General features: G+C 39.7%; 3 protein-coding genes and 1 pseudogene across 22 annotated transcripts; all 4 read left to right on the plus strand.

Moving 5' to 3' along the window:
- Positions 1–328: 328 nt before the first annotated feature.
- Positions 329–2799, plus strand: LOC144312900 (glyceraldehyde-3-phosphate dehydrogenase pseudogene; annotated as a pseudogene).
- A 15327-nt stretch (positions 2800–18126) lies between these two features.
- PAIP1 (poly(A) binding protein interacting protein 1) lies at positions 18127–47872 on the plus strand. 7 transcript variants are annotated; one of them, XM_077896043.1, is made up of 12 exons: positions 18127–18262; positions 19880–20049; positions 28850–29035; positions 32368–32480; positions 34890–35001; positions 35630–35746; positions 36750–36875; positions 38310–38416; positions 38941–39058; positions 40029–40083; positions 44380–44473; positions 46692–47872. In XM_077896043.1, the coding sequence occupies exons 2-12, from the start codon at positions 19951–19953 to the stop codon at positions 46783–46785; spliced, it is 1221 nt and encodes a 406-aa protein (XP_077752169.1). In that variant the 5' UTR covers positions 18127–18262; positions 19880–19950; the 3' UTR covers positions 46786–47872. The 7 variants fall into 7 exon arrangements, 6 of the variants coding, with proteins under 6 accessions (XP_077752169.1, XP_077752168.1, XP_077752166.1 ...); XM_077896042.1 differs by lacking the exon at positions 18127–18262 and adding an exon at positions 18455–18622; XM_077896040.1 differs by lacking the exon at positions 18127–18262 and adding an exon at positions 18861–19059.
- Positions 47873–53175: 5303 nt separating this feature from the next.
- On the plus strand, positions 53176–87335 carry C4H5orf34 (chromosome 4 C5orf34 homolog). 11 transcript variants are annotated; one of them, XR_013378551.1, is made up of 14 exons: positions 53177–53552; positions 57916–58134; positions 58297–58386; positions 60969–61615; positions 64792–64890; positions 66196–66319; positions 71890–71981; positions 72894–72963; positions 73762–73932; positions 74332–74426; positions 76171–76269; positions 81032–81072; positions 85109–85356; positions 86825–87335. XR_013378551.1 is itself a non-coding variant. In XM_077896030.1 (14 exons), the coding sequence occupies exons 3-14, from the start codon at positions 57940–57942 to the stop codon at positions 85300–85302; spliced, it is 1917 nt and encodes a 638-aa protein (XP_077752156.1). In that variant the 5' UTR covers positions 53177–53552; positions 55026–55143; positions 57916–57939; the 3' UTR covers positions 85303–85502. The 11 variants fall into 11 exon arrangements, 10 of the variants coding, with proteins under 10 accessions (XP_077752163.1, XP_077752156.1, XP_077752158.1 ...); XM_077896030.1 differs by lacking the exon at positions 86825–87335 and adding an exon at positions 55026–55143 and having other exon boundaries at positions 85109–85502; XM_077896032.1 differs by lacking the exon at positions 86825–87335 and adding an exon at positions 55026–55143 and having other exon boundaries at positions 57932–58134; positions 85109–85502.
- Positions 87336–87696: 361 nt separating this feature from the next.
- On the plus strand, positions 87697–107885 carry TMEM267 (transmembrane protein 267). Of its 4 annotated transcripts, XM_077896046.1 has the most exons (6): positions 88065–88191; positions 90206–90324; positions 95534–95586; positions 96318–96517; positions 101976–102363; positions 105429–107885. In XM_077896046.1, exons 5-6 carry the CDS (start codon positions 102052–102054, stop codon positions 105762–105764), a joined length of 648 nt encoding a protein of 215 aa, XP_077752172.1. In that variant the 5' UTR covers positions 88065–88191; positions 90206–90324; positions 95534–95586; positions 96318–96517; positions 101976–102051; the 3' UTR covers positions 105765–107885. The 4 variants fall into 4 exon arrangements, with proteins under 4 accessions (XP_077752173.1, XP_077752172.1, XP_077752171.1 ...); XM_077896047.1 differs by lacking the exons at positions 88065–88191; positions 95534–95586; positions 96318–96517 and adding an exon at positions 87697–87880; XM_077896045.1 differs by lacking the exons at positions 95534–95586; positions 96318–96517.
- The last annotated feature ends 4137 nt before the right edge of the window (positions 107886–112022 follow it).

Raw genomic sequence — 112022 nt, forward strand, 5'->3', positions numbered from 1 at the left:
TTTCAGCAAAACTACTGAATAGACCCCAGACCTAAGTCCCTGCTTGTCCTCTGCACGCAGTTCTGTTAGTCTGCGAGTGTCTCCTGATTAAAAGTGGGAAGAATCAAAAAAAAAAAAAAAAAAAAAGTGGGAAGAATCGAACGTAGACTAGAAAACGGTTCACCTACCCAAAGCTGAATCATCATCAAGTGTCAGCATGGTCTCTGCTTTGCACTTTGAGTGAAATATTTAAGATAGGCAATTCAGATATTTCTTGGAAAGAAGAAAAGAAAGAAAGAAAAGAAAGAAGAAAGAAAGAAAGAAAGAAAGAAAGAAAGAAAGAAAGAAAGAAAGAAAAGAAAAGAAAAGAAAGAAGTCAGAGAAACCCTTCCTTTAAGAACATCTCTTGTGTTTCACCAGCATAAAAGGTCATTCAACTAATGAATTCCCACTGACATCCAAAGGATGTGAAGGGAAAACTGCCCTTCTCCTAAAAAAGTTCACAGACAAGGAAGGGCACAAGCCCCATATTTTTAAAAATATAGTGGGGCTCTCTGCTCCTTCCCGTTCGACAGACAGCCGCATCTTCTGGTGCAGGGCCAGCTGCGTCCCCGAGACACGATGGTGAAGGTCAGAGTGAACGGATTTGGCCGTATTGGGCGCCTGGTCACCAGGGCTGCTTTTAACTCTGGCAAAGTGGATACTGTCGCCATCAATGACCCCTTCATTGATCTCAACTACATGGTGTACATGCTCCAGTATGATTCTACCCACAGCAAATTCCATGGCACAGTCAAGGCTGAGAACGGGAGACTTGGCATCAACAGGAAGTCCATCTTCATCTTCCAGGAGCGAGATCCCACCAACATCAAATGGGGTGATGCTGGTGCTGAGTATGTTGTGGAGTCCATTGGGGTCTTCGCCACCATGGAGAAGGCTGGGGCTCACTTGAAAGGCAGGGCCAAGAGGGTCATCATCTCTGCTCCTTCTGCTGATGCCCCCATGTTTGTGATGGGCGGGAGCCACGAGAAGTAGGACAACCCCCTCAAGATTGTCAGCAATGCCTCCTACACCACCAACTGCTTGGCTCCTCTAGCCAAAGTAATCCATGACCCCTTCGGCATCGTGGAGGGCCTCATGACCACCATCCAGGCCATCACTGCCACCCAGAAGATCGTGCATGGCCCCTCTGGGAAGCTGTGGCATGACTGCTGAGGGGCTGCCCAGAACATCATCCCTGCTTCCACTGGCGCCACCAAGACTGTGGACAAGGTCATCCCTGAGCTGAATGGGAAGCTCACTGGCATGGCCTTCCGTGTCCCCACCCCTAATGTGTCAGTTGTGGATCTGACCTGCTGCCTGGAGAAAGCTGCCGAATAGACGACATCAAGAAGGTAGTGAAGCAGGCATCGGAGGGCCCCCTCAAGGGCATCCTGGGCTACAGTGAGGACCAGGTTGTCTCCTGCAACTTCAACACTGACACCCACTTTTCCACCTTCGACGCCAGGGCTGGCTTTGCCCTTAATGACCACTTCGTCAAGCTCATTTCCTGGTATGACAATGAATTCGGCTACAGCAACCGGGTGGTGGACCACATGGTCCACATGGCCTCCAAGAAGGAAGAGCCTCCTGGACCACCAGCCCCAGCAAGAACAAGAGGAAGAGAGAGGCCCTCAGCTGCTGGGGAGTCCCTGCCCCAACTTAATCCCCCAACACACTGAGAATCTCCTGACCTCCAATTTACATCCCAGACCCCAAGGAAGGGGAGGCCCTTGGGGAGCCCTACCTTGTCATGTACCATCAATAAAGTATACTGTACCCAGCCAAAAAAAAAAAAGGAAAAAAATATATATATAATGGGAGGAAGGGGGCACCTCCAGGGTTCAGTCAGTTAAGCACAGGACTCTTGATTTGGGCTCAGGTCATGACCTCATGGTTTGTGAAACTGAATCCAGCATCTGCTCCCAGCTAAGGGAGGAGTCTGCTTGAGATTCTCTCTCTCCCTCTGCCCCTGACCCCACTCATGTGCTCTCTCTTTCTCTCTCTCTCTCTCAATAAATTTTTTTAAAAATAAAATCTTTGGGGCACCTGAGTGCCTCAGTGGGTTAAGCCTCTGACTCTTGGTTTCGGCTCAGGTCATGATCTCAAGGTCATGATATCATGGAGTCACACTCCACGCTGACTATGGGGTCTGCTTGGGTTTCTCTATCCTTCTCTTCTCCTCCATGCACAGGATCTCTTTTTCTCTCAAACAAATAAATAATTTTTTAAAAATAATAAAAACTATAATGAACTATGATAAATGTAACCATAGATTACATTTCAAGATATGGCGGTTTCAATGAAGCAGAAGTAATTAATAAGGATTAAAACTAAGCCCCTGGGATCCCTGGGTGGCACAGCGGTTTGGCGCCTGCCTTTGGCCCAGGGATCGAATCCCACGTCGGGCTCCCGGTGCATGGAGCCTGCTTCTCCCTCCTCCTATGTCTCTGCCTCTCTCTCTCTCTCTCTCTCTCTCTCTGTGACTATCATAAATAAAAAAAACATTAAAAAAAAATAAAATTAAAATAAAGCTAAGCCCCTTTCATGATATATGTAAGTCAAATCATTATGCTGTACACCTTATACACATACAGTGCTACATGTTAATTATATCTCAATAAAACTAGGGAAAACAGGGCAGCCCTGGTGGCTCAGTGGTTTAGTGCCACCTTCAGCCCAGGGCATGATCCTGGAGACCCCAGATCAAGTCCCACGTCAGGCTCCCTGCATGGAGCCTGCTTCTCCCTCTGCCTATGTCTCTCTCTGCCTCTCTCTCTCTCTCTCTCTATTTCTCATGAGTAAATAAACAAAATCTTAAAAAAAAAAAGACTAGGGAAAACAAATACTTGTTTTAAAACACTGGGGGTAAGGGTTTGCTGCTTTTCTCTTTCAAGGCTTAAAAATCAGTGGTTTCCAACTGAGGACAATTTTGTCCAACAGTGTCTGGAGATATTTTGGTCATCACACTGCAAAGAGGAGGCATCTAAGGGGTAGAGACTACGGATGGTGCTAACTACTCTACATTATACAGCTCCTTACAACAAAGACTTATCTGGGCCCAAACATCAACAGTGCTAAAGCTGAGAAACCTAGGTGTAAATGAATGCTCAGTGGGTTATTTAATTTCACCTTATGAATATTACATCGGAACAAATCCAAAGATGACATACCATTTTTCACTTTTTCTGTTAAACAGTAAGTATATGGTAATTTTTTAAATTCATTCTTCTCGTTTGTCCAACATAACTTGGTGCCTTTGCTCCAATTGAAAACATTTGTCATTTGGAAGGTTCTGTTTTAGGCCCTAATTTCCTCCGTAGTAATTACAAAATATTCACAGGAGTCCCCCAAGAAAATTGTATTAAGTTCCAAAAGTTAGTAAGTTAGTTGCTTTTGAATCTTAGAAAATACCTTGTATGGGCAGCCCGGTGGCTCAGTAGTTTGAGCGCCTGCCTTCGGCCCAGGGTGTGATCCTGGAGTCCTAGGATCGGGCCCCACGTTGGGCTCCCTGCGTGGAGCCTGCTTCTTCCTCTGCCTGTGTCTCTGCCTCTCTCTCTCTCTGTGTCTATCATGAATAAATAAATAAAATCTTAAAAAAAAAAAAGACCTTGTATAAAATTTTTGCAAAAATCTTACACCCCCTCTTAGGTTTTGTCCACATTGATATCCACTTCTTCTTCCTTAGCTTTCTCCAACCCCAGTCCCCATTTAGAAAAATACCTCTCCTCTCGGGATGCCTGGTGGTTCAGTCCATTAAGTTGCCAACTCTTGATTTCGGCTCAGGTCATGATCTCCGAGTCTTGGGATGGAGCCCCATGTTAGGCTTCCTGCTCAGAGGGAGTCTGCTTCTCTCCCTCTATATTTGCCTCTCTGCCCGCTTGTGTGATATTCAGCATTAATTGGAAGAGGATCAAGGAAAACAGACATTAAATAGCCAGCACAAAGCTAAGTAATTGGCAGTTTGTTTAAATAAAACCAGTTTGAGGGGTGCCTGCATGGCTCAGTCGCTTAAGCATCTGCCTTCAGCTCAGGTCATGATCCCAGAGTCCCAGGATCAAGCTGAGCATAAGGCTCCCTGCTCAGCAGGAAGTCTGCTTTTCCCTCTCCCACTGTCCCTCCCCCCACTCATTTCCTCCCTCTCAAATAAATAAAATCTTAAAAAATAATAAAAAAATTTAAAAACCCAGTTTGCATTTAGAATTGTTTAGAACTCAGCATACCTTTGTGGATATTGTTCTTTGCACATAGTAAGTGACAATAATAAAAAGAAAAATCTAGAGTTTTTGTTTTGTTTTAGAACATAAAAAATAATTTATCTAATGATACCTTTGGGGACCTGGGAAGATGGGGAGATGGGGGGGTCTATTAGTATCTTAGGAATGCTAAAACAAATTGCTACAAACTAGGTGGCTTAAAACAACAGAAATGCATTCCTTCAGAGTTCTGGAGGCCAGAAGTCTGATATCTAGGTGTCAGCAGACTTGATTCCTCTGGGAGTTCTGAGTGAGAAACCAACCTACACCCTTCTATCTTGTGAAGAAGCTACTAGTTGTCAGCAATCTCTTGGTGTTCCTTGACTTATAGACACAAGACTCCCAATCTCTGCCTCCTTACCACGTTGCCACTCTGTGCCCAAATCTCCACGTCCTTTCTCTTTTAAAGACACCAGCCAGGGCAGCCCTGGTGGCACAGTGGTTTAGTGCCACCTGCAGCCTGGGGTGTGATCCTGGAGACCCAGGATGGAGTCCCATGTCAGGCTCCTTGCATGGAGCCTGCTTCTCCCTCAGCCTGTGTCTCTGTGCCCCTCTCTCTCTGAATAAATAAATAAATAAATATTAAAAAAATAATAAAAATAAAGACACCAGCCAGTGGCATTAAGGTCCACCCTAAATCCAAGGTGATTTTATCTCAAGATCCTCAACTAATTACAACTACAAAGGCTGTATTTCTAAATAACAATGATGATGAGTTTGGAGGGGATGATATTTAACCCACTGCAGGGGCTTTCTGTGTTTGTGAGGGTACTAACTACAATGTAAAGAGGAGTAGTTGTTTGCTTTTTAAAAATATACATAGATTTACCAGTTCTTGAGTTTAAAGTGAAAATCCAAATTATTTGGGGGAAATTCAGGTGAAAGACATTTTGTATTAATAATTAGAAGAATGGGGATGCCTGGGTGGTTCAGCAGTTAAGCATCTGCTTTCAGCTCAGGGCGTGATCCTGGAGTCCTAGGATGGAGTCCCACATCCATCCCACATCGGGCTCCCTGCATGGAGCTTGCTTCTCCCTCTACCTATGTCTCTCTCTCTCTCTCTCTCTCTCATGAATAAATAAATAAATAAAATCTTTAAAAAATAATTAGAATGTCCTAATATATTTGTTTTGCTTTTTTTTAAGTTTAAAAAAGATTTTTTAGTACTCTCTACACCCAACATGGGGCTCAAACTTATAACAAGATTAAGAGTCATATGCTCCTCTGATTGAGCCAACCAGGCGCCCCTTGTTTTGTTTTCTTAATAAAGACTTGACCTGGGGCACCTGGGTAGTCCAGTTAAGCATCTGCCTTCAGCTTGGGTCATGATCTTTGGGTCCAGGATTGAGCTCCGCATGGGGCTCTCGGCTTGGTGAGGAGTCTACATCTCTCTCTCACTCTCCCTCTGTGCTCTAGCCACTTCTCTCTCTCAAATAAATAAATAAATAAAACCTTAAAAAATAAAAAGAAAAGAAAAACTCTCCATTTCCCCAGCCCTTCGGGGAGAGACAGTCTTGGCTGGGTCGCCTCTCATTAAACCCTTAAAATAAAGTCTCTATCATATGGCATTTTTCCTTCAATTTTTAAACATATATAACTATATATTACATAGTTACCACTCTCAAACTACTTAATTATAAAACTAATAGCAGTTAACATGTTCATATTTAATTTTAAATATTGCATTTTGATAAAAACTCTAGTTCAGATAGTTTTTTTAATAGCCTTGTGAAACATAATCTCTTTGTAGGGTTTTTTTTTTTATGCTAGATGTACTCAACACAAAAGCAAACACCAAAATTTCTAACCTTTGCTGATTGTGGACATTCCTCTCTAGTTTAACCTCCTACTTCTTTAACCATTCATTCTCAGTTCTTTTGCCAAGTAAACATGCAAATGTTTCAAATGTTCCCCTGGCTTTCTTTCCCTTTAACTCGAGTATTTTTTTTTCCTGGCAGCCCAATGTCAACTGTGCCATGACAACTTCCAGAGCTTAGTGTCCAGCCCAAACCTCTCTCTTGAGACCCATGTAGCCAATTGCCTGCTGGTCATTTCCACTGAGATACCCAGAGATATTTTAAACAGGAGAAAATTCTCTCTTATTCCTCTCCTTTTAGCTATAATAAAATACTTACTGCTTTCTAAATGTACATAGCTGTTCTACACTCCCTAGCCATTTTATATGTTTTTTTCTTCAGTCTGGAGTGCTCTCCTCGTTCTCCCTATTCTTTCCAGACTTGTGTCTCAGGCTTGTCTCTTATTTCTCTGAACTAGCACAGTGCTTGGCACAGAATAGATGCTAAATAACTGTTTTGCAGGTTGTCATAAAGAGGGAAAAAAAACTAGTGTAAGAAGATGTGTCCCAGGGTCTGGCATATAATAGATCCTTAGAAGTGTGTCCAATTTAATTTTGGAAAAGATGCAAGAGCAATTCAGTGGAGGAAAAGGAGCCTTTTCGAGAAATGGTGTTGAAGTGACTGGACATCCTTAGGCAACAAACACTCCACCCAATCCTAAGTCTCACAGTTTATACAGTAATTATAAATCAGAATGGAATACAGTCTTTTTTTTAAGATTTTATTTATTTATTCATAGAGACACAGACAGAGAGAGAGAGGCAGAGACACAGGCAGAGGGAGAAGCAGGCTCCATGCAAGGAGCCCGACGTGGGACTCGATCCAGGGTGTCCAGGATCACGCCCTGGGCTGCAGGCGGCGCTAAACCGCTGTGCCACCGGGGCTGCCCTGGAATACAGTCTTAAAGTTAAAATTGTTACCAGCTAGACCCCAAGACTTGGCCTTTACTGCCCACTCACTCTTACCCACTAACATCTGTCTTACATTTTCCCCTCAGCTCTTCTTTCAGGCTTTCCTCTAGATTCAGGCAAATGAAACCAGAAACCACCCCCCAGGTGATGGTAACTGCCCTAACACAATCTCCCTGCCGGCCAGCCCACCAAGATCATCTAAGCTAAACCTGACTCGCACGCACCTGTGTAGATGGACCAGGGTCCTGACCTAGGGAATGACCTATAATTACCTTCACTTCATTATAATACTAAAATCTCTGCCCAAGGAAGAGCCTCAGCCTCATTCACATAACATACAATGTATGTATAGTCATGTTTCCTTAAGGAGCATGTATTACCTAATGCCCTCCTGTACACAGGATAACAAGGCTTCTCTATGTAAATATTCATCTTAACCCTAAACAAAAGGAACTCATTCACCCTCTCACCTTTGGAATCCATTCCCTATGATCTCATTCGCTACAAATTGAAAGGTTTCTCTGCACAACACTCAACCTGGTGCAATTTCTGACTCACCAAAGAGCAAACTCACTTTGGTTTTGTTACAAAACCATAAAACCTTTTTAAAAAATAAGAGAAAAATCTTCAGGATCTAGGGAACAGCTTGACACCAATTGCATGATTTATAAAAGGAAAAATTGACAAATTGCATTTCATCAAAATGAGAAAACCTGCTAAAGACCAGGTTAGGAGAATAAAAAGACAAGTTACTAAATGGGAGAAAATACTTGCAAAACACTATCTACAAAGGGTGTATATGTAGAATATATAAAGAACTCTTAAAACTCAACAATTTTTTAAAATTCCAAATAGAAAGTGGGCAGGGGTTCCTGGCTCGCTCAGTTGGAGGAGGATGGAACTTTTTTTTTTTTTCGGACAGAAAGCAAGAGAGAGAGTATTAAGGGGGGTGCAGAGAGAGACGAAAACTCCCCACTGAGCAGGGAACCCAGTATGGGACTCGATCCCAGATCCCAGATCCCAAGACCCTGGGGATCATGACCTGAGCCAAAGACAGACACTTAACTGACTCACCCAGGTGTCCAGGAGGATGCATCTCTTGATCTCAGGGTTATGAATCTGTCTGGCTTCATTAGACAGTCAACACATATTTGTCAAGAGGAAGAAAAGTGTAGTGAGGGCCCTATAAGAGTTGAAACATAAAGAAGATTCAGTTGACCCTTGAAAAATGTAGAGGTTAGGAGCACTGATCCTCTCTCATCCCCTATAATTGAAAATCTATAATTGAAAATCCCCTATAATTGAAAATATAACTTTTGACTCCCCCAAAGCTTAACTAAGAGCCAACAGTTGATCAGAAACCTTACCAATAACATAAACAGTCAATTAACATGTTTTGTATACGTATTGTATACTTTATTCTTACAATAAACTAGAGAAAAGGAAATGTTAAGAAAATCATAACAAAGAGAAAATACATTTATAGTACCATATGATATTTATTGAAAAAAATCTGCATATAAGTGGGCCTGTATAGTTCAAAGCCATGTTATTCAAAGATCAACTGTACTGGCTTTGACCTTGTGCCAATAAAAAGAGCAGTATGTAGACTGTGCCAGAGAGATAGGGAAATAGAACACATCAGGAGAGCAAAGGACCTCTTACTTGATATTTATACATTAAACATTGATGTTCCTAATTGTCTTTTGAATGCCCAATTTGGACTCTGAAAATAGCATTTCTAGTTATTACATTACCTTGTTGTTAGCCAGCAAGCACTTCAGTTCAATTAGATGAACTGTGCAATTAGTAGAATGTTGCCTATTGTAATGATTCACCTAGAACTTCCCCTAAAATTTTCAACTCAGATCTCACGTTCTGACCACCACTTTCTTTCCAACTCCCTCTTTCATACTCTTGATTCCTTTTTCCTTACAATCTATCATTTATCTTTCATTTTCAATCCTTTCTCTATCTAGTTTAAGCCATGAGCAGCCCCTCAGCCCCTTCTGACTTTACTCTTCTGCCTTAACTGCATAATGATATTTCACTCCCACTAACAGGCTTCTCAAATCCTACATCAGGTTGTCAAGAGTTACTAGAGGAAAAAACATCACAAAATTGTTTGGAGCGTTACCCCTGAAAATCCCCAGTCTTCAATCTCAGCTGGACTTTTTGCAGCACCCAGCAGTTCTGTGGACTGGCCCCATTCCTAAGCAGTTTCCTCTCCCAGAGCAGCATTTGCAACCATTGCCACTTTCCTCAAACTCCCTCTCTATATGTCTCCCACCCTCACAGTAAAGACATTTCCTCCCTTTTCACTGAGAACATGGAGATCATCTTAAGTTTCCAGCACCCTCCCTCTCCTGCAATTTCTCTGCACCTGCTTCCATTTCTTAGAGAAATATTTTCCCCCCATTCAAAGTTTTTTCTGCTACTTATACTCTGAATTTGTGGCCTGCCTCCTCCTCTGGTCCTTTATTCCCTCAGTTTCCCTTTTTCCCCCTGATATTTTCCTTTTCCTCCTCATTGTCTTTAGCTAACAAATGCATCTTTCTCCCATCTTAAAAAAAAAAAAAAAAACTATAATGGCGACAAAGCATCTTTAACACACTTGTTTTACAAACTTCCCATATCTCTCCCATGTATTTTACTATCAGGTTTAGAACTGTCAATATTTCCTAATACTGACAATTGCTTGTACCCAAATCACTCGCAAATCTATATTATTCCATTTGCAAATATCATGAGAATAACCATTTATTAATTTACAGTGAGAAATATAACTCAGATAGGTTGCCTGCATCTCTGTGGCCCATTTATTCTGGAGATAAAGTGTAATATTGTTTCAGTCTGTGAACTCTGGACTTAACAGAACTGGGTTGCCCACTATTTATGTGATCTTAGGCAAGTTAATTAAGTTCTCCAAATCTCAGTGTTTTCATCTATCACATGAGATAAGTAATAGTACCTACCTCATGGGATTGTTTAGAAGATTAAATGAGGTAATTAAATGGGATAACCCATATAGTGTTTACTTAGAACACAGTATGTGCTAAATATTAGCTATTATTGTTGTTCTTTTCAAAAAGCAAATTTAGATAGATAATTGGAGGTCACTTGGTATAGCTGGTTCCCAGAGGCAGTTGTTCAGCTGTTTAGTGGCCTCAGGAAGTAAGTACTTGCCAAGGTAAGTAGAGTGCTCAAGCTCAGAGAAGGTGCACTTTAACAGATTCTTCATAATCCTAAATTTTATTGGGCCTCTTTATAATATACAACACTCATGGTCTCCCCCTTTCTTATATTCTGTTCTCCACTGCCTTCTCTCAGTTTTAGTCCTATGTAAACAGAATAAACAGATTCCTCTTATCCAACCCAGCCATTAAATTTATGCTTCTCTTTCCTCTTCTGCCTCTATCTGCTTTCCCGAAATCAACTCATTTCTCCTGTGGCTTTCAGCTATCAAATATCTAACTCTAGGCAATATCTCTCCGAACTCTAAGTCCATAATTTACGTGTCCCTTGAACAGCTCCACTTGGATGCTCCAGATGCCAAATGAAATGTCTGAAATGGAGCTAGTGAGAGTCCCCTCTTTCACTGAACCTGCTCCCCTCGGGTATACCCACTTTTGGAGACTGAAGTATCAAGGTCAGAATCCTAGGAGTCATCCTTATTTCTGGCTTCTCAGTAAGCCTCACATACACTTGTCAATTTCTTCAGCAACGTTTCTTGAATTTAGCCCTTTTCTCCAACCTCACTATCACTATCTTAGTCACCATCATCATTTGCCTCTGGAATTTCTGCTATAACCATCACAGGTCTTCCTGCTTCTAAGTCTCAGACAACTTACAGCTACTAATCTCACACCCTTCCTTAGCCTCAGCACTAGAACAGTGTCTGGCACAAAGTAGACATGCAATAAACATTTACTGAATGAGGGGTTCTTGGGTGGCTCAGCCAGTTAAGCAACTGACTCTTGATCTCAGCTCAAGTCTCGATCTCAGGGTCACGAGTTCAAGCCCTGTGTTGGGCTCCACACTGAGTAAGGAGTCTACTTAAAAAATTTTTTTCTTTTTACTGAATGAGTAAGTGAATAAATGAACCTCTGTCCTCATGGAATTATAGTTTAGCTAAGAGATCAACATTAAACAAGTAAGCATAGCAGATGTTGGAGAGATCCCAAACAGCATTCCTGGCTACCTCAGACTCAAAGAGGATTGGAGCCTTGATCCAGATGGGAGTCAAGTGCTGACTGGCTTGGACTACATTTCATAGCAGGCCCAAGAGACTAGGAGTAGAAGATAATTTACAGAAATGAGGCCCAAGAGAACAAACATGTCAGCTAATTCTTCTCTCTCTCTTAATGATGCCCCCACTAATTTATGATATATATGTTGCCATGATAATTTGGGCAGGGAGGAGTGAACTGAACTAGCTAGGAGTGTGTACAGAGTAATGGAATAAGATGGAACATCTTATTTATATGAGTTCAGCTTTAAAAGCCTTTAAAAAACCTTTAGAGATAATTTAGATTTACAAGCAGTTATAAAAAATAATATGGAGAGAGCCACACGGGTGAAACATTGGTTAAGCATCTGACTCTTGGTTTCAGCTCAGGTCATGATCTCAGGGTCTGAGATCAAGCCTCACATTGGGCTCCATATGGAGTCTGCCTAAGATTCACTCACTCTCTCCCTCTGTCTCTGCCGCTTTCACTCACTCTCTCTCTCTTAAATAAATGAATAAATCTTTTTTTTTTTAAAGAAAAATATGAAGAGCTCTTATTTATTCTTCACTCAGTTTCCCCCAATGGTAATATCTTACATAACTATGTATACCTCTAATACAATATCACATCCAGGAAATTGGCAGTGTGTTTAGCTTAGTTATATATGCACTCATTTGTGTATGTGTATACACACATACATGTATTAAGTTCTTTTTTTTTTTAAGAGACACAGAGAGAGAGAGACAGAGACATAGGCAGAAGGAGAAGCAGGCTTCCAGTGGGGAGCCTGATGCGGAACCCCATCCCAGGACCTTGGGATCAAAACCTGAGCCAAAGGCAGATGCTCAACCACTGAGCCACCCAGGTGCCCCTACCTGTATTTAGTTCTATACAATTTTATCATATGTGTAGATTCATGTGAGCACCACCACAGTTGAAAACAAAAGAATTCCATTACAAAGATTCCTCATAGCACCCACCCTTTTAACAGCCACACTACTTCCCTCTGAACCCCAGCCGCTCCGTAATCCCTGGCAACCACTAAGATATTTTCCATCTTTATAATTTTGTCATGTCAAGGTTGGATAAACCGAATCACACAATAGCCTTTTGAGATTGGCTTTTTTTCCCATTCAGTAGAATTCTTATGAGAGCCATCAAAGTTGCTGTGTATCTCAGTAGTTGTCCTTTTTCTTGCTGAGTAGTATTCTATGCACCACAGTTTAACCATTCATCATTAAAAAACATGTAGGTTGTTTCCAGTTTGGGAACAGTAGAAATGAAGCTGTAATTAAAATTTGGGTACAGGGTTTTGCATGAACATAAGTCTTCCATTTCTTTGGGATAAATGCTTAGTTTGAGCTGCTTTGACAAAATACCACAGACTGGGTGGATTAGAGAACAAATTTATTTCTCACATTTTGGGAGGCTGGGAAGTCTAAGATCAGGTGCCAGCATGATCAGCTGTTGGTAAGAGCCCTCTTCCTCAAAGAGTTAAAAATAGTTCTGCCCTACACCCAGCAATTGCACTGCTGGGATTTACCCCAAAGATACAGATGCATGAAACGCCAGGACACCTGCACCCCGATGTTTCTTTTCTTTTTTTAATTTTTATTTATTATTTATGATAGTCACACAGAGAGAGAGAGAGAGAGAGAGAGAGACAGAAACACAGGCAGAGGGAGAAGCAGGCTCCATGCACCGGGAGCCCGACGTGGGATTCGATCCCGGGTCTCCAGGATCGCGCCCTGGGCCAAAGGCAGGCGCCAAACCGCTGCGCCACCCAGGGATCCCCACCCCGATGTTTCTAGCAGCATTGTCCACAATAGCCAAACTGTGGAAAGAGCCTCGGTGTCCATCGAAAGATGAATGAATAAAGAAGCTGTGGTCTATGTATACAATGGAATATTACTCAGCCATTAGAAATGACAAATACCCACCATTTGCTTCGACGTGGATGGAACTGGAGGGTATTATGCTGAGTGGAGTAAGTCAGTCGGAGAAGGACAAATATTACATGGTCTCATTCATTTGGGGAATATAAATAATAGTGAAAGGGAATAGAGGGGAAGGGAGAAGAAATGGGTAGGAAATATCAGAAAGGGAGACAGAATATGGAAGACCCCTAACTCTGGGAAACCAACTAGGGGTGGTGGAAGGGGAGGAGGGCGGGGAGTGGGGGTGACTGGTTGGCGGGCACTGAGGGGGGCACTTGATGGGATGAGCACTGGGTGTTATTCTGTATGTTGGCAAATTGAACACCAATAAAAAATAAATTTATTATTTAAAAAAAAAAGAGCCCTCTTCCTGGTTTGCAGATGACCATCTTTTTGCTGTCCTCACATGGTGCAAAAGGAGAGGTCTCTGGTATCTTTCTTTTCTTATAAGAGGCCCATTATGGAGGCTCTATCCTCAAGACCTCATCTGAACCTAATTACCTCCAAGTATCATAATGGGGATTACAGTTTCCACACATGAATTTGGAGGAGACACAAACATTCATAGCATTCTGCCCTTCTTTAAAAACTCAGGCCCTTCTGACATGCAAGTTATATTCATTCCATCCATGGAGCCCAAAAAGTCTTTAGCTCATTCCAGCACCACACCAAAAATCTAAAGTCCAAAATCTCATGTAAATATTATCTAGGGGCCCCCAGGTAACCCAGTTGGTTGAGTGTCCAACTCTTGATCTCCGCTCAGGTCTCTATCTCACGGTCACAAGTTTGAGCCTTACACTGGGCTCCACACCTGGGGGTGGAGCCTACTAAATAAATAAATAAATATCATTAAGTTAGATATGGATGAGATTCAAGGTACTATTCATTCCGAGGTCAGATTCCCATCCAGCTGTGAAGCTATGAAACCAGTTGTGTGCTTCCAAAATACAATGATGGGACAGGCATAGGACAGACATTCCCATTCCAAAAGGGAAATAGAAAAGGAGGGGTGACAGATCCTAAGCAAATCTGAAACCTACTAGCAAATTCCATGGTATCTTAATATTCAAAACCAATCCTCAGATTTGTCTCCCATGATTATGAAGGCTGAAAAGACCCATGATTTGCTGTTTGCAAACTGGGGACCCAGGAAAGCTAGTGGTATAGTTCCAGTCCACATCTGAAGGCCTGAAAACCAGAGCACAAATGGTTTAAGTTTCAGTCCGAGGCCAGAAGACCAATGTCCTAGCCCAAGCAATCAGATAGGGTGATGTCATTCTCCCTTCCTTTTCCTTGTTGCTCTCTTTAGGCCCTCACTGGATAAGAGGACACTTTGGTCCATGGGATGCCCAGATATCTGGCCAAATATATCTGGGCATGTCTGGGAGAGATTAGCATTCAGATCAGTAGACTGAGTAAATCAGATGGCTCTCCCCAAAATGCAATTTCTGGGTTGTATAGTCATATAGTTTTAAAGGAAACTACCAGAAACTAGTTTCTAGAATAATGATACCATTTTATATTCCCACCAGCAATGTACGAGTGACTCTCTTTCTAGTTTCTCTAGCATTTGGTGTTGTCACTATTTTCTACTTTAGCCATTGTGATAAATAGATAGTGAAATCTCATTTGGGTTTTAATTTTCATTTACCTGATAGCTAATGATGTTGAACATTTTTCCCCCATGGGCTTAAATGCCATCTGTACTTTCTCTTCAGTGAAATGTCTGTTCATGTATTTTGCCCATTTCCTAACTGGATTATTCTTTCACAGTTGGGGTTTGAGAGTTCTTCATATATTCTAGATACAAGTCTTTTTTAAAAAAAATATTTTATTTATTTATTTATTTATTTATTTATTTATTTATTTATTTAAGAGAGAGAGTGCATAGGCAAGGTGGAGGGAAGGACTAGCAGGGGGAAAAGCAGGCTCCCCACTGAGCAGAGAGTCTGGCAAGAAGCTCAATTGCAGAACCCTGAGACCATGACCTGAGCTGAAGGCGGACACCCAACCAACTGAGCCACCAGGTACCCCTTGTGTCTGGTGTTGGGAGAGGTCAGTGTGAATGAAGTCTTTTGTCAGTATGTGGCTTACACATATTTTCCCCCCATATTTATGAAAACTTTCTTCTATTAGCTGGACTTGAAAGGCTGCACTTTCTACTTTCATATGGCCCAATGATGATCTTGAAGCCATTAAGTTATGGTAGGTTTATGAAAACCAATCTTCTTTTTTTTTTTTAAATTTCATCTTTAATTTAAATCTTTCAAAAAGGAAAAAATAAAATCAGTCTTCTTCTTTTTTTTTTTAATATTCATCTCTTAATTTAAATCTTTCAAAAAGTGTAAGAGAAAACCAGTCTTTTTTTTTTTTATCATCACTATTCTGGTGACCCAATAAAAAGCTGTATTGCAGGTGATTCCTATCACTGTTAAAAGCCTATTAGGTACCAAGTACTCGGCTAAGATCTAAGGCTGTAGAAATGAAAAAGGGCCCTGCGGGTGGAGTACCTGACTGGATCAGTTGGTAGAGCATTCAACTCTTGATCATGGGGATGTAAGTTTAAGACCCACAATGGATGTACAGCTTACTTTAAAAAAAGGTGTCCTCTGGGATCCCTGGGTGGCACAGCGGTTTGGCGCCTGCCTTTGGCCCAGGGTGCAATCCTGGAGACCCGGGATCGAATCCCACGTCGGGCTCCCGGTGCATGGAGCCTGCTTCTCCCTCTGCCTGTGTCTCTGCCTCTCTCTCTCTCTCTCTCTGTGACTATCATAAATAAATAAAAATTTTAAAAAAAGGGTGTCCTCTGACTTCAGAAATAGCTTAACGAAGAGGATAGAGGATAGAACAAATATTAACAATCCAGCATACTAAATGCCAAGACACAGTTTTTCCAAGATATAACTATCATAAGGGAGGCATCGAAGATTAGACAGCTTGGAGAAGTCTTCCTGGAAAACACCTTTCAAACCCAGTTTAAGGAAACAAATCCTTTCCATGGTTTACAGCAAGTCCTTTTTGCATATTATAAGACATTTTCCAATGACCCAAGTTTATCCCTACCCTCATAAATCAATAAGAAACGTGTAAATGTAGAGAAACAGCTTTTTGGATAGTTCTTTCCAGAGTCCTATATGGTACTCATGTTGGTGTGTGACTGACCTTCTGGCATTTTTAAAGTAATCTCTGTCCCCAATGTGGGGCTTGAATTTACAAGCCCAAGATCAAGAGTTGCACGCTCTACTGAGGCGCCTAGGTGGCTCAAGCCTGCTTAAGATTTTTTCTCTCCCTCTCCTCCTCCTCTCTGCCTTTCTCTCTCTCTCTCCCTCTCCATATATACATATATATATATACACAGATTTTATATATGTATAAAAGGAGTTGCATGTTCTACTGAGCCAGACAGGTGCCCCTGCCATCTTGGCATTTTGCAATACCTACGCACCTGCCACTTAGCCCTATAACAGTCCCCAGGTGGATATAGGCCTTGCAATATCTTGGCCCTTTTCTGTAAAAATGGGGCTAACTGAATGCCTATCTCCTAGGATGTGAGGACTAAATAAAAAGACAGAAGTAAAGCTCTTGAAACAGTGGCTGGCACATACTACATATTATAGTGTTGTTATAACAAAGCTAAATCCATTCATATTATCTCTCAAGGCCACCTTCCACATCTGATAAGAATAGGGCCTAAAGTTACGTAACAGTAAATTGGGAGAAGGCAAAGGATAATATCTCAATTAACCACCTTATCTAATAAAAGGAAGCTATAAAGATACCCCGATGTCACCATAGATGCAGAGTAGATTTATTCTCAAATAAGAATGTCTCAGGCATAAAAACAAAGTGCTAGCCATCATCAAAGTTCTAAGGAGAACAAAAAGAAGATGAATGCAAACAAAAGCCTGGGACAGTGTCAGGGTGTCTACTTCAGTGGAACATCAGGATAACTCACTCTCACTGTTTCTGAGTATACAATTTATGTTTCCGATTGAACAGTCCTGGGGAAGAAGTGACTGACCACTACATAAAAGAATGGGATTTTATCCTCATCCAGTTTTTACAATGTAATCTTGTCTTTGTAACATATGGCTCAGTGCTACAACATAGAATTTGAAAGATGAGGAAAATGAGGCTCAGAGAAGCTAAATCCCTAGCTTACCCAGGATCACAAAGGCATTATGGGTCAAGGCCAGGATCTAAACCAAACTCTGGCTCACTTTGAACCCGACATTCTTTCTCTACACCAAGGAACCATACTTTTTGTTGGCTTCCTGCCCTGATTTCATTCTTTTGGCCAGTAATCAACAGCACTAACCATTTATTCATGATTGCCGTCAGTAAAGCCACCTTTCTCACTCATTGAGGTAGAAATGTTAATGTTTATTGGGACAAAGAAAATGGCTAACGAGAGTTTTGATCCTAATTGGAATGATTCTCAAGATGAGGAGACTAGAAAACATGAAGTCAGGTTCAAAGGGTCACAGTCGAAGTTTATGAGGATGTTTCAATATAATCGTAAATATAGGGATTCTTTTCTTTTCATTACTTATATTCATCCTTCATTTGGCTTTATCACCTTCAGTCCTGACCAAAAAACAAAAACACAGTAATTTACACGTAACATCTAGAACTTTGTTGCCCAATGCGGTAGCCACTAGCCAAGCACGTGTACCTACTGAGCACTCGAAATGTGCCTAACTCCGAGACATGCTCAAAGCGTGAAACACACAGTGGATTTTGATTAGTACCCAAAAAGGGGAGGACGTCGCATTAATATTTCCGTATTAGTTGTATGTTGAAATGATACCGTTGGGGGTAAGTAAAATAGATCATGAAAAACAATCTCACCTGTTTCTTTTTTAACTCGTTAATGTGGCTTCTAGAAGATTTGTAATTACGTAAGTAGCTTGCATTTGGGCTCGCACTATTATTTTTTATTGGACAGGACTAGTAGACGACGAAAAAGGGGGGTAATTTCATTGAGAGGCAGTGCATTTTCCGGGCACTCCTGGACGGGAAGAGAAAAGGGAGAAGACTGGAGCCCGGGCGCCGGTAGGTAGGACCTCTCCGGGCGAATAATACCTGCTGCGAGCTGCGGGCCCGGGGCCCGGGGCGGGGGCGCATCAGTGCCCGCGTCCCTCCTTCCCCGGCCGCGGCCAACGAGGCCGCTGGCGGAGCCTGCGCGGAGCCTGCGCGGAGCCTGCCCGGAGCCTGCCCCGAGCCCGCCCCGAGCCCGCCCAGGCCTCGGCCGGCGCCGGGTCACCGAGCACACCTGCGCGCCCACGGAGGTGCGCGTCCGCGACCCCCGGCGCTGCCTCCACGCCCCCTCCCCCCGTATTTTTATTTTCCGGGCTCAACCGCCGGCCGCGTACTCGTCTCCGGAGAGCCAGCGCGCTGGGCGGGCCCGGCCGGGTAAGGGCCCCTCTCCGCCCCCGCGCGGCCCCCGCGGCGGCCAGCGCCGTCGGCCGCCCGCGCCACGTTCTCCGGGCGGGCCTGCTGGGCCGCGGCGGGCGCGCCCGGGGCCTCCGGGCCGCGGGGGGCCGCTGTGACCCGCCGCCGCCCCCGCCGCCGCGCCGGAGGCGGGGGAGCCGGGTTTTGGGGAGAATCGGCGAGCGGCGGGCAGCCGCGGGGGGCGGGCGCTCTGGAGCGGCGGGTTCGGCGGGGGCTGCGGCTGCCGTGCGCTCCGCCCGCAGCGCCGAGGAGCCAGCCGAGCGCGGCCCGCCGCCCTCCTCCTCCATGAGGCCCGAGTGAGCGCGGCGCCTCCCCCCGCGTCCCTCCCGAGCGCAGCGGCAGCGGCCCCCGGCGGCGGCGGCGGAGGAGCATGTCGGACGGTTTCGATCGGGCCCCAGGTGCTGGTCGGGGCCGGAGCCGGGGCCTGGGCCGCGGAGGGGGCGGGCCCGAGGGCGGCGGTTTCCCGAACGGAGCGGGGCCTGCGGAGCGGCCGCCGCCGCAGCCCAAAGCCCCGGGCTTCCTGCAGCCGCCGCCGCTGCGCCAGCCCAGGACGGCCCCGCCGCCCGGGGCCCAGTGCGAGGTCCCCGCCGGCCCCCAGAGGCCTCCCCGGCCCGGGGCGCTCCCAGGTACGGAGCCGCTCTCGGGGACCCCGGCCTCCCGGGCCGACGCTCCCCCACGGCCCCGCGCGCGCCGAGGCCGCCGCGCCGCCCCCGCCCCCGCGTCCCCCGCAAGCATCCCCCGAGGGGCCCGGGCGTTGCGGGGGGCGGGCCCGCAGCGGGCTCCAGACGGCGGCTGCAGGAATCCTTTGTGCGCCCCGGCTGGGGAGGGGGAGGGGCCCCTGCGCCGCCGCGGAGTTGGGCCGTCCGGGGAGGAAGTGAAAATCCGCCCCCCCCCCCCGGCCCTGGGAAGGGAGACCTTAGGCGAGCAACCGCCTCTTTTTTAACCGACTCCTTCACAAAAGAGGAAAAAAGGACAGGAGGAACCCTCGAGCATTAATTCATTTAGGAGGCAGGTATGACCGTAAAGGAGCTAGAGCCAGTCCTATTGTTCCTCCCGGCAGGCTCTCCTGGCTCTTTCTCCTGGCTTTCACCTTAAGATTCGTGACGGTGCTCGTTGGACTCTTAAAAAAACCAGCCCTTCTCCTTTGGTTCTTCCGCAGATAGTAAGTTGGTGTACAAAGGACGGAATGCATCTAACCCCTCGTTTCTCCTTTCTCAGAACCAACGAGGCCCCAGAGAGCTCCGCCTAGTTCACAGGATAATATCCCGCCGCAGAACTCGGAGTCGGCAATGGCCAAACCCCAGGTGGTTGTAGCTCCTGTATTGATGTCTAAGCTGTCTGCGAACGCTCCTGAATTTTATCCATCAGGTTACTCTTCTAATTATACAGTAAGTAGACCTTCTTTCTGCAATCGTGAATCAATACCACCGGAATAATGTGGTTATGACTCTATTTCATTAATCAGCTCGCGGGTGCTTTCTGCTACACATAAAAACATTTTCTTCGTTGCACTGATGAGGAAACAAAACTGACCCAGGAATAGATTTTGTGGTTATGATGTTCTAAACATCAGAATCCAAATGGACAGTAGATCTTGACTCCTTTCACTGCTGTATTTCCAGTACCTGTTGAGTATTTCTGCGCTAATACAGGATATAGTGAAGGGCGCTATCGATATACAAAACTAAAACTTGTGTTCAGACTTCATGGACAGTCTATAGAAGAGTGGCCTGGCAAAGCGGATTTTAAATTTGATTTCACCGGGATAGCTGAACATGCATCAGTAGTTTTAGGGTCTATTAAACCATCGTTTTGCTGCAGCTAATTTGAGGAAGGCTTTTGAATGTTACACACCTGGGCTCTGTTAAAACAGAAGTGTTCCTGGTTCTATTATGAAGAAACGCAAGGGTTTGTTTTTTGTTTTTTGTTTTTTTTTTCTTTTTTTTACGCAAGGGGTTTTGATAAAATGTTTACACAGGTCAGAAGAACTTTTAAACCTTCAGATTCACCTTTGTCAATAATGTAAGAACTTAAAAAACTGATGACACTTAAGTGGGAGAAAACACAAAGCACAGCTGGGATATATAGAAAGGAATACGTGCTGGGTAAACGCATAGCAATTAATTGCAGATACGTGGCGCACGAACCATTAGAGGGTTAAAGAAATACTTTAGCAGAAGTCTTTTCTAAAATCCTAGTTTTGTTGACATTTAACACAGAATAGTGTACATAAAGGTTAGCTAAGTTTTACAAAGTGAACGCTAAAGCAACCAGCATCCATATCAAGAAAAGGAACATTATCAACCTTTCTAGAATTTCTTCTGTCATTACTATTCTCCTATGTTAATTACTATTTTGGCTTAAGACGTTTTGCATATTTTCAAAGTTTGTATAAATGGAGTCATAGAGTAATATTTTTGTGTCTCACTGTTTTTCAGCATCTAAATCGATGTAGCTCATAGTTAAGGTGACTTATTCTAGCATTCCATTGTGTGGATATATCACAGTCCTATTTGTCTTTTTTTTTTTTCCTTTTTTGTCTCTTAATAAACATTTGAGTAGTGTCCATTTTGGGGCTATTTTGAATTGGGCTGCAAGTCTTTCCATGTCTTGGTGGATATATGCCCTTTTTTCTGTTGGGTACATACCTAGGAGTAGAATTATGCGGACAAGGGGTAGCCAACTCCTCCCCTATACCTAATATGAGCCTAAAGTCAACCCCAAGATTGTTATGCTCTACCAGCTGAACCAGCCAGCTTTAATAAAGTTGGCTACCAGAGACTGCCAGATAGTTTTCCAAAGAGACTATTCCAGTGTACACTCTGTATTTTCTAATTGCTCTGCTTCCCTGTCAGCATTTGGAATTTTCTGTTAAGTTTAGCTATTCTGGGTGTGTGGTATTTACTTCTAGTTTTAGTTTGTATTTACCTATACAGTGGTACACCTGTTTTGTTTCTTCTTGGGGCTGGGGGGCAATGCTTTATTTATTTATTTCAGCGATAGAAAAGGTACAGGAAGTCTGTATTCCATGTTTCAGAAACTCCGTGCATCTTAGACTGCTGTAGGAAAAAGCTTTGGGGCTGGGAAGGGGGAAAGTATGGGCATTCAGGAAGAGCAGTTGACTTGGGGTGAAAGGGGTTGTCAGTCATGTAAAGTAGAAGTGAGAACAGCTTGGGTTTTTGCCAGAAAGTTGTATTTGGCTCAGGAAAGGAATGCTTAGAGAGCTGCGAGTAGTTGAATGAACTATTAAAGAGTACTTACTTTCAAACAGCCATAAAACTTTTCTGTTTGTCTCCCTATTCATTTGGGCCATTTTATGATAGGGATACAGTTTTTTTCAGAGTTCTGTACCAACTAATTTACATAGTTCTGCATAGTTCAAGTGACTCCTGGGCTGCAGAGCAGTGAATTGAGCCATGTTCCCTAACTTAGAGTCACTGTCCCCTGTTAGGCATTCCTGGATATCCTCTATTAGATCAGCCGCTTCTGCATTCATTCTGCCAGAACAGATTGCAAACTGGAAGCCCATGGCTCGTGTGTGGCCTGCAGGTGTGTCTTCTTTGGCCCTGGTGGTTTGATTTTTGGGGGGCAAAGGAGTGTTTTTTAATAAGCTACCAACACTTAAACTAGATGTTACAAATCTGAATTTTCTGGTTTCTCTTGAAATCCTAATATGTGGTTGTACCAGACTGTTACTTAGAACGGGAGCCCCAGCTGGGGTTGGGGGCCCAGGAAGAAGGAGAGCGCATCTCAAGCTGACCCTGAGCTGAGCATGGAGCCCAAGGCAATGCTCCTGGATCTCGCGACCCTGAGATCATGACCTGAGTTGAGATCGAGTCAGATGCTTAATCTACTGAGCCACCTAGGCACCCCAGACTGTTACTTTGATGGAGCAAAAATGGTTGAAGCTGAGTAGAGGCAACCCCTTTAGATGGAACGCGTGAACTCTAATTGCTCACTGGCTTGCCTCATCTGTTTGTAATCCACCTTGATTCTGTAATCCTTCAAGCTTGCTACCCCTGCTCTAGTGCATTCTCTAGTCTACTCGTTTACCCTTTACCTTGTCAGTGGTAAGCATTTTTCTGTCTGGTCCCAGAATAGCAGCATCCTTGCTTGTTCCTTGACTCTTAGGAGTAGGTCTTGTTGCGAGGGAAACTTTTCTTCTGTATAGTAGCCAGAATCCAAAGTTTGCTGTATCCACTCACTCGTTCAACAGATAGTTGGATATTTATCGTGAGTCAGCACGGGATACAGCAGTGAACAAAATGGACAAAAATGCCATAGGTCTGCTTTTATACGTGAGAAAAATCTGGGTGTTTTTGAGCTGGGTCTGTTCTCAAGAGTTCATGCTTTGCTTCCCTACAGCCCCCGCCAAGGATTTATTTAAGAGTGTGAGAGTGAGTGCAGGGTAGAGAGGCAGAAGGAGAAAATCCCAAGCTGACTCTTCACTGAGCACAGAGCCCAACACAGGGCTCAGTCCCCCCACCTAGAGCTCAGGACCCGAGCTGAAACCAAGAGCTGGCTGCTTAATCGACTGCACCACCCAGGCGCCCCCAGAGTTCATGCTTTTTTTCTAAAAAGCCTTTATGATAGTCTTTTGTTGTGCTTTCTTAACCCTTTCAGAATTCTGAACCCTCTTATCTTGGAGTCCTTCCTTTAATCCCACTGCTAGAATTTGCTTCCAGTGCCTTCATAGCAAGTTGTTGCTGTATCTACTACTCCTGGCTGTTGCTTCTCTGATAAACCATTACATCGTGAATATTTAATCACAGCTCACTTACAAGAACCAAAAATTCTACAGAGGATTTCATAAAGCATTTATTAAGAGGCAGAAATCCCCCCGACACACAGAGTCCCAGCTTTTTCCCAAGAACATTCCCCTGAAGTTACTGCCTGTTTGTCTTCACCTTTCAATAGTGATGTTCTCCAGCATGTATTCTGTTAGTAGTATTTTACTTCTCACTGTTCAGACCTCTGCTGGCTGATTCCACCCCCCCCTAATTGAAATACTATTTTTGTGGCCTTTACTGGTGCTCTTTGGGTCTGAAAATCTATTGTCCTTTTAACTGTCATCCTAGTAGATTTTAACGACAGTATGATCTCTACAATTTAACAAGTCCCAGTGTGTCAGGTCCTGTGCTAGGGACCAGGGGAACTTTTTCAGCCTTTTAGCAGTTTCTCTTATTTTTATAAGAACTGAATATTTAAGATACTCCTCTTAATTTTCCTCTCTGTGCATAGTTTTTCACTCCCAGGACTGCAACCATTGTTCTTTCTGATTTCACCATGTAAAATTATTCTGTAGCGTTTGCTTCTATGAGCACCTCTTTACTTGTTCCTTTGGGGATTGTGGCATTACCTCATCCTTCCAACTTGTAGATCATTCCTTCTTCCCTGAGACTGTCGTCCTAAGGTTTCTCTTTTTTCCATTTTATTACCTTAGTGATCCTACCAATTGCCTAGAATTTGACCGTTGCCTACCTATCTGCTGATATCTGAAATTTAATTCTTCCTCTGAACTCCTGGCTTGTGTTTCCATTTGTTTCGACTTATTCATGAGGATCTCACGTTGAAACTGAAGTATAAAAAAGAATTTATTTTCTGCAAACCTCTTATTTTATTCTAAGGAGCTGTTTGGGCTAAAAATGGTATATCAACTCCCATTTCTTTCACACCCTTGCACCTTCAATCCAGTTAACTAAAGTAGTCTTGACTATTCCACCATTTAATTGTCTGATCAGTTTCCTTTTTTCCTGCTGCTTTGGATTAGGGTTTTATCTCTAGCAATACATTGAGAATCTTCTTTGAAAAAGTGCATTTTCTAATTGATGCCCCTCTTAATGTCCTGTCAGAATTTTGAAGAAAAATACCTAAAATTTTAAATATTCCTCAGCTTGCGAGCCATCAAACTCAACTTTGAAGACTGATGAAATTTGTACTTTAAAAAAATCTGTACTAGAGAAATAATGCAAACATGTTCATCTGTCCACAATATGCTGTGCTTCCTTTTTTGCTGGAAACAACAGGCTCTGATCAGTCCCCTGTAGTAGTTTATTTTTGGCAATCTCTACACCCAACATGGGGCTTGAACTCAGAACCCTGAGATCCAGTTACCTGCTGTACCTACTGAGCCAGCTACGCACCTCCTTGATTAATCCCCTGTAATGCTTATAATCAGAGCAGTTCTACTTTCCTTTTTTACTTTCAGACTTTAATTTTTTTTTCTTACATTTATTTTAGTGAGTGCATGTGTGCATGTGCACGTGGGGGGGGGGGCGGGGCGCAGGGGGTGGTCCAGAGGAGGGAGAGAAGGAGAAAGAGAATCTTGGGTAGATTCCAACATGGAGCTCTGTCTCATAACCCTGAGATCATGACCGGAGCCAAAATCAAAGAGTAATGCTTAACCAGCTGAGCCACCCAGGTGCCCCCAAGACTTCAAATTTTCTTAAGAGTGTTAATTTTTTTTTTTAAAGAGTTATTTATTTATTTATTCATGATAGAGGGGCAGGGGGCAGAGACACAGGAGGAGGGAGAAGCAGGCTCTATGCCTGGAGCCCGACGTGGGACTCAATCCTGGGACTCCAGGATCGTGCCCTGGGCCAAAGGCAGGCGCCAAACCTCTGAGCCACCCAGGGATCCCCTTAAGAGTGTTAATTTTATTGAGAAGATTGGAAATCAGTATTCCAACCTATTTTTGCCATGGTGAATGACATTCGATAGAAATCAAAATTAATACCTTCAGCTGCAACCTGTAGTGTTCCTTCCTCTTTACCATTAATAGGATACTATAAGCCTGTAATACTCTAGATATCAAAAACTGGTTTTTAAAACTTACATTACGTGGCTAATATTGAAGTGTATGTAATGTATGCATTTATAATGCTAAACTGGCTTTACAATTTTATTAAAAAACGGTCAATATTCATAATGAGCATTTATTTACTCCACAGCTAACTACTGTTCCTTGTCTGTCTTTCCAGAGATTTTTGTTGTCTCTAAATCTCTTAAAATTAAACTGTACTAAAATATGATTCTATGTTCTTTTAACATATTGGTGATTTCTGTATTGATGTAAATATATCTTCTTAGGTGGCTATATGATGCATTACATGGGTATGAGGTAGTATATTTAACCCATTCTTTGTTGATAGATGGATTTTTGGCACTGAATATTCTTGTACCTATGTCAAGGTTGGGTTATGATCCTTTGTCACTTAGGAGTATAGCATAGAGGTTAGAAGTGCAGGGTTCTGTGCTCACTTCTTCTGTGTGAGTGCACAAATTAAGTTGGTACACGGTCCTTCCTTGTTCAGACCCTACCTGCTGTGCCTTTGCCTGATGGTTTTTCCACTGGCTTTCAAGCCAATCTCCCTATAGTCCCCAAGACCCTACCTTACCATTTCCCCGTCTGGCTCCTTGATCTTGTTAGCTATTGCCCCATCCTCAGTTTCTCCTTCTGGTTTTTCCTTCTCAAAGGTGTCAGGTAAGCTCTTCTTTTTGGGGCCTACATACTGACTGAACCTACTACATAGACTATCTCTCCTCAGATATTTGTATGGCTGGGTTTTTTTTTTTTGTTTTCTTTCTGTCTCAGACATTAACGGTACTGGAATAAAAAAAAAAAAAAAAAAGACAACCAGAAAACAATAAGAATTCTGAAGTTAACATATCGTGTTGCATTAGTTTAGCGCCCCCCCCCCTTTTTTTTTTTTTCGTAGTATATCCTAACTTCTAAATGATGTCTTCTGTGATGGATGATAAGCTACACTGGAGGAAGACTTTGTCTCCTTTATTCATGCCAAGACTGTACCCCCAGTACCTAGAACAGTATTTGGTACTTAATAGGCACTCAACAGATGGTTTTGAATGAGTAACCAAAGTGACTTCTCTGTGCTCATTTCTTAGTTTGTGCAAGGGGAATAGCAATGCTTACCTCAAAGTTTTTTGGAGTTGAGACAGCCTTGCAGAGCTCTTAAGTGTCTTTCACCTATTTTATGTGCAACTGATGGCTATTAGCCATGTAGGGTTATCCTCCTACATACCAAGAAGTACGGTTTTTTAATCATTCTGTTCTTTAGATACTTTTAGATATAATCCTTTAGGTATAAGAACATGGCCGTGGGCAGCCTGGGTGGCTCAGAGGTTTAGCATCTCCTTCAGCCCAGGGCATGATCCTGGAGACCCAGGATCGAGTCCCGCGTCAGGCTTCCACATGGAGCCTGCTTCTCCCTCTGCCTGTGTCTCTGCCTCTCTTTCTCTCTGTATCTCTCATGAATAAATAAATAAAATCTTAAAAAAAAAAAAAAAAAAAAAGAGAGAGAGAGAGAACATGGCCATGGCACTTGGAATACATTTTAGTATTTTCCCAGAAATGTAAAAATTTGCTTACTTAATGCCTTACTATGTGCTGGTCGCAGGGCCAGAGGCATTTACTTATTAACTTATTTAATCCTCATCATACAGCTGTAATGTTCATAATAAGTTTGAATTTCATCAATGTTAATTTATTTTAGAGTCATTTTTGAATTATTTTCAAGTAATTTCTGTAGTTTGGGGCTTAAACCCATGACCCTGAGATTGAGTCACTTGCTCTACCAACTGAGCCAGCCAGGCACCCCTAGAGTGAAGTCATTTAATTTGGATTTAGTTTTGAGCTCCAGCATTTCATCTATCTGTATACCTGTTCTGCTCCACAAATACTGTGAGCATAATATGGGCCTCTGAATCTGCTATTCCTAAAGTTAGTCTTATTTCCTTAGCACCTCTGATAGCACATGCTGCCAGTCATGTTAAGTAGTATCACTTTAATATCTGGAGATAAATTTAAAGATATGTAACATGGTCTCTAAGTTGTGGTCAGCTGAAAAAATGGTGGTCAATACCAACGGTAGAGGACCAACTGGCTTTATTAGTTGTTTTACTAAGACTATATGTTCACCTTCAACATGGAGCTTTCCAAAGGAGAGTTTGGACTGGGTGTGATTATTTTTTCTTTATGCAGTCACTGGCTTTAGAACTTATTAGCCCCTTCATAAAATGGTCATATGTTGTAACTATATATATTGTCATAATTCTTTCATGTAGTTTCTTATTTGACTCCTTTTGGAAAAGGGTAAATTTAATCAGCAATATAATTATAATTATTATATTGGGGGGGGGGAATCCTATAGATCATAGCTGTTAAGTAAATTTCAGAATGCTTTGGTTAGTATTCCAGACATTGCAAGTCTAGGAGTTGATAATCTGATATATCTTTTGCAGTACTCCCTCTGTTCAGCCTCTAGCCAATAATTAAAAGATTGGGAACTACCAAAGGTAATAGTGGTAGAACATGAGTTGGAAACTTACTACAATCAAGGCTGGCTAGATTGCCATGGATATGGCAGCCAAAGTGTGCCACAGCATATTATTGTGAAGTTTTCTAGTCATTTAACTATATATATTTTCCTGTCCTTGGGGATTAACAGATGATAAACCTTACTAGCTTCACCCCTCCAATAAATTTTTAAATTATCAAAAAACTGTAAGAGTATGAAGAAGGGTATAATGAATCCTCATGGCCTCAACAGTTGCTACCTATGGCCATTCTTTTTTCTGTTATCCCTAGCTCCTTCTTCCTTACCACTTTGAAGCAAATCTCTGATCCTGTATCCATAAGTCAAAATCTTAATTTTGATGTTGGTATTACAGTGAAATATCAGTGTAAATTTTCTCAGTTGTCTGGTTTATCTGCCAGGATGAGAAGATAATATCCTACCCAGTTAGATGGAGTCCTGCTATAATGTAACACTATGGCTGTTGGCTAACAAAGAATGATTCATTGGGCTTAATTTTTTTTGAGGAAAACAAATTTTCTCATGTAAAGGATCATTTGTGCTAGAGACTTCTCAACTTAAAGCTGCCTTAGGGCACCTGGGTGGCTCAGTCAGTAAAGGTCTGCCTTCAGCTTAGTGATCCCAGAGTCCTGGATTGAGCCCTGCATTGGGCTCCCTGCTCTTTGGGGGAGGCTGCTTCTCCCTCTTGTTCTGCTGCTTGCCCTGCTTGTGCTCTCTTGCTCTGGCAAATAAAATCTTTAAAAATATAAAAATAAAAATAAAACTGCCTTAATAAGGTTTATTTAGCCAGTTGCATGGATTAAAACACTTTTTAAACTTTTTTTTTTTCTTTTTAAACTTTTGATCTATATAGGATTCCTATGAAGATGGTTGTGAGGATTATCCCACTCTACCAGAGTATGTTCAGGATTTTTTGAATCATCTTACAGAGCAGCCTGGCAGTTTTGAAACCGAAATTGAACAGTTTGCAGAGACCCTGAATGGCTGGGTTACAACAGATGATGCTTTGCAAGAACTTGTAGAACTCATCTATCAACAGGTAGGTTGGCTGATGGGACAAGTGATCATCCAGTAGCTCCCTTGACGCCCAAGGGTGGTGGTGGCTCCTTCAGGGAGGCCAGATTCACATTCACTGGCCTCCATGCTCCTTAACTCTTTATGGTTCATGGGAGCTTTCACATCTGTTGTATGGAGAGCCAGGACTCGAGCCAGATTGGAGATTCAAAGCTCTTCACGGGTAGTTGGAAGGGGTGTTGGGCATTTATGAGGAAGGCTAGGTAAGTATCATACCTTTTTTCCATCTCCCTCTGTTTTTACAGGATCTAAAGTTAACAAAATATAGAAAAAGAGTGCAATTCTTTTCTCCTAGGTATCAAGTTATATAGCACTTTTGGAATATGAGAGAAAAAAATCCTGGGAGAATTCTCTTCCCTCATAAAGGAGTCAGGGGGGAAAAAAAAAAAAAACAAAAAACCAGACCACAAAACACTGTCTGGAGTCTTATTTATGCTTATGTTTATTTTAAATTTCCAAGGTTTTACATCTTAATTCTGTTAAGTCTAATGTCTGTCTAGATTGTTCACAAAAAGTTTAGGTTTGATCCTAGCTTATTGGTCTATGACACTTTAATGCTATTTTCGGGCGGGGGGGAGGGCGGAATAAACAACACTGGATTTTGAAGACAAGTTTAAGGGCACTGTTTGACCAAAAACAGTAGGAAATAACTAGAAATATAAAGTGTTCTTGAAGGTATTGCTGAAAGAGCAGCTCAAACTTAGATTATGTGGAAGGGTATTTATGATGGCAGTAATTTTCATCCTACCACGTGTTTCATTTGACTACTATGACAGCTTGTTCTGGGTAGTTATTGGACCCCTCAATGTTACCTGGCCAACTCTTGGGTTTCTGGACATGCTTGAGATTTTAGGAGGCGAGAATTGTTCCATTTGTCCTGATACCTACTTTTGGCCTCTAAATTGATTGCAAAGGAATAGGAGAAGAAAGTGGAGAAATTCTGCTTCTTCATGCTTTTCTGATTTCTGTTCAGTTTCAGCTCGTACAGGCTGTGCCTGGTTCTAGTTCCTCAGGGCTGTAATATGACAAACTACAATTTCTGTGATTATCTCAAAGCCAGTTCTTCATAGATGTATCCCTATTTGGCTTTCAGTATTCTGTGTCCATAATACAGATCTGTGATTATCTCAAAGCCAGTTCTTCATATATGTATTCCTATTTGGCTTTCAGTATTCTGTGTCCATAATACAGATTCACCAATAGTTTTTAAATTTCATTGAGGGAATTTATTCATGGGAACAAACAAAAGATCTAATATTAAATTAAATATACACGTTCAACTTTGATTCCTTCCCAAATACTGCTACAATCATGGGATTTTAAGAAGCCAGAAGCCTATAGGGTCCAAGATGAGAAAAGAAGATAAAAGTACCATTTTTTGGAGATTAGAAAGCAGGTGGGCAGATCTTAAAATTGAATTCCAAGCCAGTGGGGAAAGCTGAAAATCACCCTGATTTACTTTGTCCTAGAGCCTTTCAGAGATTCTACAAGGATGGAATGAGACTAAAAAGATCACCTGAAAATCTCAAAAACAAACTAGACTCTGTACATCTTTTTGCACTGAGTAGCCAGTTTGTAACCCTTCTTGAGAGGTTACTGAAGGGAGGTACTTCACTAAAAAGAGAAATTGAGCTACAGATGAAGATTAGAAACTAGAAAACAGACTTTTATAGGAATGGCTAAATGATTAGATGTTGGTGGGAAGGAGATCCCAAGACAATAGCCAGGCTTCACTGGAATAGGGCCAGGTGAGCATAGTTGCTGGGTTGACGGTATTAAGAAAATTGGAGAACTTATAAGTTTAAGGGTCAATGAGATGTAAGTAAAGAAAGAGAAAATTAAGTCTGGGGAAAACAAAGTTTCCAGTGCAAACAAGGCGCAACCTATATATTACATGGCCCAGTTGTAAGTGGAAACACAAAACTAATCAAATCAGGTTATGGCCATATTGGTAGGCAGAAAGATTAGGAAATAGTGGAGAGGAATGGGGGTGTAACCAAGGTGAAAGCTGGATATTCCTTGTCTATGGTGGGAAACTAGTAAGAAATAATGTCTAAACTGAAATCACAGAGCATGGGAATACAGAGAATGGAAACTTTTCAGCTGAAAGAATTAAAAATGGTTGTCTATGGAAGTGAAGTTGAAGTGTAGTGGGGAAGTATGAAATTTTAATAACAAGCCTTATAGAACTTCCTGTCTTTAATCTTGTGTGATTTATTTTAAGAGTAAACTAAAGGAAAACGAGCAATGCCTATAACAGGGAAAAAGATGATTTTTGAATTTCAAGTCTTCTGTGGTAACAGATACACATCCATGAATGATCTCAGGAGAAACCAATCTGTTTTTCCAAGCAAGGAAATAATTAGAAATAAAAAGACTAATAATTACAAAGTACTTACTACATAATAGGTAATGCTAAACACTTGACATGTAATTAACTAGTTTAATCCTCCATGGTTGAAGGTATTACTCTTACCCTTTATTTTATACATAATCTTAACAGGGGTTAAGTGACATGTCTAAGGTTACCACAGCTAGTAAGTAGACGCAACATAGGGTCAGAGAGGCAACAGACCATTTGTAATATCTAGACTTTATGGTTAGCTACTACCTTTGTAACCTTGGTCGGGTCTCTTAACCTTTTAACGTGCTACCCAATATTAGGTAGTGAACTGTGTTCTCTGTTCTTTAAAAACTGCAATTAAAGTTCATGTAGTGTATATTCACAGTCTTAGATTTTGAAATAGCTTATCTTTATTTCTTCTTCACCCCAGGTGTGTTTGGAGTATTCTTTTAAGTATTAATCTCTTGTACCAGGTACTATTTATCACCTCTTTTAGGAATCCAACAGAGGGGAGGTTGAATGATGTCCAAGGTCTCAGTGCAGGCCTGAGAATCTTGTTCTGGACTCTTTGATGCCAAAGTCTGTGCCAACCTATCCCTGAAAAACACCACAGAACAATTATTTGGCAAATACTCCTATTTATAATTAGCACTAGCCAATTGGGTACATGCACGTCTTGTACAAAAATTGGTTAATATAAAGCGGTCCTGTCTGTTTGCTTTCTAGTGATCTCAGGTAAATGATGGGGAGAATTTGCCTTAAACATTTTCCTTTGTTCTTGGTATAAAGTTGGGAGGAGACTTAATTTCCTTATGCCTAACAACTAAGACTTACTCATTTGTGTAGCATGTTCAGTTCTAGAGGTGGAAAGGTTTTCTTTGGAATGTTGTTGTTAAGTATTTGTATTGATAACAATGTATTTGTGTCCTAAATTTTTTTTTTCTTTTTGAAAGGCCACATCTATCCCAAATTTCTCTTACATGGGAGCTCGCCTCTGTAATTACCTGTCCCATCATCTGACAATTAGCCCACAGAGTGGCAACTTTCGCCAGTTGCTGCTTCAGAGGTCAGTGTGAATATAAGAAATTAAAGGAAAACTACTTTTTGACATACTAGAATTTGATCCTTCCTCTTTTCTAAAGACTGTACGTTATAGAAGGTTGCAGGGGAAGGTGGGGTGGACCATTCTTATTTCTATTCTGGTATTGTACATTGTACATACTATTAAAAAGTTACAGTCCTACATAGCAGTCTTTTTCTTTTTCTTTTTTTTTTTTTTTTTTTTTTAAGATTTATTTATTTATTCATTCAGAGAGAGCGAAGAGAGAGGCAGAGACACAGGCAGAGGGAGAAGCAGGCTCCATGCAGGGAGCCCCATGCGGGACTCGATCCTGGGTCTCCAGGATCACACCCCGGGCTGCAGGCGGCGCTAAACTGCTGCACCAACAGGGCTGCCCTCTTTTTTTCTATAATGATCTCTGCCTTTGGTTTTGTGCTTAGAAGTCCTTTCATTTCCCAAGAGTTTTTTTTTTTTTTTTTTTTTAATTTATGATAGTCACAGAGAGAGAGAGGCAGAGACAGGCAGAGGGAGAAGCAGGCTCCGTGCACCGGGAGCCCGATGTGGGATTCGATCCCGGGTCTCCAGGATCGCGCCCTGGGCCAAAGGCAGGCGCCAAACCGCTGTGCCACCCAGGGATCCCCATTTCCCAAGATCTTAAAAATGATCACTTATATAGTTCATAGATCATTTGTTCATTTGTACTTTTGGTTTGAGTAGGTTCTAATTTATTGCCACATGTTGAACTAGTTTTTCCCATACCACTTTTTAGAATGATCTAATTCCATTCTATTTATCACTTAAAAAAGGTTTAGAGGTGTAAGTTCTTTTCATCTAGATAATCAGTGATATAGAGGGGTAGGGATTTACATTTGCACTTGTGTTAATATATCTTAATGTATAATAGTCATTGCACTTATAAAACAGGCGTTTCATCAAAACTACCTACCTACAAAGTTATAAAAGGAGAGTAGCCAATAAGGTGCTTGGATAACTAAACTGGCATTAATTAACTCAACCTTTTCATTATTAGCCAGAGTGTTTCATTTACAGATATCTCAACATTTTTGGTGAAAAATTAATGTTTAGACAGTAACAAATATCTTACTATATCTGACTCAAATGAAATGTTGATTTAGTATAGCTTGTTATAAACTATAGGCCACATAGTATAAATTATCTTGGATTTATGGTTGAGTCACAGATTGACCCAAGTTAAATTCTTGGTAAGCAGTGACTACTTTTTTCCATTAATTAATTAATTATATTTATTTATTTATTTTGCAAAGCCAAGCTAAACTGGTCCCTCCTACATGGAAGCCAGATAATCTCCATGACCCTCCACCCCCTTTTATCTTTCACAGAATTGTCAAAAATCAGCTTTACAAAACACATGACGTGATAGCTTAAGGTTTTTTTACCACCTTAATAAAGATAAAAAAATATATATTGACAAATTGATAAACATTTAAAGTACATCTAAAAAATCATTTTTATTTTAACTATTTATTTATTTGTTTGTTTATTTATTTATTTATGAGAAACACAGAGGAGAGAGAAGCAGAGACACAGGCAGAGGGAGAAGCAGGCTCCAAATAGGGAGCCCGACGTGGGACTCTATCCCGGGTCTCCAGGATCACGCCCTGGGCTGAAGGCAGACTAAACCCCTGAGCCACCCGGGTTGCCCTAAAAAAATCATTTTTAATAACAGCTGATAATAAAATTCACTGACATGGGCAATGACAGGTTTATGGTGATTTTTTAGATACTTTGTGAAATGGCAGATGGGCCAAGCAAGTCAAGAAAATAAATCAGGGGAAACTAAGTTATTTGACCCCTTTGGTCTCTGGGATATTGAGACCAAACTAATTGCTTTGTTTCTATGTGAGTTTGAGTTGGAGACTTTTCCTTTCTCTGATTTGTAAAATGGAAATTACAAGGATAATGTACTTTAATAAGAATACATTTTATTTTCAGCTTAGTTGGAGACCATTTATATATTTTCTAAAAATGTGTTTGAAAGTTCATATATTCAGAGTGGAACATTTATAGTGATAATTTGAGTAAAACAGTGCTTCCTTGAAAAACCTGTAGGACAAAAGCAAGGCATTTCCTTTTTGGTGCCAGTATGCAATGAACCTCATGAAACTTCTGTTGCTTCAACAGGTTACAAACTTGATCTGATAAGAATAGTTGAAAATAAACTCATTAGTTTCTTAAAACTAGGAATCTTAGTATGAAAAGATGATGCATGTTCTGGTCTCTACAAAAGACAGGAACATCCTTTACTCTGGAGAGTCAGGGCACTAGTGCATCATACTTGTCTCTGTATTGCTTGCGGACAGCGAACCCGACAGCTGGTCTTGTTTGTTCAAAAAACAAATCACTGTCGGATTATAAAAGGTATATCTTCATTAGATGTCGAACTGAATATGAAGTTAAAGATCAAGCTGCAAAAGGGGACGAAGTGACTCGGAAACGATTCCACGCGTTTGTCCTCTTCCTGGGAGAACTTTACCTTAACCTGGAGGTGAGGAGAAATTCTCTTAAGCACTAACAGCCTGGGAACATAAACTGATTTTTTAATACGGAATTTGTATTTACATTATCCTTGGACAACAGTAAAGTGAAACAAAAGGTGGATGAAAGAGAAATAACACCTCAGTGGCTGCTCACTCTAATGCCTGCCTGCATTCTAATGGAACCATCTGTAATGTTTGTTTCTCCTGTTTGTACGGAGGCTGTTGGGAAGTAGTTACTGAGAATTTTTAAATCTGTATTTTTGGAAAGCTATGGTTTCCGTGCAAGTTTAAGCTCTTGAAATACAGTTAATCATACCTTTTAAATTCACACATTTTGTATGTTGACTTTCAGATGGTGGCTCAAAAGCAACTTACTCTGCAGAACACAAAGCTTTGAGCTAAAAGGTTGGGGGGAGGGACACTAGAATACTAGAGTTCTTTCCACCCCAATTCACCCAGGACTGTTCTTCTTGGTCCCATTTTATGTAGTAATCATCCACATAAAATACATTTGTTTGAAGTCTATAGCTAAACAGGTATGTAAATTGGTAATATACTTGGATATATGTTAGTAGGCAACTAAGTGCTAAATATTACTTTGTAATGGATTTGCCTGATTTTTTTTTCTTTGACTAGTTAATCCCAGAGACAGATTATACCTCCTTTAACTTTGAAGATTTAATTGTAAGCACCACTGAAAATACCCACGAATCCACCATCAAATGTACATCTTGCTGTCAGTGCATCTGCAAGGTCTCTGTCCAGTCTAGTGCCTAATTTACTATCCCTCTTTACCCACAGATGGACTTAATTTTTTTTTTTTTTGGCATTGAATTTTTCTTTGAAGTAGGCACCATGCCCAGCATGAAGCTTGAACTCACAATCCTGAGATGGAGTTACATGCTTTGCCAGCTGAGCCAGCCAGGTGCCTCTGGATGGACTTCATTTTTAAAAAAACATTTCTCCATTAATCTTTTCCAGTTTAACTTTTATATAAGCCAAAATAAAAGCATTCATCTAAAATATGCTGAAAATTAAGAATCACGTTAAAAATGCAGTTGAGTGTTTATTTGGACCTAATGATGCCATGTCTGTGGGGATTATAAAGATGAGGTTATGGGTCCTAAGCCTACAGCTCTTCTGGTTCTCCAGCCAGTCTAAGCTATAGTATTAGACCATTCTGATGCAAAACAGTATTTTTAAATGTATAAAAGGAGTAATAGTGCTGCACGTTCCCAAAAAGGTGATAACTTAATAGACCAGAGAATGCTTTATGAAGCAGTAATTTATAAAAGATGCTTAGATTATCCTGACTAGATGTTATTTGTAATAAATGGAAAATTTTACCTGTGGCTTAGTAATTGTAGTAGAGGTCTTATAAATGTGTAAAATAAGTCTAACTTATTTTATTTTACACTTGAAGATAACAAAGCATTTCTTTTTTTTTTTTTAATTACGATAGTCACACACACACACACACACACAGAGAGAGAGAGAGAGGGGCAGAGACATAGGCAGAGGGAGAAGCAGGCTCCTTGCACTGGGAGCCCGACGTGGAATTCGATCCCGGGTCTCCAGGATCGCGCCCTGGGCCAAAGGCAGGCGCCAAACTGCTGCGCCACCCAGGGATCCCAAAACAAAGCATTTCTGATTTTTGTTTTAACTTAGAACACTTATTTTTGCCAACATGTTAGACCACTTATTTATCTGTTGCAATATTTTGCCATAGTTATTTTTCATTTTTTTTCCCCAAAAGATCAAGGGAACAAATGGACAGGTTACAAGAGCAGATATTCTTCAGGTTGGTCTTCGGGAGTTGCTGAATGCCCTCTTTTCTAATCCTATGGATGACAACTTAATTTGTGCGGTAAAATTACTGAAGGTAGGTTTTACTTAGGTTTTCCTTAAAATTAACTTTTCTACCCATTCATATATGATTTAGAGGAAGGAAAGTATATATAGTATGCAGTGAATTCAAGATTGTTTAAGTTAAATATTGACATTTTGCTTTGCTCTTGAATTTAAATGTTGGAAAAACAGTATGTATCTTATTTTTTTGAGAATGCAGGAGCAGGATGGAGGGTTGGGTGGGGGCAGAGGGAGAGGGAAAAATAGACTCCAAGATGAGCACAGAGCCCAATGTGGGCTCAGTCTCACAACCCTGAGATCATGACCTGAGCCAAAAATCCAAGATTCAGATGCTTAACCAACTGAGCTACGCATGCCTGTACTGGTTGGTTAGTTTTTTTCATGTGAGAATCCAAATTTAGAAGCAAAAAATGGAAATCTTTCACCTCCATCTCCTAAATTTCCTTTCTTTCCCATGTCAGTATGTGTGCCCTCATAAAATCTCATTCTTTGTGACTTTTTTTTATCTAATGAAGATCCTCGATTTTTGCATGACACAAAAGATTTACCTGTTTCTTCAGTAACTTTGTTTCTATATGTGCAGTTGTTTATGTAAGTTTAATTCCTACACATAGATTTGGTAGGTCAATGAGCATAGTATACTTTAATTTGAGAAGCAATGTCAAATTTTCCCTTCTAGATGCCAAACCAAAGTGTATTCCTACCAACAGTGAATGAGTACACCACTTTCCCCATATATTCTTATCAGTGATGGATATAATCAGTCCTGGTTTGTTTTGTCATGGATGATGAGTAAAAACGATAATCTCATTTTGCATTTTCCTGATCATTCGCCAATTTAAGCATTTCTGCATGTTTCTTAGTCTTTGTTTCTATGAATTACTGGTTTATGTCCTTAACGCTTTTTCCTGAGGTTTGTATCTCTTTCTAATTCAGAGCTTCTGTACTTAATGCATATTTCAAGAAGTGAATTTTTTTTAAGATTTTATTTATTCATGAGATACACAGAGAGGGAGAGAGAGGCAGAGACACAGGCAGAGGGAAAAGCAGGCTCCATGCAGGGAGCCCGATGTGGGACTCGATCCCAGGTCTCTAGGATCACACCCTGGGCCGAAGGCAGGCACTATACCGCTGAGCCACCTAGGGATCCCCAAGAAGTGAAATGTTGATTAAAATTTTATAGCCAAACTTAGTCACAAAGGGAATATACCTTATAGTCATTGACACACAAAACCTATGATTCAGGTTCTGCTTTAGTTCTCTCAGTCAAAAAGAACAGAGGGTGTAGAAATTTCCTGAGAAAATCTCATGAGAGGGTGGAGAATAATTGGGAATATTTAACTTACCGAATTCATTTTGTTCAAAGAATGTTGGAACTGCTACCAATACTTTTTAGAATTTTTGTACTTTATTGAATTCCTTATTTTACTGATACCTGCTTTTTTAGTTGACAGGGTCAGTTTTGGAAGATGCCTGGAAGGAGAAAGGAAAGAATGATATGGAAGAAATTATTCAGAGAATTGAAAATGTTGTCCTAGATGCAAATTGCAGCAGGTGGGTAGCTAAGCAGTGGATCTCACTTTCTTTTTCTCTGGGGGTTGTTTTTTAATGTGTTATATATGCTACCATCAGAAGAATTGAAATCTTCCAAATTGACAGAAATATTTTCTTTAAAGGTATATTACATATGGCTTCTGCACACCTGGCCTTTTTTGTTCAGTTGTGTTTATAAATTGAAAAAGTTAAGATTTTCCTGTGTTAAGATAGGGAGTCTATTGGAAAGTAAAATGATTCCAGCTTTAAATAGTTCCATAAATTCTTGGGTAAAATACTGTAATTCCAGTAGGAGGTCTAAAAATGCTGGATAGGTACTGCCTTTATGAACCATATAGTCACAGTTAGATGGAACAAATTTCAAGACTGCTTTAAAAAAAAATCAGTATAGGAAATGTCTAAAAAATCAAAGCACTTAGATGTATATGTTAAATTTATGAAACAAAGTTTTAGGAGTCTGGTATTCTAGAATCTGACAACACTTTGGTAGATAAACTTAACTCCTTTTCAATTTCTGTCTGCAGAGATGTGAAACAGATGCTCTTGAAGCTTGTAGAACTCCGGTCAAGTAACTGGGGTAGAGTCCATGCAACTTCAACATACAGAGAAGCAACACCAGAAAATGATCCTAACTATTTTATGGTATGCCAGCGTTTACATTTTAAGTTTTGTTTATTGCTTGGATCCAGTTTTGGAAATTTCTAGATGAGGTACATAAAGATATTCTCAAAAAAAGCATTCTCAGAGTTTAATGCTAATAACTGTTTCAACTGGCTTAGGGTTACATGGTAGCCAGCAGGCCAGGTAAATAGAAGAAATATGGAATCCTCTAAGGAAAGGGTGGACTAGAGAAAGATCCATCTGGTGGCGGGGGAAATTGATAAGGCTTGGACTCAGTTGAGTGTAGGGATTATGGGAAGAAGTTCTTGCAGAGAATTTATTTTTTTATTTTTTTAAATATTTTATTTACTCATGAGAGACACAGACACACAGAGAGATTGGCAAAGACACAGGCAGAGGGAGAAGCAGGCTCCATGCAGGGAGCCCGACATGGGACTCGATCCCGGGTCTCCAGGATCAGGCCCTGGGCTGAAGGCGACGCTAAACCTCTGCGCCACCCAGGCTGCCCTTGCAGAGAATTTATAACCAGAGGCCTATATCTCAAACTTTTACTTTGCATGTTGTAGTAAATTAAGAAAAGTGATCACCAGGCCAATGATGCCTGATGCTCCTGACATGACCAAACACAGCACAATAGTGGAGAAATGCTCCTATAACCCCAGCCATGGAAATTCTTTTAAAAAATGATGGGGAGAGGAGAACACAAGTGAAAATCAGCTGACACAATGCTAAATCACAGTGCACAACAAAACAATTCATCACGAGTGTGACCGAGAATAGACAGCAGGGTTATAGCCATGGGAACTTGAGAGAATAGAATAGAAATCTGAAAACCATAGACTTTCCCAGTGAAATGAAAATAGCTATTAGAAGGCTAGTTTTTTGCTTGTTCTTGCATAATCAGATGCAGATGAGTGACCTTCATTAATTAATGTGCTTTTAAAACAATTCTGAAATGATTACATATTTGTATCACTTTGATTCATCCTAGAATGAACCAACATTTTATACCTCTGATGGTGTTCCTTTCACCGCGGCTGATCCAGGTAGGTTGGTTTCACGGTGCTTTACCCTGTTTCTTGGTCAGCTAGTAAATTCTAGAGAACCATATGCTCGCCAGTATGAGGTTGTAGCTTTTTGAGGTGGGCACGTTGTTCTAAGGTACAGGCTAAATGTTTATTTCATATAGAATATTCTTCACAGGGACCACCACTTTGAACCACTTCAAATGGAAAGTCCGACTCCATGTATATTATCTTGTCACCCTGACAGTGCGTTGGAAGAATCCCGCAATTAAATGCAATCATTTTTATGTTTACTCTAGTATTCCACTTTTATACTGTAAGCTTAAAATAGAAGGGAAAGATGGTTCTAGCTCACTGCATAGTGTACAACATTTGTTCCTGTAGATCCTTGCAGATACTGAGAATTAATGGGTTTCATTAAATGTCAGTAGGTCAGAGTTAATTAAAATCTAAATCTCCACACACTTCCCCTTCCAGAAAAGGGCCATTTGTAGAAAGATTGCTTTAATTGTGATAAATGAGACTGCGGGATGAACAAGAGGAAATTTTCCCATTTGATAACGATTAAAACCAGCTTATTGTTGGGATCTTCCCACTTTTTTCCTCTGGATCGCAGGTACTGACTATCCTGTGAGGTGGAAAGGACTGCTTATCTTACAACCTAAAATTATGAAACACTCAAAAAATATAAAAACCACATGGGGTACTTGGGTGGCTTAGTCTTCCTTTTGGCTCAGCTCATGATCTCTTGTGGGATTGAGCCCTGGCTCCCTTGGAGGGAGATCTTCAAAAATCTTAAAAATATATATATATACCACAGAAAATGGATCTTTTGATTCACTGTCAAGGTTAAACCAATGTCATTTTGCTATATTAATATACACTTCAGGTGTTCTTAAATAGGACTCTACAGATAACTAGTAAACTACTCTGTCCTGGGACTCATTGCTCAGCCCCAATGCCAGTCCTTCCATTACTTCCCTTCCAGAGGTAATGGTAATTCATCCGGAAGTTGGGGTCAGTGTGATGTCTTTTTACTTTCTATATGTCTGTATACAGTGTATCATACATAGTATTAACCTAAATGGTACCTTACTGTGCACATCTTTTGCAACTTATTTTTTATTCAGTGTTTTTGCTATTTATCTACATTGATGTGAGTATATATAGCTTTGGTTCATTTTATTTTATTAAGATTTATTTATTCATGAGAGACATAGAAAGAGAGGCAGAGACATACAGGCAGAGGGAGGAGAAGCAGGCTCCATGCAAGGAGCCTGATGCGGGACTCGATCCCAGATTTCTGGGATCAGGCCTGAGCCACCCAGGCATCCCGCTTTGGTTCATTTTAAATTCCAAGTAACCCTGTACTCAGAGTAAACCGCAGGTTCTAGGTCCCAGGTCCCGATTTCAGGGTAGTTGGGTGGTTCACACTCGGTACTGTAGACAGTGCTATACAGTCCCTAAGTCGTCCTTGTGCACATGCAGGAGTTTCTTCAGGGTGAAGAAATACAGTTGCTACATGATGTGTTATGTGCATCTTCTATTTCACGAGGTGTTGCCTACCTGCTTTCCTGCTTTTTATATATAGATATAATCTGCCCCCAGCAGAATGTGAGGGTTCCTGTTATTCATCCTTGGCAACACTTACTACCAGACTTAATTGTTGTCAGTTAGCTTGTACAAAATTGCAAACTTTCATTTCCTTGCTAGTCACAATGAATTTCTTCTCCTGTTTCCATTGACATTTGTTTTTTTCCTTTGTAGAATTGCCTGTTTGTGTTCTCTGCCCATACTTCTCTTGGATCATTTGTCTCTTAATGGATTTGTAATTCCTTACATAACCTGAAAAGTGACTCTGTGCTTCTCCCAGTATATGCTCTCTTTCCATTCTGTTTGTCTTGTCCTATAGAAGCTTTGAGTTTTCATGTAAATCTGTTTTGTTCCTGGAGCTCTCTGTGGCTAAGAAAGTTTTCTTATTACTGTCAAATTCCATTTACTTCTAAAGGTCTTCTTTGCTTTTTATATTTAGGTCTTTATCCATCTGGCTAATTTTTATGAAGGATGTAGTAGGAATTAAGTGTTTCTTCCATGTCCTCTTTTCTCAGCAACAGGTGTTGTTATCCATCCTCTCTCCTAAGTAAAATGTCCCTCTGATGTGTATGGTGTCCCTCCTCTATAAACTTGTATCTTATCCTTGTGTCTGTGCATGTGGATCTTTTGTCTGTCTGAATACCAACTCTGAGGTCTTAATTACTGCTTTACTTTAAATCTTGCCATGTCTGGTAAGACAGATTTTCTTATTTTTCAAAGTTACCCTATATCATTTTGGTTCTTTGTTCTTCATCTGTGTCTTATTTGTTTGACCTATTGGTCTTTCTAGTGATACTTTTGTTTATAGAAATTTAATTTTTAAATTTCGTTCCTGCGTTTTGTTCAAAGTATCTTGATCTTTAAAATTTTAAGTCCTTTTTTTTCCCCTCATTCTAAACATGCTTATTTTTGTTTCACATTTTTGTCCTATCCTTTAATTCTAACCCTGCTTTTACTTTTGATTATCACATAAAATTTACTTTTACTGCAATCTGATATTTAATGGTCTTAAAATGTTTTTTGGGGGGAAAGATTTCAAACTTACAGAAAAGTTACAAAAGTAAAAATTGTACAAAGAACACTCATTATTCAGATGTACCTGTTAACGTTTATTCTATTTGATCACTTGTTCTGTCCATACTTTTTTCTAAACCATTTGAAATTATATTATGGCCCTTTATGACTGTTCTCCTGTTTTAACTGTTTTTGTTTTTTTCATGAAGAGTCCTTATGGCTTGGTTTGTAGTAACAACATCTATACCTCCAAGGAGTCACAGGGGTAAAGCTGATTTTGGAACAAGTTTTTATATGTGGGGAGTAGAAATCTGAGGAGCAGGCCCATTGTTACAAATTCTCTGAGGATCCAGTTTCTTCAGAGTACTTCTGTTTCCACTCCAAATCCAGAAGAGACCAACAAGCTTCTTTGCTGTCTCTCTTTGCCACCAGAGTATTTTCCTTTTTTTTTTTTTTTTTCCTGGTCCATCTTTTGCTTGAGATATCCACCCTTTGAAGGTCCTGGGTTTGTAGGGAGAAATGGGCTTGGGCCTGAATTCCATCTCCATTTCACATGGGGTCAAGACCTTGCTTTCTGATCTGTGGGTTTTTAAATCCAAGTCCCTTGGTTACTAAGTCATGTGGTCTGCCAGCCTCCTGGCTATAGTAGGTACATATGGTTTTTAGTGCCCTTATTAGTCATGAGGTAACTTGGCTTTCTTCTTTGTGAACTCATCTATGCATTTAAAAGAATGTTTCTTTTGTCTGTTACCTCATGTATTTGTTGCAGGAAGGTTCTATGGTTAATACTGTCTCCAAATTGCCAAAATTGGATGTCAGAATATCACCAACCCCTTAACCTGGAATTAGTTTAATAGAGACTGGCAATCCTGGGGAAAATATGGTTTAATGTAATTACATTATCTTACTGAAATCTGAGGTAGCTGTTGTTCACAAGAATCCTATTTTAAGGTAACTACTTTTAATGCACATGATCTATTTTATTATTCAGAGATAAGTACTCTGTACAGACATGCTAATCTTAAAAGATACTCAGTAACTCTGCCTAAGACAGCTGGCAGATGGATAGCTATAATATTACCTGTATCGCCTTGGAAGAACCCAACCAAGGGAAAGTTCGTATAGCTGAAACATTTATCAGGTAGCTACTTTCCAGCTGTCTCTGAGGAAAGAGAAAATCCCCTGTGTTCAGAACCTTTGCTGGGTTAGCTAATATAATTGAGAAGCATGGGCCAGTGGCTCTTAGCTGCTAGCTCACTTTACTTCCTCAGGAAAGAGTAAGGGGAGCTAGAGGCCAGACTATTTGATTAAAATCCTTCCTTGTGGAAGGAAGAACAGGAATATGGAAGAACATGTTCTTTGCCAACAAGTTATATAACCAATATTTTGTCTTACGGAAAGAAGCAGCAGAGAGAATAAGCAGCATATACATTGGCTGTGACATGTACTCTGGCATATTAACAGTGGCTTTATTTACAACATATAATCAGAAGAATATTACAGTGAAGATTTATGAGCATGCAGGTGGCAAAAGCAAGCCCGTTGGAATATAAGTTTTGTAAATGTTATTAAATATGCAACTGGAAGCTTAGTGCTATTTAAACAATGCTTCTACTTAAATGAAAACTAATATCACAGAATTTTTTATGACTTTTTTAATGTCCATTTTATGACTTTTGTCGGCATTTAATTATTAAAACTTTTTTATAGATTACCAAGAGAAATATCAAGAGTTACTTGAAAGAGAAGACTTTTTTCCAGATTATGAAGAAAATGGGACAGATTTATCAGGGGCTGGTGATCCGTAAGTTCTTTTTAGCTATTAACTTTGTGATATTTCTGTGGCCATAGTTTGTAGATGGAGTTTATATTAGAAAAGGGTAGATGAAGAATGCATATTTTTGAGGGTGTTACAACGTTATATATGTAATACTTCCCAAATATTTTCAGGAAATTATATTAGAAAACACAAACTATGATTCTGAAAATGTACATGTTTGAAGGGGAAAAACTAAAGTAGTAGTATACTCAAGCATAGTTTTGTAAAATAGATTCAATTCAACTCTAATATTGGAAGATCTAAAGCAAATTCTATGCCTGTTTTTTCATCTGGAAAATTAGAAATAGTAGACCCTTCCTTGAGTTCTTTTTAAGAACTAAAGGAGAAAAAAAAGAACTAAATGAGAATACATCTATACTTAGAACCATCTCCTGGCACAGAGTAAAAGACTCAGATCTTAGCTATTGAAAGGATGAATTAAGATTAAAGAAAACGTAACTTAATAATAACTCGGTAACTCGGTAAGTGTTTGGAATGATGGGAATGTGTAAGCTATAGTCCTCTTCACATAGCTCAATCCCTACCTGCCATTCTTTGTAATAAAATCTTTGTTACTCCCTTATCATATTACTTTGGCTTACAGAAGAACCAAGAACCCATGAGGTTTAGTTCCAGCTCTTAGTAGTTTATATGAATTTGGGCCAGTTATTCAGGTTCTCCTCTTCTTTAGTGGAGGAGGGAATAAATTAAATCTGACTTAATTTTTATGTCTCATCTCCTGTATGTTGTAAGTTAAAAAAGTGAACCACTTTTATTATATCCTCCATCTAGTGATATTTATAAGTCTGTTTGAGATCCTCTGATGTTACGATATTTTTACATACTAGTTTAATTTAAAAAAAAAATACAGGGATGTAAGAACTCAAACACAATTAAGAAAAAGGTTCAACCCTGGTGGGTATACCACTGGAAGTTCAGACTGTTTTTGACCTTGAATTTCAGGTTGTCCTCTAAAGTTTTGCTTGGTAAGTATTACATGCTCTTGCCCTGATAGACTTGTGGCCATTTCAACATATGGCCTTGTACGCGAAATGGAGAGAGAACAACAAAAAGACCATCAGCAGTTGATAGGATTGGCAAGATTTGTTTAGTCACACATGTAGGTGGAAAGGATTGTTGTGGGGTAAAGAGACATACACAGCATGTTGTTGTAGAGGAAAAGTGTAGAAAAGGGAAAAGATTTGGAATCAGATTCTGGCTATGCCACATACTTAACCCAAATCTTACAGTATTTAGCATCCTCCCAGAATCTTTTATCTCTAAAATGGAGATGATAGGAGTACCTGGCTGGCACAGTAAGTAAAGCATGTGACTTTTGATCTCAGAGTTGTGAGTTGAGCCCCATTTTGGGCATAGAGATTACTTGAAAAGAATGGACATGATAGTAGTACCCCTACTTTTTAAGTACCCCTTAAAAAGTACCCCTTTTTAAGATGGCTATGAGTAGTCAGAAGATGTTAAATCCTTAATGAATGCTTTAAATTTTTACACCCATATTTAACTGTGGAAGGCTTTGTTTTTCATCATTTTACACTACCCAATAGTTGAAAAATTCTGAGATAGATGATTTTCAAGGTAGCTGCCTGTTACGAAAGTTATTCCAAATAAATGGGAATGTGACTAAATGGTCATTTCAGGAATGCCATTTCTGATCTTAAGTAAACATAAAATATTGCATCAGTAGAGGTAAATGCCATATCTGAAATTATGTTCTAGTTATAGAGTGATTAAGGTAAATTGATGAAAATAATACCTTGAGCTCCCAAATTTATGTCAGGAATTTGAATTAACTTTTAGGGTAGGTTAAGAATTTTAACATATGTCGGGGCACCTGACTGCTCAGTCCAGAAGAGCTTGTGACTCTTGATCTTGGGGTTGTGGGTGAGCCTCACGTAACTTAAATGAACTTAAGAGATAACTTAAATAAAACTTAAAATTTAACATGCCTAAAAGTATAACAGAAGCTTAACTTCGAACTTCAGACTTGGAATCCAGTGTAAAATGTGACTCCTCAGATTGGTTGGTTGTCTGAGTACTGACATGTATGTAATTCCGAAAAGTGCTTGTATTCTGTAACACCCTAAGAAAGTTATATCACCATATTTTTGTGTGTGTGGCTTAGCATCTTAGATATTTCTGAATTGAAAAACATTAAAATTGTGACTATTCATTTCTTTCATAGATACTTGGATGATATTGATGATGAGATGGACCCAGAGATAGAAGAAGCTTATGAAAAGTTTTGTTTGGAATCAGAGCGTAAGCGAAAACAGTAAAGCTAAATTTCAACGTATCAGTTTTATAAAGCAGTTTAGGTTATGGTGATTTAGCAGAACACAGGAAAACAGGAAAATGTCACACTTATACCAAATTAAGGATGTTGAGTTATGTTACTAATGTATGCAACTTTAATTTTGTTTAACACTATCTGCCAAAATAAACTTTATTCCCTATAACTTAAAATGTGTATATATATATAATAGTTTATTATGTACAGTTAATTCCACTGTTTTGGCTGCAATAAAATCGATTTTGAAATAAATGAAATGTTGAAAGTAAATTTTGCTAGTTGGTTAGAAGCTTAACCTTTAAATTCTACTTTTCTTGAAGGAAAAAGTCTTAGCCTGGAAATACATCTTATTGCAAAATGTAGCATCCTTTTTTAGATGAGTATATAGCTTTCATTTAGTTTTACATTGTCTTAATAAATTGGGTTTCACATATGGATCACAATCATGAAAATCTTTAGCACTAAAGTCTTAGAATATATTAACTGATTTACATATCCAGATGCTATTTGATAACCAAGGGCTTTTAAAATGTCATTAAAAAAAAAAAAAAAACCTAAAACTCCCAACTAAACCAGATTTTTCACTTAGGATTTATTGCAATTCTAGTATTGTTCTTCCCTCCTCCCCTCAACTTCATTACCCTAAAGCCTAGAACATTATTTTGCTTTATTTATATGGCTTTCATTTTTATTTTGTAGCATGAGTTACATTGACTTTTTTACTAGAGAATTTTACTAGATCTTTGTCACTCAAGTTTTCACCTGCTTTATAATTGATACATCCCGAGGATCACTTTTCTAATATTTTACTATAATGTAGTACCACCTCAGCCCTATTTAAAAATATTTGTACCTAATGTCAAAAGCCTTTTTCCAACTAACTAAAAGTAAAACTTATGTACAAAAGGATTGCTTGTAAATATGCATGTAAATAGTTCTGTTAATAACCCACTGTTTTACATTTGGTACATCTGTGTCTGCTAATACAGTTAGCTTTCTCACTTTTCTGCTTGTTCAGTCTGGATTAAAATTAGACTTTGAAAATAAAATTTAAATAGTTTTGATTCCTTTAAGTTTTTGGAGTGGTATCCTGATATTTTCAAGAATTTCTGTGTAACTTATATGCGATGTCATAAAGTGTTTGAAATCAAACTGCTAGGATAGAGATCCTATTCAATATGTTGAGGAAGAATTCAGTAACAAGTCTACTTGGAAAAATTAACATATAAAACATTAACCTTTAGATTCCTTATTGTAAAAGGGGAACAACATATATAATTGGGGTTTTGAAAACTTGTAGTAGGATTCTTTTTTTTTTTTTCCCCCTCCCATAACAGCTCCTGTAATGTGGATAATTATCTTAATCTGCAGTTCTCCAAAGACTGCTCATTGTAATCTTGGGAATGAGGCGGGGAAGGGGTGTAGGGAAGAGGCAGTACATTAGGCCAGGGGCCAAGTACATAATAACTGAATATGCTTTAAGCTTCTAGTGGTTGCTTTGTGAATAACCTTCCAGCTTTGTCCACTAGCTCATTGTCACCAACCACTGCTATACTTGCCAGCTACCAACAGGATCATTATATGTTCCACTTACTAGTACTGCTTAAATAACCACCCAGATTTAGTGTCTTCAAACAATAAGCATTTTATTCTCCTGGGTTCTGTGGTTTAGGGATTTGAGCCAGGCACAGGTTTTTTCCATTCTGCAGTATTGGCCTCAGCTGGGAAAACTAAGAACTGGAGGTAGTTCAAATGGCTGCTAGCTGTAATCATCTGGAGTCTTCACTCAATGGCTTCTGACTGGGCCCAGATGACTTGAAGCTATCACTTGGCCAGACCCACATACACATGGCCTGTCTGTGTGGCCTGGACTTTGAGAAGGGAGCATTGTAGAAGACTCAGGAAGAAGCTGCATACAGCATTAACTTCTGTTACAGTCTTGGCTCTAAGTGAGTCATTAAAGCCATATCAAATAGGAAGCCATCAAGAAATGTGTGGTTAGGTTTTAAAACTGAAAGGAAGAGCTGACCCTGTGCTACAACAATTGGCCGTATAGTCAACAGAAACATGGGTCCTAAGTCTCCTGTAAGGATTAATAGTACAAGTCTCCAGTGAGCAAGAACTAAAGGTGCTAGTGCAGGTCATGGGCTTGTGTTCTGGTAACAAAGTACAAATACTGGTTTGTATAAAATCTGGCACATGTCATCAACTCTGACCTGTCTTTACGTTATCAGTGTCCTTCTAGCCAAAGACTACCATGTGTACCTAAACAGGCTGGACTTAGTACTTTTGCACTAAAGTAGAATACACATATGGGGAACTGTGGACTGTGTCAGTAAGATGGTATTAGAACCTATTATAGGATTTGGGTTTTGGATAATTAGAGGGTCTAAGAAAATGGAGGCTCACTCTAAATTGGAATGACAATCCTATGATTAGGTATTTTATTAAATCTTATCTATAGAACAGATGGATCTGGAGGAAATTCTCATTTAAGAAATTTGTCAATGTTTAGCAAGAGAAGACTTACTATGAAAGTAAAAACTGTTCAGGACTGAAAATCAGCTCTCAATGGAAAAAAAAAAAAAAGTACCCTTGCTGTTAATCTGTTTGGGAGGACACACACAGGTAAAGCTAATTGCAAAGTTAACAGGTCCCATTTTTCCCAAAGTCATGCAATTTATAAACTGCCATCATGACCCCTTTGTATGTCCACAGCTTCGTTGTCTTCAGACCTGCTTTACTAACACATCCATCTATTGCTGGAGGTACCCAATTCCTAAACTGCCCTCACCTCCTAACAGCACCTAGTCCCCAGTTCCTAGTTCATTCCTGCTTCAGAAGCAGCATCCAACTCAGAACAGGTATCTGTATCCCTTTCCTTAGAATCTCTTCAGAATCCTTCAGAAATCCAAATTTTACCAAGGTTGATGCCCGCCTCCCCCTTGTGTAGCATGCAGCATGCTACTAATGTTTCCTCTGGAGTTTGCTCCATTGCTTACAAGTCAATAAATTTGATTTTGCCAGACTGCAAGCTTTAGCCTGGTGGTGTGTGGCTGACTAGACTTTAGTAGGTATAAATAATTTTGGGTCGTGTATACTGGTCATGTATTGTGTCCGCCTGGCAAAACACCAACCCTGGATGGACCCAACACTGGTGCTTCATCCAGGCGGCTGGAGGTCGTGTTTCTGGTGAGTTTGTACCAGTGTAAATTCATAATTGCCACCTAAGCTATCAGCACTGCCAATAACCTTCCTGTTTATTTCCTTGTTTCAGACTCTCCACTCTATTTGTTCGTCATCCCCTAATGACTTGTTTCACAGAAGAAATCAGGCAAATGTGTGCAAATGCATCTGCATTCATTTCATCCACCCCTCTTGTACAGGAAGTATCCCTCCTGTTAAAAGCCAATCATTCCATATGTGCTTGAATCCCATGCCGTCTCTCTTTCTCATAAGCTCTGTTGGTAACTTGGTCTGTATTTTTTTTTTTTTTTCATCTTTCCATTGGCCCTTTGCACGAGCTGTTGAACATGTCATTCCTCTCATCAGGAGAAATCTTCTCCCATTTCTCTTCAACTACAGTTCTAGCTATGCTTCCTAGCCAGATTTTTCAAATATCCCATTTTTGTTTTCCATTTCCTTCCTATTTGCTCTTCAGACCTATAGCTTCTGCTGCCACTATATACAACAGCCCTTGTTGTAGAGCCACCAATGACATTTATGCCACTAAATCCAATAGACTTGATTCTTTAGCTTGTCAGTATCTGATACTATCAAGGGATACCAAAATTGAAAATTTCTAGGCATCTGGAATAGAATAGCCTTTCTAGCTTTACCCTATTCCTTATAGTTTGTAGGATTCTCTTAGCTAATCTGTAAGTATTGGTGTTCCTCCAAGCTCAGTCAATATTTTCTTTTCATGTCACTATATCCTTGGGCTATTTAATCCTCTCCTAAAGCTTCAGTTAGCACCTGTGGACACTGACCTCCAGATTTGTTTCTAATCTGTTTCCCTTTGCTAACTTGTTTCTGTTAGGATGACTCATAAAATTGAAGTCATGCTGTTACTCAAATTTTCTTGGGTCTGTGTTATAGCATTGCCACCTGTCCACTTGCTCCAACCAGAACTCATGGAACTATTTTCAACTTCTGTTCAGTCATCTCCAAGACTATTGAATTGATCTAAATATTTCTTGGAGCTGTGCCATCCATCCTCATTGTCTAATCTTGAGTCTGAAATCCCATCTCGTTGCTTTTTCAAGACTTCTGGGCTCCCCACATCTGTTCTTGCATCCTACAATCCATTCTTCACTCATCCGTTTGAGGGATCTTTGTAAAGTACAAATAGCATCACAAAACCCCTTTGTAGTAGTTTACAGATAGGTTCTTAGTCATTAGGAAAAAGGTGAGAACAGGATAGGATCTAAGTTAGCACTGTGTAATACAAATTGATGTTACTGATCAACAAAAATGGCATCTGAGGGTGCCTTTATTACATTTTACATAAGATGAGGTCAGTTTATTAGACTTTCAAAAATGGAGATGAATTTAATGAGTTAGGTTTCTTCCCATTCCTTGATGCTGCCACCGTTGCTTAAAAAGCCCCTGATTATCGGGACGCCTGGGTGGCTCAGTGGTTGAGTGTCTGCCTTTGGCTCAGGGTGTGATCCCGGGGTCCTGGGATCGAGCTTCCTGCTTAGAGGCTGCTTCTCCCTCTGCCTTTCTCTGTGTGTCTCTCATGAATAAATAATATCTTAAAGCCCCGATTATCAACAATAGCCAAACTATGGAGAGAGCCCAAATGTCCATTGACTGATGAATGGATAAAGAAATGTGTGTATATACAATGGAATGTTACTCAACCATCAAAAAGAATGAAATAAAAAAAATTAAATCTTGCTATTTGCAATGATGTGAATGGAGCTAGAGTGTATTATGCTAAGTAAAATTAGAGAAAGAAATTACCATATATCACTTGTGGAATTTAAAACAGAAAACATGAACATCGGGGAAGTGGGAATAGGAAAAAAGGGGAGGAGGAGAGCGGGAAACAAGCCCTAAGAGACTCTTAAGGATAGAGAACAAACTGAGGGGTAATGGAGGGTGGTGGGTAGGGAATGGGCTAGATGGGTGACAGGTATTCAGGAGGGCACTTGTGATGAGCGCTGGGTCTTGTATATAAGTGATGAATCACTGAATTCTACTCCAGAACCAGTATTGCACTGTATGTTAACAAAAAAAAAATTTTTAAGCCCTTGTAATAGTTTACCATTGCTTTTATTTTAAGATTTTATTTATTTATTCATGAGAGACATAGAGAGGCAGAGACACAGGCAGAGGGAGAAGCAGGCTCCATGCAGGGAGCCCGACGTGGGACTGGATCCCGGGTCCCCAGGATCAGGCCCTGGGCTGAAGGCGGCGCTAAACCGCTGAGCCACCCGGGCTGCCCCAAACTGGCCTTTTTAAGGAGCTTTGGGGCTCAAGGCCTTAACACGGGCTATTACCTCTGCTTGAAACACTTTTCTCACATTGTACCTGGCTAATACTTCTTTACTCTTTGGATTTCGGCGGAGATACTTCCTCAGCTTCGGGTGTGTCGGCTCCATGCTCTCACAGGCCTCTGTATTTCAGTTTAGGAACACTCAATCACTACTGTGTGGGACGCCTGGGTGGCGCGGGGGATGAACCTCTGCCTTCCGCTCAGGGCGTGATGCCAGGTCCTGGGATCGAGTCCCACGTCGGGCTCCCTGCAGGGAGCCTGCTTCTCCTGTCTCTGCCTCTCTGTGTGTGTCTCTCATGAATAAATAAATTAAAAATATAAAAATAAAACACTACTGTAATCAAATTATTGTCCACTTCCCTTCCGGTTAAGCTCCAGCCCCCATCCCCGACCCTGGGTCTCACTCCCGCTTTATCCCCAGGGTGCCCAGCACACAGTAAGTTCCCCATAAATACTTAATGACAATAAATCTAGCAGACACGCTAGTTGCTATTTTAGGAAAAAAAGGAGGGGGGCAGATACATAGTTGACACCAAATTAGGAAGACTGCTTTATCTTTGGCCAAGTTTTTGTTTGGTTGGGGTTTTTCTACAGCTCTATTAGGGTATAATTGTCTAGATTATTTAAATAAGCATCACTCTCCTACAATCCACTCATGCGGTTAGCTCTCGGCTGAGCCGCCGGATGCCGGTGCTGCCGGGACGAATCACAACCAGGTCGGACAGGTCCCAACTCGAGCATCGGAAGTAAAATTTGCCAAATAGGAAGGAACCACATTCAGGACTGGGACCGCCCTCCGCCCGTACTTCCGGCCCCGCCCCTCGCTGGGAGCGCGACGGAGATTGGCTCCCGGAGCGGAGGCCGCGGACTGGGCGGGACTTCCGGTCTTTCTCCGGGGAGGGAAGACGCTTCCCCGGGGCGCGGGAAGGTTTGAACCGTCGTCGGTTTCCTGCGCTTTCTCTGCGGGCTCGTAGCCGGCGCCGCCGCTCTCTCCCGCTGCCCTGACACGACCGACGTCTCGGCCAAGACGCTCTCTCTGTGGCCTTATTCCTCTGCGGTGGTGATTGTTTTCTCCCGTCAAGAAACATCACTTTTTGGTAATTTGTCAAATTCTAGAAACCTCCCTGGAGAAGCAGTCGTGGGCAGGCTTCAAGCGTTTTGGCAAATTAAAGGGGCCGTTGATTGGCCTCGTCTCCACGACTTTCCTCTCCGGACTGCCGTGTGAGCCCAGGACGTTGCTGGTTGTTTTGGTGAGGCTTTTTCTGTAACTAGATACTGCCCTTTTGAAAAATGAATTCCCACTGATGTCAAGTACAGACCTGTGGCTTTCGATCGTTAAACACCGACGTAATGGACGGGGTGGCGAAACAGACAGGAATGAAACAGATGAAGCTGAAGTGTGGGATAGAATCAGGTTATGTTTTTGTGTGTGTGTGACATGCCAGGGACTCTAGCTATTCCACTGTTTCTCGTGTCTGCCTGTTATTTAAATAAATAACAATTATATCTCAGTAACTTTTTTTTTTTTTATTAAAAACTTGACCAAACATAGAAACCTTTTCCCAGTTGGCAATCAGAAAATACAAGTTTTCCAACCTGTTTTTCCTGAAATAGCAAGTAGACAGCTGAGATTTATATATGTATGTGTGTATGCAATATAAATTTATTTATTGCCATACTTATTGCTTGTGAAATGAACAAAACACATAAACAAGTGATGTAAAGTGGAAGGTTGCCAATAGCAGCAATACTATTTGTTTGAAGATTTTATTTGATTTCAGAGAGAGAGAGAGAGAGAGAGAAGCTGCGTTCTCCCTGCTGAGCAGGGAACCTGATCCCTGGATGCTGGGATCAGGACCTGAGAGAAAGGCAAACAACTGAGCCACCCAGGCGCCCCCTCCTGTAACAGCAATGGAAATGGAGAGGGAAGAAACTGGAAGGTCCCAGATAGTTGCAGAAATGGAGGGGATAGTTGATGGACTGAAATGGAAAAGGAGCCAGGTTCCTAAGAGAAACCTATGAAATCAACAAGACACCTTACAGGAGTGTGGAGGAAAACAGAGTGAAAAGTCAAGTATTACTAACTGAAATGCCATTAACTCAAATTGCAAATTGAGGAGAAGCAGGAATTTTGAAATCCACTTACTTATTCTTTCATCATTAAATATTTATTGCACTCTTATTATTTGCTAAGTATTGTTTTTAAATGCCAGGGATACTACTGTAAATAAGACAGATGAGGTCTCTGGTGCGATTGAGTGTATGTCTTACTGGAAAAAGACAAGCAAGGAAATAAATAGAATTAGTTTTGATAGTGATGGATGCCGTGAGTAAAAAAGATGAAATGGATGAAAAGTGATTGGTAAGTGGCGGGGAAGAACTTTAATTGAGATGATCAAGTCGGGCCTTTGAGGAAATGATATTTAAGCTTAAAACACTCAGCCTTGTGATAAACAAGAGAAAGAACATGCTAGGCAGAAAGAACAGCACAAAGGTTCTGAGATAGGAAACAGCTTGTTTTAAAGACATTAAAAAGGCAAGTGTAGCTAAAGTGTCCTGAACAAGGAAAAGAGTGATGGCATTTGGATAGGAAGATGAGACCAGATTGTGTGGCTGTTATAGGTCATGGTTAGGAATTTTATTTAAGCGCAAAATGATAGATTGTGAATCAGGATGCAATAGATCTCTTTTTTTCTTAAATATTTTATTTATTTATTCATCAGAGACACAGGCAGAGGGAGAAGCAGGCTCTCTGCAGGGAGTCCAATGTAGGACTCGATGCCAGGACCCCAGGATCATGACCTGAGCCGAAGGCAGATGCTCAACCACTGAGCCACCCAGGTGCTCCTATCTCATTTTATTTTAAAAGATCCCTCTGGCTACTGTTGTGTAGACTGGACTTGAGGGAAACAAGAGTGAAAGTGAAATTAGGAGATGTTACAGAAGTCTGCTTTGGTGAGAGTGATGATGTTCCATTTTAGTCATGTTGATTGAGTTTGATTTATCTGTGGGACAAGGACATAAAGAGAGGTCTAGCAGGCTTCTTAAAGTTCTGGGGAGAAGTCAGGTGGATTTGGAAGCTTTCTAGAGAGGGGAAATAATAAAATTGTGTGAATCTCCTTAGGAGAAACCATATGGTTTAATGTTTACTTATATTCTGATATATTGTATAGGCCAGTCATATGTAGTTGATTACATACATTGAAAGGGGGTAAGGGGACACCTGGCTGGCTCAGCGGTTGAGCGTCTGCCTTCAGCTCAGGGCATGATCCTGGAGTCTCGGGATCGAGTCTGACATCGAGCTCCCTGTGAGGAGCCTGCTTCTCCCTCTACCTGTGTCTCTGCCCCTCTCTCTCTGTCTCTCATGAATCAACCAATCAATCAATCAATCTTTAAGTTCAGGTCTTAAATCTTTGATTTAAGAGAATGGTGAAAAAGAATGATCACGCTAAACACAGAGGTGGGAGCACCTAGCTGGCTCAGTCAGTAAAGCATGTGATTCCTGATCTCAGGATCATGAGTTCAAGCCCCACATTGGGTGTGGAGTCTTAATAAAAGGCAGAGGAAAAGAGAGTTTAGTGCAGAGGAAGGTATACAACACTATCACAGAGTGAGTAGTTTAGTAGGATGAAGACTGAAGCTACTGGGTGTAGGAAGACATTGGTGACTGTGGTGAAACAATTTCAGTAGAAATGTAGAGGAAAGGGACACGTGGGTGGCTCAGTGGTTTAGCATCTGCCTTTGGCTCTGGGCGTGATCCTGGAGTCCTGGGATTGAATCTCCCATCGGGCTCTGCGAGGAGCCTGCTTCTCCCTCTGCCTATGTCTCTGCTTCTCTCTGTGTCTGTCTCCCATTAATAAATAAATAAAATCTTAAAAAAAAAAAAAAAAAAGAAATGTAGAGGAAAGCCTGGATTGCAATGGGTTGAAGACAGATGGGAGAGAAAGTAGACAATGAGTGGAAACTATATCTGAGAAAGTTTTTGGTAGGCAAGAAGGGTAAACTGGAGAAGTTACTTTTTTTCTGTCAGGTGAAAGTTATCACCTGAGTAGTAGGAGATAATGTCCTAGAAGGGGATGGGTTAGTGTTTAGAAAGGAAAGTCTTAGAAAGGATGACGTTCTAGGAGCACCTGAGTGGCTCAATTGGTTGAGCATCCAACTCTTGGTTTCAGCTAATGTTGTGATCTCAGGTTGTGAGATGGAGCCCGACATTGGGCTCCACACTCAGTGGGGAGTCTGCTTGAAGATTTTCTCTGCCCCTCCACTCACCCTCTTTCTTTCTCTCTAATAATCTTTTTTTTTTTTTTAAAGGATGATGTTCTAGTTGGAGATGGATAAGTGTCAGAGGATGGTGTTGGTGTTAGAAAAGAATCATAAGGGGATCCCTGGGTGGCTCAGAGGTTTAGCACCTGCCTTTGGCCCAGGGCGCGATTCTGGGGTCCCGGGATCGAGTCCCACGTTGGGCTCCCGGCATGGAGCCTGCCTCTCCCTCTGCTTGTGTCTCTTCCTCTCTCTATATATCTATCTATCATGAATAAATAAAATCTTAAAAAAAAAGAAAGAAAGGAATCATAAGATTTATTGAGTGCTTACAAAGCAACATTGCAATACTGGTACTGGCATGTGTGTTGTCTGGTTCAATCTTTGCAACAATTCTGTTACTATGCCCCATTTTACAAATAAAGAAACAAACAACCTGAGGCATTTAGCTAATAAGTAGTGGGAGTATGAATGGAACTCAACCCTCTGATTCCCCTTCAGTCATCCCTAAATGGAAAGCATAGGTGATAACAGTTTAGAGGTGTGGAAGAAGAAACTGAAATCATTGAAATACGAATGAATCTAAGACACTAGACTAGAAGATTAATTAACTTGCTCAGTCATGATATAGAACTACTTCCTTAATGTCAGACTAGGGACAAAAATCCAGGTATTGGGATTTCATTTTCAGTGTTCTTTTTTCTCAGTCCTAATAGTTACTTTTGGCCTGCCTTTTGCATGTATTACAAACAATTCTGTATTCTTATCACAAAAGACGGAATTTGCTTGTTGTATGAAATGATTTAACTGAGTATATAATTTACAAAAATTAAACTTCAGGAGAATTACAGCTATTAAATTATAAAGGCAGTTAAAATTTGGTGGGCTTTCTTCTTCCTCTAGGTTATCTTCCCACATTGGAGTAAAGCCCTGGGGGTTAATCAAAGTATTCTGTTAAGGTTGTTAATTTCAGATCATTTAAAAGTATGTAGTAAAATAATCACTTAAATTTTTTTTTTTTTTAATTTTAGAACATGGGAGGAGCAGAGGAGGAGGAAAAGGGAGGGGGGTAGAGTCTCAAGTAGGCTCTGAGCTGAGCGAGGAGCCCAATGTGGGGCTCGATTTTGACCCTGAGATCACAACCTGAGCCAAAACCAAGAGTCAGATGCTTAACCAACTGAGCCACCCAGGTACCCAAATAATCACTTTTCCTCAAACAAAAATAAGTGCAAGGGGAATATGTCTTGCTTATGTTCTTAGAAAATGCATCCATTTTTTATGATAGAACTTTTGTACACAAGAACTATTTGTGCTATGCTATTTCCTATTTCCTTCGGTCTTTACCTTGTGAAGGACGTCTTATCCGTAGACCCAGTCATGGCAGCTGAAGTACGAATGGTACTTTATGAAGATGATTCAGTGCAAGTGCAATATGTTGATGGTTCCAGACTGCAGCTTTCTCCATGTGGCTCTGAATTTTTATTTGAAAAGGCACCTCCTGTTTCAGCACATCCTTTGGAACAACCAGAAAGAATTCGTCAAAGGACACACTTTGTTATTAGCACTTACCGAGTAAGTAAAGGTGACACAAAAACAATTCTTTCTGATACCAGAATATTGTTGAGGTAGTCTGATTATGGAGAGTAATTAATATTCCAGATTACTGTCAATTTAAATTGATTTCTCACATTATTTTACATATTTTGAGGTTATGTTTTGTATTTCTTTTTGTAGGAGCAACTACAGCGAGCCCTAGATTTTCGAAATTCTTTTGCTGTTTGCCCTTTTTTATCTGAAAGCATCATACCTTCTGAAAGGAAAAAGGTAATTTTTTAAAAGCTTTTTTTATAAGTAATATTTTGAGGACAAGTAATTAGAAACAGAGTTTCATATGTAATCTTTTTCTTCATGACACTTGGGAATACACATGTTGCTGTAGAATGCATAGGCTTATATTTTTTTCACCAGACTAGGGTGTTCTGGTCCAGTATATATTGATTGAGACTCAGGAGGTACATAGTTCATCTTTCTACCATTTTCTTTGTAGCCAAAGCACCTACTCAGAATTTTTCAGATTGGTGACTTGATTCTCAGGGGTATCAGAATCAAGAAATTATGTGGCCATTTTCAGTAATTGATGTGCAGTTCATGTGCAGTAGAGATGCGTAATTCCTTACAGGTATATACTTTTTTATTTTTTTGCTTATGTTCTATTTTGAACTTTTATGAATAATAATAATGATAGCTATCATTTATTGAGGATTTATTATGTGCCAATAACAAGGAATGATATTAAAAATATTTAATAACACCAGTCAGAATGTCTGTCCAGCCAGTCAGAACAGGTATATTGGTTAGATATCAGGCCCTTTTTACAGATAAGGGAACTAAATCTCAGAGAGTTTACTTAACTTTCTTCATGGATGTTTTCTAAATGGTAGTCAGGATTTGAACCCAGTCTAGCTGACTCTGAAGACTATGTCTTTTAACCACTTTCCGCTACCATCATGATGGGAAAGAAGCCAAGAAAAATTGTAAGCTGTAACTTAGTCTATAGGGATAGTTTATCACTATCTTTCGAGAAACTTTATTCATTGAAACTGCATAGTTTGCTGCTGATGCTGTCGAATGATTATTAGATAATCCAACTGTGGAATGGAGAACTTTCTTAACTGACCATCCTTACAAGCCAGATTTGCCATCAGTGAACACTCTACTAACATCTGTATACATAAATGGCACTTTAAGTTTAAGAGGCTTTCTTGACACTAGTTTTTGTAAATTTAAGATTTTATATAAATATAAGTAGAAATGTTTACCTATTGGCAAGATCAATGGATTAAAAGACTGTTAAAAAAAAAAAAAAGACTGTTACATGATACCTACTGTTTTTATCTTCCATGAAGAGATGCAACAAGCACTGGCACCTGTTACAAGTCTATTTGCAATTGGTCAAGATCAGTTTACCTTTGAGTAATTCAGTTTGGTTTGTTTTTTAGGTTTATTTATTTATGAGTGAGTGAGTGAGTGAGCATGCTGCACAAGCGAGGGAGGGGCAGAGGGAGAGAGTCTCAAGCAGACTCCCCACTAAGCGCAGAGCCCAACACAGGGCTCACCACCCTGAGATCATGACCTGAGCAGACACCAAGAGTCTGTTGCTCAACTGACTGAGCCACCCAGGCACCCCTAGTAATTCAGTTTTTTAAAATATTGCCCTTTAAGCTACCTGGAATTTATTTAGTGTATTAGGTATGCCAAGTGCTACCTAGGATAGGTACTTTATACATGTTGTCCTATGTTAGTCTATTTGATAGCCCTTTGAGATAGCGTTTCCCACATGCTATTCAGTAATTCCAGTACCATTTCTTGTCATTCTCCCATTCCCTCCTTGTTTTGAAAAACTTATGTTATCACATGTAATGTCTTAAGATATGGTTGATTCTGTTTCCTTATTATCTGAAATGCTCTGTCAATGATTTTTATGCTAGTTCCATACAATTGAGGTTATGATTGCTTTTAATAGAATACATTGTGGTTGTTTGTAGTGTTGTTTGTACACTGTAGTGCTGGCTTTCCCTCATTTTTTCTTTTTCAAGGTAATCTTTTGGGCAGGGCTAAAAAATCTATCTCTGATTCATTGTACTTTTTTTTTTGTGGGCAATAAAGCAAAGTTTATTGGTCATTATACATTTGTTTTTTGTGTTTTTTTTGGGGGGGGTTTAAAAAGACTATTTATTTACTCATGAGAGAACAGAGAGAGAGAAAGAGGCAGAAACACAGTCAGAGGGAGAAGCAAGTCCCATGCATGGAGCTCGATGTGGGACCCATCCTGGGACTCCAGGATCACACTCTGGGCTGAAGGCAGGGGCTAAATTGCTGAGCCACTCAGACGTCCCGGTCATTGTACATTTGAAACAAAAATATATCTAACACTAAATATAGTCAGGATCATTTTTTTTCTTCTTTCTCATTCTTTATTTTTTTAAGATTTTATTTATTTATTCATGAGAGTCACACAGAGAGAGAGAAGCAGAGACATAGGCAGAGGGAAAAGCAGGCTTCATGCAGGGAGCCCAATGTGGGACTCAATCCCAGGACTCCAGGATCACATCCTGAGCTGAAGGCAGATGCTCAGCTGCTGAGCTTTATCTGTATGTGCGCGCGTGTATGTGTGTGTGTGTGTGTATTTTATATCTCTCTCTCTCTAAGTGAGATAATCTTAACAGTATCAAATCTTCTGTGGAAAAATATATATAGGCCAACACCTTGCTCTCTATTTTTCATTCTCTTTAGGTAGTAAAACACAAAACTTAAGGAGTTTTCTTACACAATTTGTAAGCATCAAATGTACAGAAACATTGGACTACTAACAAAATACTCCCCATCTCTTTCTCCCTTCAACTCAGCGTATTTTCATTGACTTCTCAGAAGTGAGATGGCCCAGTGGCAACACTGATGATGGCATAATATGTATGCAGAGTGGCACCGTGAAGATATCATCATTAGATGGGCACGCATACCTTTGCCTGCCCAAATTGCAGCATGAATTTATAGTACATTTTTTGTGTAAAGTAAGCCAGAAGCCAGACTCGTCTGTAGTATTGTCAGAAAAGAAGAATCAAGCCAGAAAGGATAAACTAGTTGAAAAAGCAGGCAAAATTTGTACATATGGAAGTTTATCGAGACAGAGACTGAAGAATAAAGAAAATGAGCTCTATTGTCAGATCACGAAATCCAAGGAACCTTTACAGAAGAAGAGCTGTGTAAATGGAGCCGAAGGGAAGGAGGATGCACCTCTTCCTAGTACAAAACACACATGTATATACACGTGGGTGAAGCAGTGCTGGCCTGTGGCCTCCTGTCCAGAGGAGTGGAGATATCCTTTGTCTCTAGCACTTCGTTTTCATAATAAAATCAGCAGCATGTCTGGAATTGATGCAGATATCACCCAGAGTAGAACTTTAACTTCTGATATTTCAGAGGAAAGAGGAAAAGAGGTTTCTGTTCTTCCCAGGGCCCTGTTACTCAGCTGTCCTGTCCCCCACCTACACAGGTAATGGAAGAATGGCTTTTTTTCTCTTTTTTTTTTTTTTGTCATAAAGCTCTTCTTTCTCAGTCATCTGCTACCATTCAGGTTTTTTTTTTTTTAAGATTTTATTTATTTATTCATGAGAGACAGACAAAGAGATGGGGCAGAGACACAGGCAGAGGGAGAAAGCAGGCTCCATGCAGGGAGCCTGACGTGGGACTCGATCCCGGGGTTCCAGGATCAGACCCTGGACTGAAGGCGGCACTAAACCGCTGAGCCACCTGGGCTGCCCATCTGCTATCATTCATAAGAAAAGTTCATTCAGTGATCCAAAACTCTGCTAATAACCGATAGTAAATAATTTCCCTAGCCAATGTGTCGCTTATGTTTCTTACTCTGTGCCCAAGTGTTGAGTGTTGATGGGAGGGTGACTGGACACTACATACTTTGTAAAACACAGAGGCTCTAGGGATGACAGAGACACAGTCCCTGCTCTCTAGGCGCTTAGACTCCACAAAGGGCACTGTCACTGAATAGATTATTGAAGTTGGTAAGTAATGGCACAGGGCGCCGGTGGTGAGCACAGAGGAGCATCAGCTGCTGCTCTGTGGAGTCCGTTACATTGGTTGCTGGAGCATGGATCTGACTAGTTTATGATCATGGGTTCTTTTCTTTCATACCTAGCCTGAGGCCACTACTGTCTTTGGTTTGCTGACTCTAAATCTAATCACTGAATTTTTTTTTCTTTTTTTTGGAAACTAAATGTTACAATTTATTCTGTCTACATGATTACAGACATTGCAGGGCAGGGTGGGTACACAAGGCAAATAAAACAAACTCTTGTCCCATTTAACCAGATGCGGCATTTTGGCAGTTTTATGATAATATAGGTAGACCTAATTAATTGACTTGGGCTGAAAGCTGGGAACAGCAAATCTCTGCAGTTTAGGATCTTCCATTTTTACTCCAAGGATCTTAATTCCTAAACTATACTATGAGCTCTGAAATGGTGTGTACTGCAACATTCTTCGAGCTTTCATACCTTAATCAGAAATCTGACACCTTTTCTTAAGGCTAGGAACTCTTAAGGCTGTCTTCCTCTTGGCTAACCCAGTCCACCAGCAATCTTAAAAGTTGTTATATAAAAATAAAACCGTCCCCCAAGCATTGATTAAAATCGTTATGCTGGAATCCCTTTTCAGAGCCTTAGCTCCCTGAGAGAAGAGAAATCCTAAGCAGTTGCTTCCATGAATAATAATAACCCTAGTACAATGTACTTAATGTCCTTTGAAGCAAACTCAAGAGGTCAGGCAACCCTGGTCATCCTGACAAGTCTATCAGTATTTACACACAAGGGATATTTAAAGCTGATCCTAGACCAAGTATTGCACCCATAATCCCAAGAAATCATTCAGTTTTAGCAGGTGAGATTCCTGCAAGATGCCATAGCACAAGTGAGAAATCATCTCAGAGCAAAGAGTGATGGTTCATCATCTTTTACAAGTGAGAGGAAATCAAGGAAAAAAGAAAACTCCCTCCTAAACTCATCAATTGATGGCTATTTTCATGGCCTTAATTGATGAAATCCAGTGTCCTCAATTTCCTGATTGGAGGAGTCTATTTTCAAGGTGACTGTCAAGTTCAAGAAGAGTTCAGGCTTTTCTTTGCCATGGCCCATGAATTCCAGTCCTTCAATGGGAATCTCCTTCTCCTTTATTGCTTTCTGAACACACTGCTGATAGTGCTTGAAGAGGTCGGTGCACGGGTCTCCGGAGCCATCCCCCTTAAGACACTTCTCGGCAAACCAGCGATTGAAGCACTGGTCGTACTCGCGCTTCATGTCAGTGCAGGCCTCCCCTACACTATTCCTAATCACTGAAAATTTTTGAAAAAAGTGGTAAACATGGAGAGGTTTCTGGAGGCCAGCTAGAAGCCTTTTCCCTCTACTAAGAGGTGAATGGTTCCATTCACCTTAATGGTTCTGTGAACTTCTATAAGTAGTACGATAGTAATGGTAAGAGCTGCCACAGAGTGTTTATGTGCCAGGCACCTCAGTACTTCACCTACTAGATTATCATAGAAATTCCATGAGGTAAGTAACTGTTATTGCCCCACTTGGTAGAAGAAGGTTAAATAACCTGAGCAGAGTCACATAACGAGTACTTGTAGAATTGGGCTTTGATCCCAGGTAGTCTCTGAGTATATATTTATTATTTAAAGCAAAACCAGAGAGTGATTTTCAGGCTTGTCATGATTATCTAGTTAAAATCGGAAGTTCCAGTAATAGTAAGTACACATTGAAAGAGATTTAAGCTTCTAAATGAACAGTTTTCAATAATTTACCACTAACTGTAGATTAAAATCCCTTATCTTTAAACATGGCTAAGCAGGCCTTCCATTTTCTGATCTCTTCTTACATTGGTAGTCCTCAGCACTCTTGCCCTTGCTTTTTATACTTTTGTTCAACTGGACTTTTTACAGTCTCTAGAATGCCTGTCCAAGCTCTGTTTCACCACCGCACCTGCTCTTTCCTCTGCCAGGAGCACTGCTGTATCTCAGCTCACTAACGTGTGCCCATTTCCAGGTTTCGGAGTAAGCTTTTCCTACTTGGAGTGGTTATCCTCAAGTCCCCAGACAGGATTAGGTTCTTCTACAATCCCACAGCATCCAATAACTCTCCTCTCTTTGTGTTCAGTGTCTTCTATTTCACATCCCTGCTTGATAGGAATTTTCACTGACAGCAGTGACCTTGTCTTCTTTTTTCGGTGTTATATCCCCAGTGTGTGTGGCATAAATATTGCAGTGAATATTTGTCATTTGAATCCTAAATTTTGAAGATTAGTAAAACTAAAATGAATGAATAAATAAATAAAGATTAGTAAAACTGTTAATTTGTATGATTGTGCTGAGATGGAATGGTGAGATTGTTAAACTGAGAAAATTCCATGGAAAAATAAGATTAGTGTTCAATTTCCTTACACATTTATATTAATTTTTACTTTTTATTTGCAATTTTTTTAAATTCCATGGAAAAATAACATTAGTGTTAATTTCCTTCTTACACATTTATATTTTTACTTTTCTTTGATCTAACAAGTAAGAAATAAATATTTTTCCAGTAGCCAGTATTTTATGGACTTCTCAAGGTAATAATTATGTCAAACAACCAGAAATAATAGCTTGTATTTTGTCCTCCACAGATGGGATTTTTGCGATTCACTTTCACAGAGACCGTTTGATGAAGAATATTCCTATCCTGAATTAGTAAAAGTGGTCTGGTACAAAGGTGTAACTTATCGGTAAGGCACTTGTGTTGGAGTTGGAGCTCTTTAGTCATGTCAGAGGGGAGGGGACTAGCCTTGCAGACAGACTCCCACAAAAGGACACAGTTTGGCCAGGGCCCTTGTTCTTCTATATAGTTCTAAATTTTATAGGTTTCAAAACTTACTTTTATTAGTACAATAGGGGTCTTGTGATTAATTCACAATAACCATATTCACAAGATTTTTGTGACAACTCCAGAGCCAATAAGGATTAGTTTTGCTAGTGAATGAAATACTCATGTCAGTTATTTATAGGATACCCCTTCCAAGCATCAAGGGATCTAGTTGTCTGAATTAGTCACATCAAAATGTTGCCTGTTGAGCATGGACTTAGAGAAGATTAGAGGCTCATCTGTGTCTGCACTATTCCATTGAATTATCCCTACACCACCACAAAGTATACCTCTCTGGTGACTAGAATACTAATAGTGGCTAGATTCAGGGTTTCACTATTATAGATAATGCTGGGAGAGCACTGCAACATTTTGTTCTTTAGGCTCTCCTTACATGAAAGCACATGCCCTCCTGACAATAATATATATGACAATATTATATATATATATTTTTATATATATATATATTTTAAAGATTTTATTTATATTCATGAGAGACGCAGAGACAGACGGAGAAGCAGACTCCTCGCAGGGAGCCCGATGTGGGACTCGATCCCCGGACCTGGATCATGCCCTGAGCCAAAGGCAGGCGCTAAACTGCTAAGCCACTCAAGCGTCTCTCTTCATATATTTTTCAAAAAAAAAAACTGACATGGCTGGAGTTTTTATACATTATATACCTAATACCTTGATTGTTCTTGGCTGCTTCAGGTATGATCAAGTCACCTTTTCTCCAGGATGGCTTCTTTTATACATGGCTAATCTCATTCATCAGCTATTGATTCTACTAGTTTCATTATTAAAGAATAAACTTATTTTCAGGTTCTGGAGTTTATTTAACTCCTTTGCAATGGGCATTTCTTTGGTTGGTGACTAGTATGTGCCAGCTACCATGATTGGCAGTGGGGATACCAGGATGACAAGATGCCTGACTTCCAGAAACTAGGCTTCGTTGTCAAAATAGCTACATTAGTCAATTCTATGTGTTCTTTTTTTATTTTTAATTTAGGTGATTGGGTAGAAATTATCCATTTTTGCTGGATGGGCAAAATCCCATACTACTTTGCTTTTGCTTTTTTTTTTTTTTTTTTTTTTTTTGATTGCTCTCATTTATGTTTTAGTCTCAATTAGAAAAAAATGTTTTTTAATGATTATTTTTCTTCCTTAGACTAACCCATAAAAATGTGAACTCAATAGAGATTTATCCTGGAGATGGATCTGTTTTCAAATCAGAGGGAGCTTATCTTGGGAAGTATTTTACATATTATTCCATTCAAGAAGGATCAGAAGAGGTAAGCTGACAATGATATCTCGGCTCAAGTAGATTTTTGTATACAGCTGTTTCTTTTTCTTTTTTAAAGATTTTATTTGAGAGAGAGAGGATGAGCAGGGGGGAGAGGCAGAGGGAGATGGAGAAGCAGACTCTGCACCAGCAGGGAACCCAACTCTGGGCTCGATCCCAGGACCCTCAGAATCTTGACCTGAGCTGAAGGCAGACAATTAACCAACTGGGTCACCCAGGCACCCCTGTATATAGCTGTTTCGAAATAATTCTCAATATATATAGGAAATTCGATTTTTACCTAATATTGCTTGCTTACTACTATGCAGTCTGGAGAATTAATATAACCCTTTGCCAGCATCGTCCCAGTGATACTAACCACCTTATTCTTACTGCATCCTCCTCCACTCTTCTGCCAGTTATTTGCCTAAGTAATCTGTGATTTTAATCACAAATTAATAAGTTTTAAGATTTTATTTTTAAGTGAGCTCCACACCCAAGGTGGAGCTCAAACTTACAACCCTGAGATCTAGAGTCACACACTCTACTGACTGAGCCAGCCAGGCACCCCAATTTGTGTTTAAATCAGAAGTTAAATTTAAACTTCTTATGTCATAGAATTGATCAATAAGGAAACATTAAAACCAGCAGCATTACTTTGAATCAGTATACCTATTTGAATTAATATATGCACATTAAAAGCACATTTCTTTTTTTCCCCTACCACGTAACTGTTTGCATATTTAAAATACCTCTTAATTCCTAAATCTTTATATATAACTAGAAAGTTGAACAAGGTGCACCTGGCTGGTACAATCGGTTAGGCGTCTGACTCTTGGTTTTGGCTTGGGCTGTGATCTCAGGGTCATGCAATTGAACCCCATGTTGGGCTCCACCCTGAGCATGGAGTCTGCTTGGGAATACCTCTCCCCATGCCCCTCCCCACCCTCTGAAATAAATAAATATATTTTTTTAATAAAAGAAAAAATTGAACAAGATTGTTCTCTGTTTTGAAAACAGTGAAATATAACATGATATCATGATATATTTAACATTTCAGACCAAAATGTAATCATATGGCTATATTGTTAATGGTCTAAATTTGCTTGTTCCCAGTCTGACATTTGACATCCACCCTTAAGTAAGGATCACCATAGTGATCTGGCTTTGCTTTGCAGGCTGACACATTCCATATTACAGAGTGGAACTTTGAGTGATAAATTGTTTATCACTTGTTCTATCTATATTTCCCAGTGCCCTCTCTACGCCTTATTTATATTTTAAGTAAATCTCAAATATGTTTCCATTCATTACTGTTTTATTTTTGTTTTTATTTTTTTTTTTAAGATTTTATTTATTTATTCATGAGAGACACAGAAAGAGAAAGAGTGAGTCAGAGACACAGGCAGAGGGAGAAGCAGGCTCCATGCAGAGAGCCCGATGTGGGACTTGATCCCTGGACTCCAGGACCATGCCCTGGGCTGAAGGCACGCACCAAACCGCTGAGCCACCCAGGGATCCCCTCATTACTGTTTTAGTGCCTATATATATATTCCCCACTGGGTCTATTTGTAGAAAAGTATTCATTTATTCAATACATATTAATTGAACACTCCTAGGCAGAGTATCAGATACTCTGTCAAACACTGGGTAAGGTTGAAGGGCGCCTGCCTTTAAGGGTTCACAGCCTAGTAGTCAGATAGGCAAAGGAGCAAATGAAATAAGTGTGACCTACATTGTGTGTGTGTGTGTGTGTGTGTGTGTGTGTGTGTGTGTGTGTAGTGTATGAGACAGTTAAGTAAACAAATAGAGCGAGTATGCATACTTCTGCTGCTGACTGCTATGTATTGGGAGTTTGAAAATGTACAAGATAAATATAAGACATCTTCCTGGAGCTTCAGTTTTACTCAAAAGTGTCAGGAAGAAGAATGATAATTTTTTTCATAAAGATTTATTTTATTTATCTGAGGGAGAGAGAAAGAAAGCACAAGTGGGAGGGAGGGGAAAGGGAGAGAAAGAATAGACTCCCCCCTGAGCAGGGAACCCAAAATGGAGCTCAATCCCAAGACCTTAAGATCATGACCTAAGCCAAAGGTAGATGCATAACCAACTGAGCCACTCGGGTGCCCCCGGAATTATAATTTTTATACCGAAGCAAACATATCATGGAGGGAAAACATGAGCTTTGGGAGTAAAACAAAATGTCCAGACCAATTGTGCCTTTGTGGTCGACTGCTTTGGTCTTCACTCAGACCTCTGTGAGCAACACTCCACCTCTGTCCACTTGAGTGAAGAGATTTAGAAAAAAGTGGCTGTCTTTTCAGGATAAAATTGTTCTTACTTTAGCCCATACTTTAAAAATAAATTCCAGATGGATGAAAGGACTAAGTGTAAGAAACCAAACTTTCTTTTTTTTTTTAATAATAAATTTATTTTTTATTGGTGTTCAAGAAACCAAACTTTCTTATTGTAAGTTTTCAAACATGTTAAATTTTAAATATTTAACTTCTCTTAAATTAGATAAAACCAAAAAGATAAGCAAAAGCCTGCAAGAAAATATTCTACACTATAAATTAGAATAGAAAGACAAAAAAAAAAAATAAAACCCACCCAAAAACCTCTCATAGAAAAATGAGTAAAAAGTAACAGTGGTCAAGCCATAGATAATATAAATATATTTATGTATTTATAAATATATAATATTTATATTATATAAATATAAATAACTCCTAATATTTGGAAACATGTCTAACCTTACTGCTTGCATCAAAGAAATTGATTAAAATAACATTTTTCATTCATTAAGTTATTGAAAGGTCGATAGTGTCTGCCATGGGCAAGGGTGTGGTGGAAAGGATGCCTTCACAGGCACAGGCTGGCTGGAGTATAAATTGATTCAGCGTTCATGAAGGACAATTTGATAATATCAAGTTAAATTGGCTAGAACTTCTGCTTCTAGGTATCTATCCTAGCAGAATGTTAGCACATATATACAAAGAAATATGTCCAAGGGTGTGGAATGTGGGACTGTTTGTAGTAGCAAAAAACTGGAGGCCATCTAAATGCTCATCAGTAGAGAAATGGTGAAATGAGATGTGTTGTCAGATTATAGGGACATTGTGCAGCAGTTTAAAGGAATGAGGAAGATATTGATACATAGATTAAAAGATCTTCAAACACCATGAAAAAGGAAAGTTGCAGAAGAACACGTACAGTGGTATCCTTTGTGTAAAGAACAAAAACAAACCCCAAACCCAGATATATTACTGTATATAATAAACGTACAAATGCACAGGGGAATATCTGGGCAAATAAAAACCGAACTTAAGGGGCTCAATCAGCTTAAGTGTCTGACTCTTGTTATTGGTTCAGGCAATGATCTCAGGGTTGTGAGATTGAGCCAGCGGTTGGGCACCACTCTCAGCGGGGAGTCTGCTTAAGATTCTCCCTCTCCTTCTGCCTCTCCCACTCATTCTCTCTCTCTCTCTCTAATAAATAAATAAATCTATAAGAAAAAAACAAAATAAAAAATTGAACTGAAGTGGTTACTTCTGGGGAGGAGTGTGGGATTTTATGGAGGAGGAAAAGTAGGGAAAGATTTCTTAATCTTGTTTTTTTTAACTCCCCCCCCCAAAAAAAAAATGTAGTGATGTATTGCTACTTATATACTTAAAATTTTAAATAGGAAAGATTGACAAGGACTCAAGATGTGCGTGCTTCTGTAGAGATAAGAACTTGGTGCTTTGGAATCACATAAGGAGGGGCACCTGACCCAGTTTGGGGGGAAAGTCTTCTGAAGGATAACATGGCTGAGCTAGGATCTATAATTTTATTTTATTAGTAAGTAATCTCTACACCCAACATGGGGCTCAAATTCACAACCCAAAGGCCAAGAGTTAGATGCTCTGGCTGGCGACTGAGCCAGGCAGGTGTCCCTAGACCTATAATTTTAAAGAAGGAATTATACAAAAGAAGGATAGATGTTGGAGGAGTATAGAGTTGAGGGATCATTACTACTTGCTCAACTCTTTGCATGTCTGGCTTCTTGTTAAAAATGGTTTGGGCTGGGGCCGTGGTCTCCTCTCCTGGTTGTGAGATTGAGCCGGCCTGGGGCTCTTGCTTACTGCAGAGTCTGCCTCAGACTCTTTCTCCCTCTCCTTCCCCCGCTGCCCACCCCTGCCAGTCCCTACTGCGTGCTCGCATACTCTCTCTTTCTAAAATAAATAAATAAATCTTTAAAAAAAAAACAAAAGGTTGCATAAACCTGCCCATCATTAATTAGTAAGAGGCACACCTGTGATTTGAATCCGCGTTGTCTTAACTTCAAAGCCCATCTTCTCTGATTGACGGTAAAGTACATATGGGCTGTATTCTCTTGTGGTTCAAATTAGATCTGTGCTACTTCTTAGCCCTCAAGCTTCGGTTTCCTCATCCTAAAAAAAATAGGCATTTATAGTTCTTATCTCAAAGTTGTTTTGAGGAGAGCACCTAAGTGGCTCAGTGGTTGAGCATCTACCTTGGCTCAGTTCATAATCCCAGGGTCCTGGGATGGAGTCCCACATCAAGCTCCCCGCAGGGAGCCTACTTCTCCTTCTGCCTGTGTCTCTGCCTCTCTCTCTGTGTCTCTCATGAATAAATAAATAAATCTTAAAAAAAAAAAAAAAAAACATTAAGAAAAAAAGAATTGTTTTGAGGAGTAAATGAAATAAACCATGTAAATTACACAGCATTGCACCTAGCATATAGTATCTGTTCAATACATGTTAGCTGTTGATATTATATTTATTATGAACACAACTTTGAACCCTGCTAGCATTACCAGGGAAGAAATCAGGAAATCAAAAAATAAGGCTGAAGACAAAGTTTGGGGAAACACAAGTATTAAAGAGTCTGAGAAAGAGGGAATTCAGAAGGGATGACAATTTTTTTTTAATTCAAGAAGCTGAGCTTATAAATAATATTGTCTTCCACAAACTATAGCAATAGTTCTTCCGTTAATAAATATAATAAAATTATATATTTGTTCAATTAAAATAGCTTTTTTTTGGTCTAAAGGGGAAAGGTGGCTTATATGATAAGTTTTCTGCTAATGTGTAGGAAAATTAATTTGGTTGCCATATTAAGTATAGCCAAAACTTAAAGTGGGCAGTAAGTTATAGGGTATTAGCATGCAAGTTTTATAACTATCCAGGAGGAAAGCTAGACTTAAAAAAAAAATTGGGAAAAAGAAAAAGCATAAAATACCTTTAAAAGGGGATCCCTGGGTGGCTCAGTGGTTTAGCGCCTGCCTTTGGCCCAGGGCGCGATCCTGGAGTCCCGGGATCGAGTCCCACGTCAGGCTCCCGGCATGGAGCCTGCTTCTCCCTCTGCCTGTGTCTGTCTGTCTGTCTCTCTGTCTATCATAAATAAATAAATAAATCTTAAAAAAAAAAAAAAATACCTTTAAAAATATACCTTTTATGGGCTTTTAAGTTAAAATAACTGTTTGCCTTGTCACAATGTAAATATAAAATCAAAAATAGTTAAGTAATAATGGCCAAGATTTATTATTGAGATATTTTATTCTAAATTAATTTTCAGAGAGAAGAGAAAACTTATTCAGTAAATAACCTTCCTCCTGATAGACCAGGAAGTCTGTTCTCTGTGTATTCCCTAATTAAACAGGCAACCGGGTAAGTTCTTCACATTCAACTGACTCAAGTGTTGCGTGTCTGAGAATCCTGATACGTTTTCTGGTGCTTAGGGTAAGAGTAAGTACAGTGGAAATATCTGTTTTGGGTAAAATCTATCAATTTTTCTTGTCTCTTCATTTATAAAATAAGGTAATCACATCCTTATAAGAGTACTTATAAGTACTTATTAAGTACTGGCTTTGAAGTTTAAAGCTAAATATGGAGAAACATCCATGTATGGCAAGCAAGCACTGGTAGGAAATTAGTGCCTTTTCTCTGGGTTAGTGCATCATTATTGTGCCTTGGAATCAAACTGAGGATTTGATGATACATTTAAAATTTTCATCCTTTTATTATCCTCAGAATAATAGAGATTCTGAGAGTATATAGGAAACGAAGTGTAGTTTGGTACTTTGGTTCATATGTTTTTTAAATCTCCTAAGTAATCTGTTAGCAGTCAGAACCATGAAAGTGTATTGTTGGATTAAATTATTTATTTTTACAAATTTATGTCTAAGCAACTTCCAAAGTAGGTTTGAAGGAGCAGAATTGTTAATTTGATTTCCCACAGACAGTTGATTAACCTTCCCCAGCACTCTTAAACCATATAGAACCTTTCAGGTGCTGTGAATCCATCACCTCTTACAAAAGAGCAACTGAAAATTCTCTCCATTTTGAGTCATTTCATTGCTAAAAAATTAGAGGAATAACCTTAACTATGTGAAATTAACACAAAGGAAAGCAACCCCCTTCCAGGGGATAAAGGATTTAAGAAAGACAAAAGTATTCTGAACATATTTTAGTGGAAATGAGTTACTTGCCTAACATGGTGTATAGCAGTGAGAATGCATTGCTAGAATAGGAAAATGCCATTTTATGCAACTGTTTAAGTACTGTTTTTCATGTTCACAGAATTCTTCAACACTGTGCCAAGACAAGGCTTTCCTTAAGCCATAACTATCGTATATGCTGCTGGAAGATGGTATCTTAAAATTATTATTATTTTCAAGATTTCTATTTTTAAGTAAACTCTATACCCAACTTTGGGCTTGAACTCACAACTCTGAGATCAAGAGTCACATGTACCACTGACTGAGCCAGCCATTTAAATTTAATAATTTTAAAATTATTTTAAAAGCAAGATTTTAAAAATTGTTTTATTGTTTGCATACATACCTCCAGGTTCAAATTACTTTCATCAAAGTCATGTGAAAAATTCTCTTTAACATTAATAGTGGTTTATTCAGAAAAATCTCCACTTACTAGATAAACACTGCAAAATCCAGCTTTTATGTTATACTTTGTCTATAATTTGTTTTTGTTTCTTTTTTCTTAGCGGAGGGGGCAGGGCGGAGGAATTGATTGGATTTGAAGTGGAAATGTAGTTATTTTAAACTATGATATTACAGTATTCTATTCTATTTCCATAACTGTAAAAGTAAATTCTTTAACATTGACTTAGAGGAAGTAATTTTCAGACTTTCATTTCTATATCTGTACTAATTTAGTTAGAAACCTATATGTTGGTGTAGTTCCTAATGTTTTTCTATGTTCTATGGAAAACAGTAACTTTCCAAAAAGAACAGTAACTTTCCAAATATATTAGAACTTAATCTGCTCATAATAGACTAATATGGGTATCTACTTCTGGAAAAACTAAAACATATGTAAGGATTCTACAATATTCAACTTCTGAATAAAGTTGCCTCAGAGTTTATTGATCATTTAAGTCAATAATGGATAACTCTCTTTCCTGCTATTTTTATTAACTTGGTTTTAGGTGCCTGGGATAAATGATAGCAATATATTGCCTGTGCTTTTGAGAGAATCGGTCATACCCAGCGTGGGAAGATTTCTTGCATACTCTGATGACAAAGTACATGCTCTCTTTCTAGATGGCATCACTCTAACCTTAAACTGGAATTTCAGCTCTTTGATTGAAAAGAGACAGGTGATTATATTTCAGACTGAAATTTATTTCTTATTGTTTTTTATCTGTGGAAATAGAACAAAGAAAATAAAATACCACACTATCTCAATTTATTTTTTGAAATATAAAATCTGTCACGAAGCTTTATTAATCTCATTGGATTTCCTAGCAAAAATCAGAAAAGATGACAAAAAAAATCATTTTTATAAAGATAGCTATATAGAGAAAGACTGATAGAGTGGTGGTTCAATAATGCCCATAATTCATGTAAAAGATAACTTTTAAATTAGTCAAAATAAAGTTTTAATGATTCACCTACTTATTTTTTAAACTGATAACATAGAAGAGGCTTTTGTTGTGTTTTATGTTTTGTTTCAGTTTCATAATGATAAAACTTACCTTTCCTCCTTGCTTCTTAAGGTAAATCAAGGTCTCAATTTAGGTTGGTGTAAATTAACTTTTCCTGATGGACAAGATCAGTTAATTCAGATTGAACACCCTGGACCATATGAAAGGTACTGAAAAGCAGTTTTAAAAATTATTTTCAGGGGCACCTGGGTGGCTCAGTGGTTGAACATCTGCTTTTGGCTCAGGTCATGATCCGGGGTCCTGGGATCGAGTCCTGCATCAGGCTCCCCACAGAGAGCCCACTTCTCCCTCTGCCTATGTCTCTGCCTCTCTCTCTTTTTCTCTCAGGAATAAATAAAATCTTTTTAAAAAATTATTTTCATAATAGTTAAGTAACTTTTACTTTTAGAGGGGAAGCGTATAATTTTTTTTCTTTTTTGAGTGTTAGTAAAGCAAAATTTATTGAGTGATAGTACAAAGCTCCCCAAAGAGGGCGGGTATCCAAGTGGGTTGCCCCAAACATTATTTAAATGTTACATATAAAAAATAATAGTAATAAAAATAATAATAAATGTTATATATATTTTTAGGTTTTCCAGGTAGATAATGTACATGATATCATTTCAATAGGTTTCAGAATTTGCAGTAATATTGGCATCTAGCATAACTAAATAAATCAAGTCAGCTTTAATCATTTCCATTTGTATTCAAGTGGTTTGTCAAAATAAATGTTTTCAGTATAACTGGCTTGCTGTGGAAGTTCAAATGTGGACAGCTATGTTTCTTAATTAACTAATTCCTTAACCAGTTTGAAATAAAGTTTGCAAAAATTGCCAAACTTATGTATACTTCTGTAAAATGGAATAAAATTAATTCACTGATGCTTAAAATGGAGAAGATTCTTGAAATCAGCTTTTATGAATATGCCTTTTCTGTTTTTGATTTTGTAATTTGTTATAATCAGTCAACTTGCAATGTTTTCAACATATTAGTGATTTTTACTTGAGAATGTTCACAGAAGAATTGCTTTTTTACTTCATGAATTTATTTTTCTTTTAGAATTTATTGCATTTTGGTCTAAATGCTTCAACATTCATTGCTAGTTTGAATAATTTGCATCTAAAATACAGCGTCATGGGGGCCTTGGGTGGTTCAGTGAAGTGTCAGACACTTGATTTTCGCTCAGGTCATGATCTCAAGGTTATGGGAATAAGCCTGAGTCTACCTGAGATTCTGTCCCTCTCTCTCAACCCCTCCCTCTGCACGCACGCACACACATACACATATGCGCTCTCTCTCTCTCTAAAAAAAAATAATTAAAAAAAAATACATTATTTGGCGAACATTACTATTTGTTTTAGCCCATCACTTCAGACCATTCATTTTATTGAACTTGATACTTGTTTTGTATATTGAATGAGTTATATATAATTACACATTTATGTATATGTGTAGGGGAGAATTAGTGTGTTTTGGTTTAATTTTATTTTTTTATTTTTGGTGGGTTTTTTGTGTTTTTTTTTTTTAATTTTAGAAAGTAAATGCTCACTTAGTCTTAATGTGTAAAGATATTTTCATTATAAAACATAAACTCATTTAACTTTGTAAAACTAAAAGACTAGATATTTGAATTTGAATTTTGAATGAAATCCAAATATTTTGTTCGATTCTGAAATCTCATCTTTATTATCATGGCCATGAGCATTTTATTCTTGATAAATAATGAGAAAAATTTGCCTTTTCCATTCCCTTTTAAAAAAGATTCAAAAAATTGCCCAATAAATGCCTCACTTGGGAATTTCTTTATCCTTTTTCCCCCAAGTTGCCTTAATAATTTTTCCTTTTTAAAAAATGCTTTTCTAAATATACAAGTTCATTTTTCAGATATTTCTTTTAATATTTTCATTCTAGATATGTGACAGCAGTTATATCATGGTGCAGAAGACTGACCCAGACTAGTCAGAGAGAGATGTCCACACATCCTTCATCTTCTGTTCTTGAAGAAAATTGGTATTTATATTTCTTGCAAACTTCATCTGTGTAGAAGAGACACAAAAATTTAAAATGTCAAATGGTAAACTCTAAGACTTTTTCTGATAGCTTAAGGTTGAAAATAATTTACCTTTAATCAAATATCTAATTTATTACATTTCATCATTTTATTTTATCTGAAGGTCAAAAACTGCACTGAAAACTTTATATCAAAATGGGTAACTCTTTTAATGTGATAAATTCATCCTGAAAACTTTACGGAAAAACTTAAAGGAGATTTTTTTTTCATTTTAGTAATATTAAAAGAAATAAAATGTTGACTAACATAATAAACTTTCAGAAAAAGTTGATTTTGAAATCATTTCTATCATAGTAATTACCTCTCCCAAATCAACTGACAAATCAACAAATAAAGTATTTTGGTCCTTCCTGTGTGCCTTTCAGAATGCAGGGGACTGAAACTGGGCCTCAAAGGAATATTGAGAAAAATTAAAACATGTTATGGAAGGAGTAAGGACAGAGGTAAAAAGTATATTTTGTCTTGTGGAGAAAGTGAGAAAATAGTTTTGTGGAGCAGATGCTATCTGTTAGGCAGAGTGTGAGTAGTAGTGTGAGTTTCGATAGGAATGGATCTTGTGATCAGTAAAGGAGCTCAGACTTGATGGAATTACAAGTTCCTAAGTAGAAAAAAGAGCAGAAAGGAGAGTCATCAGGAATGTTAGGATCTCTGAGCAGAATCTGAATATGCAGGTATCCCCCACTTTTCAAAAGTTTACATTACATGACTTTGCTTTTACGAAAGACCTACATTAGTATGTACCCATTTTTCTACAGCCATACCACCCTCAACATGCCTGATCTTCTCTGATCTCAGAAGCTAAGCAGGGTCAGGCCTGGTTAGTACTTGGATGGGAGTATATACCTGTTTTCGCCAACCAAAAGAAATCCAAAAAGGATTTTTCACTTTTAAGAGAAAAGGCAAAAAGGGAAAATAGCATTCAGCTTTTGTTTTGCAATGAGCTCTTAAAGAGGCAGCTTGCACCCCAATAAGACAGAGTGGGCCTTCCCACCTCCTTGTCTGGAAACTACACTCAGCATCTTAGCTTTAAGCCACCATAGTTTTGAACGTGTCTGTAAACCTCTGTGCTTTATCTCAATTTATTTTGTGTGTCCATTAGCAAGTTGTATCCTCAGGTGACAGAAAAAGCCTAAGAGAAGTTATTTTTAGGGTGTGGGAATGATCAAAAAATTTCCATAAAAATTAATGGCAGTCGTTTTTTAGCTTTATGCCATTTCAGTTTATGAAATTTTTCATAGGAATGCTCTACTTTTGGATAGTGGAGGAAACCTATATGGGAAAAGTGGAATGCCAGGAATAATGTAGGAAGCTTTAAGCTGGTTTGTAAGGTATCTTAGCATAGCATGGTGAAAAAAATACAGATATTAATTTGGATTCTTACCACCTTTTCCTAAATTAGTGAGAGAAAGAGCTACAAATCAAATCAGTAGATGTTATTTGAATATCTTAGGTGTCCTAAGGAATTCAGCTTTCCAGATCCTCCATTCTTCAGCTACCGCCTGTTTGGGAGCAGAAAAGTTGCCCAAGTAGCTCGCAAAAAGTAGTTGGGATAAAAGGGCAATTGTACATAACTTTAAGATTGGTCACTCCATCATCGCTCAGCTGACAAGGCTTGTAAGATGCTAGCCTTTTCATATGAAGGCTTTGAAGAGGGTAACTGTCACTCCAATGTGAGGGTGTGAGAGAGATGCATATTGGTGATAGCAGCTGGGGGTGGGGTGGGGGTGGTGGGGTGGTGGTGGACAACAAGGAGTGGCAGAGACAAAGCAATTGAGGAAGAGTAGGGAGAGAAAGCCAGTCCCTGACAATAGCTCCATTTCCCTTGCAAAGCCTAAGATATCCACTGTGATTTGTTTTCTTGTCAAAGGTATGTTGAAGGAAGAGAAGTGATTACACAGTGAACAGCTACCTGAATTTATTTCAGTATTTTTTTCCAGTTCACCTTCTATTATTTTTTTAAAAGATTTATTTATATTTATTCATGATAGACATAGAGAGAGAGAGAGAGGCAGAGACACAGGCAGAGGGAAAAGCAGGCTCCGTGCAGGGAGCCCCACGTGGGACTCCATCCCGGGACTCCAGGATCGCGCCCTGGGCCAAAGGCAGGCGCCAAACAGCTGAGCCACCCAGGGATCCCCCTCACCTTCTATTATTAACTTACTGATTCAACTTTTTAATAGGGATGCTAGTAAAAAAATAGTACAGTAGATAGTTCACAAGAAGTTGGTTCATCATATGAGCAGCAACATTAAAGGTAGTTTGTATTGTTTGCTTATGACCAGAAAAGTATGAAGAATCAGCAGGCTTTGGACTAAAATGTTGAAAGATCTCTTTCATTCTCCATCCATAGGCTAGCGTACAAGGAAAGAGTGCAAGTTGACAAGGGGGTGCATGTGTTTCACTGTAGTAAAGCAGACAAGTTCTGTACCGCTTTGTGAACTATGAAGACTTCTCTAGTCACTGGAATAGAGAGATACTTTAGATATTAAAGTCCTCATTAATTTTGCAGAGAGCTAGTTGAGTTACACTATTTTCTAGCTGTGTGCCACTGCTCATATTTCATTCTAGCTTAAAGGAAAAAGAGGGAACACATGTAAGAGATTCTGCTGGAGTTGTACACATTTAGCCCTCTACCCCATACCAATTGCTCCAATGTCTGTTTCTGTGGAACATGGTAAGAGCTAATGTTCATAATGTTAACCCTTCCAATCAAGGAGAAGAGAATGTTTAGTATACAGTGTTTACAAAAACAATAGATAAATAAATTTAATAGAAAATACTTATTATGTTTGGGGTACCTGGGTGGCTCAGTCACTTAAGCGTCCGACTCTTGATTTTGGCTCAGGTTATAATCTGAAAGCTGTGAGATCAAGCCCCACATGGGACTCCGTGCTAAGCATGGAGCCTGCTTAAGATTCTTTCTCTCTCTCTGCCCTTGGCCCTCTCCCTCTCAAGGAAGGAAGGAAGGAAGGGAGGGAGGGAGGGAGGGAGGGAGGGAGGGAGGAAGGACTATGTTTTGACATCTAATTCAATTGTGTAAAAACTTGGCTCTCTAAAACTGTTGCCTAAGAGTTCTATATAAATGAGGTCTTATTATATATGCAAAGTACAGAAGAAAAAGTAAAATATCCTTTCTCTTGAAAAAGACAATCTAAGTATGAAGATCAGAAAATTAAAGAGTTCAAGAGAAGATATTACAGATAAGCATATGATTAATTAACGTAATGCTATAGGAATTCAAGGAAGGAGAGAGCACTCCTTTCATAAAAGTGATAGGATTTTAGTAGGTTTTTAAAGTCTTAACTAAATGTTAAGGAGGAAAGCAGAGGGTGTGCCAGGTTAGTATTAAAAAGTTATAGCAGGGACACCTGGGTGGCTTAGTCATTCAAGCATCTGCCTTCAGCTCAGGTTATGATCCCAGGGTCCTGGGATCGAGTGCCACATTGGGCTCCCTGCTTCTCCCTCTCTGCCGCTCCCCTTGCTTGACCCCCCCCCTCTCTGGCAAATAAATATATAAAATAAAAAAAATAAAAAAAAAAAGGTTGTAGCAGGCGGGTCCTGGACAGGGTCCTAGAGGAGTGGGAGGGAGAGGAGTATGACGACCCAAACAGAAAACCCTTAGTTTAGATGTGATATCTAGGTTTTCATTCCAGTTTGTTTTTGTCTTGTCTTTGTTTAGATACCAGTCTTTTAAATTCTTGCATTTTAGGGAGAAAGCTACCTTTTTATGAATGCTAGCAGTTTATTGACCTATAATATTTGCGAGTGGTCTGTTTGGGCAGGTAAAATTAGGTAATAAAGTGTTTCACACAGGGGAATTTTTTTCAGCTGTATAATGTCCCTCAAGTTATGGCAGTGTACCCTACGCCACCAAATTTCCAAAGTGTACCAATTTTTTTTTTTACCGTGCTTCAACAAATAGAAAAAAATGCTTATTAAAAAAAAAATGCCGGGATCCCTGGGTGGCGCAGCAGGTTAGCGCCTGCCTTTGGCCCAGGGTGCGATCCTGGAGACCCGGGATCGAATCCCACATCGGGCTCTCGGTGCATGGAGCCTGCTTCTCCCTCTGCCTGTGTCTCTGCCTCTCTCTCTCTCTCTGTGACTATCATAAATAAATAAAAAAAAATTAAAAAAAAAAATGCCTTCAAACATCAGTACTTGATTCAAAAGTCTTTGAGGTAGAAACTTTTATTCATTTATCTTATTCATTAAAAGTGCTCAGTAAGTATCAGTTGAGTCAAGTTGATGTGTTGCTAATGTAAAGAAAATTCTTTTTTTTAAGATTTTATTTTTAAGTAATCTTAGGTTAACTTACAACCCCGAGATCAAGAGTCACATGCTCCCCTGACTGAGCCAGCTAGGCTCAGAGAATTCCTAACTTCTGGGCTCTTCTTTCTAAATTCTAAACTTTAGGGAGACAAACCATGAGAGACTCCTAACTCTGGGAAGCAAACAAAGGGTTGCGGAAGGGGAGGTGGGTGGGGGGATGGGGTAACTGGGTGATGGGGCACTAAGGAGGGCACTTGATGGGATGAGCACTGGGTGTTATACTATATGTTGGCAATTGAACTGAATTTAAATTTTAAAAATGTAAAAAAAATTCTAAACTTTATGAAAAAATATCAAGCACACTTACTTGAAATATTTTGGTTATAAAACAATCAGACAGCTATCATGAACTTTCTTTTTCTTTTTACACAGGTCTGTGGCCTCTGAACTTGAAAAGATAAAGAAGTTTAACTGTATCCTTTAAACTTAATGTATTGTCCTGCATAATTATTTCCTTTTCATTCTAGGCTTAATGCATGACTCTGTACCTTATATTAATCCATACTTAAATATTATGGAGCTTTACTGAATAAAATTTAAGATTGTAATTTAAGATATATCTTATCTATAGAAGGTACATCATGTCAATATTTGTACTTTTGAGTGGGTTTAAATAGGGCAAAGGACAGTGAACTAGGGATAAGGTCTCCTATGGAGACGTTTTCTCTTTAATAACTATATTCTAAATTAGACCTAGGTCTGACTTTTTATTTCTTTTTTTAGGATATTTATTATTAAATTTTTCATTTTTAATTTCAGCTTTATTGAGGTATAGTTGACAAAAATTGTAAGGTATTTAAAGATATTGGGCAGCCCGGGTGGCTTAGCGGTTTAGCGCCGCCTTCGGCCCAGGGCGTGATCCTGGGGACCTGGGATCGAGTCCCACGTTGGGCTCCCTGCCTGGGGCCTGCTTCTCCTTCTGCCTGTGTCTCTGCCTTTCTCTCTCTCTGTGTCTCTCATGAATAAATAAATAAAATCTTTTTTAAAAAAATAAAATAAAGATATTAACAAAATTGTAAGCTATTTAAAGTGTACATCATGGTGACTTGACACACATATATATTGTGAAAGGATTGCCCTGTCTTGTTAATTAACACCTACGTCACCTCACATATCCATCCCTTCCTCCCTGCTCTTTTTTTTGGTAAGAACATCTGAGTTCCATCCTCCCAGCAAACCTCAACCATACGACACAATGTTATCTACTGTAGTCACCATGTTATATATTAGATCCTCATACTTTATACATTTTAGAGCTTAAAGTTTATATCCTTTTACCAGTCTCTATTTTATCCACCTCCCAACCCCTGGAAACCATCATTTTTACACTGTTTGTCAGTTTGACTTTTTTTAAAAAGTTCCATTCCACACATAAGTGGTGTGTGCAGTATTTGCCTTTCTCTGTCTGGCATATTTCATTTATCGTAATGCCCTCACGATCCAGCTGTGTTGTTGTAAATGGCAGGATTTCCTTATTTCTCATTACTGAATAGTATTCCATTGTATATATGTACCATATCTTTTTATCCATTCAGTTATTAATGGACATTTTAGTTGTTTCCATGTCTTGGCTGTTGTGAATAATGCTGCAGTAAACATGGGAGTGCAGATTCCTTTGAGATCCTGATGTGGTTTCCTTTGATTATATATCCAGAATTGGGATTGCTGGATGGTACGGTAGTTCTTCTTTAAATTTTTGTGAGCTTCCATACTGTTTACCACAGTGGCTACACCAGTTTACATTTATATTAAAGTACACAAGGGTTTTCTTTTCTCCACATCCTCATCAACACTTAGTAACTATTGTCTTTTGGATGATAGCCATTCTGATAGGTATGAGGGAATACCTCATTGTGGTTTTGATTTGCATTTCCCTAATGATTAGTAATTATTGAGCACCCTTCTGTATACCTGGTGTCCATTTGTAGGTCTTTGGAAAAATGTCTATTTCGTTCCTCTGCCCATTTCTAATCAGATTTTTGTTTTGCTATCTAGTTGTATGAGCTCTTTATGTATTTTGGATATTAACCTCTTACCAGATATATGATTTCTAATATATTCTGATTCCATAAGTTGTCTTTCCATTTTGTTGTTTGTGTCCTTTGTTGTGCAGAAGCTTTTTAGTTTGATGTAGTTCCATTTGCTTTTGTTGCCTTTGCTTCAGGTATCAGATCTAAACAATCACTGCCAAGACTGATGGAGTTTACCCCGTTTTCTTCTAGGCTTTTTATGGTTTTAGGTCTTATGTTCAATTCTTCAATTCATTTTGAGTTGATTTTTGTGTATGGTATAAGAGAGGTGTCCAGTTTCCCAACACCATTTATTGAAGAGACCATTTTTCCCATTGTATATTCTTGGCTCCTTTGTTGGAAATTGATTGGCCATGTATGCATTGTATGGGTTCCTTTCTTTTTTTTTCTTTTTGAGATTTTATTTATTTGAGAGACAGAGAGAGTGCACACACATGGGAGTGGGGAGGAGCAGAGGGAGAGGGATAAGCAGATTCCATGTTGAGCACAGAGGCCGATGCCGGGCTCAATCTCATGACCCAGAGATCATGACCCAAGCTAAAATCAAGAATCAGATGCTCAACTGACTGAGCCACCCAGGTGCCCTGCATGGGTTTATTTCTAGGCTCTCTATTCTGTTCCATTGATCTATGTGTCTGTTTTTATGCCCATGCCATACTGTTTTGATTATTGTAACTTTGTAAGATAGTTTGATATCAGGAAGCATGATGCCTCCAGCTTTGTTTTTCTTAAGATTGTTCTGGCTGTTTCGGTTCTTTAGTGGTTCCATACAAATTTTAGGATTGTTTTTCTAAGGACACCTGGGTGGCTCAGTCAGTTAAGCATCTACCATCAGCTCAGGTCATGATCTTTGGGTCCTGGGATTAAACCCTCCATTGGGCTCCCTGCTCATCAGGGAGTCTACTTGTCCCTCTCCCTCTGCTTCTCTCCCTACTCATACTCTCTCTCTCTGCTCTCTCTCAAATAAAATCTTTACCAAAAAAAGGATTGCTTGTTCTATTTCTTTGTAAAATGCTATTGGAATTTGATAGAGACTGCATTGAGTTTGTAGGTTGCTTTGGGTGGCATGGATATTTTAACAATATTAATTCTTTCAATTCATGAGTACAAAATATCTTCGTTTATTTGTGTCTTCTTCAGTTTCCATCATGAATGTTTCACCTCCTTAAATGTATTCCTAGACATTTTAATCCTTTTGATGTAAGTGGGATTGTTTTCTTAATTTCTGATAGTTTAATAGTGTATAGAAATATAATTGATTTTTGTATATTGATTTTATATCCTGAAACTTTACTAAATTTATCCTTTTTTAATTTCGTTTTAGAGAGAGAGAGGAGGAGGAGGGGCAGAGAAAGAGAGAGGATCTTAAGCAAGCTCCATACCTAGCTTGAAGTCCATCACAGGGCTGTCTTACAACCCTGAGATCATGACCTGAGCTGAAATCAAGAGTTGGACACTTAACTGACTGAGCTACCCAAACACCCCTGAATTTATTAGTTCTAACAATTTTGGGGGAAGTTGTTAGGATCTTCTATATATAATTTAATGGCATCTACAAAGTATGATGTTAGCTATGGGCTAGTCAGTCATACATGGCCTATATGATCATGAAGTAAATTCCCTGTATACCTCGTTTATTGAGAATTTTTCTGCGTCTACTGAGATAATCAGATAATTTCTATCCATTTTGTTAATGTGATGTATCACATTGATTGAATTTCATATGCTAAACCATCCTTGCATTCCTGGAATAAATCTCAATTGATCATGGCATACAATCATTTTAAGGTATTGTTGCATTCCATATGCTAATATTTTGTTGAAGATTTTTGCATATATATTCATCAGAGATATTGGCCTGTCATTTTTTCTTTCTTTAAAAAAAAAAAAAATATATATATATATATATATATATTTTTTTTTTAAGTAATCTCTACACCCAACGTGGGGCTTGAATCCATGACCCTGGGATCAAGAATATACACTCCTCCAACTGAGCCAGCCAGGTACTGCTGTAATTTTTTTTCTTGTTTTTGTCAGGTTTTTGTCTTCAGGGTAATCCTGGACTTATAAAATTAGTTTGGACATATTTCCTCCTCTTCTGTTTTTTAGAAGACTTTGAGAATTTTTTTTAAATGTTTGGTGGAATTCACTAGTGAAACCAACTGGTCCTAGGCTCTTGTTTGTTGGGAGATTTTGGATTACTGATTCAATCTCCTTCTTAGTGATTGGTCTATTCAGATTTTCTGTTCTAAGATTCAGTCTTGATACGTTGTGTGTCTAGGAAGTACTAAATATATTATAAATCCAAGAGATGGTCCTAACAGAAATATTTTAATATGAAGACCAGGCTTTTTGAAATTAAATGTACCTATATAATGAAAAATTTGGAGAAAAACTCCTTAACTAAGCAACTTAGTGTTATTGGAAAATAGTGGTATCCTAAACCAGATTTCTAACCAAAAAAATGAACAGTCATCTGACCATTGTGAACCAAAATCTTCAGAGACCTTGCTGGAAGAAGTTAATGAAAAGAGAGTATCAGTGGCACTGAAAAAAACCTCTGAAATCCTTCAGGATATTGACTATCTTCTATCAAATTCTAAAAAGTGAAAAATGGAATTATAAACCTTAAGGATATTTCAAGTGACTAGTATAAAATTACTAGTAAGCCAAGAAATTATATATATTACTTCTGTGCAATGATTGTATGAAAAATGACATTTAACTTTGGAGGGTACCTATCTTGTAAACCTTAAAATATATATTTATAATGTGCATTCTTAATAAAGAACTATTTTAGAATTTTAAAATTTTCTTATTTCAGATTCATGAGAAAATATAAAATTATAGTTGTTGCTGTTTTATGTTGTGAAGCATTCACTATTAAACTTCAAGGGTTTTTTTTTTTTTTCGTTTTTAAATATGCAGAATTGTGTGCATTTGGTCATTTGCTATTTGGTCTCTCCAAGTATTTTTCAACAGAACTACCAAAAGAGAATTAGATCTTTATTTTTTTTTAAAGATTTTATTTATTTGAGAGAGAGAGACAGAGATAGCAACAGAGAGCACGAGTGAGGAGGGGAAGGAGAAGCATCAGGGAGCCGGACATGGGGCTCAATCCCAGAACCCTGGGATCATTTCCTGAGCCAAAGGCACCTAACTGAACCACCCAGGTGCCCTGAGAATTAGATCTTTAGAGACAGAGAGAGATAGGCAATATTGTTTCAAGCTAAGAATTGAGTGCTTCAGCAAACACCAAATTTTACCTGAATTGTTTCATTAATTACTTTCATTCTTTTGAAGATCTGAAAAAAAAGTTAGGCTACGCAAGTATGTGAAACTAAAACAGCTCATCCGAAGTGGTTTACTAGTGCTGTTTATTGAGAAAGCACAAAACCATACATCTAAAGGGACTTAAAGATTAGACCAATATAGCAGAAATGTTCTAATTAACTTCTGATTTCTAGAAAAGACTAGCTTCTTGACATAAAAAAATAAAAAAAATAAAAAAATAAACCGGGAAACAACCAGAAAAATAATGAAGCAAGCAGAGCATAGACCAGGAGTGAGAACATCAATGATTTGAATGGGCATAGTGTTCTCTTGTTAGCTCTTCTCACTTGGCTCCTTGCTACCTTCAGGTTTCAGCACAAATTATCACTTCTTCAGAAGGGCCTCCCCCACTTAGTCTCTATGATATCACCCTGTTTATTTCCTTTACAGCACATACTACAGCCATCCAACTTTTCTTTGTGGTCTAGATCCTCCACTAGCACCTGAGTTCCATAAAGTCATCCTGTAACCCGTTACCAAGCACTAAGCTTGGCACACAGATCATTCAGTATGTGTTGTACAGATGAATCAGCGCCGTGGGACTGTAGGATGACTACAGAGAAAACAATTGTAACAATTTTGTTGTTTTGGTTGCAGGAAGCCATCCATGTTGTTCTTCAATAGCTCTAGAAAGCCTACGTGCTATACAGCCAGGGCTGCTATAAGGGCAATGTGAAATTGTTACTGCATTCAAACTGTCCTTAATAGGATTAAAAGCACCCCGTGTTGTGGTTAATGTATTCTTTTTAATTAGCTCTTACACCGTGTGGGTTAAAATGTGTATCATTTTCCCTTCCAGTGGAGTCTTTGTCACTGGCTAAAAATCAAGAGTGTGACAATCAACGAACGGTCCAATCGCTGAGACACGGAGCCACACTTTAGGGTTCTGCGAGAGGGAGAGACCGAGCGCGACCGAGTTATTAGCCCTTGAGATTGAAGACCTCACTTTTTACCACAGGAACTTACAACTAAAATTAATATCGTGCCACTACTGCCTTTGCTTCCCATCTGACCCTTGTTTTGAGAAACTGTAAGTAGGGAAAAAGGAGGCAATGCCCCCCTTTTGAGCCCATTCTTTTGCACCCGTGCTTCCTAGAGCCAATGCCAAGCTAGACATCCTGGTGCCCACTCAGGCAGGAAGACAGCCTGGGACCTGGCCATTGTCTCATTGAACAGCTGCCTCTTAGGTCGCCCGGGTGGCTCAACGGTGGAGCGTGCGCCTTCAGCCCAGGGTGTGATCCTGGAGACCCGGGATCGAGTCCCGCGTCGGGCTCCCTGCGTGGAGCCTGCTCCTCCTCCCTCTGCCTGTGTCTCTGAAAAAATAAATAAAATCTTAAAAAAAAAAAAAAAAAGCTGCATCTTGAGTCCGGCTAATTAGGGTCAAGACCGGGTAACTTATGCAGGTCCCCCCCGCCCCCCGCCAGCTCCCGTGCGTCTAGCAGTCGTGATTAGATGACCCCGCCGTGTCCCTGCGGCCACGAGGACGTGTGGCCCCCACCACGCCCACTAAGCCGCGAAGAGTAATTATCCACAGGTCCCGAAGGGGGCGCCGGAGCGCCGCGGAGGGGAGGCGGCCCCCGCAGCCTGAACGCCCCCGGAGCCCACCCAAACACCGAGCACAGAAGCCGGATATCGGCCCGGCCCGGACGGCCCGCGGCTCTCGGCGTCCGCGCGCAGGCCCGTGCACCCCGCACCCCGCACCCCGCACGCCCCTGCGGCGTCCCCAGCTTCCCGGCCGCCAGCAGCGGTGCGTCGCGGGTCTGTCGGCGGCCGAGGCTGGGACACGGCGCCGCCAACGTCAGGTTCGACGGAGGAGGCCGACGAGGCACTTGCCTTCCTACCCCGCTTCCTAAAGGTCTCCTAACGGGGCACGGCGGGGAAGGCTCAGGAGAGCACCGGCGCCACCAAACACCGAGCCGCCCGCGCTCGTCGGCCAGGAGGGGGGCCACTATCCCGGCGTGCTCTGCGCCGACCTTCCGGGCTGGAGCCCCTCTGGCCGGCGGCCCGCGTCTCTGTGGTGCCGGCCGCGGGGGGGCGGGGCGGAGGGGCGGGGCCGCCGAGCGCGCCGCGGGCTTCAGCCGGGAGAGCCGGACGCGGGCGCGGCTGAGCTCGGCGAGCGGCCGGGCGGCGGGGGGCCGAGCGGACGCCCCGGAGCTGCGCCCCGAGGTGGGAAGCCGGGCTGGCTCCAGGTCCCAGTGGGGAGGGCGTGAGGGGCGGCGAGCGCGCGGGCCCCGAGAGCCAGCGGGGTGTGCTCGGCGGGCGGTCCCGGGCCGCCGGTGGGCTCCTCGGCTCGGCTCGGCTCGGCCCGGCCCGGGGCGGCGGGGGTCGAGCCCTGGCCCCTTGCCGCCTTGCCCCGGCGCCCCGGACCCCGCGGGCGGGAGAGCGCGCAGGTGCGCCGGGTCCCTACGCTGCTGGCGAGGGCTGGGTTCCTAACGCGAGGCCCGCCCGCCCGCCCGCCGGGCGTGTTGCATCACACCACCCTTCGGAAGGGATGATTCGGGGAATTTGCTGAGCCCCCGATAGATGTCTAAATTCGGAACCGCATGTTTTATTCCTAGTGGTGTAGGAACTAAACATCTCCTATTCAGACTATATAAAGTTTCTGTGCAAGTGAGCAGGGTTTGTGCTTCTCTCCTTGGCACATTAGCCGCATTAAGATCTAGCATCTAAAAAAAAAAAAAAAAAAAAAAAAAGATCTAGCATCTGCTTTAGGTATTCTAGCATTAAAAAATTAAATAGATTAGGGGCACCTGGCCGGCTCAGGCGGCGGAGTCTGTTCCAGCCTCAGCCCCATCTTCGGTGTTGAGATTACTTTTAAAAATTAAAATCAAGCTTCCTACCTGCTTGAGAAACCGCCTCTTTGGAGATTAAATGTATTTGAAACAGTAAAAAAAAAAAAAAAAAAAAAAAAAAAAAATTTTAAAAATAAATTAACTTTCACAGCACTGACATTGAAGAAGACTTGTTTGTAAAGTCTGTACTGAAGGTAGTTACCAGATTATGGGCTGCCTTTACCTCAGGTCTTTGTAAATATTTGTGTGAAGGGAGAGTGAAGCAGATGCTATTTACGTTGAGAATTTGTTCGTTGTTTTGGCAGAAAGATTTGTCTGAGATTAGTAACAAACCACAGTAGTGTGTAATTAAAGTAACTGGCTAATTATGTTTGTGGAATTAAGGAAAGCAAATATTACTGCTCTGTGTACTTTAAAGATCCCATAGTTGATGGCATTTTACTGAAACGGGATGGGGTGTGACAATTTGGCCATCGTAGAAAGTGGCTGCGAGTCATAAGGACTTGTTATGGGCGTTAGGAGACGAGAAGTCATCCTCCAGATATTTTTAGTTCATAGGCTGAGAGATGCTTACCTGCTTACCCTTTGTACTTGCATAATGAAACATTTATTATTAGATGCCTTCACACTAGATTTTATGCATGGCAAGGTTAAAAGAAAATTGTAATTACTATTAAGGAAACTTCCCAACAAAAGTAAGCATGTAGAATAAAGTTATTTTGTAGTTTTTGAGGTTCCAGAGTCCATTCTATTTGTAGGGGAGGGGTAGGAAGTGGAAAAAGGAAGAAAAAGGTATGAAGAAAAATGGGTACACTTGGACGTCCTCACCAGAGACAATAAATAAAAGGCGGTATACTTAGTAAAGTTCTTTCTCAAAAAGTGTTTTGTTTTTTTTTTCTTATCCTCATACTCAGAATCTAAGCCAGCGATGTTAAATATCTGCACTAATACAGTTGGAGTGGAATAGATGTCAGAATTGTGTTTCTGGGACCATAATTACACCATTGTAAAAATGGAAATAGTGTTGTGTTAGATATGTATTACTGTATGACAAATTACCCCGAAACTTAGAGGCTTAAACACTTAACAAGTATTATCTTACTATGTCTGTGGGCCTAGGACTTTGGAAGAGGCTTAGCTGAGTGATTCTGGCTCAGAGGCCCATGCCGTTGTAGTCCAGATGTTTGCAGGGCTGCGGGCATCTAAAAACTTGATGGGGGCTGAGGGATCTACTTCCACATTCACTCATTAGCTTTTTGCTCCCCTCTTATCCAGCAAGCTGTTTTATACCTCTCACTTGTAAAGTGCATTTTGTCCTATCCCATTATATGTATTTGTTCCTATTCATAAACCATAATATAGTTGAACAATAAGGTTTTCTTTTTCAGGTCACTAAATTTGGATCATCATTTAAGTACTTGAAGTGATCTTTTGATGTTTCACTTTGCTTGTAACACGTCTTTAGCCACCCCATCTTTTTAGAATCTGAACTTATGTAAAACACAAGGTTAGTAACATTTAAATATATTTTGGGGTGGTAAAAATTGTTTCAAGAGTAAAAGAGGATGGATGTAATGCAGTGGCTTTATAGTGGCATCATGCAGTTTGCAATTAAGTGAATAATGACTTTTTATTTTTGTTCCCTTTCTGGGATAAGATCTGAAAATGAGTTTGTAATAAATATATGAGCATAGTTTGAGTGGCAGGAGAGCTTTTCTGTTGAGCTTCTATGTGTGTCCAGCCTACATTCTTACACTCTTCAACCTAAGCGGCCTTTTTTCTTTAGGCTGATTTGCACGCCACAGCTTACTGAAGGAGGGAGATATTGCTGCTTAGTGTAGCACCTCTCTGGCTTGGTCATTAATTGAAATTTATGTGTCCCAGTTCCCCTCCAGCTAAGTGAATACTGGCATCTGTCCTTGGTTCAAAGGGATATTTCATGTACTTTAAAATTATATGCACTGAACCTTTAAACATGTTAACTTCTTTATCCATGCCAGTGTCAAGAGTTTATTTTGTAAAGTAGAAACAAATGATTGAAAATCCTGAGGTGTATAGAAAGGATTCATGACCCTGGGGATATCTTTTGCATTTTTTTAGATTTTGGTTATAACTCCTGCTTGAAAGTGTGTGGAATCCTAGAAGAGTCCGTAGACTTTAACCCAATCTTAGTGATTTTCAGAACAATTTCATTATTGCAAATGACCGAGAATTTGAGGTTTGTTGTAGATCCCATTATCATTAACAAAACAGTTCTATGCAAAGCAAGTCTTCCTCACAATATGAAAGAATTAAAGGAATCTATATAACTTTATTTCACCTGGAAATATATAAATCTTTTGTACAGACTTTGGGCCAACTAATACATAAATGTGAATAAATTATTTTTATGTTATTAATTTGACTTACAGAGTTTTATTAATGTTTATTGATATAAATTTTAATATTTTTATTAGTACATATTTATAAAGTTTTAAGTATGTTTCTACTTTTCAAAAATGCTTTTAAAAGACTGACTGTAGCATCATGGTCTGAGCTGTTTAATGCTTCTGACTAACTTCAGAGTAGCTTTATTTGTCTTATGGCCATAATAGTAAGACATTGAAAATGTTTAGGAAATTATGGGTGGCTGGGTGATAAGTCCGTTAAGCGTCCAACTCTTGATTTTGGCTCAGGTCATGATCTCAGGGTTATGAGATCAGCCCTGTGTGTAGCCCCATGTCGGGCTCCACATTGAGCATGGATGGAGTCTGCTTAAGATTTTCTTTCTCCCTCTCCATCTGCTGCCCTCACCCCTGCCTGCATGCTCTGTCTCTCTCTCTCTCTCTCTCTCTCTCTCTCTCTCTAAAAAACAACAAAAAAGAAAAGAAAATGTTTAGGGAACCAAAGAAAGGGGAAGAAAGTACTGATCATATTTAAGCCCATGAGTGAAATGCAAGCCAAGTGAACAGTTAGTTTCTTATATTTTTAAATATGCAGCGTATGTATGTATTTTTAACCAAAATTAAAATTTTACATATTTTATAGGCTACATTTAAAATTTTAATATGTTGAGCATCTTTTCATGTCAATAAAGATGAGAATAGTTTTTTGTTTGTTTGTTTGTTTGTTTTAATGGCTCCATAGTTGTGTGGCATTTATTTCACTGGTCTTATATTTGGGACATAGAGTTTCTAATTTTTCCTTATAAACTATGCTAATGCTGAATATCCATATGTAATTCTTTGTATTTAAATCTACTTATTTTCTTTGGATAAATTCCTATAATTGAAAATGCAGAGTCAAAAATATTTGCTCATTTTTGGGGCACCTGAGTGACTCAGTTAAGCGTCTGCATTCAGCTCACATCATGATCTCAGGGTCCTAGAGTTGAGCCCCATGTAGGCCTCCCTGCTCAATGGGGAGTCTGCTTCTCCGTCTCCCTTTATCCCTCTCCCTGCTTGTGTGCTCTCTCTAAAATAAATAAAGCCTTTTTAAAAATATTTGTTCATTTTTAAAGGATTTTTGATTCATATTATCAAATTATCCACTAGAAAATTATACCAATTTATAATCCTGCTAATACACAACGTGAAGGGTCATTTCCCTACCACTACTAACAGCATTAGCAATCTTTTATCAATTTACATTGAAATCTCATTGTTTTAATTTAAATTCAATTGATTGCTAATAAAATTGAAACCTGTAATTTTTTTTATCATTTGTATTTCTTCCCTTTCCAGATTGCCTTTTCATAGACATTGCCCACTTTATTATTGGGATACTTACTTTTCCTTCTTAATTTTAAGATCCCTTAATAAAGTAAAATTTGAATCTTTCCCCATCATAAAGGTTCTAAATTTCCTCCATTTGTCTTTAACTTTGCCATATATAAGTTTTACATTCTTAGGTAGTCCTGTGTTTCAACATTTTATTTATTTGTATGTTTGTATGTTTGTTTTAAAGATTTTATTTATTTATTCATGAGAGACAGAGAGAGAGGCAGAGACACAGGCAGAGGGAGAAGCAGGCTCCATGCAGGGAGCCCAACGTGGGACTCAACCCCAGGTCTCCAGGATCAGGCCCTGGGCTGAAGGTGGCACTAAACCGCTGAGCTGAGCACCCCCCCCCCCCCCCCCCGTTCAGGCTGCCCTGTTTCAACATTTAAAAAATAATTTTGAGCTCTTCTCTAAAAGTCAAGCTAGCTGAACTATGTAGAAGTCAGTTTACAAAGTCATGTAAATATCCCAAATTTGATAACCAAACTGATTACAAAAGCTGTTTAATCAAAGAAGTTTTCCAGGGAGCTAGTTAATGAAACTGATTCCCTTTCTTAATTTAACCGGGGAAACATCCTATTATATTGTAAAACTCTAGTCTATGTGAATGTGACATTTTAAAACCTAGAGTTGTTTGATTAAACAGCTTTACCATATTAAACTATGCATTGCACAGATTGAAAGCAGATGACCCAATTTCAGGTTTCATCTGATGATTGACTCTCTCCAGTATTACTTGGCAATTAAAACCTAACTGACTGCTAGTGTGGACTCCTCACTTCCTATCCAGCATAGTATATTTGTGAGCATGCTGTTCTAATGCAAGTGGAAGAAACAAAGAGCCCACTTTCTACAATATAGGCTGAAAAGGCCAAATTCTATCTTTTCCAACCTCCCTTGCAGCTAGTCATGTGATATAAGCCCAGCCAATCAGACACATACCCTGCCCCACTCCAAAATTTGTATTGGGATCAAATAAATGTACTGCCAAGAGTCTTCCATGGTGGCAGCAGATAGTGCAGCTGTGGCCCAAAGCCAGTGGTAATATCTAGTGACAAGTGTTAGGCAGTGTAAGGTGGTCTCAGTAGTAGGGAGGTCTTCACCAGACCAGTTTGTCTGGTGTCATTTTCACTGAGGTGCTTGAGGCATAACTTTGAGGCCTCATTTTTACAACCTGGCAAATCTGTGATTTCCCAATACCCTTTTAATAAATTCTTTTTTTTGCATTTACTGCCAAAGTGTTTTCTTTTCCATGCACTTAAGAACCCTAACAAAAAAAAAAAAAAAGAACCCTAACTGATATAGGATCTGAGTTTAATAATTGTTCCTCTACCAATTTAGAGTTATATATATATTCCCCATTCACACACTTAATCGATTTCTGGACTTTGCATTCACTTTTCAGTACTCATATTACTCTGCTTTTCTTTCTCTTTTTTTAAAGATTTTATTTGAGAGAGTGTGAGAGAGAGCACAGAGGGAAAGGAAGAGGGAGAAGCAGACTCTCTGCCAAGGAGGAGCCCGATGTGGGGCTTGATCCGAGGGCCCTGAAATCATGACCTAAGCCAGGGGGCATACACCCAAAAAAGTGAGCCACTCAGGCACCCATTACTCCGCTTTTTCAAGTTTATTGGCATTTACTCTTTTAAGTGAAATTTAGAAATGTTTTGTGAGGTGCCTACAAGAAAATCCCTTCATGATTTTAATTAGAATGATACTAAATTTATAGGTTCCATTTGAGAATAATAATACCATCAGTGTTTTCTTCTTACTCAATAAAATGCTCTGGCTCTTGTATTAGTTAAGCTCCATCAAAGAAGCAGAACTACTTTGCCTCCTAAAGAATGCAAGATTTATGCAGGGGTTAGACCTGTAATTGTGGGGGCTGGCAAAGCAGTCTGGTCAGACTCCTGCCCCTGAGTCTGTTGTTAAGCCTGAAGTGGTTACAGATCAACTAGACAGACATTGAAGAAGGAAATGCGGATGTGGAGGAGAGCAAGGACAGGATGGAATCTGCACTGGCTTCTCATCAACTCCAGTTTTGATGCTGTGGGTGATCGGCAGGAGAGGCTAGCACTCTTGACGCTGGGGTTGCACATGCAGACCTGGCATTTGGAGAAGCCGAAGGAGCTGCAGGCCAGTCCCGTTTGCCCACGCCAACAAGGAGAGCTAACAGATCATGGGCAAGCTCTACAGTGTGTCTGGCACTGGACTTGCAAGTGTGGCTCACTGCCAAATGTGGCTGCTGCTTCACTTCTGCTTCCCTGGTCTCATGCACGGTGCCTCCTACAGTCATCACTACGATGCAAGGAAGAACTATATAAGAACTTCACAAGGAAGGGAATTCTGAAAAATGTGCTTCCAGCTAAGCTGAATCAATATAGTATGAAGCCACCAGAGCTCTAAAGAACTGATTGATCTTTTGTGTTCTTTAATACAACTTTGTTGTTTTCTTCATAAATATTTCCTGTTTAGATTATTCCTTGGTGTTTGGGTTTTTATTGCTGTTGTGAACATTCTTTTTCCCATTTTTTTCTTATGATGATTGCTTGTATATTATAAAGATTAGTATTTATCTTGAATTAGCCATCATTTGCAACTTAAATTCTTTTTTTAAAAGGTTTTATTTATTCATTTGAGACAGTGAGAGAGAGCGATCGCATGAACAGCGGGGAGAGGCTGAGAGAGGGAGAAGCAGACTCCCCACTGGGCAGGGAGCCTGACTCCAGGCTGGATCCCAAGGGCGCTGAGATCACGACTGAAGCTGAAAGATGCTTAACCATCTGAGTCACTCAGGCACCCTGTGCAATTTAAATTCTAATGCTTTTCAGTGGATTCTCTTTAATAGGCTGTGGGTTTACTTGCAAACTGATGCAATTACCTTTTTCTTCCTGGTGAAGTAATGATACATTTTCTTTCCCCACTCCCTCCCTGCCCCTCCCTTCCCTCATTACTTAGAGTGAAATTGCCAGAACAATATTCTAATAGCTATACTGTTTCTAACTTTTAAGGTAATGTTTCTTGGTTTTCATCATTTTTGTTTCTGATAAACTAGTGTTTCTCACAATGCTTAGTGAATATAAGAATTACCTGGTATTCATACTCGCTAAAAATGCAGATCCCAGGAATGGATGTTACATTTTACTAAATGCCATTAAAGTATTTAATTTGCAATACCTTCTGGATAACAGATACAGTGAATGAAGAATTTTCATGACTTCATTCAACACTTATTGAGCACTTAGTATGTGTGAAAGGTATAATAATAAACAGAGTCCTTGCTCTCTGAACTTTTGTTTTCCTTCCTGAAATGTGCACAGAGCGTAGATACTTCAAAACAAGTCTCCTGGCTCTAAAGGTATTATTTGCACCACCATTTAAGCTTAGTTTCTTTGAGCTAACTAGGCCACTCTATTTTTTTTTTTTTTAACAATTTAGAAATGAATTGTATTGCAATGTGGTCAGAGAATTCGGCCTGAACATTTCCAGTTTTTAGATTTTGTGGACGTTTTTCTTATGGATGAGCAAATGGGTAGTTAACTTTTGTAAATGTTTCATGGACATTTAGAGAGAATGTGTTTTCCATGTAAAATTTGTAATTTTAGACCTGCGTATGAAATCAAATTTATATTATTCAGATTATCTACACCTATTTTTGGCTACTTGATTTAATTTGCATATCTTACTGTTTTGCTGTTTGTCACGTATGCATCTTTTTTTTTAAGATTTTATTTATTTTTAGAGAGCACAGGAGTGCGAGAGAGAGAGCGAGAGAGCGAGCATGGGGGGTGGGAAGGCACTGAGGGAGAGGAGAAAGATTTGCAAGCAGACTTCACTCTGAGTATGGAGCCTGACTTTGGGCTCAATCCTACGACCCTGGGATCATGATCTGAGCTGAAATCAAGAGTCGGACGCTTAACCAGCTGAGCCACCCAGTGCCCTGTAAGCATTTTCTCATATAACTTTACTATGACTTGAATATTTTATCCCTTTTAGCCCCACTGAGTCCTTTGCCATGAATCTATATTTGATATTAGTATTACGATGGCTGCTTTATTTGGCTTGTATATTTTCTTATTTCTTTATTTTATATATTGCTGAAACTGTTTGAAATATTTTCTTATGAACAATAATTTGGATGTTTCCTTTTGTCCCAATCTATTTCTTTATAGATAAATTTGATACATCCACATTTATTGTGGTATTTGTGTTTGATGATTGGTCTCTTTTACTCTTTAGGGGGTCAGAGTGACAGTAAAGTTCTCTTTTTTTTTTTTCCCCATTTTCTGTTTTGCTGTACTGATCAAGGTTTCTTTATTCCTCTTCTCTCTCCCTAGAGATTTAGAAGTCCTGTTCTTCCATTCTTTTTCCCCCAGAAATCATATATAGCTGTTATAAATTCTTTTTTTCTCTTAAAGATTTTTTGAGGGGCACCTGGGTGGCTCAGTGGTTGAGAATCTGCCTTTGGCTCAGGTTGTGATCCCCGGGTCCTAGGATTTAGTCCTCCATTGGTTTCCCCTCAGGGAACTGCCTCTTGCTCTGCCTCTCTCTCTGTGTGTCTCTCATGAATAAATAAATAAAATCTTTTTTTAAAAAGTCTTTTTTATTCATGAGAGACACAGAGAGAGAGAGAGGCAGAGACACAGGCAGAGGGAGAAGTAGGCTCCTCGTAGGCTCCTGAATCCCAGGATCACGCCCTGAGCCAAAGGCAGACACTCAACTGCTGAGCCACCTAGGGACCCCCCCCCCCCGCCAAAAAAAAGAGAGGTTTTTTAAAGATTTTACTTATTTATTTGAAAGAGAGCATGAGCAGGGGGAGGGGCAGAGGAGAGGAAGAAGCAGACTCCTGGCTGAGCAGGGAGCCAGATGCCCAGGACCCTGTGATCATGATCTGAGCTGAAGGCAGATGCTTAACTGACTGAACCACCCTGGCACCTCGCTATTATAATTTCTAAGGCAAAACTATTGAAATTCATGATTGTTACAGAGGTGCCATAATAGAGTTCATGTAGAATCCTACGGTCATGATCCTTTTTCTCTCAGAGCTTTATAAATGTTGCTTCACAATATTTTGGCATTTATTATTGATATAAATTACATTCTCCTTTTGCAGATAACTTTTTTTTGGTGGGGGACAGGATTTGGAAACTCTAAGGGAATTTATCTTTTTTTTTTCTTTCAGTGTTCAACTCTCATTTTTTTTTTCCCATCAAGCTTTTGGAAAACGTTCTTACTTACTGTGTTTTTTGAAGCATTCATTTTACTGTGCATGGTTCCTGTTGAGCTTTTATTTGGGCAATCAGGCTTTTCATTTTTTTTTTAATTTATTTTTTATTGGTGTTCAATTTACTAACATACAGAATAACACCCAGTGCCCGTCACCCATTCACTCCCACCCCCCGCCCTAATCAGGCTTTTCATCTCCATATCCTCTTGTTTTTTAGAGGGCTCCTTTTGCATGAAAGCCTGCTGTTGTTATTGACAATATAGTATATTTTCCTAACTTTTTAACATCTTTGTTGGGGCATAACTGACACATAATAAACTGTACATATTTAAAATGTATATTTTGATGTATATATGAAACTATAAACCATGAAACTATCACCACAATCAAGATAATGAACACATCTGTTCTGACAGTTTCCTTATGCCCCTTTTTTAATCCCTCTGGCCTCTCCTATCCCAGTCTGCTCTCTGTCACTTAAATTGGTTTCCATTTTTTAGAATTTTATATAAATGGAATCATGTTAAATACTCTTTTAAAAACATTTATAAATGAAAATTTCAAACATGTAGGAAACTAGAAGATAGTATAATGAACAATAGTATATCTATTACCTATACTAAACAATTATAACATTTCTCATGCTTCATTTATTTACTTTTTAAAAATTAAGACTTTTCTTTTTTATAGCAGTTTTAGGTTTACAGAAAAATTGAGCAGATAGTACAGAGTATTCCCATATGTTACTTCTTCCTCTACACACATTCCTCCCTTTTACTAATATTTTGCATTAGTGTGTTACACTTGTCACAATTAATAAACCAACATTGGTATATTGAAGTCCACAGTTTACATTAGGGTTCATTCTTTGTGTTGTATAGTTCCATGGGTTTTGACTATGTACTCTCTCTTCTTTTTGGTTTGCCTTATTTCACTATTATTTTGAGGTTCGTCGATTTTTTTTAGGTATCACTTTTTTGTTTCTTTTTATTCTATATTTTGTTTATCCAGTTGAGTTGTTTCCGGGTCAAAGCTAATGTAGATAAAGTTGCTATTAACAATCATGTACAAGTCTTCGTGTAGATGTAAGCTCACATTTACTCAGGTAAATACCTAGAAGTAGAATGACTGAATCTATGATAGAAGTATATTTAACTTTATGAGAAACTGAAAAGTGGTTTATCATTTTACATTTCCACCAGTAATGTATGAGAGTTCTGGTTGCTCCACATCTTTTGTACATTTGAGAAAAGTCTTTAATTTTAGGCATTCTAATAGGTATGTCTTGTATCTCATTGTGGTTTTAATGTGCATTTCCCTAATGATTAATGATGCTGAGCATATTTCATGTGCTTATTGATCACCTGTATATCCTCTTTGTAAAGTATCTTTTCAGACCTTTTGCCCATTTTTGTATTAGTTTTATTTCTCTTTTTTAATATATTTTACCAGTCTGTGGCTTATCTTTTCATTCTTTTAACATTGTCTTTCAAAGAACAGTAGTTCTTAATTTTGATGAAGTTCAATTTATCAGTTTTTACAAAACAGATCGACCTTTTTGATGTTGCTTCTAAGAACTCTTTGCATAACCCAAGGACACAAAAATATTGTTTTCTTCCAGAATTTTTGTAGTTTTATGTCTTTTTTATTTTTATTTTTTTTAAGATTTTATTTTATTTTATTTTATTTTTTTTTTTTTGCTGATTTTATTTATTTATTCATGAGAGACACAGAGAGAGAGGCAGAGACACAGGCAGAGGGAGAAGCAGGCTCCATGCAGGGAGCCTGATGTGGGACTCGATCCCAGGTCTTCAGGATCAGGCCCGGGGTTGAAGGTGGTGCTAAACCACTGAGCCACCCGGGCTGCCCCTATTTTATGTTTTAAGTCTGATCATTTTGACTTAAATTTTGTATATGGAGTCAAATATGGATTGAAGTTCATTATTTTTGCAGTCGATGCGGTTGTTCTAGCACCATTTGGTGAAAGGACTGTCTTTTCTCTATTTACTTGCTTTTGCATGTTTGTCAAAAATCAGTTGACAGTGTATACATGGATCTGTTTCTTTTTAATTTATTTTTTCTCTTCTTTTCTTTTAAGTAGGCTCCACACTGAGTGTGGAGTCCAACATGCGTCTTGAACTCACAAACCTGAGCTCAAGACCTGAGCTAAGTCGTATCTGGGTGGCTCAGTGGTTGAGCATCTGCCTTTGGCTGAGGTCCTGATCCTTGGGTCCTGGGATCAAGTCCTGCATCAGGCTCCCTGTAGGGAGTCCACTTCTCCCTCTGTCTGCATCTCTGCCTCTTTCTGTGTGTCTCTCATGAATAAATAAATAAAATATTTAAAAATAAAATACCTGAGCTGAGATCAAGAGTCAGGTGCTCAACTGACTGAGCCACCCAGACACTCCTATGTGGATCTATTTCTGGTCCCACTTTTTTTCTGTTTCATTGCTCTATCTTTATACCGATACCACACTGTCTTAATTACGGCAGCTTTGTAAGACTTGAAGTCAGACAGTGTGTTAAGTCCTTCAGCTTAGCTCATCTTTTTCCAAATTATTTTCCCATTCTAGATCTTTTGTGTTTCCCTGTAAATTTTAGAATATATTTAATGAGCTATGAATAGTTTTTATTACAGAATAGAAGTTGAATTATTCTTAATACATCATTTAGTTATTCTTTTTTTTTTTTTAAGATTTTATTTATTTATTCATGATAGTCACACACAGAGAGAGAGAGGCAGAGACACAGGCAGAGGGAGAAGCAGGCTCCATGCAGGGAGCCCGACGTGGGATTCGATCCTGGGTCTCCAGGATCGTGCCCCAGGCCAAAGGCAGGCGCCAAACCACTGTGCCACCCAGGGATCCCCATTTAGTTATTCTTTAGTCTCAAAATTAAAATAATGCAAATCAAAAACTTCAGGTATCACATAATATTGATAACTGTAACTGAATAACTGATTTAGTATTCTATGCCAGGTAAGCACTCAGCACAGAATTATGATTGCCATTTTTATATCAGTTAAAGTTCTGTGATTAGAGGCAACAGAAAAAAAAAGAGGATTTGTTGGAAGAATGTGGGGGTAGCTCATAGAAGTAAAGGGTAAGCTGCTTGAACTAGGGCAGCTCTGAGAAACTTAAAGATTGGACCTGAGTTGTGGATGTCTTTATGGTTCTTTCTTTCTTTCTTTCTTTCTTTCTTTCTTTCTTTCTTTCTTTCTTTCTTTCTTTCTTTCTTTCTTTCTTTCTTCTCTCTCTCTCTCTCTCTCTCTCTCTCTCTCTCTTTCTTTCTTTCTTTCTTTCTTTTCTTCTTTTTTATGGTTCTTTTTTCTTAGGCTGTTCCATGTAGTGGAGCCCAGGTCTGTAAGAAGGAAAGGAGCTATCCCCTACCAGCTCCACTTAGGAAAGTTCTAGAAGGAAGTCTGATTGGCCTAGCCTGGGTCACCTTAATCACTAGGTTATTCACCCTAGTCTAATCACTACTGGAAAATGATGACTAATTAGTAATTACTAAGTAATTACTACTACTGATAAGAGAGGGAATTCTAATTGATCAGCACCAGAGTTTGGGTATTGTGATTAACAATTTTCCTAAAGGAAAGGAGATGCTGTTTTCAGAAGTATGGAGATAGTTGATGGATACAGAGACGCAATGGATGCCCACTACCATGTGGCACACACTGCTGAGAGAACTATTTGATGACTTCAAAGTAATAGATTACAGTTGGTAGGCTTTCTTAAATTCGCCTGGATACATACTATCATGTAATCTGTTGTTCCTGCAATAAAGCTAACCTGTTCTCTTTGGGCTGCGTGGCATATTGTACACAACATATAAGAAGTACAATTTTTTTATATTTATGATTTACTAAGAGAGTAGTCTTAACGTTCTCTCCACATGCACAAAAATGTAACTGTCTGAGGTGACAGAGATTAACCTTATTTGGTAATCCGTTTGCAGTATGTCTATATGAAATCATCACAGTGTAAGCTTAAACTTAGAAAGTGTTATATATCAATTATATCTCAGTGAAGTTGGGAAAAATAAAACTGACGACAGTTTAAAAAAGATACCAATTTTTACAGCTGGGTTTTGTATTTATGAAATTATTGCTAATACTGTTTTGTTTAAATGTTATATGGCATTAATATTTTCCCCTGCTTTCTATTTTAGGGTGTCTGGGAATGTACACAAGAATAAGTGGTTTGTTTCCTCATGGCTTTTAGTATATACTGATGTATTGTCTGTGATGGCATCTGAGGCTGAGAAGACCCATGCTTTACTCCAGTCTTGTAGCACTGAGTCTCTTATTTCTAGCCTTGGTCTGGGGATATTTTGCCTGGTAGCCGACAGACTTCTTCAGTTTTCAATAATTCAGCAAAATGACTGGCTTCGAGCTCTCTCAGATAACGCAGTACATTGCGTGATTGGCATGTGGTTGTGGGCGATTGTCATTGGAGTCAAGAAGACAACTGACTTTGGAGAAATCATTTTAGCTGGATTTTTAGCCTCTGTTATTGATGTAGACCACTTTTTTCTAGCTGGATCTTTATCTTTAAAGGTAAGAAGCATATATGTTTAATTTTTCTGGTCTTTAATTTTTCTTTACCACCATTATATTGATCTAGAGATCATTTTAGAGCTAGAGAAGACTATCCTTATTTTAAAATAAGAAAGCCCATTCATCCAGTTTTTTTCATCACTTAGTACTTCCCTGAAGGTGAACAAACATATTGCTAATCAAGTTATTTGGCATCACAAAGTGCCAAAGATGCATACTTTTTTTTTTTTTTTTTTAATTTACAATAGTCACACAGAGAGAGAAAGAGAGGCAGAGACACAGGCAGAGGGAGAAGCAGGCTCCATGCACCGGGAGCCCGACGTGGGATTCGATCCCTGGTCTCCAGGATCACACCCTGGGCCAAAGGCAGGCTCCAAACCGCTGCACCACCCAGGGATCCCAGATGCATACATCTTTAGTATCTATTAAAATAAGTAGACTTCATAAATGATGGTGTAGAGTCCGTTTCCCTTCGGACATCTAGAGTATAACTGCTAATCACGTCAACTTCAGACGCTTGCTATCTTCCGAGTAGGGATTTCCTCAGGCTTTCTTGTCCCGCCCTGCTGTTGAGGAGCATGATACAGTGCGGAGACAAGGGTGGAATAACAATACGTGATGTGTTCTGGCCAAGTGGAAAATAAAAAGCTGAGATCCTTGAGTGGCTCAGCGGTTTGGTGCCTGCTTTTGGCTCAGGGCATGATCCTGGAGACCCAGGATCAAGTCCCACATCAGGCTCCCTGCATGGAGCCTGCTTCTCCCTCTGCCTGTGTCTCTGCCTCTCTCTCTGTCTCTCATGAATAAATAAATAAAATATTTTTTAAAAAAAGAAATAAAACAGCTAAAAATATGGAGGAGGGAGAAGGAAGAAGAATGTAGCATAAACTCTGATGATCAGTCTGTAGGTGGGAGCTAAAGACACTGGTTTAAGGATCCTGTGACTTCACACAGTGGCAAGGCACAATCTCTTTAAGGGATGCCTTGTATTTTAATGTGGTGAGAAGGTTGTGCCTTCTAATTTTTTTACAGGTTCCTAATTTTCTTTTTTTTACTTTTCCTTTTCCTCTTTACCACCCATTGTCCAAATGGTTCCAGTCCCTTCCATTCTGCCATCTTCTCCCCCAGAACCAGTGCTTTTTAAAGCTTTGAATCATGCACATATTTAAGTCCTTGCTTTGTAGCCAGTGCTCTGATCAACCAGGACCCTTTTCATTGTTTCTCTTTCCAGTGGTAATTGTAGATCCATCTTAGGTCCCCTCACCTTTCCTGGTTTATGGTGGGAGAGAAAGCACACTGATGTGTGTATTTTAATACGTTAGGATTTGCGGCACTCTCTGACTTCTGTCTATGCTGAGTGGGGTTTGGTATAGTTTTATTTGCCCTGTCTATAATGTGTGGGGAGATTCGGGTTTAGGCAGTCTTCACTGCCCTCAACTTCCATGTTATTTAGAAATTATCTAATTGAAAATTAGCCTTTAGAGTATGTGAGAACAAAACCTTCCTTACTCAAGAGGTGCCTGGGTGGCTCAGTTGGTTAAGCGTCTGCCTTTGGCTCAGGTCGTGATCCCTGGGTCCTGGAATCAAGCCCCGCATTGGGCTCCCTGCTCTGGGGGGAGCCTGCTTCTCTCTCCCTCTGCCTACTTCTGCCCCTGCTTGCTTGTTCACTCTCTGTCAAATAAATAAAATTTAAAAAACAAAAACAAAAACAAAAACAAAAAAAACTTCCTTACTCAAGAATCAGTCAGGGGGATCCCTGGGTGGCGCAGCGGTTTGGCACCTGCCTTTGGCCCAGGGCACGATCCTGGAGACCCGGGATTGAATCCCACATCGGGCTCCGGGTGCATGGAACCTGCTTCTCCCTCTGCCTGTGTCTCTGCCTCTCTCTCTCTCTCTCTGTGACTATCATAAATAAAATTAAAAAAAAAAAAAAAAGAGTCAGGGGTTAAGTCTTAAATTTTTATTTGTTTAGTTAGTGAATACATTTTTTGTAATGGTTTAAAATTTTTACTGGAGTTTAACCCAACTTTATAATACTTATTTAAAATAATATCTTTCTGGGACCCCTGGGTGGGTCAATGGTTTAGCACCTGCCTTCCGCCCAGGGCGTGATCCTGGAGTCCTGGGATCAAGTCCCACATTAGGCCCCCTGCATGAAGTCTGCTTCTCCCTCTGCTGTGTCTCTGCCTCTGTGTGTGTGTGTCTCTCATGAATAAATAAATATAATCTTTTAAAAATAATATCTTCCTAAATGTTAAGTGCATTTTGAAAATATTCAAGGCTAATATGAAGTGTTGATAACAAAAATATTTCCCCTTTGTGCCTTTATTAGTAGAAGGATATTTTATTTGGTTGTAGATTTTTTTTCAATGCTTAGAGGCCCAGCTAATTCTCTAAAACTCCAAATTTACATAAACCATACATTTGGAATATAAATTACGTTTGTATTGTGACTTTTCTAAGCAAATACCAGGAAACTTTAAAAAATTAATCGCTATGTTCTCGAGATCTTGATTTAATTGTTAATGCAAAGAATGTCCTACTCATATCTTATTTGCTTTCTATGAAATGGATGTAATGTGTCCAGAGGTGACATAGAAAATGTTTCCATTGTATATTTCTTTTTCTTTTTAAGATTTTATTTATTTATTCATAGAGACACAGAGAGAGAGAGAAGCAGAGACACAGGCAGAGGAGAAGCAGGCTCCATGCAGGGAGCCTGACGTGGGACTCCACGCCCTGGACTGAAGGCGGCACTAATCCATTGTATTTCTAATAGACTCCTAGAAAATATTTTAGAATATTAAGAAGCATCTATAAAATGTTGTTTGCCAGGGATCCCTGGGTGGCTCAGCGATTTTGCACCTGCCTTCTGCCCAGGGCATAATCCTGGATTCCCGGGATCAAATCCCGCATGGGGCTCCCGGCACGGAGCCTGCTTCTCCCTCTGCATGTGTCTCTGCCTCCCTCTCTCTCTGTGCCTGTCATGAATAAATAAATAAAAGATTCTTTTTTAAAATGTTGTTTGCCAAGAAGGAAATGATACTAGCTACTGCTTTCCCCGGCAGGCTGCTTTGACTCTTCCACGAAGACCTTTTCTTCACTGCTCTACTGTGATACCAGTTGTGGCCCTGACCCTGAAGTTTACTATGCACCTTTTCAAGCTCAAAGACTCATGGTGCTTTCTTCCCTGGATGCTGTTTATATCCTGGACCTCACATCATATCCGAGATGGAGTTCGTCATGGCTTGTGGATATGCCCATTTGGAAAAACTTCTCCACTGCCATTCTGGCTTTATGTCATAATCACCTCCTCTTTACCTCACATCTGTTCATTCATTATGTATTTAACAGGGACCAGACAAATGATGTCTTCAAAACATGGAATTCATATTGATGTATGAGGTAACTGTATGTCAGTCTTAGAGAAGCAAATGGTTCAGACAATGATAATTAAGGGTAGCTGACACTATCAAATGAATTTTCAACAACATATTATATTATTATAATTCCTGAATCCTCTTGCTCAGGAGGCATGTACACTTTTTTCTAAAAGATTTTACTTATTTATTTGACAGAGCCAGAGAGCACATGCAGGAGGAATAGCAGGGGGAGAGGGAGAAGCAGACTCCCCACTGAGTAGGGAGCCTGATGCAGGGCTCAATCCCAGGACCTGATCAGGACCTGAGCTGAAGGCAGACGTTTAACTGACAGAGCCACCCAGGTGCCCCAGCATGTACACTTAAAAAACCATATCTTGTCATAATTCTCTCTTCTCTAACACTGTAGTACAATATTAGAGTTTCATTTATTCCATGATACATTTTTTTTTTGATGATGTTTCTTCTGTTTACCTGGCTTTACTAATAGCTTTAATAGATTGACATCCAGTTAAGTTTTCTGGAGGTATTTGTTTAAGGCAGGCCACTTCAGGAGGAAAAACAGATCAAATCCTAGGGCAACTAGTTTGTAAAGTCAGCATTTGTATCAGCATTTTCCTGAGATACCGAAATAGTGAAACAGCCAAAATAAATTAGATCATGAATAAGATGTATAGTGAACACTCCCATTTCTTTATTTCATGTATGTTGATCCTGAATGAAGTTTGATCAGCCAAGTACTTTAGTGAGTCGTGATTACTGGCAGAGTCTGTTTTGGTGCCCTTGTGAGAAATTATAATTTTCATAAAAGATAATAATTATAATACTCATAAAAGATACAGTAGATCTAGATTATTGTTTCAGGAATCACTTTAGCAAATAATTATTGTAATTTAATGGCTGTAGTAACATCCTACTCAAGTATTATTTTTCAGTATCCTTGCCCAAAACTCTCATGTGTTAAGGTTTTAACTGTTCTGAAAAACATAACTAAATTTAGCAAAGTATTTGTTAAAAATTAACAAAATATTGATACTTGGCTTATAACCATGCAATTGGATTTGGCACTAAAAAAGACTTACCAGTAATGTTGTTTCAAATGTAAACTCCTGAATGTGCCATTAAAGTTGTTTAAGTTGCTATCAATTTATTTGCTCACTTATTTTAAAATATATTGTTAAGTAATTTTAAAAATGTCTGCCTGATACTGAGAGACGAAACATGTTTTTGAAAATGAAGGGGTTTTAGGAAATTTGCTTTTTCTTTGTTCTTTCAGGTTGATCTGTTAAAAATGATTGACCTTTATTAGAGAAGGAAAATTTAGTTGCTGTGAAATTTTACATTTTCATAGTTTAATGTTACTTTGTTATAAAAGTCAGTGCCCTGAAGGCACTTGATTTTTTTTTTTAAGTATCCTAGGTACCATTTGCTGTCGAGATTTTCTTACACATTTGTGATTTGTAATGCTAGTGATTGTGTGCCTTATTCTCTGAGAAATGCTGAAGCAATGCCTTATCCAAAGCATATTTTTCTTATTTATTAAGTTAAAAAAAAAAAGAGCTCTGTAAATTGTTGTAAAAGTTCATGTTCTTTAGTTTTTCTTTTTGTTGTTAACCAATTGGCTGCAATGTATTAGATGTTATAACCTGTTCTTTCGGGAGCAATGATTGTGTCAGTTTGGTTGGCATAATATTAAATAGCAGGGGTAAATTTGAACAAGGTAGAGTTTTTTTAAATCTATAATTTCAGAAATCCATGGGAATAAAGCATATATCTTATATCACTTTTTCTGACTGAATTATAAAACTCTACTTTTTTTCTTTCTCAATATTAAAGGAATGCCATTAAAATATACAGCCTTATTTAATAATGTCACACTGGCATTTTGGGGGCTGTCCTAACTTTTTGTATTAGAATGGAAATTCACCTTGACCATGACTCCTTGCTTGAACAATAGCTGCAGATTTTAAGTGTGGGTTTATCTTTATTTCTGCTTCTCCCATCAGAAATGTTCCTTGTCCTCTACATGGTCTGTAACAGCTGTGGTTGTAACCTGTGGAAATATAACAGCCAACTTCCCATGCCACCATTTTTTTTTTATCTTGTCGAAAGAGTTTGTGTCAATACATTATATTGAAAATTGGATTATATCTTGTTTGCATGTATTTGTTTTATCCATCCACTAGATGTCCTTCATTCACTTAATGGAGGCTGGTCCACTGATGTGACCTTCCAGTCTACTGTTTTCTTGGGCCATGTTAGTTATGCTCGCCACTCAGAAGAACTTCCGCCATTTAACCGTTTTCTACTCATCCTCAAGCTTAGTTTCCTTTAAGTGGTGGGCTAAATTAAAACTCCCATGTATCCTCACCTCCTTTCTTCACCTTAGGCAGTCACCATCACTACCTCCAAATCAGGTGGACACTCTGGCTCCTTTTTCTTTGACTAATGGAACAATTACTTAGTTCCCATTTTTTTTTAAGATTTTATTTTTTTATTCATGAGAGAGACACAAAGGGAGGCAGAGACACAGGCAGAGGGAGAAGCAGGCTCCCTGCTGGGAGCTTGATGCAGGGACTTGATCCCCGGATCCCAGGATCCCGACCTGAATCCAAGGCAGATACTCAATCACTGAGCCACCCAGGCGTCCCAGTTTTTCCCATTTTCCCAACTAAAGAGGAGAGGAAATAGGGGCTATTCTGGTCCTTGCTCACTGTTGTCATGGCTAAACCTTTTATTCATCATAGTTCTGTTTCTTTCATTTGATATCTCAACATTACTCATCCTCAATCTTCACCCTCACATGCTACCCTCTAAAACTCACTTTCACTTTCTTTGATGATATGAGCACCTGGATCTCTTTTTTCCTTTTATTCCAACCCTTGATTTTACCCTCAATCATCAGATGACTCACCTGAATATTCCCTTCTAACCACTGACTCATCACATCACATCAGCCATGCACCAGCATAAGAGTTCTCTGTACCTCCTTTTTAGAGGATATTGCTCTCTGCTGAGATCTCAAACATTTATTTTTTCTAGACCCCTGGCTCTCAAACTCTAACATACATTAGAATCACCTGTAAGACTTGTTAGAGCAGGAATTGTTTAAGACCTAACTCCAGAGTTTTGACTCTGTAGGTCCCAAGAATTTGAATTTCCAACAAGTTCCCAGTTGATATTGTGAAAGGTGAAATGAAATGAGGTAACATGTCAAGAAGTATAAAAGTGGATGCAGGCTTTTTGCATATCCTCACTGGTGGAAACTTGAACTTTTGAACTGGAGCAAACCAAAAATATTCTAAGGACTGGACCTGAACACCTGCATCTTGCTACAGTAGGAGACTTTGCTTAGCAATAGCCTTGGCAACCAATTCTATTGGGTCAGGGTAGCTTTCTGGGGACGCCTGGGCAGCTCAGCAGTTGAGCTCAGGTTGTGATCCCGGGGTCCTGGGATCAAGTCCCCATCAGCTCTCTGCAGGGAGCCTGCTTCTCCCTCTGCCTATGTCTTGCCTCTCTCTGTGTGTCTCTCATGAATAAATAAATAAAATCTAAAAAAAAAAAAAACTTTCTGCCCTCAACACCAATAAAAAAATTCTTTGTATACAGCCTATACAAACTTTCCTTTTTCCTTTAAACACCTCTGACTTTGCTCTCTAATGGCACACTATTTGCATTACTACCCAAATTTGTGTACCCTGAACTGCAATTCTTTGATCCCAAATAAACATTCTTGATTATTGCCTCGTGACAATTTTAGGTTGACAGTAGGACGCTGCTGTTCAGGAACCACACTAGAAGAACCATGCCTGGAAACCCATCCTGTTTCTTTAACTGCATTCTCTCTCCTCCTCCTCCTTGAGCCAACTCTTTGCCTTATTGATATCTAGAATTTTCCTCAACCTTCCTTTGCCATCAGGTCCTGCAGTCCTCTACTAGGTACATTTAACTCAGTCCTTATCCAACCTCTGCAGTGCTATGGGTTACTGCTTACCACTTCAACACTCTAATGCCCAATTGGCCTTGTGTACTATCCAATTAGCCAATCCAGAATAATCCACATAGTCTGCTTTTCCCCAGATCTACTTCAGGCCACACATTTTAAAGTTGTTATGAAACCCCACCGACTTGGCCTGCTATCTAGCTTCATCTGGGCATTTAATAATACTTTGCTCACCACTGAATTTTTTTTTTCAAACATCATACTGGACAAACCAAGCCTCAAAACATCTGCCCATATTAGATCCAGCCCCAAGCCAGGAAGCTCACAGCACTCCACTGATCTGAGAAACTCGTATTGACACTCAATCTCCACAGTTACTTTGCATTTCGCGTAAACCCAAGGCATTACCACACGTATCCCCTTGGCATTTCTTTACTTCCCTGGAATAATGATAATTAAAGTGTTTCTGAGGCATTTTACCCCTTGCCTGACTTGCAAGGAGTTGTTTGGCTTACATACCCCGCGGCACTAAGTAATGTTGCTTCTGTATCTGGCAACTAGAGGGGAATGTCAGATTCAGGCTCTAGCACCCATTCTGATCCCCCTCAGCACTCTGTGTGAGCTTTCAAAGAACACCCATCTGAATTCACACACCCCTTCTCATTCAATATTCATTTGACTTAATTTAAGCACCACTCAGGTTCCCAGGCCACGCACCTAAAGTGGAAGGCAGAGAGAAAATTTTCCCTAGATATCCAGGTGAGGCTAAATAAAGTATGAAACGTGGGATGGTGGTTCCAGACCAGACCACATGCAGGTGTAACGCATCTAAATGACACTGGTCCTACCTCACTACCCTCAGCTTTTGCATGCACTCCGAGGGAATGGTTGGAGCTTTTTGGAGTATTCGTGAGAGACCCTGTTACAAGGACCCCATTGTGTGCTCTAGAGGCCCTGCACTTCATGGAGAACCATGTGTAAATACCACCCTTCCCGCTTCCTGGACTGCCAAGGCTGTTTGCCCAGGGTCTGTAACAATAGTCCCTCAGTGCTGGGCCTGGTCTCCTGGCCAGCAGAGACTCTAGGGATTCTCTAGATTCTAAACAGATTGGCACGGGACTGCTCTCTGTCAGTCCGGCTTCATGTAGGGTGGCACGGGGCCCAGGCCAATCCTCCTGCTGAAAAGGGCCCTGCTGTTCCTCAGGTGTGAGGCCCAGAGCCAATCACTCTGCAAGCCCCCTGTTCCCATCTCTACTGGTCAATCCAAGTGAAATTGAATTAAAATAAAACTCAGGGGATCTTTGAAAGGGTAAAAGTACTACGAAAGAGTGAGAAGAAAGAATAGAAGAGAGCTGGGACGCCTGTCTACTTGGCCTGCTTAGGGGTACGCAGGGTACGTGCCTGCGTGTGTCCAGTATTACTCTTCTTTGCCGCTATAACAAATTACCATGAATTCAATGATTTAAAACCAGTGTTATCTTACAGCTCTGTATGTCGGAAGCCCAAAATGGGTCTCAGCAAGACACCTCCCACATACCTAAGACCCCTCTCGAATCCTGTGCACTGGACCAGAATCTAGCCCTGGTGTCTTTGGACAAGTCACAAGCCCTTTTTTGAGCCAATGAGGAATAGGTCAAATGCCTTCCAAGACTCTCTTCCTGCTCTAACTCTCTATAATGCCAGCTCCTTGTCCCAGTGATGGTGGCGCTCCCCAAGTTCTACAGAGATAACCTCCAGCGTGCCTTCCCAGAGTTGTTTGTTCTTGGGAAAATAATGTCCTTTTTTCCTTTGCTTGACATTGTGGTTCTATTTGTCCTCTATTTTCTCCATGTGGAGCTATTGAATCTTTATATGAACTCTTTATTCTCCATGGGGAAAAAAACGGGATTTAAATTCATAAAAGCCTAGGCCAATTAAACGTCCATAGTTCGTTTGGGTGAAAATGAATACGATGTTTCCCTCGTGCAGCATTGGTTCAGTTGGCCACTCAACAAGCGTTTCAGGTGTTCCTACTCTGCAGCAGGCCTTGCATTAAGAAGTAGTGCTCTAATGGTGAACCACACAGTCTCGATCTTAGAAGAACCTTGAGGCTAGTTGGGGAGACATACAGGAGACAGGCCGTTGCACTGTAGCATAAGTGGGGCAATAAGAGGCCTCTCAAGTCCCATGGGGCTCTGAACTCCCTGAAAGCTGACAGAAAAGCAGGGGGCTCCAGTGAAGGGGAGAGGGAAGTTGATGGGAAGAGGGTGGGAAGTCCCTGAAGACAGAGGGAAGAGCAGCTACGAGAGCCCCGAGTGACAGCACGCAGGTAGGACTGCAGGGAATTCAGCTTGGCCGGG

Source organism: Canis aureus, chromosome 4 (assembly GCF_053574225.1).
Source record: "Canis aureus isolate CA01 chromosome 4, VMU_Caureus_v.1.0, whole genome shotgun sequence".
NCBI lineage: Eukaryota > Metazoa > Chordata > Mammalia > Carnivora > Canidae > Canis > Canis aureus.

Bases quoted from the DNA above. Each gene is read 5' to 3' on its own strand.
- PAIP1 (XM_077896039.1), top strand. From the start codon at position 19,032: ATGTCGGACGGTTTCGATCGGGCCCCAGGTGCTGGTCGGGGCCGGAGC. The intron at 20,050-28,849 runs GTAAGTAGACCT...TGATCTATATAG, and splicing joins GTTACTCTTCTAATTATACA to GATTCCTATGAAGATGGTTG. The intron at 40,084-44,379 runs GTAGGTTGGTTT...ACTTTTTTATAG, and splicing joins TTTCACCGCGGCTGATCCAG to ATTACCAAGAGAAATATCAA.
- C4H5orf34 (XM_077896030.1), top strand. From the start codon at position 57,940: ATGGCAGCTGAAGTACGAATGGTACTTTATGAAGATGATTCAGTGCAA. The intron at 61,616-64,791 runs GTAATGGAAGAA...TGTCCTCCACAG, and splicing joins CCTGTCCCCCACCTACACAG to ATGGGATTTTTGCGATTCAC. The intron at 73,933-74,331 runs GTGATTATATTT...TTGCTTCTTAAG, and splicing joins CTTTGATTGAAAAGAGACAG to GTAAATCAAGGTCTCAATTT.
- TMEM267 (XM_077896047.1), top strand. From the start codon at position 102,052: ATGGCATCTGAGGCTGAGAAGACCCATGCTTTACTCCAGTCTTGTAGC. The intron at 102,364-105,428 runs GTAAGAAGCATA...TTTCCCCGGCAG, and splicing joins CTGGATCTTTATCTTTAAAG to GCTGCTTTGACTCTTCCACG.